Genomic DNA, 144,179 nt, shown 5'->3' on the forward strand with positions numbered 1-144,179 from the left:
TTTAGACATCCTTTCCCCAAAATATGCATTCCTAGAAGTTATTAAAAGCATTTTCTCTAAAATGCACACCATTATAAAATATGCAGTTTCATGTGCTTTTTTTTTTTTTTTGCCAGTTAAACTGCTTCAGAAAATTTGGAGACATGGGTCATCTGATTGACGGCTACGTTCCAGTCGGTATACAAGTCCAGAATAGGCAGATCAGGTGGGTCCACTTTGATGCTGATAGTTCTTTGATCTTGACCGAACCCGTTTCCCCTTCAACCCTGATTACTATCCAGTCCTGACTCCTGGTTCCTGATTTGCTCCAGACTGCTGTTCATTGCCCACCTTGACACCTGCCTCTGATACCACCAGCCTTCAAAGGAGTGGCGTTTGTGTGTGACAGGACCTCATATCTCGTTGCTTCAATTTAGAGCGTGTCGGTTCAGATTACTTCACATGGGAACCAAACCTGGCCTGACACAATGTAATTCCAGGTAACTTGATATGGAATGGCATTACACAATGCTGCATGTCACAACATTCAAACATTTTCTTCTCTGAATGAATCAAGTGCTATCCGATTAGGCGTGGGGGAGATACTTTCTACCTTCTCCTGGCCTGCCCCGCCCCCTTTTCAATCATATTATTGCATGGCCTCAAATCTCCAAATGATGAGAGATTTCAGGGGGACAGCACACTTTCCCCTTTTCGTTTCCTTGGAATCATAGAATCGCACAGTTGGAAGGTACCACAGAGGTCATCTAGTCCAACCCCCTGCAATGCAGGGAATGATGGCTGCTGGAGAATGCAATGAGGGAAGGGTGATCTAAGCCAGCGGGGTAATAAAAAAGGGGGGAAGTTGAATCATTATGTTCAACCCACTCTAGTTAAGCATACTTTTAAAACAGTATAGTGGTGCCTCGGTTTTTGAACGTAATACATTCTGGAAGACCGTTCAAGTTCTGAAACGTTTGAAAACTAAAAACTCAGTAACCGAAAGCTAGGCCTCAAGATCTTGCACTCAGTGGAAGCCACGTGGCATGTTCAACTTCCGAGGCATGTTCGAAAACTGAAGCATTTACTTCCGGATTTAGGGTGTTAAAAAACCGAAATGTTCATCAATGGAGCCATTTGAAAACCGAGCTACCACTGTACTTTAAAATAATGAGGTTAATTTTAATTAATGCAACATTCAAGAGAATGCTTCTACAGAAGCACTTAGCTTGCAAAGGAATATCAAATGAACTGATGGTTCATTTTGTTATAATAACCACCAAATGAATAGTAATCACTGTGTTATTTCCACCATTACCCCATAAACTTTATACAGCTGGCCTGTCCAACCTACAACCTACCAAGCTGAATGGAGCTGACCAGCGATGTGGGGTGGCTGCTGTAATTCTGAGATGTCTCTGTCAAATTGGGACAGTGGAGGGGAATGCATTAGGGAGGCTGGGACATGGAAGAGGGCATTCTCTGTACAGTGTTAGGATTATGGAGCTCCCTGGGTCATGGGGTCCATTTTGCCCCTTATCTCCTAGCTTTCCACAACCTACCCAAGGCAATTCTGTTCTGATCATTATTTGGCTTGGCAGGCTAACAATATTTCACTGAACTGATTGCTTATTCTTAAGCTTAAAAGAAACTCCTTACAATCCCCTGTGGGTTTGGAACTGTCATGCGGGTACTTCTTGATCTAAAGGACACTACAAAGGAAATTAGGGAAGATGAAGAGGTTGTCCCATCTTGCCATATGGCATACAGTGAGGGGCGTGGCCTGGGAAGAATCCCCAGGGCCAGATAGACGGAGGGCCAGAATTTAGCTCCAGGTCTGAAGTTCTTCACCACTGCTAGATTCTCTCAAAGCTTTATAAGGTGTAGCCTACATTGAATACTCTTCCACAGCTCTCAGTGGATTAATGGAGAAATAACCAAGGTCTATATTCCCAGAGGCCATTCTGTTTAATTTTAATTAAGGGACATTTTAATAAAAGGAACAGGCTACCTTAAAGAAAAAAACCCAGAGCTTTGTATCACAGCCAAATCCAAGAGTAAACATAATAAAATGGACCATGTGGTTGTTTACAACATCCCCTGTTCATTGTTAATATGCAAGCTTCAAGTGTAACTGCACCTCTAATTCCATAAAATGTTTAATATAACAGCTGAAGTCCTCCAATTATACAATGGGAATTGCAAGTAATTATAAAAAAGGCCTATTTAATGACACTCTGCAAGTCTCTGTTCATGTATGCTATATAAACAACACCATCTGTAGAAAACAGAAGACATTCAGCTACTGTATGATGACAAACACTCTAAACTGGGCCTGGAACACACACACACACACACATTTAGCCCTATTTAAATCCTGCAAGCTAATAATTATGATGATGTGAATCATTTACCCAGGTCAATGTAGAGTCCTGCTTCATCACTTGACCGAATGCAGATTTCGCTTGGTGCCATGTTTAAAGCTCTAGGCCTGCATCTTGGAAACAGTGCCACGAACTTGCCACAGCCTTTGTTTCTCCCCTGCATTAAACCTTCTAATTTTCACCTGTGTATTCCGTTCCACACCATCCACTTTTGTGTTAATGATTATTTTAGCCCAGGAGAAGTTGACAAGGAGAGAGGCGGCCCTTGCATTTATTTACTCCCTAAAAATATCGCAGAGGCATTCTCAGAATCGGCTGCCACTCTTGAATTCTGTCAAAGTGCCGTTCATTCCACGGAGGGCCCCCTAAAGTCTAAAATGGCGAAAAAGAAAAGCGGTAAAAATGGAAGGGCAGGAGAAGAAAGAGAGAAGAGAATTGGAGCCCTAATGCTTTTTAGAGTCAGGCAGTAAAACTTCACTTGATGGCTATACAACTTCTGCTTGTTCTCCTCAAGAACGTTGGAACTCGAGGGAGGAACAGAACAGTATGTGTATTTTGCTTTACTGTTAGACAAGCACATTGTTCCAGCACATACACCAAACATAAACACAACTTCAGATAATGGGCACAAAAATATCCACTGAACCTTCCATGAAAACTTTGCAAAAAACAAAAAACATGTGTATGCATGCATCCACCCCCACCCCCGGTTTTGCATGAATTTGACTTCATATCTAAGCCTGAGGCAAAAGGTTAATCAAATAGGAACACTGGTGTCACTCCTCAGTTATTGATTAGCAAATGCCAGATCACATCATCATCTGACTTAATGTGTTTCAGTCATGAATATTTCCCCAGATGTCACTCCCTTCCCCTCGATTCCATTTCTTTATTTAGGCACTACTTTTGTTCAGTAACAATACTTTTCATATGAAACCTATGTTATAAAGTGAAAGCTTCTCCTTTAAAAAAAGTTATAAAAAGAAAGCTTTTCTTAGCAACTGGAAGGAAAACCAAATAAGAATTCTACCTATGTTTCTGGAATATTCCGGAACTTTCATACCTCATGCTGATTTGCCACGTTAATGGATTGCATGGGGAAACTAACTGAATCATAGAATTGTAGAGTTGGTAGGGATACAGAGGGTCATCTAGTCCAAACCCCTGCAATACAGTGGTACCTTGGGTTAAGAACTTAATTCATTCCGGAGGCCCATTCTGAAACTGTTCTTAACCTGAGGTACCACTTTAGCTAATGGGGCCTCCCGCTGCCGCTGTACCATCGCAGCACGATTTCTGTTCTCATCCTGAAGCAAAGTTCTTAACCCAAGGTACTATTTCTGGGTTAGCGGAGTCTGTAACCTGAAGAGTCTGTAACCCAAGGTACCACTGTACAGGAATCACAACCAAGACATCCATGACAGTCAGCCATCTAACCTCTGCTTAAAAACCTCCAAGGAAGGAGAGTTCTCCACCTTCCATGTGATTCCATTCCACTGTCGAACAGCTCTTGCAGTCAGAAAGTTCTTATAACTTGAAACCCTTACTTCAGGTCCACACTGGCAGTTGTAGCTCTGCGGGGGGAACAAAGGGGTCTCCTAACAACTCTCAGAATTCTTTGGGGGAACCCAAGTGTTTTTAAAGTGGTACAGTGGTATGACACAAACATAGCCTTTGTTCCTGTTCGATCTGTGGCTGTGTCTTTGTGTGTGTGTGTGTGTGTTTATTTTAAAAGTATGGTTACATGTTGATTATTATTATTTTTAAAAAATGCATTTTCGTTTTTGCTTTTTTGTACACTGCATTGAGGGTCGGAGGTGCGGTTCATAGATATAAATTAATGATATAAATACGTGTATAAAAATGCGTCACGAGGCCAGCTAAAATGACATTTGCTTAAGCCGACATTCTCTTGTGTTGCTCCTGTCTCCTCTGTTAATTAATGCACATTGTTACAGATTCACATGTTCCTGTGACAGGGGGGGAAATCCCCATAGCGTACCAGACGACTACAGTGATAGATTACATGCGCACGCTGTGTCATATCCAATTAATTCAAATTGACTGTGCACCGCATTATGTTGTTAGTGCATGGAAGATCAATAAATATGGAGAAAACCCAACAAGGCTCTCTTCATTCCCCCTCTGATGCGAGTTGGTCTGAGACAGATCATACTTCTGTGATCTGCGCTGCTGCTGTTGAAGGAGGCAGGTGGTGCATAGACACCATTCAGACTTGGCCTATTCAATCCAGGCTCCTCTGACTTGCCATTCATGCATCGCAAAACACCATCTGGTCCTCTTTTGCCTCCAGCAATCACAGCTGACCAAAAAACGATAATAACAGCTGTTGCGAAACAAAAGACAAACAAAGCAGGGAGGGAAAGGGTTAGAATGAAGTCCAGGGCTGCAGAAATACTCCATGAAGTGAGAAATGGGGAAGGGTGCTATTCATAAGTCTAAAAAACCCCATTGTGTGGCATCTCCCTGGTTAAACTTGAAATATTTAATTCATCTGTCTCCAAAAGGGGGGGGAGGTAAGGAGACCCCTTCCAGCTACAATGGTCAGGTGATAGATAATATATCATGGAAACTTTGCCCGATAAAGGTATTTAAAGCTTTTGTTTGTGGTTGGAGACTAATGACCCCGTTTCAGCTAAAAATGAAAACTCCTTATGTTCTTTCATCATATGTCAGCCTAGGTTAATGTGGAAGCAGAATGTAGTTAACTGGGGTGATAAAGTGAAGAAACCCTAGGAAAAGGGGGGGGAGTACTTATAAATGATAGGATGGAAAACATGATTTCACAGGTGTCGGGCAAAGAGAGAAAAAGAGAGAAATCACTTACGCTCTGCACTGTTCCACCACAACATTACGCATCAATACAGTTTAAGGCTATGTTATGATCTCTCCATAGAGTTGCAGCACTGAACTATGGTGAAATCCAAAGTGGCAGAGGGAGAATGGTGTGCAGGATTGCACCCACAGTTCGTTGGGATATTTCTGATCTCTAGCAGGTGAAAAGGGCAAAGGCAGCCAAGCAAAGGCCCATCACCAGAAGAACACCTACATCATCGAAGGCGCCCTGGTCCATTCATGGGAAGTTCCAGTAGCATGAATGTCTTGCCAGCAGTGTTCACTCAGCTGTGGGGACCAAAGCAGGTCACTCTTGGAGAGGGAGGAATTGGTGTGTCTGTGGATTCACAGGAGCTGAAGGCCCCTCACCTCCCTTCCAAAAAGGATGTAATACTATACAGCCCTGGGAATCTCTCCTATACACACAGGGCCATGCCCAATGTTAACTGTGCTCTAAGTCAATGCACATAATGAACTCAGGTCTACCCAATATACAAACCATATTTGGGTACACAGTTGGATACAAACCATATTTGGATTGCTGAGTTAATGAAACATAAAAGATGCAACATGGGTGCCTATGATGCAAGTGAGCATGTGTCTGTGCAATAATGACACATATTAGCCAGGATAAGGTATATGTAAACTTAAGAAACTGGCTCCATTCGCACCATAAAGTTAAAGCACTATGAAAGCACAATAATGGCTTTCCCCAAAATAATTATGGGAACTGTAGCTTGTTAAAAGTGCTGAGTTGTTTGGAGACCCCTGTTTCCCTCCCAGAGCTAAAGGTAAAGGGACCCCTGACCATTTAGGTCCAGTCGTGGCTGACTCTGGGGTTGCAGCGCTCATCTGACTTTATTGGCCGAGGGAGCCGGCGTATAGCTTCCAGGCCATGTGGCCACCATGGCTAAGCCGCTTCTGGCAAACAAGAGCAGCGCACGGAAATGCCGTTTACCTTCCCACCGGAGCGGGACCTATTTATCTACTTGCACTTTGATGTGCTTTCAAACTGCTAGGTTGGCATAAGCAGGGACCAAGCAACGGGAGCTCACCCCGTCGCGGGGATTCGAACTCCAACCTTTTGATTGGCAAGTCTAGGCTCTGTGGTTTAACCCACAGCGCCACCCGCGTCCCTCCCCTCCCAGAGCTACTATTCCCCAATTTCCCTGAGACCGATTCTCTGAGATTGGCAATTGCAGCTCCATGAGGGGAATAGGGGTTTACTAACAACTCTCAGCACCCATAACAAACCACAGCTCCCAGAATTCCTCAAGGGAAGCCATGGCTGTTTAAAGTACTATGTGCTTTAAATGTTTGCCGTGAAAGAGGCCAAGTTGTTCCAAGAGAGGGAAAAGACTTGATTTTAAATGTACACATCCACTTCAATGTTTACTACTTTAAAAGGACAATCCTATGTATGTTTACTCAGATGTGACTCGCACCATGTTCAATGCGCTTAACTGTATTTAGGATCACAGCCTATGTTCAGCTGCTTTGGTGATTACTATTTCCCCTGTCTCAGAACTGATCAACAGATCTTCAGCCCTTCATCACGTGTGATAAAACCCGGGATTTATTAAATCCTTTAATGAGTAGACTTGCACCTGCTTCTTCCTCCAAACTGTAGAAAACAGACTTCTGTTGGCATTAACCCTTATCACTTGTGACATTTTCCCAAAGATGCATCCTGGCTCTTCAAGAACACAATTACAGGCCATATACACAATTCCTGTCACTTGCGGTTTAGCTTTTCTTTGTTGAAGAGGTTGGTTAAGAGATTTCAGAAGCTCCAAGAAGGGCACTGATTGCTACATTAAGTTAGTTGAAACTGACACATGGGTTAAAAACTAAATTGGACACAATCCCATGGGTAATTCTCCCATGCAGGCTCCATTAAAATAAATGGGAGCTTCAGAACGCAAGTGCTTCTGCACCACCCTCATTCATTTCAATGGCTCTTGGCGTGCTTCACTTGATTGTTTTTCTTGTTGCAATTAAGTATTATCCTCCTCCAAATTTATTAGACAGCATGGTAAAATGAGCACTCTTCAGGTGTTGGGTTTAGCTACATGCCGTGTGCACTGAGGAACGGCTCAGGGCATCACCTGCTGACCACATCCCAATATCTCCATTCCTATCATTCCTCTTCTGACATTTAAATCTGTCGTGTGAAGGTTGGAAGAGGGATTCTAAGCATGTTCACCTGACTGTGCTTAGAATCTTCCTTGCAATTACCGTATTTTTCTAGGTGTAAGACTATTTTGGGTGTAAGACTATTTCCAGGTGTAAGACTATTTTGGGGGACTCAAAATTAAGAAAATGCACTATGCACTATCCGTGCATAAGACGGCCTCTTATTTTGAACTTCAGAAATTAAGGAAAACATATAGTCTTATACACGGAAAAACACGGTATATATTGCTCCAGGTTCTAGCTTGTGGGGAGGATTCTAAGAGCGTCCTACCTGAAAGCGAGATGAGCGCCGTAACCCCATAGTTGCCTTTGACTGGACTTAACCATCCAGGGGTCCTTTACCTTTTACCCTTTACTGAATGCTCATTTTTTAAAGAAATCTCACTTCAAAGCTTAGTGCTTTGGGAGTAGAGAGGACAGGGAGACTTTGGTGTGTGACCCTACTCCTTTCTTTCCATGTCCTCTGATTGTGAGTAGACCCAACACCTGAATAGGGCTGCTATTACAAACATTGGCTTTTGTGAAATACTGTCTATTTGATCTTGGAATCCTTATATAACTTAGGACCAGTATACCTCAATGACCACTTCCTTCTATATGGGGCCTTCCAGAATACTGAGTCAGAAAAGTAACTTTGGTTCACACCCCCATCAGAGGTCAAGTGGGTGATGACTGAAATTAGGACCTATTCAGTGGTGATGCCCTATCTTTACAAATTCAACTCAGTCTGCATTGAAACACAAACTTACCTAATTCGTACTTTCCCAAAACAATATGTAAATTGTAGCACAGCCATTCTTTGAAATCTGCAGTTCTCTGAATTTTGTAACACAGTTCTCCAGCCAAGTACTGTGTAAAAAGAAATAAATAAACTTAGGTGAAATGTGTGTATATATTAGTGAAACTAGTATACAAAATGTGTTATATTTGGAGAAATTGTTCTGCAAACGTTTATGTCATGCCAAATCTCATACAAAAATGTGCATATTAGGAAAAATTCACACTAAAATGCTGATAAATTTGTGTGGGAACTTTTAAAAAAAAAATCACAAATGGATGTGGAAATAAGGGAAATTAAATTTCAAATTGGTGGCAAATGAGAAACCGAGAGGAGCCAAAATGGACTCGTCCACCTGTCCCTACCATCTACCAAACACTCCTTCACGTTCCATGGGAGCAAAAAGGGGAACAGGAATGGACTTTTCTCTCTCTCCGTGGATTGCAGCTTTGAATGGAAAACTGGGTGGATTTGTATTTCTCCCCCCCCCCAACCCCCCGGTTTGTGTGTCTCATGAACAGTAGCCATGGACACCACCTCTGCTCAGCCTCATTCTTTTTCAGATTAGGATTCGACTCAGGCTCCTCGCTTGCTGTTTTTAATTTTCATTTTATCATAAGCAGTTTTAAGATTGTTGCCAGTGGTAATTTGCAATTTTTATCAAGACCTCTTCATTATAGCTTCTGACAGGACAGATGCTGTAATTAATCATGCAAGACAACTGGGGATAGTGGTCAAACTGCTCTCCTAGTGCAGGGGGAGGGAGTGGGGGGAGGGAGGGAGGGAGAAATGTGAATACAACAGAATCCTCGAGATCCTTTGGAACATGAATGCATAATGCATGCTGGCGCGTTGGCAGCAAAGGCACAGACCCTGAAGCAGTAGAGTGGGAAATATCTGTTCTCCCTCCATGATTTGTTAAAATAAGTACAACAAGTGAAAATAAGCGAGCATGCTGGTGCTAACAACCAACACCAACACCACCAGTGGTTATGAGGCAGGATAACTATGTTCTACCTTCATTGTTGGAGGCAGTAAACCTCGGAAGAACAGTTGTTGGGAATCGCAAGAGGGGAGAGCAGTGCTTCACTCAGATGCTGCCCGAGGGTTTCTGGTGATTATCATGCCTTTACAAGAGAAATTCACGGGGCATAAGACTGTTAATGGCAACTAGCAGCCATGGCTATCCATTGCCTCCACCAGAGGCGTACCTGGGGTCCCGTGCGCCCTTGGCAAGGAACTGTATTGCCACCACTCACCCCAAAATCACTCCATGGCATGCCTTTGTGCCGTGGTGTGAGAAGGAAGCTTCTCCCGCGTTTGATCTTGCTGCAACAGTGGCGTTGTGTTGCCGCACAGATATATGTCATACACTCCATGATGTGATATGAGAGGTGATATTGTGCCCCCAGCCCCGGGCCTGCACCTCTGGCGGGGGATGCTTTTTCCAACCCCTAGGCCTGCCTCTGGCCTTCCCTGTCATGCCTCTGAATTGCAAGTGGGGAGAGTGCTGTTGTGTTTCCCACAGGCACCCAGTTGGCCACTGTGACAACAGGAGGCTGAACTAGGTGGGCTTTGACCTCATACAATAGGGTTCTTCTTGTGTTTAAATAATAACAGCATCAGAATCATATTAAGGCTGCAACCTCATGCAAAATAAATTGGGATCGGTAGCAGCCGTACTGGTGGCGTAGAGCTCTGGAACCACTTTTCCAACGCCGCCAATGCTGTATCTTCCCTAGATGGAGCTGGGTTGGGGCAATGTGGTAGCAAGATCAGGACTGCATGGATTCTCCAGTAATCTAGTGCTCCTACCGGTGGTTCCACATAGCCCTGAAATTACTAACTTTCCGCCCCACCCCAGCTGTAGTGATGGTGGCATTGAGAGGGCAGCTATGTGGCTTTGCCCCACCACACCAAACACTACATTTTGGGAGGAAGCTATTTTGAACTCAATGGAATATAGAGCCAGGGTGATATTGACCATAGGGTCAATCCAGGTTCTTATACCCGCACAGCCATGGAACTTGTTTACTGACCTTGGGTTTGTCACCATCTCTCAGCCCAATCTAACTCACAAGGTTGTCAGGTGGATAAACTGCAAATATACTGGTGGATGAGCATGGTCTGGGGGGTGGGGAGTAGTTATCTGACACACCACTGCAAATTGCCATGATATTAGGATTGAAACCTGATTCATCACAGACAATGGAATTAGTTCTTCACATAGCACATAATTTATGGGATGTGCTGTTGCAAGATAGCTAATGGTTTCGGTGCTTTTAAAAGGAAGAAAAGTCTGTTAGGATGCAATCCTATGCACACTCACCTGGGAGTAGAGATGGAAGGATCTGCTCATTTCAGCTCTCTCCATTTCTCATTTTCCCAGTCTTACAATTCAGTTCTCCACATGTTGCAACAATTGCAGATGGTTTCTTTTAAAATCCTTATGAAAGCCCGCCATTTTAGTGCAAAAATGCTCATGAAAGTTCATCATTTTGGTGCCAGTTTCTCTGAACACATTTTTATATGCCGTTTTGACTAACGTACACATTTTTGCAAGCAACCTTTTCTATTATTATGCATTTTTGTATGTCATTTTCACTAATGCCTTCATTTTTGTGCACACTTCTGTAAACATTAGTCCATCTAGCTCATTATTGCCTACATTGACTAGTAGAAAGTCAAAGTTTGAGATGGAGAATCTTTCTCAGACCTACCAGAAGCTGGGGCTTCCACCTGGATCCTTTTGCATGTGATCTGCCTCTGAACTATGGCCTTTCCCCTTGTTTGTTTGCAGGTACTCCCCAAATCCACAGCCACTCTGCATTTCTCCGACAGCAAAATATTATTCAGTCCCATCAGGTGCAAATCTGGCCTCAAAATTATCCCGTACCCCCAGCTGAGACATTAAGAAAGACTACAAACTCAAAATTGTTACTGAAATTAATTAAATGGTTTATTGAAGCAATTAAAGTGGCAATCATGATGGATATATGTCACTAGGTACCAGCATGCCTGCTGTGGAACCATGGGAGATGGTTACTAGCTCCATGCCTGTTTATGGACATCACTGAGGCTTTTGATTAGACACTACAGTTCTGACTAGATAAATGCAGGGGGAAGGGTTGAGCACCATTTAGGCCCCTTCCAACTCTGCAGTTCTGTGACTCTGGGAATGTTTGAATGCATCCAGTGGAGGTCTTCTTACATGCTTATGCTTTTAGTGAAGAAGAAGAAGAAGAAGAAGAGCCCAAACTGGTAACCCAAAACTCCAGATAACATAATGGGACTTCTTTCAAAGTAGGCATGCATAGGAGGGTTTTTTGTTCTTGTTTTTAAAGGAATTAATTAACTAACTGAATGTTGCATCCCTGCAAAGCAGTCAAAATTAGACCAATTTCCCCATGTATGAAAGTATATGACGCAATCCAGTGGGGATATTGTTAGTGTGAGCTGCTATGAGGCACCATCCCAGCTTATTTGTGTATTTATCTATTCAAAAGCATTTATAAAGCGCTTAATATTTCAAAAATCTCTTCCTGGCTTTAGCCACCATGCCTAAGGCAAATACGCCAATTCACATGCAGCTTTGGAGGCTAGGAGAGGCTAGCACTTTAAATGTCCCCCATTGCCTTAACACAGCCTTTCGCAACCTGTGGGTCCCCAGATGTTGTTTAACTACAACTCCCATCACCCCTAGCTAGCAAGGCCAGAGCTCAGGGATGATGGGAGTTGTAGTCCAACAACATCTGGGGACCCACAGGTTGAGAACCGCCACCTTAACATTTAAGGGTAGCCAAGATCAATACCATCCCGGCTTACCTCCACCTCCTTCATGGGAAACCTCTTTTCTCAGAGGCTAGAAGCCATTTTGCAATGTGAAGTGCAGCTGAATGGAAAGATAGGCAGAAGCCACATATATATAACCACAGGGGTTAGAAGCAGGCGAGAGATTTTACATTGGACCTTGAAAAAGAGGGCAAAGTTGCTGCCACCCTGGACCTCCACTTATTGCTTCATCTTAGGATGATATGGGGATGAAGGGCACAAGCTTGATCCCTATGCAAAATCAAGAGACAGGCAGGAAGCATTGGGAATTTGCTACAAGTTTCTAGCGTCTTTCAGCAGATGCTGTCAAGGGGTTAAGAGTGCTTCAGTAAAATTCCATTTCACTTGCAAGGTTAACCCTAAAGGGCAGATCATCTGGAGATTCCTTCCTTGGAGAAGCATCTCCAGTGCAAAACCTCCCAGAGAGACCAACATATTTTCTTTAAGCTCTTTTTTCAGACTGTAATATGCCTTGACAATCATTTCTGATATATAAGACAAGTGTTCCAATGTGCTAGTGGCCATGACAAAATATTTAACCCACATCTCCTTACCCGCACCTCCAAAACAAATTCTAAACACAGCAGCATCCTGAATAGTTTATGAGGTGCCAAAGAAGCTCTGACACAGGCAGGTATAAGATCATACGAAGAGCCCAACTGGATCAGGCCAATGGCCCAGCTAGGGCATTATCCTGTGCTCACAGTGGCCAACCAGATGCCTGTGGAAAACCAGTAAGCAGGATTCAAGCACACGAGCATGCTCTCCTTCTGTGGTTTCCAGCAACTGGTATTCAGAAGCATTACCACCTCCAATATTAAGGCTGCAACCATAATAGTTATTGCTAGCCTTCTCTTCAATGCATTTATCCAGTCCTCTTTGGAAGCCATCAAGGTTGGTGGCTATTTCTGCCTCCTGTGGGAATGAGCTCCATAGTTTTACTATGCACTGCATGAAGGGCTTTCTTGTATCCGTCCCAAATCTTCCAACATGCAGGTTCATTGGATGTCCACAAATTCGAGTGTTATGAGAGAACAACCTTCACCATGTGAAGCTTCATTGATGATTGAAACTTCTATCTTGTTGCCTCTTACTTGCAAGTTCCAAACCCTGCAACCTTTCAAAGGCAAGTTGCTCCATCCCCAAGATCAGTTTGGTTGCCCTCTTCTCCACCTTTCCCAACTCTACAATACCCGTTTTGAGATGAGGCAAGCAGAATAGCCACCCAGCAAAGTCTGTAGTCCCCGTCTTGATACTCTCCCCCTCTGGAAAACCTCTGCATTCCCCGTTCATGATTTGTGGTTGCTGCTCACTCAGTCATCCTCCTGCACTCCAAATGCAGTCTATTGCCCTTTTCCTTTCCTAGCTGTAAGGACCCTCCACTGAAGTGACAGGAGTTGGGACTCCCCTTTTGCTGGTGGTGGCAAAAGAGCTTAATACAGACCATTGCTTCCCAGTGTTTTTGGATTACACCTTCCATTGACCCTCACCATTGGTCATGTGCTGGCTGATGCTAATAATATTAGAACCCAGTAACATCCACAGGACAACCAACTTGAGAAAGGCTGATGCAGACCATGTTAAATAGACTCTAGTTTTCAATAGCACATCCAACTTTTGGCATATGCAAGTGCTTCTGGCTTCATCCAGATCTTTCCAGATTCTAGGTAAAGCCTGCACTGCTGCAGGAGTGGTTCATTTGAGCTCAGAGAAAAACTGTGGCCTCCATATGATATCAAGTTTGTTTGTATCTTAAACTTGCCTGGTTTAAGCTGAACCTGCCATGGTGGAGGTACACTAACAGAGCAGTTCTAGCTAGGACAGAACTTACACCCACTTAGCATAAACTGGCATGTGCCAAACTCCATTCAAGAGCAGGACAGCTGCTGGCTGAGACAACCCAAAGCTGGCTGAGGGAAAACAAGCCTTTGAACTAAAGTTTGAACGTTCACCATCCTTTTTGCCAGTGTCAAGTTCTGCTGAGTCGACAGGGATTTTGAACAGATGCAAGTCTGCCCCTACTACACCCCCCAGAATGACCCTTTGCAAGATTGCCCTACTCTTGGTTCTGCTGGCTTTGGTAGAACCCTGGCTAAGAGACTTACCCTGGATCTTGGGTTTGGATGACACTGTATTAGTGAAAGCAGCCTTGGATGCCAGTGTAAATGTTAGGGCTGTGATCTAGGACTGGAGAAATCCCAACTTGAATCAGGCCAATTGTTCTGGGTTCGATGAGGTGCACCCTGAGCAATCGTGAGAGTAGTGGTGGTTTGGCAACCACGTTTAATTAGGGTTTTAAACCCTAATTAAACATGGGGGTAGTGCCAAGGTGAAGGGGGTGGGTGGGAGATGTAGATAGAAATTCTCACCCGGCCTACTTTTAACCGCTTTGCCACCACAAACATTAGGATTTAAAATACTGATTAAACTTAGGGCTAGATCAGGTCATTCTAGGTTGAATCAGGCAACAAACCAGATTTGAGGTGGCCATGTACAGCCCTGCTTAATGTTCTGGTATGAGGAGGAGGTGTAGCACAGGCAAACTGGTATTTTGTTCAAAGGGTTAAGGATTAGCTGATTTCAGTTTTGCAAAACACTGGGGGTATGTGGTTGGATTTTTTTCTTCTTTTTTACTGAAATGTGTTTATTCTAAGGCAAGATAAAAGCATTTGTTTTAGATAAGCAAAATACAAACAACTCAATTGCTGCTATTATAACTCATAAAAAAGTATAAAAACAGCATAAAAACACAGTAAGCAATATTGCAGTTAAATCATTCATGTTACCAGTGTTTACATTAAAGCCTCATTTATGAAAACTTTACAACACATGATATGAAAAACTTACAATTTTTTAAAGGAAATATTTACACTGATTATTCAGATGTAGCAATTCTTTTAAATAGTCTACTGGTATTACAGCATATATTTTTTAAAAACTCACATTTTTCCTTCTTACCTATTTTTTTGTAATAACAGTGCATTTAAGTGCATTTCCTTTTTTAAAAAATACAGTGTATTAAATCTGAAAGTTGTCACCCAAACACAGGATAGAATATTCACATCTTTTTTTAAAAAAAACAACAACAACAACTTGGAATGAACAGAACAGGGTAAGAATATATTTTGTAACAAAGCACTGTAAGTGTTTAGAGAAATTATAGCTTTGATGGTAAAGATGGGCTCTGATATTTAAGAACTTTCACTTGCAGGTTTCCCCCCCCCTCCCCCTTCTGGAGACATATTAAAAAGAGAAAAAGGAGCTTTGGCAAAAGTCTATGATTTTTACATTAATCTTTATATATATATTTATATTTTTATATATATGACAGAGAAAAACACCGTCAACTACTCATGTCATACGAGTGTGATTGCATGGAATCCAATCAACATTTTACAGGTAGTTACAACTGTGCTTTTTAGGACTTCATGAACAAAAAACCCAAAAAAAACCCCAAACTGGTTGGAAGTGCATTCACTAATCAGTTTTAATCTGGAACTGTGAAAAAGGCCAAAACTTTTTCGCTTCACTGCCCAGGCATATCCAAGACTATGTAGTTCACATGTTATGGGTAAAGCTCAAAATAAATAAAGAAAACAAGAGAGCACAGCATTTTCTTTAAAAAGATCGGAAAGAGAGAGGGGGGAAACAAATATTTATAGTCAGCTAAATGAATATACACAGCTACATTGTAGTTCTTTATTGCCTATCTAATAGACAGCTTAGAGGCTCACTCATCTGTTATGCATCCCTGCATAACTACCATCAGCAATGTACAGTTTCCAGCCGTAAACAGTCCCCCTTTGCTTAACTCACAATGCAAAGCAGCTTTGCAACATGTGTCTTCAGAAAATACTGGCCTGCGATAATAGCTGAGTCTGTGTCTGGGTTTGTATTTGGGACTGGTGTTGTTGGGGGGCTGGCGGGGGGCTCCCGATGCTGGGGATCGGGGAGGTGATCTGTGAGGCCACTGGGGAATGTTGCTGAGGTGAAGGCTGTGACTGGTGCTGCTGCTGCTGTTGCTGCTGCAGGTGCTGCATCTGCTGCTGCTGCATCTGCTGGAGCTGGTGCTGCAACTGATGCTGAATTTGCTGCTGGCTCAGCTGCTGCTGCAGGTGCTGCTGCTGCTGCAGGTGCTGCTGCATGTGGTGCTGGAAATGCTGCTGCTGCATCTGCTGCTGGATCTGCTGATGCATGTGCTGCTGGTGGAGCTGCTGCTGCTGCATCTGCTGCTGCTGCATCTGCTGCAGCTGCTGCAGCTGGTGCTGCTGGCTCTGCAAGGAAGGGCTCACCTGGGAGGGTGCCGACGCCGACGTGCCCACCATGCTGCTTCCCATGGAGCTTATCAGCGAGGTGGAAATGTTTGTGGGCATGTTGGGCGCAATGGTGACCGAGGCAACTATCTGATTCATGGGCAGCCGCATTGCTAGAGGCTTGGGGGCGATTGCCCTGGGGAGCGACTGCTGGAGAGTCTGTGGAGAAGTGGCCACGGCCGCGTGCTGGGAGAGAGGGGCGTTCAGAAGGAGGGACGAGGACAGGTTTGTAGATGCCAGCGTTTGCTGAACAGAACGGATTGTTTGGGCTTCAGCTGACTCAGCAGCAGCCTGCATTTAAGAAAGAGAAGTTCGTGACAGTTAATACAGAGGCCGCCTCTTATGTTTTTATATTTATACGTTTATATTTATATTTGTCACATTTGCATTTCTCTCACACCCGAGGAGCTTGTAAAAGCATCCTTGGCATCTTCCCCTTTTTTCCCCTTTCTCTTTATTAATAATAATTAAAAAAACCTTTAACACAACTTTAATAACACAGAACAATCCCCTTCCCATCTCAGGGAGGACACAAGGGGTGCCTAAATTAAAACAAAAGGCAAAACAAAAAACAAAAAAGCATTAATCCATCAGTAAAACCCATCAGGATGTAACAAGATTCAAGTCCATTGTGTTTATAGCAGACAGAAAGTTTTCTATACTGTGGGAATGTATCTTTTTACTGCAGTTTTGCTTTCCTAAACAGTGCCAGTCTCAAAAAAAAAAAAGCATTTCGTTCCTTTAGCCAGCCACAGATTATTTGTTAATTTTTCCATCAAGGCAACTCACCAAACCACCTTATACTCATAAGGCAACATCCTTTAAGTCATATCAATAGCTGGTCAGGCAACTCCCCATTTTAGGAACATCAGAAGAGCATTAGGCCAAGGGTACATCTAGTCCTGGGTTCTGTTCTTACAATGGCCAACCAGTAGCCAACAGGAAGCAGGACATGAGTGTGATAGCACTGTTCCCCCCTCATGTTTTTCAGAAAATAGCATTTGGAGGCACATGCTGACGCTGGAGGTATTACATAGCCATCGTGACTAGTGGGCATATATAGCCTTATCACCCAAAAATTTGTATAATCCACCTTTTAAAGCCTTCCAAGCTGGTGGTCATCACTACATATTAGGGAACTGCATAATTTAATCATGCACTGTGTGAAGAAGATCATTATTTTTTTTCTATTCTGAATCTCCAAACCTTCCAGGTTCCATTTGTTCATACAGGGAAGGAGATAAGACTTCTATCCACCTTCATGCATCTATATGAACTGACCCAGACCCTGTGATCATGATCAGAGCTTTGTGTACCTCTTCCACAAGAGGTCCAAAAGGTGGTAACACAAGAATGTGCCTTTTCTGCACTGGCTCCTCTTTTGTGGAATGCTCTCTCCAGGATCGGTTGCCTGGCACCATCTTTAGATATCTTTAGGACCTCAGAGAAAACTTCCCCTCTATAACCAGGCCTTTGGCCTTTAACTATCTGGGACCTTTTAGAAGTGGGTGGGGTGTCTTAAATGTACACACACAAACCCATTTTAATGTATCTATGTAGGTTGTTGTTTGCTTGTAAGTTGCTTTGGGTTGCCATGGGCAAAATAAAGAGACTAACAAAGTAAATGAAGAACAGTAATGTTAATGCATCATTTAATACACCTTTATCACACACATCCTTTATCCATATAACCACTGCTAGAGCCTTTTCGGGACATTTGGAGGGGGGGGACTAGATGTTTTTAAGGCATCAAGGAGGAGCCTGTTGCCAAGATTCAATTTCCTTGCAAGTATTAATTGGTTGAGTGGAGGAGCCCTCAAATATCTGAAGATAGCTTAGCTGATCAAGGATATGAAACCCACAAGCAAAGCCCAAGACAACCTACTACACCTCACAGACTCACTCTGCATTGGGTTCTGATTTCTGCAGATACCAAATCGCTTCTGCAAAAGAATAAATTGCCAACAGTCTCATACTGCTTTTTATTATAAGAGCTTTCACAAGAGCTTTATTCAATAAATAATGCAGCATGTACAGTACCGTGATATTACACCGCCTTGTAACATGCTCTATGGTTTTGCAGTGCTTTACTCAAAGACCATTTCTCTTCTTTTTCCAAATGGATGGTGCCCAGTTATATTTATAGTACTGAAATTTTGCTGTTTTCTGGTATGTTGTTATATTTGTTATTATGTTGTTGTTGTTCTGTTATGAAGCTGTGATTTGCAATGATTGATTTTGAGACCTATTCCTGTCTTCTTTGATGTAAGTCACTTTGGACAGGATTCTTTTGTGGAAAAGTGGCATACCAATAAAATTATGAGTGAATGAATCTATACGATGTCCTGGTTGCACAGAGAGCAAAGCAACCTGATTTTTGTAAGTGAAATAATTGTAGAGTTGGAAGGGCCTAAAGAGTCGTCTAATCCAAACCTCTACAACACAGGAATAAAAGATGGATATACCAGGCACTTAGTCTCAGTCCGTCTGCATGCAAAGCAAGAGCCTCTAGATTACTGTCCTTCCCCAAAGATAAGGCTGGTTAAAAAAACAAACTCTCTGCTTATTTATTTATAAGGTGAAAAGAATCCACACTGAAGGCACTGCAGTACTGGATGCGTAACTGAAGTCAGACTTGAGCTCACCTTGGAAACCAAACTTGCTCTGTAGGCAGCAAGTGCCTTAAGGTATTCTTTCTTGGCAGCTTCTGTTTTCCTTTTATATACCTGTTAAAAGACATTGCAATTAACACCACATTCAGTGTTTAAATTTCACACCATAAAGTAGCTCTTGCCCGAAGAGGGAAGTTATGGTCTTGTAAAACGAAGAAAGTCAAAAGGGACAATGCCAACTCTGCAACAAAAAGGTTCACAAAAGTGTGTGACTCCCATCCCTCCTCTCCTTTAAAACAACGAACCAAAACTGCTACTGTGTACATTTTCAGCATTAAAATGGGAAGGAGTTGGAGCTGAGATGATTAAAAAAAAATCTCCTGAATTCATCCTCCTCCCTCCAAAGGTTACCTCTTTCATTTCTGTTTGCATTCACATCACCCATCAGTTACTTCTTTGACTCCATTTATTATATTGCTTCCTGGAAGCAGTTTCATAGCCAATTAGAAATGACTATGTGATGATGTCACAGAGCATAAATTAAGCCAACACAGAGTAAGGGAACAGGCCTTGTGCTGAATGGGTTTTGTTTGCTCCCAGTGATGTCATCACAATTACAAAATTTACTTGCTATATAAAAGCAGTAGCCTCTCAAGAGAGAACATTTCACAAGCAAGTTCACCTCGTTTTCATTGATGTTCTGAACTTGCTTGTGAAATGTTCTCTCTTGAGTTCCATTCAGCCCTCACTGAGATTTTAAGAACATGGACATATGAAGTTGCCTTAAACCAGACCATTGGTCCATCTAAGTTCAGTACTGTCTTCACTGACTTGCAGCAGGTCTCCAGGGTTTTAGACAGAAATCCTAACTGGAAACAGCCAGGATTTAACCTGGGACCATCCATATGCAAGGTTAGTGCTCTGCCTCTGAGCCTTGTCATTAAAGGGGTAAACCCATTACTAAATGCTCTTTCATGCATTAGGGAACAGAGAGTGCCTCTTAAGATGGTCCTTGCATTTTTAGTAAGTATTTACATTCAGAGCAATATTTTGCAGTGCAATGCTCCACCGTCCAATAAATCGGGAACTGTTTAGCCGGACAAAAGTGTTTTTCATTGATTAATTGATGAATCAAGTCAATTAAAATATTGCAACCTTACTACTACCACTGCAATCAGAGAATGACAAGGGGCTGATATGAAGCCAGATCCTTAGCTGGGATGATAGGAAGCATAACTGTGCTCCAACCCGTGCTGCTGCATTTCTAATTAATGAAGTCAAAAGGATCGGCCCACTAGTGTTTAATTAGGACTTTGGCATCTTTCAGTGCATCGCCCCTTTCTCCCCCAAAACTCCAAAGGGTCCCTTGGTTACCTGCTTCTGCTCTTCTCCTAGGCTATCCCACATAGACGCTACAATTTTTGAAACCTCTCCAAAGGTAGCATTGGGGTTCTGCCCTTTAATTGCTGCTTGTGTATCCCTGAAGAACAGGGCATATGCTGACACTGGCTTCTGTGGCTCATTGGGGTCTTTCTTTTTCTTCTTCTTTGGAGTCTTGGGCTTCTTGCCAGAATCTGGGGCAGCTCTCTTTTCTCCTGCAGCCTTGATAAAGAGCAACGAAACCAAAATCAGTGTCCAGCATGGGATATTAATTATAAAAATCAGCTATGCATGCACAGAGCTATTTATGCTCTACTTGAAAAGAAGTATGCCAAAAGACCACAACATAGGGGAAACAAAAAGAAGACCTTTGTAGCAGGCATTAAAAAACAATTCAAAATCATAAGACATAGAATATATTTCTGATCATGAGGGCGAGAAACTTACATTTCTAGTTTATTTTTTAAAGTATCCATCAGAGGTATCACATTCACCATATCAGGTGCTCATGCACAACTGGAAATGCAGAAACAGTCTTGTCTATAGGCAGCATTATACAAAGTATTTGAGGCCATTATCTAAAGCTTGTTTCTGACAAATGTTTCACAGTGCAACACCAGCTCCCACTTAAACCATATACCAAGCTTGTAGCCCTCCAGCCACTCACTTAGAATGCTCTCAGAAAAGAAGCATAGGTCACTGATTTCCATTTTTAACAGAGGTGTTTGTTTGTTTGTTTGTTGAAGCCTATCAAATGAGCTTCACATTTGTTCATAGCCCACCTACTGGCCCTGCCAAATGAGCCTATTTCCTCCACTAGCTCCTTCACCCTGTGTTGTCCCACAAGCAAGAGTAGCCAGCATTAGAGGTTTGCATAGTTCCATATGGAAGCCAACAGCCTATCAGATGAGTTACAGAAATAAGATACTCAGTATGAAAGGAGGAGGAAACCACTCGTCATTCTTCTTTCAGCCTTTTTGTTAAGGCTGCTTACTATGGCTTTTGTTCCTTTTTCCGGGTCACAGAACAATTAATAGAGTCATTATTCAATCACGACTGAGCTCCAATGAGTCCCTCTGCAGCTGCCCTGCATAGCCTGTAGGCAGAGTTCTGGTGGAAATGGCATTTGATGGATCCATGCGATTAATTTCAGGCCTTCCACATGCTCAACTCCCATGGTCTTCATCAAAAATTCTGCATACATAACCTGCACAACCAATCTCTTTATTTAGCTTTCTATAACCTGCTCTCTATCCCTCAGGCTCAAGGCTAATAACTGCAAAGTAACAAAACAAATAAATGCAAAACTGTGCTATGTTAGACATAGATATTCCAGCCATCAGGCATCTGCTCTTTGTTTATATCCCAAAATAGGCTGTCATTGTTCAGAGATATTTCTCAGTTGGCTGTCTATCCTTTGCAAACCTATTTAATCTGATACGAAAAGGAATTTGAGAGCACACTCAAGGCTTTCCCAAAGAGGTGAAGGTATTTTTTATTGATTTTTTTATTGAAGAATGCTTAGGTTTTTGGTTTTGTAAAATGAAAATTAATTTGCAAGCAGGTATGTCAGTCAGAATTGCTGCATCTAGAAAATGAGGAAGTTGCTATAAAGAACCCTATACCAGCAACTTTTTCTTTCATTTATTTCTCGCTTTTTTCTTCAAGGGGCTCCAGGTGCCATATACATGGTTTTCTCCCCTCCTCATTTAATCCGCACAAGATCCCTGTGAGGCTGGTGAGGCTGAGAGGCAGTGGCTGGCCCAAGCTCACCCACTGAGCTTCATGGCTGAGAAGGGATTTGAACCCTGCTCTCCCAGTTCCTACAGTTAAGTCCCACACTCGAACCATTACACCACATTAACACACACCAAAAGCCACAGAATAGCAGCATAGCATCATTATGGTAAGCAACTAAATAAAGCTACTGGGTGATACAGTGGTGCCTCGCAAGACGAAATTAATTCGTTCCGCGAGTTTTTTCGTCTAGCGAATTTTTCGTCTTGCGAAGCACGGTGTCGGAAAAGTTTTGGAAAAGCTTCAGAAATCGCCAAAAACCTCAAAAAAGGCTACCACACTGCGTTTTATGAGTTGCTCCTCGAAGTCAAGTCGTAACTGTATTAACGGTGTTAAGAAAAAGGAAACAAACTTGCAAAAAACGCAAGACGTTTTCGTCTTGTGAAGCAAGCCCATAGGGAAGTTCATCTTGCGAAGCAGCTCAAAAACCGCAAAACCCTTTTGTCTAATGAGTTTTTCGTCTTGCGAGGCACCACTGTACTCAACTAAGTTTTATTCAGAGCAGACTCACTGAAATATTGCATTTAATTATGGGGTATCAGAGTTTTTAGGGGGTTAACCAGGCTGGGATAGCTGGGATAGCAGGCTTGTTGGTTTTTTAATGTCTGATGTAGATTTTTTCAATTTCGTTGTTCTGTATGGGACAATGACAATAAAGATTATTGTTTCGTATGAAATGATTCTACTCTGAATAAAACTTAGCTGAATTCCACTCACTCCTTTTTGCCCTTACTGAACTCCTCTTAAAAACAAAAACAAAAGTTTGGTGGTGGGAGAGAGAGCATCTTTTTACAACACATGATAGAACTTACCCTGTTTGAGTCCTCCGCGTCTTCCTCATTTATAGAACTGGATGGAGAAGGGGTTGCCGATTTGCTCGCAGGAGGGGATGGGGAAGTGTGTGGCACATTGGTCCCGCCCAAGTTCAGCCCCAGTTGAGCACTGAGCTGGGATTGGTTAATAGTGGTCAGCTGGTTAGGTGACATAATTCCCGAACGAGCAGCGTCTGTCATATGGACAATGGATCTCATAATCAAAGAGTGGTCCTGGCGATACTGAGGCACATCTGCATGACTATGATCCTAGAAAGAAAGAAAAAGGTGGGGAAATATGATATTAAGCTGCTAGAATTATCAAGTCAATTCCTGTGCCCTACTCCAACTCAACTTATAACTCAGCCTAAGGATGTGCAATGTAATCACTAGGTGTTATTTTCCGGTTTACTGTTCCACCCACTTCTCTCTCCATCACTAACTGTTTCTCAAATCTCCAATTCTAGATTGCATTCCCCTCAGGGAAGGGATCTGTTCTACTGCACTCTTGTAAAACACCATCCATGCTCATGGTGCTATATAAATTCAAAATAATAATCAGGATTGGCAGCAAGCGTTGGCATACTAAGGCATCTGCCAGGAGCCCACAGCCCAGCAGAGGGCCCACCAGCATGAGCCCCCTGGAGCTGCTCCTGCTCTTCACAACCACCTCCCAAATTTATGTATTTATAAAATTTCTATCCCATCCTTCCTCCCCAACAAGCCCAGGGGAGCAAACTATAAGTGGGGAAATAATGAAAAGCTCTTAAAAACAATTCCAATACAGATGCAGACCAGGGAAGATCAGAACGCAAAAGCCTTGCTGAAGAGGAAAGTATTTAATAGGTGCCATAAAGATGCTGCCTGTCTAATATTCAAGAGGAGGGAATTCCAAAAGGAAGGTGCCACAACGATAAAGAGCAGATTCCTACATTATGCAGACAGATTTCCTGATAAGATGGTATTTTCAGGAGGCCCTCACCTACAGAGCGCGGTGACCAGTTAGGTATATAACAGTTGAGGCAATCTTTCAGGTATCACTAATAATAATAATAATGATAATAATAATTTATTATTTGTACCCTGCCCATCTGGCTGGGTTTCCCCAGCCACTCTGGGCGGCTTCCAACAAAGATTAAAAATACATTAAAATGTCACACATTAAAAACTTCCCTGAACAGGGCTGCCTTCAGGTGTCTTCTAAATGTCAGGTAGTTGTTTATCTCTTTGACATCTGATGGGAGGGTGTTCCATCAGGTGGGTGCCACTACTGGGAAGACTCTCTGCCTGGTTCCCTGTAGCCTTGCTTCTCGCAGTGAGAAACTGCCAGAAGGCCCCCAGCGCTGGACCTCAGTGTCTGGGCAGAATGATGGGGGTGAAGATGCTCCTTCAGGTATACTGGGCCAAGGCCGTTTAGGGATTTAAAGGTCAGCACCAACACTTTGAATTATGCTCGGAAATGTACTGGGAGCCAGTGTAGGTCTTTCAGGACCAGCGTTATATGGTCTGGTGGCCACTCCCAGTAACCAGTCTAGCTGCCACATTCTGGATTAGTTGTAGTTTCTGGGTCACCTTCAAATGTAGCCCCACGTAGAGCGCATTGCAGTAGTCCGAGCAAGAGATAACTATAGCATGCACCACTCTGGTGAGACAGTCTGCAGGCAGGTAGCCTACAAAGCTGTATATGACTTTGTACATCAAAACTAGCCCCTTGAACTTCCTGTCCCAATGTTATGATGCAATAATTCTGATACATGATTACAGTAATCCTTGCTTGCCTTGAGCTCTATTTATATTTCCAGAATGTTTTGCTTCTAGTTTCCCAGTGTTAAATTCACAAACTAAATAAACAAAGAAAGCTTGTAATACAAATGTATCTGAACCAGACAGGAGTTGAAGTTGCCTAATTCCTTCTGGGTAACTTTTCCTGTGAATTCTTACTGCTGCTTATAATAAAGGAACTCTCACCTAGGATTATTATTGTTGTTGTTCTTGTTAATTTGTGTATACTGCCCTTCATCCAAAGACCCCAGGATGGTTCACAACAGAAAAATACAAAATGAGAATACAAAATGCATAATGAAACAAAGGCAAGCCAATAACTCCCACAAACACCTGGTTAAAGATAAATGTTTCTGCCTGGCACCTAAAGATGCATAATGAAGGAGCCAGGTGAGCCTCCCTGGGAAAGCATTCCACAAATAGGGAGCCACTGCAGAAAAGGCCCATTCTCATGCTGCCACCCTCTGATGATTATTGTAGGGTTTGGATTAGTTCATATGGGGAGAGGTGGTCCTTGAGGTATTGCAGTCCCCAGCTATTTAGGGTTCAATAGGTCAAAACCAGCACTATGACTTTGGCTCAGAAACTAATTGGAAGTCAGTGCAGTTGGGCCAGGATTGGTGTTATATGCTCAAACCATCTTGCCCCAGTGCCAAAACTGGACCTAAACCCTGATTGAACTGGATCTAGGAAATCAGTTTCCTCCAAGAGCATCTGGATCTGGCCTGCGACCATCCACTCAAGAACATTTCCCAAAAAGGGGAGACGGGCTGGTCTCAGGTTTTCTGAATCCAGGGAGGGTTTCTTGAGGAGTAGTTTTACCCCTGCCTCCTTCAAGCAGGCAGGGACCACCCCTTCTCACAAGGAGGCATTAATCACCTCCCTGGCCCAGCCAGCTATCCCCTCCCTGCTGGTTTTTATCAGCCAAGAGGGTCAAGGGTCCAGTCACTCTGGCTGATCCAAGCACCTTGTCCACAACCTTGAGCCTAAAGAACTGAAATTCATCCGACACAACAGGACCAGACAATGCTGTGGACACCCCTTGAGATTCATCTGCTATAATGGCAGATTATATTGGCAGGGGTATCTGGAAGTCATTCAGAATCTTTTTAAAGATATCACTTTCCACAAATTAAATCACCCCACCCAAATCCTGCAATGCCACTGCCAATTCTGCAGACAGTGTCTTACTGCCTTAAGGAAGAGTTTTTTAATGTTAGAAAATAAAAAGACTTGAAGAGAATAATAATTTGCTGGGGGAGAGAGAGATAGGGTGTCAAGGCAAGCTATTTCCTGGTGGTTTCTCACCTATAAAAAGCTGCTCTTTTCTCTGCCACAAAAAGAGGTTTCCCTTAGTCCTTATTCAAATAAATCATAATATAAAGACATGGTTTAACAAATGCTTTACTCTAAATCTTGTCATTTTGGTTCAGTTTGAGGCTTTTATTGAAGCTAAGTTCTGCTGACTTAAACAGGCCCAGAAACCAATTTCATAGGCAAGTCTATGAATTCTTAACCATTTCATCTAAGATGAAATGCATGGTACTGCTTTTGCCTCCTGTTCATACTTCCCGTCTCTACTTTTTTCTTGCAGTGGGAAGCTTAAGAACGTCCTGAATTCATTACGTTAGAGGTGGGGGACTTGTGGCCCTCCAGATGTTGTTAGACTCTAAATCCCATCATCCTTAACCACTGGCTCTGCTGGCTGAGACTAATGAGGCTTGGAATCCAAGAAAAACTGGAGGGTTGTAGGTTCCCCATCACAGCTGCAGATGTAGATGCTTGTACATCTGCAGCAATGCATTTGCCCATGGCAACATGCAGACAAAACCCCAGTAGCCTAATACATAATTACAAGAGAGAAAAGTTACAGAGGGCTGCAAAAAGGAGATTTTTACAGAGGTGGAAATATGAGGACACATAATACAGTATAGTAAATCAGTATTTTGATATAATATTTGATATAAAAGCTGAACATAATTAACATAATTAGCATAATGCTAGCCCACTCACACATATACAGCTAAGGCACATTGTTATTCCAAAAATTAATGAACAAAGACTGTTTTTCAATAAATCTATTCATTTTCTTGAATAAGGTCTAGAAAAATAAATCAATTTAATTACAGTGCCATATCCCTTTTTTCTTTTTAGCCAATTTGCAGTGCACATCCTGACAGCAACAAATAAGTTAAGTGATAGTTTTAGATCACTGTTTCTACCTCTCTTTTCAGATACTCAAAAGTCATTTTGTTTAGGTCAAGTGGGGTATTGCATTATGGCACTTCATTAATTTTATCTGAACCTATCATATGTTAAAGTTGCATTTAACTATTTATTAAATTTGTTACATTTGCTCCCCAAAGCGTTCAGAGTGATTTTGCCACCCTAAGAAAAAAACAACAAAAAGTCCTCTCAAAAATCCTGTGAGGTAAAATTGGCATGAGGCCACACTGAGGGAGGAACTAGAAGTTTCCGTAAAGATGCCTTCTCATCCTCTTGCAAACCAAGAGAAGAAAATGTATAGGATTACAGGACACAGCTTTATACCAAAGCCAGACCAACTTGGGTCCCTTCAAATTCAGGAGCTGAATCTTCAAACATTCAGCAGATGTGCTACCACTGAGCTACAGCTCTTCACCATGCACAATTCCATACACCTCTAACATGTCTCCTCACCTCACGAACTTCATATCATCCAACTTTTTCTAATCAAAAACTGGAATATGTTACCATGCAATGTGATCTGCACTGTGCTCTCGCTCCCCCAATAGTGGGGGGTTTTGCGGGGCCTGTTTTTGGGCACTACATGAGATCACGGTCCCCCTAAAAGCATTTTGCGGGGGGGGGGGTCACAGCAGCCAAAATAGCTGCCACAATCTCATGAGAAAAAAAATGGAATGTCCCATTTTTTCCAGGGCACTTGGCAAGTAAGTCACTATCCTTTGCTAAACTAAAAAGCCCAAGTCTTTCCTCACACTCCCCTATTTTTTTACCTATTCATGGGCTTGGGCTTGGATCTCATGCCTTAGGCAAGTACACTGCACCAGTCTTTAGGTGGCAACATAGCAAGTTGTGATTTTACAGCAGATCTAGCCCTGCATATTTGGATACAAGCAACCTGATGTACCATATTTTTTGCTCTATAAGACTCACTTTTTCCCTCCTAAAAAGTAAAGGGAAGTGTGTGTACGTCTTATGGAGCAAATGCAGGCTGCGCAGCTATCCCAGAAGCCAGAACAGCACGAGGGATTGCTTTCACTGCACAGCAATCCCTCTTGCTGTTCTGGCTTCTGAGATTCAGAATTTTTTTTTCTTGTTTTCTTTTTTTAAAAAAAAAAAATTATCGGTTTTACAAAAAATTTTTAAAACAATACAAACATATAAAAAGACATACAAACACGTATAGTTTCATAACCTTTTTTTCATAAGCCTTGTTTCTCAGACTCCCCCATACCTCCCCTTTCTGCATCCCAATGTCCAAAAGTTTTTAGCAACTCTAAATTTTTCTTTCAATCCTCTGTCCTCTTAATCTTTCCTTCAGTCTAATTTTATGTTGCTGTAACCCTTTCTTGCTCAAAACCTCGACATTCTAACATTCATCAAGTTTATAATAGTCCTTAAGATAAATTTTAAATTTCTTCCATTCTTCTTCCGCCGTCTCCTTTCCCTGATCGCGGATCCTGCCAGTCATCTCGGCTAATGTCATATAGTCCATCACTTTCATCTGCCATTCTTCCAGAGTGGGTAGATCTTGTGTCTTCCAATACTTTGTGATGAGTATTCTTGCTGCTGTTGTAGCATACATAAAGAAAGTTCTGTCTTTCTTTGACACCAATTGGCCGACAATGCCCAAGAGAAAGGCCTCTGGTTTCTTAGAGAAAGTACATTTAAGTACCTTTTTCATTTCATTATATATCATTTCCCAGAAAGCCTTAATCTTCGGGCATGTCCACCAAAGGTGATAGAAAGTACCTTCAGTTTCTTTACATTTCCAACACTTATTATCAGGCAAATGATAAATTTTTGCTAGCTTGACTGGGGTCCTGTACCACCTATAGATCATTTTCATAATATTTTCCTTTAAGGCATTACATGCCGTAAATTTAATACCAGTGTTCCACAACCATTCCCAGTCAGCGAACATGATGTTATGACCAATATCTTGTGCCCACTTAATCATAGCTGATTTAACTGTTTCATCTTGTGTATTCCATTTCAGCAGCAAATAATACATTCTTGACAAGTTTTTAGTGTTGGGTTCTAACAGTTCAATCTCTAATTTTGATTTTTCCACCTGGAAGCCAATTTTCCTGTCCTGTTTATAAACCTCCATTATTTGGAAGTATTGAAGCCAATCTTGTAATTTAGATTTCAATTTCTCATGACTCTGTAATTTATCTCTGTAATTTATCTCCATCCTGTTCCAGAATTTCGCAATACTTTGGCCATCCGGCCTCCATATTGAGTTTCTTCAATGCCTTAGCCTCCAAGGGTGACAACCAACTAGGGGTTTTGTTTTCCAACAAATCTTTGTATCTTATCCAAACATTAAACAATGCTTTTCTGACAATATGGTTTTTAAAGGCCCTATGCACCTTGATTTTGTCATACCATAAATATGCATGCCAACCAAATGCATTATTAAAACCTTCCAAGTCCAGAATGTCTGTGTTCTCGAGGAGCATCCACTCTTTCAGCCAGCAAAACGCTGCTGCTTCATAATACAATTTTAAATCCGGCAGGGCAAATCCCCCTCTTTCTTTAGCATCTGTCAGTATTTTAAATTTAATTCTGGGCTTTTTGCCCTGCCAGACAAATTTCGAAATATCTTTCTGCCACCTCTTGAAACAGTCCATCTTGTCAAGAATCTGCAAGGTTTGAAATAAAAATAACATTCTAGGCAATACATTCATCTTGATAACTGCAATTCGGCCTAACATTGACAATTTCAAATTTGACCATATTTCTAGATCTTTTTTAATTTCTGACCAACATTTTTCATAGTTGTCCTTATACAAATTCATATTTTTAGATGTCAAATAAACCCCTAGGTATTTCACCTTCTTAACCACTGTCAACCCTGTCTCTTCTTGAAATTTCTCCTTCTCCATGGCTGTTAAGTTTTTTTCTAAAACTTTAGTTTTTTGTTTATTCAGTTTGAATCCGGCTACCTGGCCGAATTGTTGAATTATCTCCAACACCCTTTTCGTACTAGTGTTTGGCTCTTGTAAGGTCAATACTAAGTCATCTGCAAATGCCCTTAACTTGTAATGTTTAGCTCCGACCTGTATACCTTTAACCTGCTGGTCATTTCTAATCATATTCAGCAACACCTCCAGAACAGAAATAAAAAGCAATTATTTTTTCTTGTTTTCCTCCTCCAAACACTAGGTGCGTCTTGTGGTCTGGTGCGTCTTATAGAGCGAAAAATACGGTAAATATCTAACACGATGCCAAGAAAAGTAATATAAAATATTTACAAATCATGTATTTGTCTTGTTAAATGTGCTGAGATTTAGGCTCCTGAAAAAGCCTGAAGCCACTGGAAGATGGGTTGTTAACTGCCTAAAACTTGTAGTTCTGGAAGTATGGGGGCTTCTGGGACCCTGTTGCCATAAGTAATTGGAGAATTATGATTCAGGGCTATCATGAAACAATTCTCCATGCTGACACTGAAAAGGCTCCTGAAGCCATTGACTGATTTTGAAACTGGAGAGGTGGAAAAGGACAGGGTGGCAGACTGCCCAGGATCCTGAATATATGAAACTGTCTTATAATGAATCATGATGATTAATTCATCTGTACAGTACTGTGTGTAGCAATGTCTTTCCCCAGTAGCAGATCTCCAGGATTTCAAGCAGATATTTTTTCCCCCAGGTGTACCACCTGATATCCTTTTAAGTAGAGATGTATGCATGCAGAGTGTGTCTCTGCCACACAACCACAGATACTTACACTGCACCCAGATTTTTTTTAAAAAAATCAGTTCACTTTGTGCCAGAAACTAGTGCACAGTTTGATGCTAGCTAAAATGTATCTACAATTTTGCTTTAGAAACCCACTTTAAACTTTGTCTCCATACAATCCTGCAAGCATTGATATACATGGAACCCTAAGAACATAAGGAAATCCTCAATGGCCCATCTAGTCTGGCATTCTGTTTTTACAGTGCCCAATCATATGCCCTAATGGGAAGTCCAAAGGCAGGACAATCCCCTATATGTTTAGACTAAAAAACCATGGCTGCAGAAATTATTTGGGACCAGAATAAAATGCAGTTTCTTTGAATCCTGAAATGCAGTTTCTTTGAATCCTGACTTTTTGAACCTGTGTGGGTTGTCTTTAAACAAACTGTTTAGGGGGCCTGGATTAGCAGATTTCTGTGGTGGTTTTTTTACTCTAAATAGCTGGCAAAATCAAATCAATCAATTTAAAAGTATTGCTTAACATGATAGGTAAATAACAGTATAGAATAATAAAACAAGAGAGACCTATATAATACAACAAACGTGCCAAGAAATGAAACATTAAGAATTAAGCATAAATCAATAAAAAGCACCTTAATTAAAACTTGGTAATTGATCTTTCAAATGGAGTAAATCACCGAGTTCAGCTCAGCCCATTATTTACCTAGATTTAAATTCCTTTCATACCATTTTCTAATTTTTTTTGGCCACGAAACATGCAGAAGTAAAACAGATACAAGAACCCCAGTTTCCCCAGTAGTATATTTTATATTTGCCTTCTAAAATTTGGTTTGTGCCTTGACTGCTTCCATTAAAAAAAAATGGCTACTCCGTATTGTCACGTACTTTTTAGAAAGCAAGAATTCTATGTTCTGGCAAAGTCTAATTATACAACACTGCTCTGTTCAGTTGGACTATCACCAAAAGCAACAACAATCCCCAAATAAAAGGAAAAACCATTGCCATAAAGACATACGTGAATCGAAAGCCGAGAAAGAAATGCCTCTCCAGGCACAATGTATGCATCTCAGTGTTCTGAGAATGTTTCAACTCTCATGCGGTTCTGCAGAAGGAAACCAGCAATTGCTTTCCCTTGACCCTTTCAAGTGCACCTCTGAGTGGGGCAAACCAATATTTGGCCCTGAATAAAATTGCCTACAAGGTTCTCACCTCTCCAAATGTCAGAATGATATTTTGGGAATGGGCTCACTGTGTGCGCAAATCTATGGGTCAATGCTCCCCCCCCTATTTTTTCATGTTCTACAATACTGAAGTTTCGAATTACTGCATAATACACAGGTGACAGAAATGAGAGTAACCTCAAGGAACAGGAACCGTTGGAATGGCTTCCTGATTTATCAATGCTTATTCCACAGCTTTCATTTTTTGCTACCCTTTTACCCGGTTAAACTTCCACTTGCTGTTGTGCAAAAAGAGCAGCATCCTGCTGCCAGTGACAACTAACTTAGAAGCACAGGGAGGTTCGCCTGGTGCCATTTTTGTGGTCTTTTTGGTGCCAGGTGAAGACTTTGTTACTCACTCGCCTTTTAACATAGGGCATCTAATCTTTAAATCTGTTCTTAATGGGGGCGAGGGGTGTACAGAAAGTTTTGCCACCTTTATATAGGTCTCCCATTTTTAAACAGGTTTGTGCTTCAGTTTTTATTTCAGTTGGGTTTATTTACTCATTGCAAACTGCTCAGAGAACTTTTACATTATGGGGCAGCGCAGAAGTGCCATAAACCAAACCAAATAAATAACAGGCTGCTTTTTCCTTTTTTTTTAAGAACCAGAGCAATTTAGCAAGGACAGTATGCACACTGTCCAGCAAATCCCCGCAGCAAGGCCAACTGAAAGCATCTTGGCAGATACGCTTCTTTTGGCTCCACTGGTGCAGTCAAGGGAGGTAAGTAGGAGTCTCATTATCCTATCAGTGTGATGGCATCCGGAGTTAACTCTGGTAGGACACCACCCTTGTCTTCACTCTAGAGATATGCCAAATATCCATTTTGCTCTGATGGTTACCAAAGACTGATGGTTACCAAATACATGGTATGCAAAAGAGAGAGGAAATATGTAGGTGTTCCTACTATAGATATATGGTTTTATGATGTATTGTTGAATTCATCTGTCAAAAAATGTGTCAGAGATGTACAGTAGTACCTCCGGTTATGTAACCCTCTGGTTACATAAACTTTGGGATGCAGAAGTATTTTACCGGGTTTTGCCATGCGCGCATGCGCATAAGTGGTCTACCACTGCACGCGCATGCGCAGAAGCGGTCCTCAGGTTGTGGAAACCTCAGGATCCAACTGAACCTCTGGAACAGATCCCATCCGCAACCAGAGGTACCACTGTATATTCCTTTTGTGGCATGTTATATGTCCAATAAAAGTTTTCCTGGACAACCAGCTTGATAGGGATAAGTTCCACAAAAATATGTGGCTCACTGTTCTCAGAAGAACTGTGCACATGACATTTTCTGAAGCTTTTCCTCAGACCATTCTAATCCAGTGACTAAAAACCACATCTCATTTTTGTTTGTTGGCTGTGGGTAAGGGTGGGAAAGAAAAGTGTCACGGTTGACAGTGGCACCAGGTGAGAATTGAGTATTTTGTTATGAGAACAAAAATAATCACCAATAGATTTTATATGTGCAATGTTTAAAAAGCTCTTGTTGTAAAACAATGATACTGACTTTTTTTTTAAAAAAATGCATTATTTATGTTATTACATTTTTATTATGACTTTCCCTGAAGTACCTCAGGGCGATGTGCACAGCTCTCATCCATTTCCTTCTCATAACCATTCTCCATAATCTATTGAACCCCCATTTCCTTCTCATAACCATTCTCCATAATCTATTGAACTTCATAGCTAAGTGAGGCTTTTAATCAGAATCTCTCTGTTCACCTGTAATTCCCAGCAACTGGTATTCAGAGATGTACTACCTCCAACAAAGGAAGTTGAACTCAGCCTTCATGGCCAGTAGATGTTGATAGCCTTCTCCTCCATGGATTTGTCTAATCCTCTTTTAAAGGCATCTAGGTTGGAGGCCATCACCACTGGCTCCTTTGGAAGTGATTTCCATAGTTTTAAGTATGTGCCATGTGAGAAAGTACTCTTATTTTATCTGCCCTAAACCTTCCATCATACAGCTTCATTGTATGTTCATGAGAAAGAGAGAACTTATCTCTACTCACTTTCTCCATGGCATGCATTAGTTTTTAAACATCTATCATGTCACTTCTTTCTCTAAACAACAAAACTAAACTGATTGGTGTCTGATGATAAAATGCCACACTGAGCTGTTAAGTGCCTCCTCAGGTGAGAAACCGCCATCCTTATAAATGAACAAATGATTGAATTCAGTAATTAGTTGGGTTTCCCCCTTTTAATGATGACAATAAACATGTTCTTAACAACAAGAAAGGCTTCTTTTAATAAAGAGTTCCAGACACTAAACACATTAATGAACCATGAAATAACTGTTTTATTTGTAATATAATAAACAATACTGCTGTAACTCTGTTGTAATCACAGTCCCTCTCTTTTCCCCTATTCATATCAAGATCGTAATGTGGATATTAAAAATAAATTGTGGGAGTTTCCTTGTAAATAAAATTAGAATGAATAAAACACACATTTTATGAAGGAAAATAACCTGAAACCGTGCCTATCTGCCAGATTTGACATAACATATTGGTAATTTTCAATTCCTTGCTTTACTGAAAGGCTAAATCAAGAATCTGGATTATAAATGTCTATATTTAAATTGCCTTTTAAATAAAATTAAAAATCTTTCCTTCATATGATTATATCTATGTGAAATACTAAAGGTTGTTTACAGCAGTGTAATCCTATGCATTCCTACTCAGCGGTAACTCCTACTGGATTTAATAGGACTTACTCCCATGTGAACAGTGTGTTCCATGTGTACAGTGATATGGGGTGTAAATGCTCCAACACGTTATTTCATCATGTAACAGATTCCATTTCATAAGTTCATTAGTTAACAATAAATGGATGCCAATTGCAAATGTAATATTTGATAAGTTTTGCAGTTTCAAAGTTTTAGGTTTTTTGGCTGAATACAAATAAAATAAGCATACAAAATTAAATGGGTCTCTAGAGCATCAAAAATTTCCCAATGCAAACTGAAAATTTCCCAGTGCAAACTTCCATTTGCTAATTAGCCTAATTTGCATGAGAACGTTTTTCAGAAAATGTTCCAAATGTTGTTATTCTTTCCTGAAAAACCCACATCATTGCATGTATATAAGATTTCAGTTGCTGAAATCCTATCCACATTTGCATGGGAATAAGCCTTGTTGAACTCAGTGGGACTGATGACTAGGCATGGACTGCATTGTGAGTGACTGATGCTAGCAATCCTTTAATCTTATATACTATTTATGTTAGCAATTTTTGTCCCATGTCATTGTGATAAATATATCAACCAGGATCCACAAAATCAAAAAACAATGAGCTCCAGGGAGCATCAGATTTGTTTTCTTCAGTTGTTCAATGCACATGGCCAAGAACAGAACAAACCCATTGGAATGAATGGTCTTACTAGTCATGTGCATTAATTTCAGTGGAAATGCATTAGATGCAAGCCATCATTAAGAATTTTATTTAAGAATCTTTATGCATTCAGCATTGACTCTAGGGAGGTTTACATGTTAAAACAATAAAAATTAGTAAACTGTACCATTAAGGAAGGAGGCTGCAGAGTTCCCAAATTTGTTTAAGATACCTGCAGGGTCTGGGAGAATTTAGAACAAAAACAAAACATTTACTGGGAACTTTCACTGAAGGGCAGACAACTACTACTACAACAACAGAGAGCAATGTAGGCACTAGGTAAGCTTTTGTGGGGATAGGAGGCCAACATTGTGCCACAGGTGAAAAAGTCCTCTACTGGGTCACCAACCATCTCACCTCTGATCAAGGAGAACATCAATAGATGACAGCAGTGTCCTAGCAGGTTCTTTGTGATAGAATGTAAGAGAGAGTTGTTCAAAGTAGTGGGAGCAGGAACTAAAAATTTCCAGTGCACAATTACAGTCGTGTGTTCAAGAATAATAATAAAAAAGGTGTGGGTGGAATCAAATCTAATCTAAACATTCTGAACACAAAGCGAAGTTCTGCTATACATTTTTGTGGCAGAATAATGATTATCACATTTTCATATAGGAACTTCTTTACACAGAGATATACCAAAAAATGATGCACTTACAGTTAACTCTATTTTTGTAGAGTTAACCAGAGGTATTTTTTTAAGGCAGTGAAAAATAAATGCAGGCTGAAAAGAGACAATTATTTTACCGTCTGTTTCTTAGATATCAGAAAGGGAATTTCAAAATTCATCAAAGCTAACCTTCTGTTATGTACAACAGGCTAAGCTGAAAAGAATGTTAACAAGTTCAATTTTCATTCAATCAGCACCACTGCTCTCTGAAATGTTTCATTGCAGGAAAGAAATAAAAAATAATCTATATGGTAATTATTAGGATGAATCCCCCAGTAACTTTCAGCAACATGAAAGGTCAGTTCTATTCAAGATATTTTATCAGTCCCTTGCACATACTCCTGTCCTGTCATTTTAAATCTGAACAGCATTTTATTTTCCCATTTACAGCTACCTGCAGAATTAAGTACTTAAGCCAAATAAGGAAGAAAAAAAAGAAGGAGAAAATGTTGAATGCTGGCAAAGGCTATAATAGCATGGAGATAAATCGTTCAGCTGCTCTCTCTCAAGCCTCTAGGGCTACAGATTTTTCTTCTCCTGATGCACTGTGGGTATTCAAAACTTGTTCAACATGATTTCATTTCATTTCAGGCAGTGCCTGAGAAAACTAAATTACAGAATCAATCATACAGAAGGTCAGAGTGAGACTTCATTACAAGTATTGCATGCTTGCATGAATATCTTTCATTTATGACTGACCCAATATGTCACAATAGCTGTCTAGTAAAAATAATCCACTTTCTGAAATTGATGTACTACTGATGTCAGTGCTACTCAGCAGGCTGGGTAGATTATAGAGAGATGTTTAAAGGGGAGAGGGGGGGGAGAGAAAAGAATAAAAAGGAACCCTATAGAGCACAGGCAACAGCGCTATGGAATTGCCACCCTTTGTAGATTAAAATAATTTCTCAGGTGATCATCTAAACAGTCAACTGTGCTTTAGTCTGTAATGACTTTTGATAGCATATAGCAATTGATTTCCATCTATTTATGTGTAGGTCTATATATTTTCCCACATCTTGTTAAGTCCCAGGTGTTTTTCTGAACTCAAGCTAGAACTCGTTCATTCCCTGCCAGTAATTCATTTATGAAGGTTGGGGTTTTTTTGGTATTAGCATATTATTAAAATGCAAATGCTAATCACAGTGCATTTCTTTTATCTTTCGTTTTCTGTTGTGCTTCCTCATTTTGGGGCGGGGGAGAGTGGGGGAAATCCCAACGTAGTAGCATACATTTAAACTAAGATAAATGTCCCTTTGTATCCTGTCAATAATAATGAAGCTAATCAGCAACATGACGAATTGTCACTTTTTCTATAAACAAAAGCAATAACAGGCTGGGTAAGAAATGCAGGACTGGGTAAGAAATGCATCAGGAGGTCTTTTTTTTTTTTTACTGGTAGGAAGAATTGTTAATCCATCAATACATTCATTTTTAATAACCGCTGGGCTACATATACTTTGGTAGTAAAACAGCTTGCTTGCACTTAAAATGGATTGCTGGATATAGCAATCCTAAGTCAGAAATGGAATGGAAAGTATTATTTATTATTCCAGCAGTCTTCCTGCAGCAAATCTAAGAGAAGCCTGCGAAAGTACTGTTATGTAGCTGGCCAACTCCGCACCCTGAGGGAAACATCGGAGAACCTTGACATAACCTATTTCTACCCATGCCTCTGGCGATTTTGCATTCAAGTTTATAGGTGAACATGTCAGGTACTGCTCAGAACAAAGCCAGAGACACACTGTATTAATCATAGCTCTGCCCAAGTACATTTCATTTCTTCTGTTTGTGCTTGAAAATTTCATGACATTTTCTTCAAGGTGAAATTCTACTGGACATTTCAACAGGGTCAATCTATAAATCCAATTAAAATAGCTATCATTTGCAGTGAAGCTGTCTAACACAGTAATGTTTCCAAAAGTGGCTGGGATTTCATTTGGTATCTTAAAAAAAGGGGGAAAAAGGCTATGTTATTCTAATGGTTTCGGTTTGGAAAAAGTATTACTTGCCTCTATAGACATCTAGGTCTTGTCTATCATTACCGATTAGCAACTTCTCAACAATGCAGTAAGATTTGACAAGCTGAATGCTGCTTCATGCAGGCATTGTTCAAGAGTGTAGATGAATATCATAATTATTTTATGGCTCCATATTTAGTTCTTTTAGATACAGTAAGCCCAATTGACCATGAAATGAAATTTCATAGTTAAAATGCCTCTTTTACTTTTTTTTATTGCGGTAATAAAAAAAAGTTATGGCTCTAAAGAAAGGTAATTCACGAAATATACAATCTAAAGATGGATTCTATTATTAATAAATATTTATCAGTTTAATAAAGTGCACATTTTCAATAAATGATGAGAGACATTTACCACCACATCTATGGAATTTAGATTAGATGTTCAGATTGAAAGAGGGAACAGAATGAAATGGGGGAGAATTTAGAAGAGCTTTTCAAGTCACCACCCACCCACCACAACACCTCAAGCTTTTGCTGCCTCGAAATATCCAGGACTACATTCAATGCTAGTCTTACTCAGAGTAGACCCATTGAAATTAATGGTCATAAGTAACAAGCCCATTAATTAGTAAGCAAAACTAACACAGCCCTTAAGCTTCACCCATCTCATTTATTTATTTATTTATTTATTTATTTATTTATTTATTTTTTCTACTTGCTTACAGCTGATACCGGGGAAACAGTAAGTATTTAGCACTGAGTGTTTACACTACAAAGCCTTCTGCTCCATAGAAAAAGCTATGAGGATAAGAAATTAACTATCAGGGTGTACCTTACAGTAATGCTATTACACCTATTAAACTGTGAAGCAGGTGTAATCTCTGCAAATGAAGATTACATCATACAACCAAATATACACATTACTGTGCCTTGCAAATGGGTTGAACGCAAATTTAGCTGCATTGCTAAAACACTGTCCTGGTTTGCACATTACACTAAGTACAGTGGTACCTTAGGTTACAGACGCTTCAGGTTACAGACTCCGCTAACCCAGAAATAGTACCTTGGGTTAAGAACTTTGCTTCTGGATGAGAACAGAAATCGTGCTCCAGTGGCACGGCGGCAGCGGGAGACCCCATTAGCTAAAGTGGTGTTTCAGGTTATGAACAGTTTCAGGTTAAGTACGGACCTCTGGAATGAATTAAGTTCTTAACCTGAGGTACCACTGTAAAGCTAAACAGTGGCTTACTATGAATGTGCAGGTTCCCAGAGAGGAGACTGTGGCTATCAATCCCCTCCCCAATTCCTCCTGCTGCTGCGCTACTCAGGACTAAACGATTGTTTGGCTTCATGTGTCATCTGAATTTGGGCTCGCTGTTTTCCTTGCTCCAGATTCATTCTCTGCCACCAGCTCATGACTCTGAATCTGCAGTCTGAAACTTTCTCCTTTCTCTCTACCGCCGGAAGCCTTCCGAGCAATGAAATAAGTCAGGGATGGGGAACTTGTGACCCTCCAGACATTGTTGAACTTCCACCCCCATTATCCCTGACCATTGGCCCTGCTGGCTGGGACAGGTGAGGGATGGAGTCCAACAAGATCTGAAGGGCCATAGGATCTCACCATCCCTGAAATAAGTGAATGCACGTTATGGCACCCATTGAAAATTTATGAAAATATCCTGCCACAAGACACTAGTGATATCGACTGTGCGTCACTACAACAAAAGACAACAAATAAGGATGCTGTATTGAGCGCAAGGAGTACTGTCTTTTAGCAGCTGGATGTTATTTTCATGTGCTTGCCAGATAAGTTATTGGAGGGGGTGGTAGGGAGCATAAATGTTTGGCTCAGTACACAACACTGCAATTCTATGCAGCAGTAAGAGAAGTTATGCAGTCAAATGGAAAGGAAAGGAAAAATCCGTACCATATGTAACCCATTGCTTTGGATGATACCATCTTGTTCCACAAGATTTCGAGATATTGTAATGGAAGGAAGATCCAAGCTCTGCGGTGGAAACTGTGGCGTGAACTCATTCCCTTGTGCAGCCAACTGATCACTTAGACCTTGAAATGGCAACAGTATATCTGCCATCCCTAAGTTGGTGGGATCCAGTTCAGGTGGTGGAGTAATTGGTGGGATCTCAAACTCTTCATCTCCAAGACTTGGAGTGTGGAATGTTTGCTAAACGAAGAAAAAGAAGAAAGAACAGCAACTTCACTGCAACGAAACACTGCTAAATAAATGACTGCAGCGTATGTAATAAAAGGGAGTTGTTTACACCCTGTAAGATTTAGCTCACGAGCAAACCATTTTATTTTACTTTATTTTGTAAATCACAAGTGTAGCAATATTCACATATGCCCAGCTTTTATGGATCCTTCAGATTAAAGATTTAAGTCTCATTATCATATGGCTTTAATGGTGTATCAGTATTAACTGTTTTTTAATGCACCCTTAATTAGCAACATCTGTCTTTGTTGTTGGTGTGAGCATCAGCTACATTGGGTTGTGGTTTTGGGTTGCTTGTTTTTTTGGCTGTATAACAAATTGCCAGTTTATTGATATGTTAGTAAAACAGCACAAACAGCCTAACCATTATTCTGATGCGTCAAATAAAATGCTGGCAACTTTGGTAGTACACACACAACATTAATCTGGTAGTGAATACTTCAAAATTCTTTTACAACCCATAAATGTGAAATATTAGAATCCTGCTTTTAAGCTCCCTCCATAAGAGGAATAGGAGTATGATAGAGCCTTTGATATGAAGGTGGTTGTGAGAGACATGGACTTTTGGGGGGAAATGGCTTATAAATGGAGGAATTTTGGTTTGATTCAGAGCAAGGATTGTGGGGGGGAAAGGTAGATTTCTTCTGAAAAACTTTATGAAACTTTTATTTCTAATTTTCTTCAAGGTATCTACACATACTTTTAACACCTTTAGAAAAAATTCAAGGTCATTTGATGCTGAAATGCTGCTTATATCTGGCACAGAAATGAACACTTTTTGCTATCGTTCCCTGCGAAACAATGAATAAATTATTCTGGAATACAGCTCTTTCTGGATTAAAAGTGGGGACATGTTTACATTCAAAAGTGTGTCTGTTCATGGGTGCTTATAACACCTCCACCCCTTTAATGGAGAAAGGTAGCAGGATTATGCCCACTAGGCATGCCTCCCTCTACACCAATACACAGCTATGCCCCTGGTGGCATGTACCTGTGTAGGGCTCTTCCACTTTAATGAGACCCCTGGCCAATCAGGCTGTCTGTGTGCAGTCGTAGTAGTCCTATGCATGCGTGCAGACCCATTCACCCTATGGCCAAATGTGCAGTCACATGGGGTGCGTAAGCATGGAGGCAGTGTAGCTAGTGGGTGCCATTTTGTTCCTCCAATACACATTCATTGTGCATGTGTGGATCTTTTGAACATCCTTTGTATTTCCATCATATTCCTGACTTTCTCCCTAATGCATCCTCCCTGCAACTGTTATCTCCACCTTCCAGCTTCTTACATTCCCTTTGCCCAGTTAGTTGGGGTTCATGAACAGACCTGAGCTCTCTGAGAATTTGTAATGATTCTGGATGTGTGCTTATTTCAGAGGCTGAAGATTAAATTCACTTGTGTGTGTCTCTGAAATTTTAAGAGTGTCTGTGTCTGTGTGTGTGTGTGTGTGTGTGTGTGTGTGTAGAGGGGGGTACTTTTAAATACATTTTGGCTTAAGGTTTCTCATTTTACTCAAAATAAAATGTAAAAAATCCTTGGCACCATGTCAGACACTGGCTTGGGTGCTCCTGGGACCATCAACCACCTTGTATTTATATGTAACTTTAACCCAGATAACCTTGGGATTTCACTGCCAGCATCTCAATGTCTGTGGGGGACAATCTGTAGTGAGCTTATGTGTGCTGGGAAGCACTTACTTCCTCACTTGGGGTGAAGTCACTGCAGAGAGACCAGGGAACCAGGTGCATGTGCCTCTATTGCTCTAAGAGCCACTCAGTGATAGAAATATCCAAAATGGTGGCTTAGTTTTTTAAGAGGTGGCAAAACTGTGCACCTCCAAATGTTGCTGGACTCCCAGCACCTCTAGCCATTGGCCATGTTGTCTGGGTCTAATGGGAAATGGAGTCCAACAACAACCCATGGTTTCCCCACTCTTGTTTTAGCCCCTTTGGTGGCACAATGGTCTGGGAATTGCTAACCTGGTCACATTTTCATAAGCAATTACCAGCTGCTTGGGATCAACAGCAGGAGAAAGTTATTGCCTTCATGCTTGTACATTTGCCAGAAATATTTGGTTGGCCACTGGGGGATGCAGAACACTAGAGTATATGGCTCTCATCTATAAGGGTTCTTCTCATGATATTCTTAAGACATAATTAACCTATAGAACAATAACCTCAATATAAAGACCGCTTGATCATCTCCACATGTTCTGTGAGTTTTCAGAACATGCCATGGTTACTGAGGTAGTCTGCAGAGTGCAGCTGCTGTATGGCAACAGAGAGGGAAGAGGAATTCCTACTATTCCAGTGCTGGGAGGCAGCAGCTGAGGAGGAGGATGCCACAGCTGAGTGGATAGTTGTCTCTACTGGCATCAGCAGCCTGTGATCACACCAATACAACTGTCAAGTGGAACCATGTGATTTCACAGAGTGGCCTGTGGCACTGCCCACTTCACTACTGTGGAAAGGTAAAGCTGGGAATTCCGTCCCCACAGCCATAGTGGCCACTTGTGGCTTAGGGGAAGAGTAATAGCTTTGCAAATAGAAGGTCCCAGGTTCAATCCCTGGCATCTTCTGGTAGGGCTTGGAAGGACCCCTCCCTGTCTGAAACCCTAGCAGTACTTAATAATATGAGCTAATGGTCTGATTCCCTCATGCAGTTGGTATAATCCTGTGTTCCTATGCCTACAAACTGCCTTGCCAGCTTCCACTGCTTCTGCCCACTGTCCCATCCCATAAACACTAACAAGATACTGGGGAAATAAGCAGAAGACTCCAAACTTCTGAAAAGTAATTTGTATGGCAGACAGTGTGTTGCTTTCAAGCACACCGGGGTGGGTAGATCTGTCAATTTAAGGTTTTCTCCGTTTCTCATTTTTCCAATCTTACATCCAGTTCTCCACATTTCCATATCCAATTTGCATTTTAAAAAAAAATTATCATGAACATCCATCAGCATTTTAAGTGCACATTTCTTCCAACATACAGATTTTTTGCAAAGCAATTTCCCCTAATATAATGCATTTTTGTGTATTATTTTCATATTCTCAGCCCTGTACAGTGAGGTTTTTAATGTTTGAGGGTTTTTTGTGTTTTAATACTTTGTTGGAAGCTACCCAGAATGGCTGGGGCAACCAAGTCAGATGGGTGGCATATTATTATTATTATTATTATTATTATTATTATTATTATTACTACTACTACTACTACTACTACTACTACTACTACTATATGTGCATTACTTGGGCATTGCAAAATTCAGAGAAATCCACATTTTGAAGGATGGCTGTGTTTCGGTTTGCATATCACTTCCGAATTAGGTAGTTCTGCCTTTAAAAGCGAAACAAATCAGATTTCTCCCCCAACCCTGCAAGCGTGCAATACTACTTTGAGATTTGTCTGCCTACACTGGCTTAAATTTTTACTGCAAAAGTGGAGGCTTGGGGTGCAGGAGAAGGGGGGACCCTTCCTTTAATGCATTATTTACATTGTCTGAAAGAATGACTTAATGCCAGTTAATTTAAAAATGATATGTTCAGTGAAAGATCTCATTAAGTGCTGGAAATTGTCATCCTTCAAACTGTTAATGATGATATAAATTAATAACCGCTTGAGAGAAAATGGAAACTGAAACACACACACACACAAAGAGAGGGGGGTGGAACCTTCGCTTGCATATAAAACCTGTCAGCTGTCATTATTGGTCTCACACCAGAAATGATGAGGTAACACACAGCTACAGTCTGCAGGAGTAATACTGACAGAGTCTTAAGAGACTTAAGCAGTCTTTCCTCAGTGCACAGTGAGCAAAGTGAGCACACACACGTTCAGAGATTGCAACTTAATTCTGGTTGTGAAAGCTTTCTCTTACATTAGGGATGCATTTACTGACGCTTCGTAGGAAGAGGGGGCATCTGCATAGAGGGGAGGTGTGAAGTTCACCAACACAAAAGGATGGATTGGCCATGGAAGGCGGATGGCTAATGAACATAACCCTATGGCTACATTTGCCGTTAAGTTTGGCACTAATGTGGTCTAGTAACAGATGCAATGGTAATTTGCGAGTCATTTGCTACCCCATTACTGCTTAATGAAATCTAACATATCACATTAACAATATGGATAAACACTCATTCCTGATATGTGGCATTTGGCTGTTTTCATTACTGCAGTAATTAACACTTGAAATATTATTTCAATAAATATTTAAGGTGCTTCAGGAATTAATGGTGGGGGGAAGCGTGGGTCACTGCCATCACGACACAGAAGCAAGTTGCAACAAAAAGGTGACATGTCAATTTCTCATCTTAGATGGTCTTGTAATGCTAATTCCACAATGACTGCTGCATGCATGGCATTATATTAAAAGAAGCAGCACCAGCACGGATTTTCAGATTTGAGATGTCCACACTCAAAATACTGATGTTCACTTAAAATTAAAAGCTGTGTAATTGAATTTGCTTATAGGGCAGTAATTGCTGAGTTATCCTCATGCTGCAGTGCAAATATTAACACTCAATCTTATTCCACTCCTTCAGTGTAATTAAACCAATAGTATAAGCTTTAAGCATGACATGGAGGAGGCAGCTGGATTAATTTTGAGAAGGGAACATTCCATGTTAAAAAAGAGAGAGAAATAAATCCATAATGCTTCCAGACATGTACAACCAAACTATACAATATTACAGCGTTTTCTCAAAAAATATATTTATCACGTTAGTAATATCTTCTTACAAGCATGTGGGGTGGGGAGCAGTATCTTGTATGCTAGTAAGGATTTATTTAGGTTTTTTAAAAAAGAAGAATTCAAAACATCAAAATGTATCTCATGCCATGATTGCTGAAAGTAATGTATGGATAAGTGGGTAAAATGAATGCAATCTAAATGGGGGGAAACCTCATAGTGAAGTAGTCTTATTCCAAATCACAGGGACTATTCACATTGTAAGAAGTGCCTGAATGGCATGTAATTTGATGGTGGAGAAAGGTACCATTATGTCCAGAACAGTATAATGTTTTTAAGGGGTCATGTTACCAATCACAATTTTAAGAGCTATTAACTTTTCATACATTTCTCTCTTAGATTTCTTTAGGAGAGCTAGGGCTTGGGTGGGGGGAATAACTCCACCAACCCTCAACAAAAACTGTGTGTGTGGTTAAATGCCATCTGCACTGAAATGTTCAAAACATTTGTTCCTTTTGATAAAAATGCAAATCTGGAGAGCTGTTGTATCAACATATAACAGCCAATGTCTGACACGGTGAATTATCACAGCTGGAATTAAATTGTCTTTGAACAGCTGCTGGCAGTAGAGCTTTCATCAATGTTTGATTCAAATGGAGGAATGAAATTCTACAGAATGAAACATCATGTTGTCATTACAGATGGGGGTTTGTGTTCATTATCACAACTAACACTGGAGCTGGTGCCAAGCAATCTTCCCTTATCTAAGCAGTCTTGTTGGAAGGAGAAAGAGAGACAGAGAAAGAGGCAGAAGGCAGCCATTGTTTTAAAAAGCTGCTCATAAAAATACTATTTGGAATATAACCACAGTTACTGTAGCATTGCCCCCACCAATATTTTTTCCTCCTTATACCCTCACTCCCCATGGGCAGAATGCTGTTTTGGACTCAAAATGGTCAACCCACTCCACATTTTATTAATCTCAAGACTTTTTTGCCCATGGTGTTGACCTCAAGCAGAATTCAGATGCTGCCAACTACTCGCTGTCACCTTCATTCTCTACCATGTGCAATCTCTATATTTCTGTAAATAAGAAAAGGAGAAGGAGGGGCAGGCACATCCATGGGGTAATGGTACATATGCTTTGGTCCTGATTGCAAAGGCATTTGCTTTGGCCAAAAACAGTACAGTCTGGAACTGATGTCACTACCACTGCACTGACATCCTTTAACTGGCTGTCATGGAGGTGGGTGGAAGAGAGAGAGACAGAGACAGTAAGAAGTACTACAAGAACAAAGTGGTTGGCATCCCTTTCTGCTTACTACCCCGCTCCCACCTCTTGCCCTCCAAGGCTAGAGGCCAAATTCATCACCTCTATGACCTAGTCAGGCCCCATCAATTCAGATCTATGGTTTCTTCTTAAGCCTGCTGTTGAACACTTTCCACTGAAAGACTCTTCCTCATTTCCCCAGGAAACAAATGATGCCACCAACTGTGCTGCTTTCCTTTTGTTTTCGTAATAGTGTTAAGAACCCAAATTAAAAATAAAATGTTTGTATCCATGACCATAATTAGCGCATTAGCTTCTAATGACTGCTACTCTGTTTGCTTTAAAGATGTACACCTACTGTGCCTTTCATTTGTTTCCTTCTGGTTACATTTTTAGGGGGAGGGAGGTGTTGTTTTCCTGCGTGTGTGTGTGTGTGTGTGTGTGTGTGTGTGTGTGTGTGTGTGTGTAGCAGATTTGCTTCTATTGACATGCTATGTAAGTAACAGTCTAACAGACAAGTAAATTGACTGGTAATGGAGAGCTGTCAGGTTATTTTCTCTCTCATTAAAGTCTGTATTTTGTGCTCCATAAAACACATACCCAAAAATCAGCACTTTGCCCGTCATCCACTGAAAAGTCTGTAAAAATTATCAAAGCAAATGTCAGGGTTTGAGCATTAGGTGGGAAACGGGGGAGAGAGAGAAATTCAACGCCTACCTCGTTTGCAGTGAGAAATGCATTGTTGGCTTCGGCCATGTTCATGTAGTTATTGTTGTTGCCGAACTGAAAAAAGAAAAAGAGACGCCTACATTTTAACAACATATGCTACAACGAAAACAGTCAAGTTCTGAATGCATAGAAGACTTTAAACACAAAGGACATTAGGACTTAATCTGCAATACCCTAACAATATCAGACAACCCCCATTCACTCCAAAACACAAATGTTACATGGACAACTGAAATTGTAAGCTGGGTGATTTATAAAATTACATTGCCATACTCTTGGCACTTCTTATATTTCCAAGCAGTACCATGTGCCACTTAGGTGCACTGGAGCTGGGTGTAGAAAACTGGTTCTTAGAATTATTGACACACAAACATAGTGTTCATTGGACCTCCACAGGAGTTGCTGGGGAGTTATGGTAGCTACATATGCATCACCAAAAGAGAGGAAAGGAAATCATGCAGATATCAATAAATTTTGCACATGCTGATAATGAGTATGACTCTATATGCCAATTTAAAAATGATTCCTACAACTTAAAGAGAAATACACTGCATCCCACTATAATGTCAATCTGCCCAGGTGCTAACTGTTGATGGGCCACTTCAGGGCCCCTCCTGCTCTCCCTCCATGGTGGTTATCTTTAAACTAGACTTTGAATAGGCATCTCTTCAAATAGAGGACACCTCCAAATAGAGGGCTGTCTTCTGTGAAATAGGGCTTATGGTTACCCTACAGAGAGGGAACACTGAGACATAGGAAATTGTATCAATCCAGAGCAGATCGTTGGGTCAATACATAATTGGTTGACACTGGCTCAACAGAGTTTCAGATAGGAATATTTGCCACCACAGGTGCATGGTGTCTGTGGCCAGTGCAGGGAAGACTGAGGAAATCTGCACTGGAGATTGTTATTGGGCTGAATCAGGCCACAATTTTATTGATTACAGGTAAGAGTAGGCACTGGACATGTATCCAGCATCAGGCAGCCTGCATGCTGGCTGATAGGAACCCAGTGGGTCAACCCTGTGTGGGGAATCGCACCCCACATGGATCAGGTGCCACAACCCCCTACAGGCCTGCCATTGGGAGAAGTGTTTTGGCCCATTGGTCCCCATGTGGACTCCTGGACAGAGTCACCCATTTGCACACCGCTTTAATGGGATACCCGCATGACTAAACATCCAGCCCAATGCGTTATCCACTAAAGTTGTGACAGTTGCTAAGAGGTAGGTGACCAACTTGCACCTTACACCAACTTGCCCGCTCCCCCACTGAGCGGGCCCCAGTTGGGTGGGAGGTAAATCCCAAATTGAATAGCCAAGAGGGTGGGCTGCTTCATGTTGCCCTTCTAAATACACCAGGGATGGACAGATCACAGCCCTCATGCTCACGCCTGGCCATGAAGAACAAAGGCAATCATTCCTGGATCCAGTTGTGGCCATGCCGTTCAGTTGACCCTGCCCCCCACCAAGCCCAAGTGAGTGGATATTCTCAACCCTATTGGAAGAAGAGGTAAATTGAAAACTCGGGGCTTCCAGCATAACTCTTCCTCTGAGCTACAGTCCCGTGTCCTTGGGCAGAGCCTAAGCAAATTATTGTGAAAGCTATTCCTATGGCCAGGCCACAAATACTGTGGCCTGTCTTTCTTTTGAAATGAAATCTGAAAATTTTGTCAACCTTTCATTGGCAGTACATAAGAACTTCCTTGCCAAAGTTAATCTAGTCCATTGTGCAGCCCAATAATAATAATGGTGGCTGAGAGATTTTCATTCCATACTTCTGCAGTCACATTCGGAGTAGGGTACAAAAACAGAGCTAAATACCTATATCCCATAATACAAAAAGTACATACATACAATACAACAATAATGCAAGTTAAAAGAAACAATTCCACTCCATGTAAATAAAACAGCATGGAAAAAGAGGCAGCAATATGATCAGTCAATCAACCTTTCTGAAACAAATGGGGTTTCAATTTCTGTCTTAAGCTACATGAAACTCACTTGGAAAGGCATTCCAGAACCACAGTGCCATGACTGAGAAGACCCTGTCTCTTGTTCTAATATGCCAAATCCCACAAAATGGCAGAAAGGACCTCTGAAGCTGATTTTAGGGCTTGGGCAGGCAGTTATAGGAGTGAGGTGGTAACTGCAACTGACAGACCCACATACTACCTTTTCTGGCTAACTCTTTCAAGACACTGTTTGCCTGCTGATAGAGATGGTAGAAGAGATGTTTGTTATGTCATTCATTAGCTGGGCTGAGCCAGTTTGACATAGTGGTCAAAGTGCCTAAGCACAGGCCTCTCCCAACCATAGTCAATACTCTAACGATGACCACTTCCATCTTTTGGAAGACTTACCAGCTAAGAAACAACAACATACTAACATGCAATCTCCAGTCAGCCATGCCACTCACTTACTTTTGGAAGACTGTGTGGTAAAGTGGTTAGAGTATCAGAGCAGGGTTTGGGAGACTTAGGCTCAAATCGCTGCTAAGCCATGAAGCTCACTGGGCAATCCTGGACACACACACCCTCTCTCAACCTGACCTACCTCATATGGGTGTGAGGATAACATAGTTGGAGAGAAAACCATATATGCTACCCTGAGTTCCTTCAATGATAAAAATGTACTAAACTATCAGACAAAACTCCTTAGAAAAACTTCTGTATCACTTGAAACCACGTGACACATTCATGTACTTCACCATGTGATTATTCAACAGATATGAATTCACTGAAAGGTGGTATTTGGAATGATACACAAATCTTGCCTCCAAGTCTCTTGGGTGCTAAGATCAGCAGACGGGAGCCCCTTGATAGTTCCTCCACCATCAGAGGTTTGAGGAGTGGTGGCCTATGAGAAGGCATTCTCTGAGGCAGTCCCTAAGTTGTGGTACTCCCTCCTCACAGATGTGTGCATGTCACCTTCATTACACAGCTTCTTGCGAATGCTGAAGATGAAAATTTTTACCCTTGCTTTTGACACTGGATGTGAATTATTTTTAGGAGCCACATTATTTTTGTGCTTGCCAGCTATTTTAAAGTTTTTTAATATTGTGCTTTACTGTTTTATCCTGCCCAGGGACTTTAGGGTGAAGGGTGGGTAATTAATTAGAATTATAATTTGGACATGCAAGCCATTCCTTGATTCTGTAACCAGTGACAAATTGACAAAAATGCAGACTGATTCTTTGAAAACTAGGGATCAAGTGCCCTGGATTATCACTTTCCTTTCTGTGGAGGGGCCATATCTCTCTTAGAGGTAGCTACAGGCAGTTGCCTCTATACTCTAGAAGTGCCTCTTCTTCTTCTTCTACTCCTGCCCTCTCTATCCTGACAAATGTAATCACTGCAAATCATGAAAAGTCTTCCTTCCATAGCTCATAGGACTGAATGACAGGAGAGGAGAAGCACACTCTGCCTCATTTGAGAAATGCATTGCGCAGGAAAGCTCAAGTTACCAGTTAGGAGCCAAATTGCAAGGTATAAAAATCTTGGATATATATGGATGTATCTTTATATTTGTTCCGAAAGCCATATTGGCATTTCACAAGCTTTGATTTTCAGGAATAGAACCCACTAGTAGGCGATTCTCTCGCCAGCTAGAACAATAAGCCAGGAAGTTTCAAGCAAAGCCAAATAAACTGTCGTTCCAATTTCACAAGAAGACGGATAAGTTTTATCAATTGTTGACAGAGGCTTTAAAAATATGTTTAATATTAATATTTTAGGAATCATTAAAATAACTTGTTGATTGTTATCACTAGATGAAGAACTGCTGGTCCATCTTGATGAACTGGTGGTCCATCTTGCTAGGTTTCGTTTACAAAGACGGGTGTCAGCAATTCAGAGGTTCAGACAGTCTTCCACGGCCCTGCCTGGAGATGCTGGGGATGGAACCCAGAGCCTTGTGCAGGCAAGATTTCATCCTCAAGCAGTCAAAAGACTACATCAGGAGTCCTTCCTCTCTTGGTTGTGTGACTCAAACATATGCTTTGATTTGGTTAATCTTGTTTAACAAATTTACCCAGAGGGCAACCATGTTAAGATGTTTTTCAAACACTTCCCCCCCCCCTGCAACAACAACAACAACAAAATCTCCCAAAGGAATTTGCAAGCAGCTGCTTACTCCTTCACAGACTCTTCTAAGTTGTGAACAGTGAAGATGATTCACAGGACGAGGACGTTATTGGAAAGTGCTGTGCATGTTAGCTCATTATCACTGCCCTACAACCACCACCATATACTGGAGGATAGTGCACGTTGCAGCAGGGTACCTTTTTCAGATCCAGGGCCGCATTTCCTTCTGTGCCACCTTCCAAGTGATGGGTGGAGAAACAAATGCAAATTTGACCTCTGTACAGTGTTATGTATGCCAGGGAGGGCATTAGGATTGGGGCCTCTTGAGTGACTGTAGTTTGCATGTCTGTATACAGCAATTTGGACAGTGTTCTCGAAGCTACTAGCATGAGTCTGATCAAACTGCGGGAGGCAGTGGAAGACAGGAGTGCCTGGCATGCTCTGGTCCATGGGGTCACGAAGAGTCGGACACGACTAAACAACTAAACAACAACATACAGCAATTTCAAACAGCCACCAGAAGATCAATTGTTACGTGAATTGCTCTTGAGATCTTAGATAGTGTCTACCCAGGAGCACTGGAAATCTCCTGACATGTTTCAGGTATTTTTTGTGTTGGTTTTTTTTTTTTTAAGATACATGTTAAGTACAGTCAGGAGTAAGCTGCAAGGCAGCACATACTTCTCTGTGTTACACAAGGCAGAATCATAATCCTTTTTGGTATCACAAAGTGCTTTCCCCATGAAGACTTTTCTGTCATGGGAAAGCCCAAACCCAACACTTGCAAAGCCTTTAAAACTGGATAGGCTGATCTCAAATTCCCTTGTATATCCACTGCAAAATGACATCAGTCTTGCAGTAGGTGTAGTATTCGCAAGATTACAAATGATCCAGAGACTGGATTAGAAGAAACAAACTTTACTGAGCAGCATGCTGTTACCAAACTATATACAAAATCACAACTAGTCAGATCTTGGCATCCTCTCCCTGCTGGTCTCATCCAGAACTGATTTCCCTCCAATATAACCATTAGTACCTGCTCACTTTATACTGGGAGTGATAATTGTATGAACTCACCCAAAACGCCTTCCACCACGATGCCAAAGCAGCAAAACACTGAAAATATCAGTTCTCCTAAACTCTGGAAATCTCAGTTGGAGTAAATTGCAATAATTTTTTCAACACAGAGAGACCTCTCTGAAGTAAATGAATGCTACAGTGATTCTATGTTTGCAGCAACTCAAGTTTATTGCAAGTGCATAATTCACAAGTAGTCCAAAATACAGTGGTACCTCTGGTTAAGAACTTAATTCATTCTGGAGGTCCGTTCTTAACCTGAAACTGTTCTTAATGTGAGGTACCACTTTAGCTAATGGGGCCTACCGCTGCCGTGCGATTTCTGTTCTCATCCTGAGGTAAAGTTCTTAACCCGAGGTCTGTAACCTGAAACGTTTGTAACCCGAGGTACCACTGTACAAGATTATGAACTGGGAATACATAATATTCTGTGGATTTAATTTATGTTTTTAATGTAAACTGCACTTGCTTTAAGTATGTTTTTTGGGGACCTGTTCTGGGGCCATTTGATAAAGAAACATAGCCTACAAAAATTCCTGAAGGCCAGAGAGGTCTGTACCTGAGGTTCCCCATCTCAGAGTTAACCAATGGCATTCAAACAGTGTACAGTGGTACCTTGGGTTACATACGCTTCAGGTTACATACGCTTCAGGTTACAGACTCTCCTAACCCAGAAATAGTGCTTCAGGTTAAGAACTCTGCTTCAGGATGAGAGCAGAAATCGTGCTCCGGTGGCGCGGCAGCAGCAGGAGGCCCCATTAGCTAAAGTGGTGCTTCAGGTTAAGAACAGTTTCAGGTTAAGAACAGACCTCCGGAACGAATTAAGTACTTAACCCGAGGTACCACTGTATTTAATTACACTTATTAGATACACAGTGATGACTCCTATCAGTTCTACAAACAACTACTACTGGTGATTTTTAATTAATTATCCCTGTGGGATTTTTGTTGGCTATATGCAGCCTCTTTCTACAGGAAATTAAGCCTACCATAGTAAGACCAGGGTAGGGAACTTTTGGCTCTACAGATGTTGCTGAACTACAACTCCCCAGCAAAGATGGCCAATGAGTTGTATACTGTAGTTCATCAACATCTAGAGGGCCAAAGAGTGTCCACACCTAATCTACAGAATAATCTGCTCTGATCAACTTCCTAGGGTCGTGGGCAGATGCCTTTTCCAATACTGCTAAATGATATCCTTTTAACTGAGTTGTTGCAAATTAAATCTGAGATCGCCCTGTACACAAAGTATATCCTTTACTACTGAGATACAGCCCATTTAATTATTTTTGTAAGAAGCACTCTCATTCTACAGGCACAAAGAAAGAAAAACAAAAGAAGAACTGGGCCAAACCTTTAGCAGTGGCTAGATAGACTATCTAAGCTAGTACTGTCAACTCAGGTTGGCAGCAGCTCTCCAGGGTCTCAGAGGAGGAGTCTTTTCTAACCTTTTCTGGAGATGCTGGGGATTGGATTTGGGACCTTCTGCAAGGCACACATATGCTCTGTCACATTACCTCCCAGTTACAGGTAGGTGGCCGTGTTGGTCTGCCGTAGTCAAAACAAAATAAAAAAATTCCTTCCAGTAGCATCTGGATGAGCTTTCTTGTGCATGCACACTTATCTGAAGAAGTGTGCATGCACACAAAAGCTCGTACCGATAACAAACTTAGTTGGTCTCTAAGGTGCTACTGCAAGGAATTTTTCTACATTACCTCCCATTTATGCTCCACTGATTCGGTGCTTCCCACAGGATCATGCAGACTGTGCCTCTGGGATCTGATGCTCACATGGAAGACCCAGTTCACACTGTTGGGTTAAGGGAAGATATTGCACTGCCTCTCTACCACAATAATAGTGCCTATCCAAAAGAAATCATAACCTTCCCTGATGGATCATCATCATGCTAATGATTTTTAGTAGTAATGTTTTATTTGACTTCCTCTCTATGGTTTTATCTGCTGATATATCTGTATATCTTCATTGTTTTCTTGTATGTTTAGAGCAGGGGTGGGGAATCTCAACCCCACGGGTCAAATGTGACCCTCTAGGCCTCGGGACACTCCCTTTCTCTAGGCCACAGTCCCTCTCCTGAAGCCACACCTTTCCCCAGCCTTGCTCCATGCCTCCTTGTGTTTTTGCCTGTCCATAAAGTATCCTTGAAAAGTGTTAATATCACCCTCATTTTACAGTCTTTAACTCCTTATTGTGAAATATATATATATATATTGAATGAGGTCTATAAGTTTGACTAAATAAATGAACTAACCAGGGAAGACTAAAACCAGCATTTGCTGCAAAGGTCCATTGTGTCTCAGGTTACAACTACAAAGATTTATATTTAACAAACAAATATATATATATATATATATATATATATATATATATATATATATAAACACAGTATAAAAATGTCATTGATGCTTTTCGTATTTCAAAGCACCTACTCCACACATTCACAGTAATTTATTCCATCCCCCCAAATCAAGATTTCATGGTGACTTTTTGCACACAGTCTTATTACTCATTACTCATTCAGGTGCTGCAAAAAGTGACACGATAGACTTTTGCGTGTCACTGAACCGAGAACAAAGTAGGATTTACATGGAAAACACTAATGGTTCTTAAAAGAGCTGTTCTCTCAAACACTGCTTTTTTATATAAACACACACACACACTAAAATAAATGAAAGAAAAGATAGATGAATCGGGGAAAAGCATCAGCACAGCCTGTATATAAGCTAAAATCCCAGAGAAATGCAGTAAAGTGCAGAATGTAGTACTGGCAACAGAGTTCAGCTTCCCAAGAACTATTATCCATTCAAGACTGGATTACTGCAATGCGCTCTGTATGGACCTTCCCTAGCGCTTGACATGAAAGCCACAGTTAGGGCAGAATGCTGCAGCAAATTACTGACAGGAATGAGATATTGTCAGCATATAACACCTTCACTCACAGATTGCACTGGTTGCTGACTTGCTACCAGACCAAATTCAAAGTGTTACTATTAGTATATAAAGCTCTTACTGACAAGGCCACTTTATTTGCAAGATTGCCCTATTCCATATATGCCCACTCAACCACTTTAACCTTGGGAACTAACACTCTTACAACAGATGCCACATATTACTTATTCCACATTGGTAAGAACCCAATAAATTAGTTTTGCATCCTCTACACTTTGGAACTCCCTGCCTAAGGATATCATGCAGGCCCCTTTACTGTACTTTTTTTGGTTCCTGGTAAAAACATTTTTCCTTAGATAGGCCTACCCAGGTATGTAGAATGTTGGTGCGTGTTTCGATCTGGTTTTAGTTTTGCTGATTTTTTTTGAAGGTTTCATATCATTGTTTTTAACTGTTTTAACTGATAATTGTATTGTTTTATTCTCTTTGTAAAATCACCTAGTGATTTATGTTTTGTACAATCAAGCAGTGTATAAATTTTATGAAATAAATAAATGTTAACTAAAAAAACCATCCAAGTGCACTGCATAACTATGAAATACCACAGGAGAGCCTAACCATGTGATTTAGGGCAACTGGAGAGCCAGGTGCCATTGGACTCCAATTCCCATCAGCCTCAGCCATCATGGTCAGGGATGATGGGGGCTGTAGTGGAGGGCAACAGGTTCTCCACACCTGTCGTAGTGGAGAATAACATTGTCCCAAAGGATAATGTTGAGGAAACTTGAGGTCTGAATAGAAAGAGCATGCCGCCAACGTCTAGAGAGGTAGGTGATGCAGAGGGCCACATGGAATTAGACCAAGGGCCACATGCAGCTCTCAAACTGCATGTCTCCCACTCCAGATCTAGACAATAAATAGTAATAAAAACCAGAGTGAAATAAGGACTGGGTAAGAAATCATTCTCTGAACTGTTAGCACATGAATGTAATTACTGTAGAGTCTACGGCTAATCAGCTGTGAATTGTATCCATTAATTAGTATTGGCCCTGGAGAAATGAAGGGAGGGAATCAGTAACAATGTTAACACTGAAAAGCTCTGCTGCCCTGCCGAAATGTGGGTCTCCTGGCACCTGAAGTCGAGCAGGTAGCTCGAGTGGTCCTCACCTGAAGCAGGAATTACAAACTGCTTCTTGCACATCTTTTGTATCTATACAAGGTTTACATTTAATGGCTTTTAATTTAAAGAACTCTTGGTGATCAGCTGGGAACAGCTATAAATCATGCTAAGTAGAACAAAAGGTTCCCATGTTTTATTCCTAGTAAAATATTTGATTTGCGAGAGACAGATCAAAAAGCTTAGCACAAAATGGTTCTTACACTGCAACCCACTATTTGCTGCTTTTGTTTTCATTTTAGTGGATTGCACACAGGGGAAGAGCTCAATGGATTACAATTCTATTTCCCTACCCCACACCCCACCCACAAGTTCTGACCATCATTTAGCCAGATCACTGAACAAATAATTGGGAGCAGATGCGGCGGAAGACCAAGAATTGCGTGCCACTGACCAAAATCACAGTCTTTAACATAGAGCCAGTGCAGTATAGTGGTTAGATTGCTAGACCTGGGAGAGTTCAAATCACCACTTGGCCCATGCATCTCACTAGGTAACTCTCAACCTAACCTACCTCAGAAGGTGGTTGTGAGGATTAAATAAGGAGAGGGAGAACCATGTACACCACCTTGAGCTCCTTGGAGAATAAAGGTGCAATATAAATGCAATGAATAAAATAAATAAGCAAACATGGGCTAAACAAATTCCCAATTGTTCATCAGGGCATTGCTTTGAACAGATGAAAGCTAATGATCACTCAGCGGTAATCTACTGCAAGAATTAAAAGCAGTCAAAATCAGTAAATTATTTAAAAGGCTATGGTCAGTTCTGGAGGCAAGGTGATTTAATTGTCACAGTCAGCACCTTTGCTGTGAGAAAAATGGAAGTGGAGTGGCTTCGAAGGAAAAAGGAGCAGGGGAAAAGGAAGTTAAGAATTAGGCCTTTTGCTAGTTAAACAACTGATGGCCTTTTAAACTGTGGAGAGGGTATTGTTTTTGTTTGTTGCTATGTTATGTATTTTTGCGTTTTATTTTGTGAAATATAAATATGTGATCCAGTGGCGTAGCGTGGGGGGTGCAGGGGGGGCCGGCCGCACCGGGTGCAACATCTGGGGGTTAGGGTTAGGGGGCGCAAATCCACGGGTTAGGGGGCGCAAATCCACGGGTTAGGGGGCGCAAATTACTTGCCTTGCCCCAGGTGCTGACAACCCACGCTAAGCCACTGATGTGATCCTCAGATGAAGGGCGATATAGAAATTTTATTAACAAAAGTGTGATGATTAGGCCAGACTCAGATTTTTTTTTCTGCTTGAAAATAAATAGGATGGTTATAGGTCTGCCTGAAATGAAATGGGGTGGCACCCCACCCCACCCCAATGAGCAATGGGGACCATGATCCACAAGCAAATTGCTAATTTCAGTCCATCACAAAGCTGTAAAGTTCTTTAGTACCAGGTGATAATAATTTAATTCTTATACCCCACCCATCTGACTGGGCTGCCCCAGCCACCCTATTCTATTCAGCAGAGGAGATAGCAGTCATGAACCCAGCCATTAACCATCAAATAACTCTTCCATATTTTCACAGCTAGGTTTGTAAGCAACATCTACAACTGGGGTGGGGGACCTTTTTAGCCAAAGAGCCACATTTTCTTCTGGGCAAATTTCAGTGCTGGGTGGGGCCGGATGTAAAAGTGGGAGGAACAACAAAATGCAAACTTGTTCCATGACCTTTGCATGATAGGCTAGTTTCCACACACACTCAAAACACCCCTCTCTATCCACTGTGCAAACCAGTGATGTATTTACTGTACTGGAGTTCAAGGACGAATTGCAGCCAGACAAAAACACGTCTCATGTGAAGCAAGGCCAACCAGGGGTGTGGCCTGGAGAGAGGGAGCGTGGTCTAGGGAGAATTCCAAAGGCCAAATGGAGAGGCCTGAAGGGCTGCATTTGGCCCATGAGCCTGAAGTTTCTCACACCTGATCTACAACATTCCTCAATAGGTTCCTAATATTTGCAATGCACTCACAAGCTTAAGCAACATATCCTGTTGCCCTTCCCTTCTCAGAGCCAGGGGTTTACACTTTCAGGGAGCCTGGTTGGCATTTTCAAGGGAGATTTGGAGAGCTAACATAAGTGGGAGCTCTTGCCTCCACATTTACAATCATCCGTGTGTGTGTGTGTGTGTGTGTGTGTGTGTGTGTGGTTTTTCTCTCATCTTTCACCATGAAGACCTGTTTCTACTGATTATCACATTATAATAGCTTTCACCCAAGCACAGCTGCCTTCTATCAGCAATGCAAGCCATTCTCAATGGTAATAGCCACTGATTTCTCAATGACTGATGCACAGTAGTGCTCCAAACCTGCAGCTTCTTTCAGCTGTAAGAAGCCTAATGTACACAAGGATTCCCTACATTCATAGCCTTCCTTACTCACCCACTCCAACAAAGGAGAAAGCTCCACAAAACCTGCTTTCCTAAATGTAAAGCTGCTGGCTCCCACTTAAGTGAATAAGTGAGAAAATTCTGGATGTGTGTCAGAAGTCATATGGAGCTGTGCACTGAAGTATGGGAATGCCGTTCAGTGCTGTATATAATGCAAATATTTCCTACTATTTATGCCGTTAGGTGTCAAACCCACAACTGGCTCATTAGTGTATAACTTTCTTTGAAAAGGACAATAGGCGGCAAAGGGTTATTTTGTTAATCTGTCTGGCCCAGGCAGCATTAGCTGCAATATCACAACTGAGAGATGCAACATAACAAAAAGGGGTTGAGGGGGGAAAGCACCAGGCATAACTATTTACATTGCATCTGATTATAAATATCCAAATAGTATTTTGAGGATTAAGGCTGGTGGCTCTGCCATACTGGTTTCAACAAGGCTGTAAGAATGATTAAGCACTTTGCAAGTGATTGAGGGTGATTAAATTGACAAAGATGCTAATGGAGTGTTACATGATAGCAAGTTAACTTTTTTAAAAGAAAAACAACACCCACATGCAATCCTAATACTGTAGCAAGTTTTTATTATCTTTATCTTCTTATTAAGTTATTTATGTAGGATCATATATTGTTATTACGTTGTGACCCATCTAGCAATGTTTGGGTGAAGGTGGGATGTAAAAACTGAAAATAATTTTTCAAAAATTGGGCCCTAATATAGACATTTCATGTAATTTCTTTTAAGCAGCAAGCAATCAGTATTCACCCATTTCTTTGTGCCCCCCCCCCCGCTTAACAGTTCTTAGATTGTAGAGCTATGAATACGGACTGGTTATTTCTATAAATATGTATCTTCCTGATGTATCAATTGTGTAAAATTGCAGTCAGGATCAATTGTATCCATAGAATTATTGAGGTGGGGAAAACTAGAATTTGGTCCTTTTTTAAAAAACAAAATAAAAATGGTATATTTAATATTACTCCAAAAAATACCTTCTTCGAAAGTATTATAATATGCTCATAATATGTTTCTGTCTCCATTTTGTTAAACTCAAGTCATAAGAGGTTGAGCTATCCTTATGGGTAAAGGAAACATAATGATCCCAAAAGATGTAATTAAAGACCAGAACTAAATTACTTTACAGGTTTAACTACTGTATCTTAATAACTCCACTAGATAACATCTTTTCCAGCATTCGAGTGGGTTTCATTACATTGCTGGATGTCTGATAAGGGCATGAATTAAGGATGAGTATTAGGGTTTTTTATTTTTGTTTGTTAGCTCACCATGTTCATTCTGATTGAATGAAATGCCAAATTAAATTAATGGAGATGGTTAAGTCTAGTTTGCTGGTGGGAAGCCACATGGAAAGTGGGACAGCCTAGACAATAAACTGTCTGTAATTAGAAGATGAGAAGCTGAATGCTGCTTCAATGAGATTATCCCAAACAACTACAACATACACTAACATTTTCATGCCTACAATAACAAAAAAGGCAAGCAAATCAAATGGAAAGTTTGCTTCAGTTGAGCATCTTAGTCATTGCAGTAGGTTTAGAGAAAATATATTTTGTGCATTGTACAGCTTTCACTAGTCTTCACAATACAGTGGCCCAGTTCCCATGTGATGCTAAGCCAAACCATGGCTAAGCATGAATGAGCAAGCGTGTGTATAATCACAGCAAAAACTGCAGGCGCTTCACTCTTTCACATAGTCCTGCTGCTGCCATGCTACCTGGAGCCAGGGCCAGCCCAAGACATTTTGGCACATGAGGTCAACCACAAAATGGTGCTAGTCATGTTACAGGAATAGTTTGTAAAACCAAAATCACATATCAAAACTCATGGGGTTCAATGGTAGGTGGGATTGAAAAAAACAGATTTCCCAGATGTCCGCTCCTGTTTTGCTCCCCTTTAAGTAGCCAAGTGCATAGAGTTGAAAGTGCACAAGTTACATGTGTATAAGTTGTGTTACCTGCATATATAATGGAAAGTCATTCATTAGAGCAAATGGGGCACAGCCTCACCAACCCCAGTCTACCCTCAGCTAGTCCACATCTGCTTTCCATGCGGTGCCACTGGCTGTCAGCTTCCTTCTTCTTTGTCTCACTGCCGCTATTGCAAAAGGTAGCAGGAAGATGGAGGCATAACCAGAATTTGTTGGCTCCACCTGTAATTAGCGCTGGCTCCCTTCCTTTCCATCCAACCAGTCCCAATGAATACCAATCAGCAATGAATATATTCCACATATATGGATGGCTAATGAGCTTTGCTGAGAGTTCCAAGATATGGGAGAAATGGGTATATTTACAAATACTTTTGGCCATGAATCATTGTCTTTACCAAATGTGGTGTCCTACGTTCTAAGGAAATGGGGATAGTCACTTCCAACATTTTACAGAAGCTTGCAGCTAGTCTGAAACTCCAGAGGCCTAAACCAGGGGTGAGCAGCCTTTAAAGATCAAATCCCCTCAGCAGGGGAATAAACCTGTGACCCTCCATATCTTGTAGGACTCCAATTCCCACCATCCTCAGTTAGCATTGGTCAATCTTCAGGGATGATGCGAGCTGGAGTCCAGCAACGTTTGGAGGGCCCAGGTTCCCTAGCCCTGAAATAAATAAAATAAGTGTATGTACCATTGTATTTATGAATGGAATCTTAAATTTCACAGTATTTCTCGCAGATGTGATCATAAAAGAAGTTGAAATATATAGGGTTGTATCCAATGCCAGCCCGACTCAGAGTAGGCCCACTGAAATTAATAACCAACTTAGGTCCCTTAATTTCAATAGGTCTACTCTGAATGAAACTTAGTTGGACACAACCCATAGTACTTAGTGTGGAAGCAGAATATGTGGGTCTGGTGTATACACTGACTTGGGCCTATAGTAGGCTGTACCCTGTTCGGATCTTATATTGATGAGGCTACATCTCTCAGAGTGTAAAAAGAAAGTTGGCATGAAGGTGGGAGAGAAAGTAAAAGAATGAAAGACGCATGGAATGTTGAAGGTTTTGATCGGCAATGCTGATTTTCCTGTTAAGCAAGTTTCTTATAAACTGGGTTGTGACAACTTTCTGATCCCCATAAAAAAGCTTTTAGCGCCATATGCAAGCAGAATGTGAACCCTATTGATCAATTCAGAATATATTCTGGTTGCTGGGGATGTTCTCCAACACAGTTGCTTTGTCTTAATAAACAAAGTCTTAAGCAAAGTTCCACTCTAATCGTAGTGTGAAGGCTTTAATTTCTTCAGCATTAGGTACTGCCATAATATTGCTTACATGCCTAAAACCTGAGGGGGCTCTTGACACAACACCCTCTGGTGAATCTCACCATACATAGGGGTCCTGTTGTGAAGTCTGTTGGGTTTACCTGGTGGTACAGATGATGGGCAACAGCCATGTTGCTCTGATAAGCGCTGGCATTTGAATTTCCCACAGTACCCTGGAGCACCCTTACAGATGGGGTGCTCTGGGGGAAGTTAATTGATTCTCGAAAAGGTGTAATGGGGCAGTCAGTTGTTTGCTTTTAAAAAAGGGGGCTGCAGTGTTTGAAGATAGCTGTCTGAGATGCACAAGTAATGTCAAATCTTATACCTCCCCACCCCTTCACATGGACTGATTCCAATACTGATTTGTGTATAGAAAAGGTACCATACGCTATCCAGGCCAGCATAAGAACCACCCTTCTGGAAGTGGCACCCTCAACAGTATAGATATGTATGAAGTGGTTAGTGGTGGGTCCAGTCTGCCTGGGGACACCAGATGCTCACTCTGGCATTGCCAATCCTCTCTGAACAATATGTTTTAAAGCTTCTTTTCAATTTAAGAATGTAGTGTATTTTTTAAAAAAAATCAGGGCAATGTCCTTTTAATGTGAACATTTACACATTCTCCCATTACCTTCAAAGTGCTCCTCTAATAAATGTATGAACTTCAGGTCCGTAATAGCTTTTAAAATATTACATGCATGCGCACACACACACACATATAAAATAGACAAGACGGATACGAAGGGACTGAATCTCGTTTCTAAACATAATGACAGCATTTTATTCTAAGAATCCCAAGGAATGGTTTTCTACCACAGTATCTGAGATTACTGTAATATTTTCACACTTGAATTTCAAGGAATATATGATTATACTGCAATTGGACTATAAGTAGCTTTTCTTAGACTCTTATATCAAATTTCACTCACTTAAGCAAAAAATGTGAATTCTAATCTGAAACTCAACTGCTCAACTGCACAGTTTCAAATTATACTGAGTTATAAATGAGTTATAAATGTAAAAAAATTAATATAGGAAGTTTGAAGCAGATGTAGGTATTTTATTCATAATGAAAGATTAGTCGAGACATTTTTAGGCTAAACACAGCAGATGAATGTACTTACAAGTGTCTTAGTTCTTCTATACCTCTCTTCTAGGAGAGGATAAAATCTGCAGAGGCCTTTAAGACTGTAACTGCTAGCCATATAATGAACATTTCACAGTGAACTGCATTCCCTGAAGGTGACCAGGAAGATAAAATGAGGATACTCTTTGGGAGTAGATGGTCTTCAAGGAGGAAGATGAGAAGGAGAAGCAGAAACAGAAACAACAGGAGGAGGTGATGGCAGAGCCTTTAAGATGTGAGAACACACCATGCCTGGCATACCCCACACTCAGGGCAAGAGATAAGATGGCTTCTGTGGCACTCAGTGGATCTCCAGCCATCTAGGGAGGGGGTGGAAGACTGTTCCTCCCAGTGATTTAACTTGCTCAATGACATATAAAAATTAAAAGTGCCATGATGGTTTTGGCATTTGTCCATGCACTGGCAAATTCAAGATTGGATTTGCACTCTGTGCAGGGTTGCAATGCACTCTATGTGGAGCTATGCTGGAGGATGTTCCAGATTCTGCAGCTGGTGCAGAATAGGGTGGCTATGCTGCTTGTGTGGGCAAATGGCTGCCAGTATATAACACTTTGCTTGGGGGACTTGCACTGGCTTTCAATCTGCTACTGGGCCAATGTCACAGTATCAGTACTAACATAGAAGGTGCTGCACAGCTCAGGACCATGTTATCCATTATATACCATATTTTTCGCTCCATAGGGTGCACCGGACCATAGGGTGCACCTAGTTTTTAGATGAGGAAATCAATTAAAAAAATCTTCCCCCCCCCCAGCCCCAAAGAGCAGCGTACAGGCTGCGCACAACCTCTCCCTGCCAGAGGGGTTGTGCGCAGCTATGGCATAAGCCAAGACAGCGAGCGGGATGGATCCCGCTCGCTGCTTTGGCTTCCTCTTTAGCCCCGCGCAATCTCTCCCTGCCGGGAGAGGCTGCATGGAGCTAAAGAAGCCATAGCCCCGTGCAGCCTCTCCCTGCAGGAGGGGTTGCGCACAGCTCTGGCACAAGCCTGCATTCACTCCATAGGACGCACACACATTTCCCCTCAATTTTTGGAGGGGAAAAACTGCGAAAAATAGAGCGAAAAATACGGTAACTAGGTAGGTCACTGCAGTCTGCAGGAGAGCTTCTCCTTCAAGTCCCAAATATATCTGAAGCCAACTCCACCATAACTGAGCAGGGCTTTTAGTGTGGCTGCCCCAGTTCTGTGGAACAGTATCCCTGTCAAGATGCAACAGGTGCCCACTATCCACACTTTCTGGAAACATTCGAAGGCATTTTTGCTCTGACAAGCTTTCCCAATTAGATGAAAAGGTCTCTTCTATGGGTGTCTCCTTTGTATTAGAGATTTTGGTAATTAAGCAGTATACAAATAGTCAAAATAAAACCAATTGTTTTTAAAGGAAGGTTTGGTGGAATGAGGAAAAACAGGAAATAAATAGTGCATATATAACTTATGGAATTTGCTACCAAAGTATGTGGTGATGGCCACTAACATAACAAGGTTTTCTGCAGGGGTGAAATATGCAACAACTCCTAGGATATGAAGCTTTGGGCAGGTATCAAGATTTGCTAAACCTGTGGTGGCAGCAGAAAATTCAGTGGAAGGATGGTCCAGAGGGATTACATTGAGGGACGACCCAGAGAATTTCAGTCATTGTGTAATTTTCACCCACCAAATCAGGAAAAAAAACTTATTTCCCCAAAACTAAATATTGCATGTGGGGTGCTGGGTTGTACAATGGCATCATGAATTGACCATCATGGACAACTAACAGGATGCCTGAAACACAGCAGGAAAACTAGAAGGACAAGTTACATGATCCTGTATTCCAACTTTTATGTTTGTTCTAGAAGATTACTTTCAGTGTTTATTAACCACTGTCTCACCAAGAATCTCATTTTACCCTATACATCTCTCCTCCCTACTAATGCCAGGTTTGGGTGAAGGTGAGCTGTCTATAGCCATGTGCCTTGGAAATCCAAGTCATATCAATAACATTAAGAGCCATTTTTCTACACCGTTCCCCTTATCCTTAGCGTCCCACTGTGAGCATTTTCCTTCCAAGCCCAGCTTGTAACAACAAAAACAGTAATTCAGATTCTGTTAACAGACTTATTTCTGTCAAGTTCTCAGCACTGGTATTTTACAGCAACATTTGGGAGCCTGGAGAATTCCAAAGCTCTGAGAGGAGCTGACCCACTAGTAAATCAGTACTGTATTGTCTGAAGGCTAATTTAATATTCCTTAAAATCCTAGATACAAATAACCAAGGATCAGGAGAAGTAACCAAAGCTCAGTGGTAGAACATCTGCCTTGATTGCAGAAGGACTCAGGTTCAATCACAGGAATCTCCAAGCAGGGCTTATAAAATCTCTTGCCTGAAATCCTAGGAAGCCATTACCAGGCAGAGTAAACAATACTGAACCTAGGTGGACCAATAGACTATGTATAAGGCAGTCTCTTATGTTTCTATGTGACCTGTGGTGGGGGAAGGGTCTATTATGCATCTAGTGCTTCTTAAATACAGCGTCCAAACCAACTTCCCTTCAGTTGCATCAACAGTAGCAGTTCAGGAATCTTGAAACTAGCAAAAGCCCATTCATACATATCTTCAGAGTGGTGCCTTGCCTCTAACTGTACCAATATGGGAATAAGATAGGTAAAGGTAAGGTAAAGGACCCCTGGGTGGTTAAGTCCAGTCAAAGGCAACTATGAGGTGTGACATTCATCTCGCTTCTGGCCAAGGGAGTTGGCGTTTGTCCACAGAAAGCTTTCCGGGTCATGTGGCCAGAATGAATAAACCGCTTCTGGCACAACAGAATACTGTGACGGAAGCCAGAGCACATGGAAACACTGTTTACCTTTGCACCACAGCGGTACCTATTTATCTACTTGCAATGGTTTGCTTTTGAACTGCTAGCTTGGCAGAAGCTGGGACAGAGCAATGGGAGCTCACACTGTCATGTGAATTCGAACCGCCGACCTTCCAATCAGCAAGCCCAAGAGGCTCAGTGGTTTAGACCACAGCGCCTCCCGCTCCCTTATGAGAATAATCAAGTATAGAAAGTCACTCCCCATCCTTTGATGATCTCCCTCAGTAGTTTCATCTATGTGTTAAATAGCACAGGGGTCAAAACCAAACCCTGCAGAACCTCAAAGGCCAAGAGGTTCAATCCAATTTCCTCAGCACCTCCTTCTGAGACCTACCTGCAAGGAAGTATCAGAGCCATGCAAAGCAATGCTCCCGACCACCAGCAGCAGCCAGGGGGTCCAAAATGTGCAAAAAATTCCAGAAGAACTAAAAGGGATACCCTTTCCTGACTAGGCCGCAGAAAAGATCTACTAGGACAGCCAAGGCCATTCCATTCCCAAACCAGGCCTAAATCCAGATTGAAATGAGTCCAGATTACCAGTTACAAGAAGGAGTTAGGTTAGAAGGGCTCATAGGCTGTACCACCAGCAGCAGCAACACTCTTCTTTTGTTGTTTAGAGTTTTTAGTAGAAGAATACAGCAGGTTAGAAAAGAAGACGAGGTACAGCTATATCTCGTATATAAAGGGTTGGTGTCTTGTTGCAATTTGGAGCTAAAATTGGGTCTTTGGACTGATAAGACTTTAGGGAGAATGATGTCCAAACTATTTTCTATTTTGGCTTCAGAGTCTGGTCAGACCAAATGAAAGCAGAGCTGGTGAAACAGTAGTAACTAGCGGAAGGTGGATTAGGAGATATGGAGAGCTGAAGAAAGGGAAACAGAGAGGCACCTGGCACACTGAATGGTATTCAACAAAGTTTTACTCAGAGCAGAACCACTGAAATTAGTAGACCTAACTCAGTCAATGTGCATTAATTTCAGAGGATCAACACTGAGTAAAACCTAGTTGACTTCCACCCATTAGGTCGTATCCAATGTTAATTCTGCTCAGAGTACACCCCTTGAAACTAATGGACATTGCCAACATAAGTTCTTTAATTTCAATGAGTCTACTCTGAGTAGGACTGGCTTTGGATACACCCCATTGTTACTGGGGTAAATGGGTCCTGAAGACAAGACAATTTCCCACAGTGTAGGAAGTATTCAGTAAGCTAAATCTTTGCTACAAGTTCATAGCAAGGAATGCTGCTGATAGTGTCAGTGATAAACCTTATGGCTTCCAGACTGAGAATGTTTCAAGAGCCTGTGGCAGTATATCACACAATCAGTAACATCCTTGCCAACCAGCATGTATGTATTTATATATATATAGTGTGTGTGTGTGTGTGTGTGTGTGTGTGTGTGTGTGTGTGTCCTGCCAGACAGATCTTAAAATGGAGTACTTCAAGTGATCCTGTCAGTGGCAGGATTAGCTTCTAACAAGCAGAATTATATATGTACGAGTTCTAAGTTTTTAAGAACAGCATCTGGCTTATATCAAGTTGACACTTTAAGATAAGATACAGCAGTATAACAGGTTATACTTGCAATAATAATTTTTGATTGGCATATCGTTTATCTTAACTACTGTTTGGCATCATTCCAGAGGAGGGTGCAGTGCACTATAAACTGTTATGAAAGATGTCTTTGTATCGTTCAATATTTACACAGTGTGTGCTTTATTTTGTAAATGTGAAAGCCGTCAGAAATGGAAAGCATTGTAAGCTGTTCAACTCTGAAAGATCTGCACCACTATCCCTGACCAAAAAAAGAAAAAAGGGAAAAAATGTTTTAATAGAGGCAGGTGACAATTTTGTTCAGAAATGTTCACACCATGGCTAAATAAGCTCTCGGGGTTAAGAGAGAGAGACGGAAAGAAAAGAAAGAATGAAAGAAAAACGGATTGCTTTTGTGCAGCTGCTCAAACAGATTTCTATCTCAGCTAGATTTGCATATTTCTGAATATTCTCTTTCAGACCCCGACATTTTTGTGAGCAAAATCAATTTTCTGTGGGACAAAAAGTGAGATTTGGTCTAATGATTTTAAGCTTTTAAATAAACATGAACTGCAGTGGCATGAGGAGGTTCCCTCTCCTTTCAAGAAAAGCCCCTCGTTGTTTGAAAATAAAAGATCTCCTTGCTTCCATGGATATCAATTGTCAGTGACACATTTTTAACATGCAAAGGAGAAAAAAAGGAAACAATGAACAAGGCAAAGGCAGCACAACCAAAAAAGACCAGAGTCCCAATTATGTAGCCACAAACACAGATGGATACTAAATTTAATTATAGAGAAACATGATGTGCCAAACTCAATATTTATAGACACAAAGTATGAGAAACAACCAACTATGATGTCTAACACAGATATCGCTATCTCTTTAGTCCTGCTTGCAACAACAAAAATATGTTTATGGCCAGGGGCGAGGTGGACCTTTTCCTACATCCTACACCCAAATAAGTTCGGGGGGGACGGACATTTTCAGTAAAACCTTTAATACCAAATCCAATGCAAGTTTCCCCCCTTAAACCTTTTGCAGCCTCTGCTAATAGTTACTGTTTGCACAACTGTAAGTAAGTACATTACCATCCAGTTCTTCAATCTATACAAATTTAAGAAACATGCATTGCCAAGGAATGACTCATCTATCAGTCTATTATATGCTACAGGACTGACTGTATTAAACAAATCACTCTCCCTACTGTTGAGGAATACAAGCTATACACAGAGCAGAGGTTATTGTCTAATTTAAATCTTGGCTTGCTTCCCAGTGCTGTACAAGACTCCAATTTGTGGAAACGCTGCTCTCTGCTACTGCCAGAAAGCCTGCAGAAAATGGTATTGGTTGCCTTCCAGAAATATGTCTGCAAAATGCCAATCAACAAGTCACAAAAGATTAACAGTAGGACTGTACCGAATTAATTTAAATTATAGAAACATATGGCTACAATGTTTGCATTGCACTTTAAAAACACCTGCTTAAAACAGAGGGAAAGAGAGGGAGAAGGTTGCCTTAGCTGTATAATATAGCATTTATATCCATTGTCGAGTTTTCCTCCAAAATCTCTGGGGTGGGGGAGAGAATTGGCTAGCAAATTGCTAACCTGTATACATTGAGCCAGAAACCGCCATTTTGAAAAGATACAAGAATGGAATGCCCTTATCTTTGAGGGGGGGAAATGAAGAAAATCAACTCATTCATGATTAGTTTGGTTTCTTTCCACCAAATAAGATGAACATGCTTAATTTGCATAATTGGGATACTTGGGGGGGGGGGGATAAAAGAAAAAATTATTTATGCTTGAATGGGCAAATCCCAAATTGTGTGCATTTTAAATGAGCAGGCTCTTTCTTATTCTCCTCCTAATCTCTGAGTTTTGACTTGCTTCCCTGGAAGATTATTAAATGAATGTTCTCTCACTGCCCTTTCTGCACAGAAACATGATATATGGGAGAGGTTCATTGAAAGTATTCAGAGATAAAAATTTACACACTAGCAGTAATATATGTTATATTTCCTTCATGCTGTCCATTATTTTCACAGGAACCTAATATATATATGATCATGTCATGAAACATGGGGGTGGAGGGGAGTCGGTGACAAGCTTAGCAATACTGGGCATTAGTATATGTCATATTTCAATCCCCCCCCCCCAAAAAAAAGAGGAGGAGGAAGCTGTTTCAAGTTTCTCTCCAGTGCTTTTCTATTATTGCCTAGCTAATGGAAATACATCAAGCAAATGTTCTACAAGAGCCATATATATTAAAGTTGACCTATCCATCTAGGAAGAAAGAGAACAATGCTGTTCACTTTTAGCCCAAATATGACACTGATAAATGGCGCCTGGGGGTTCCATCACACAATTTCGCCAACCTGGGCTGTTCGCCCAACATATGACTCTTATACGGGCAATTTTCTTCATTCATCTTCATTAGGCAGTCACTTCACCCGCTTCTGAGCATCCCTGTCAAACATGAACATTTTCCTTTATTTATTTTGTAAAGTTGAGGAATCTTTTTAAAGGACTTTAAAAACCTTGATTTCTTTTTTTCTGAGGGGTGGGGTGCTTACATATTGCAGATAACTTAATGTTGTTCTGCTGTGCTCTTTTAGTTCTTTTGCAATTTAAGAGTAGATCCACTGAAATCAATGGACATGCCTAACATGGTAATTAGTTTCAATGGATCTGTGCAGAGTATAGCTTAGTTGGATAGCACCCATTATTGTGACTTCATTGCATGTGTTTTAGATTTATATTGTAAGCTAGCTCGGGGGCTCATGAAGCCAAAAAGGATATAAATCATGAAATAAAGACTGTAATTCTGCAGAAGAATTATTATCTACTCACATTTTCCCTCATAATTTACAAACATACACACACAAAGCATCTATTGCTAGATAAAGCGTATAAACCAGAGACATTTGGGGTCTGTAGCAGAAATCCCAAATGCCTCAACACACACACACACACGTGGTGACAATTTTTTATTTTTTATTTTTTTGCTTTTATTATTATTTATGTAGCACAATGCTTTAGACAGTACAATAGATCAGGTCCCTGCCCCCAGGGCACTTAGAATTTAACATTTGACACAAAAGAGACAACAGAAGACGGCAAAGAAAAATAAAAGAAACCAGAAGTACATTTCTTTGCTACAGCAGCGTCAGGTTATTGAACCTATTTTCTATATATGTGTTGTCTGCAGCTAACCTGTGCTTTAAGTAGACCACTGGAATGAATAGCCCTAAGTTAGTAATGTGCATTATTTTCAATGAGTCTTCTCTAAGTATGACTTATGCTGGCTACAACCCAGTATTTTATTTTATTTTTTAAATCAAGGCCAGGTCTGCAACATGCATTTAAAGCACTATTATTCCGCTTTAAACAGTGATGGCTTCCCACCCCACCCCACACAAAGCATACTGGAACCGTACTTTGTTAAGTTGTTAGGAGGTCCCTGTTTTCCTCACAGACCTACAATTCCCAGAGTTCCCTGGGAAGAGAGATTGACTTTTAAACCACTTTGAGAACTGTAGTTCCCTGAGGGGAATAAGGGCCGTCAGCACCCTTCAGGAAGGAACTATAGTTCCCTGGATTCCTTGGGAGGAAGAAGTGACTGTTTAAAGTTGTATAGCAGTGCCTTAAAAGTAGTGAGTGGATATGGCCTTTGGCTATCTTATCTCCATTTAATTAAATGAGACTTACTTTTGATCATGCCATAAATAAGTGGCCCATGGCTGCCCTTCAGGGGTACCTGAAATCTGCCACCAGTGAGTGGCCTTTCACAATCTCCTTACTAGTGGGTTTTGCTCTGATCAAAACAAATGTTCAGGGCAGGACAGATTACAGTCCTCTTCCTGAGCCACCCATCCCGTTCTTGGCCCTGAAAAAGGCAACTACGCATTCAAATTAGTATGTACATGGCAAAATGAAAATGCCTTCTATTTTCCTTATTCAATCACTGTTTCTAGTGAGCTGGAACCAGCAGGTTTAGCATTCTTAATCGAATACAATGAGAGTTTCATTACATTAGGAGATTTATGTTACATCCCCATTATTTCCCTTTTTCAATGCCCCAGTAATAATGGTGGGCAATTTGATTATTCTGTATTAACTAAAATGAATACCAATTCACTATATAAAATAGCTATTACATTTGAGGAGAAGGGGGAGCGGAGCCTGAGCACTACAAAAGAGAATTCATATGTAACCCCAAGAATTTTATTTAATATATTTATATACCACTTAATACTATTTCCTAAACAGTTTACAGATAGATAGAAAGATGATAATGATGATAGATAGATAGATGATAGAATTGGAAAGAATAAAATTTCCCTTGAAGAAATGGGGGGGAAAGCAGTAGCACATTTTGAAAGCAACGTAATATTCAGAGACCCCTTCCCTGTTCTCTCTCTCTCTTGCAAAGGCACATCCTGACTCACAATATACAAATATACAATGCTCACAAATAAACAATACATATCACATGTAGAAACCATCTTACAAAGCATGTACTCTTCTAGCACCATGCAATCCAGTCTACTCCTATACTCTCCTTCATTGGAGTTTGTAAAGCAGAGGTTGGGTGACCATCTGTGACCATCTGTCATGGGTGCTTTAGTTGAGATTCCTGCATTGCAGGGGGTTGAACTAGATGACCCTCAAGAATCCCTTCCAACCCTACAATTCTATGATTCTTTTACCTCCACCAGTAAACACAAAGGCACCATTCACCCAACCACTCCAATATCTCTCCCTCAGTTGGCAAACTATGGTCCTCAATCACTCTTTCCACTCTACCAGTGATGGACCAAAAAACCCCAACTATCACAACTTAATGATTGCCCATGGGAAACATGGGGAGGGGGGGGTCACTGAAAAAGAACACCTTGATAACAAATAATTGTTTACTTATAGCATACGTTGGCTGACAGATCAAAAATGTCCAAGCAACATGCAATTAATGTATAACAATATTAAAACTTTAAAAATCAATTGAAGCCACTTCCTGCCTAATAACTTTGGATATTCATGTATGTATGCCAAGTAGAAAAAAATCCTGTCTTTAATCAGATTTAACCTCACTCGACATATATACAAACATTAAAGCCACATTTATCTTTCAAAACATATAACCTTGATAATGCATTGAGTAAAAATTTAGGTACGTTCCTCTCCCAGAATCCAATTCTATCACCATTATTGAAACATAGCACTTTGAAAAAGAAACAGTTGATCTTGGGTTGATTCATATATTACTTTGCTTACTAGCAGGGAGAGCAGTACACAGAGAGAAGAATAAATTTCTATTGTCACTACCAGTCGTGTCAACAGCTAAAGCTCTCCCCCTTTTTGTTTTTGGACTAGTTGCATAAAAAGCAAAGTACAAAGTTGCATAGCACCAGAGTCCACAATGGCTATACCTCCACTAATTATAAATATTGTTGGACTCTGATTCCCATTAGCCCCAGCCAACATTGTAAGAAAAATGCTCAAGGTGGCTTGCAACAGTTTTGATAAACACACACACACACACACACACACACACACACACACACTGTCATCAATAAATGTGACTGACCCTTATATTCCTGCCTGATAACTTAAGAGTTTTGGGGGAAGTATCTGTTCATCTCAGCTGGGAACGAGCCACAGCTCAGTAGCACAGCTTCGCTTGCAGAAGGTCCCAGGTTCAATCCCTAACATCTCCAGGTAGGGCTGAGAGGGACTTCTTTCTGCCTGAAGCCCAGGACAGCCACTGCCAATCAGTACAGACAATACTGAGCTAGATAGACCAATGGGCTTACTTGGTATAAGGAAGGCCTCAAGGCTCAGATCCATGGCTCGTACCTACTAGAAACTGTGCATTTAAGTATTCTGGGCCCAAATCCTATGGAACTCCCTCCTGGCTGAAATTAGACAAGCTTCCTTCCTGTTGAAACTTGGCAAGGAACTTTCTCTTTCAGCAGCGTTTTAAGAAAAAAATTCTGTTTCAATTATTAATTTTGCTTGATTTTATTCACTTCACTTGTTTTATCATTGTTTATGTGCACCACTCAGAGCATAGTTATTAAAAACTTTAAAAAGCATCAAATATAATTTCACTCTCTGGTGGAACAACCATATACTTTCAGAAAAAAAAGCAAATTCTTCACCTGGTGGTCGAAGGTAAGCATAGAAGGAACCAGGTGAGTCTTCTTAGGTACACAGTTCTAGAGTCAAGAGTTGGCCATAATAAGTTAATAATAAAAAGTATTTATTTTGTTTAGTTAGTTACTAAATTTATATATCACCCTTTGCCAGAAGCCCACAGGGCAGTTTACAACATACAACCTAGATGTCACAACTGAACATCTGCACAACAGAAGTATCAAACCAATTATATAAATATAACCACAACACTACAATACAGTGGTACCTCCAGTTGTGGACAGGATCCATTCTGGAGCTCTGATCAGTTCCTGAGGTTTCCGCAACCAGAGGGACTGCTTCTGCACATGCGCACGATGCAGTAGAACGCTTCTGCGCATGTGCACGCAGCAAAACACTTCCGAATTTGCCGCTTCCACAGCCCAAAGTTTACGTACCCAAGGGTAACGTAAGCCGAGGTGCTACTGTATAAAGATTATCTTAACAGCAAGAGCATAAAAAGAAGAGAAACACAGCAACAGGGTATCTAAAATTCAAAGCACACAAACAGAATCTTCACTCAAAAGTATCTCTTTATCCTGACTACCTACAGAAAATGACGGACCCTCCCTCCAGTGGGAGCTTTCACTTCCTCTCCCAATTTTGCATCCTAAAACATATCCTCAGGATCAATCCAGTCCATCAAGTCCATTTGCATGTATTTCTGCACCATATACACATTGTGCTTCTTCCCCTTCCACCCCCTAGAGCAGGCATGGCCAAACTTGGCCCTCCAGCTGTTTTGGGACTACAACTCCCATCATCCCTAGCTAACAAGACCAGCGGTCAGGGATGATGGGAACTGTAGTCCCAAAACAGCTGGAGGGCCAAGTTTGGCCATGCCTGCCCTAGAGTAACCCCCACAAATTTTCCTATTCCAGAGTTAAACCTTTTCTATGAATGAACATTTTTTTCCATAGGGAACAAGAACCCATAGAAGAAAATGACAGAAGTACTTTGCTATTCATGGATTTTGAAGATACCATTGATTAAGTGATTCCATGTCTGTGTAGTGTGTACAGTTGAAATGCTGAACAGGTCTTCTGGAAAGTACTAAGGCTCGCTCTCTTTTTGAACCTCAGAGGAACGGCATCTCCTCACAATGTCACCCAATCTACTCTTGTTGCTCAAATTAGAATAAGAATGGGTACCAAGAAGAAACCATCCTCAATTAATCATGATGGTTGTGATGGTACAAAGGGAGAAACTAATCATCTGATAGTTATCTTCGGTCTCAGACCATTTGTTGTCTCATGCCTACGTTCACCTTTATTGGCAACACAATATATTTGGAATACATTTGCTTTCAAAATTCAAGTGATTCCATCACTCCTGCTTTTAAAGAAATACTGCAAATCAAAGCCACTGCCAATTATCATAGACAATACCAAGCCAGATGCAGCAGTGGTCTTACTAGTATGAAGTGGCTATCTTCCTAAGTTTACACATGCAGCCCTTGTGACTCCCATTTCCCTTCCATAACTTTGTTTATTTACAGTGCCCTTCCAAAAACAGCTTCTTCGCGGAGACACTATCACTTTTAATGTAGTATTGTTTATCTCAGAACTCCGAGGCAAGGTTATCACAGCAGGTTAATGGATTTATGTTGGAAGAAGCCACGATTAGAAAAGGGTTACCTGCAAGGACCTGCAGTCCACATTATGCAGTGGAAAACATAACAGCCTGATTGTTATCAGCTATCAGAATGGATAGTAGGAGTCTTATATACTCAGCACACCCAATTCAGGCATGTTTGGTATACAGTACTGCGGTAGTGTTTCACATGTGAAAGCTCTGGATAAAAAGCTCACTGTTAGTACCCATCTCCCTAAACAAACAATGTCCCTATTCTTTGGAAGTAACAGAAAAGTTAATAGATGTTGCAGAAGTCCCAGAAATATTTGTTTCTGAAGGCCATTCATATGAGGCTCATGGGTATTCAGAACATTGCATGCATTTTTGCTATTTTTCATCTCATACGTCATATGCTTTTGTATTTCCTGGGTCAGCTATGCCGGCATAACACATTCGGTACCAATTGCAAACTCCTTTCAGGAGTGGGGATCCCCAGCTGAGTGAAAACAAGCCTTTTAAAAAGACCACCCTTTCTGCCAGTGTAACTTCTGCTTAGTTGCTAGGTCATGTGTCCCAGCTGAAAGGAGTTTGGAATAGGGGTAAGTCTCTCCTTGCCCTGTCCCCACAACACCCCTTTGGGGGACTTATCCTGGCCTTGACTGAACCAGCTTTGACTGAGCTGGCATGGAGGGCTTACATCAGTTTATCTCTGGCTGAACCAGTAGGGGGGACTTCAGCTAGCATGACCCAAGCTCAGTTCAAGATCCACCTACTCCAGACCCCCTCATTATAGCAGATCTTAAGTATAGATTGCTCCCTACACTGCATTATAAAATAGTGACACAACAGGATAAAAATGCAACCAGATAAAAACAATTAAATGCCAGATAAAAATAAAGAATGTGCAATGCAAATTTCATTAATGCTCAGCCAGTAGGGACAAATCCTAGCTCACCCTGCTAAAAAATGATCACCACAATAGAGGCCAGCTTAACTAGGAAATGTCTGGGTAATAATAAAAAAAAATGTCTTAGCCCGGCACCATCTAGTTAGCATTTCTATTTTAATATTCTAATCCATAAGGAGCAGAATCATCACCTTCTGCAGCAGGCATGGGAAATGCTTTTTTTTCTGTCCAAAGACCTTCTTTTTACTATATCAGTACTAACATCTGTTGGTGATATTAATATTCGCTGTCATAATCTTCTGGTGTAGGGTCGTGTTTGGCCTAATGCTTTGGACACAGAAAAGATGGTCAAGCAGGGTTCCAATAATAGCCAATGTAGAGAGAAATATATAGAAGGACCTGGGGAATGTACCCACACAATATCCTCTGGTTTCTCTTATGTGGCTGGAGTGGTTGCCCCTATCCATCCAGTAACAAGACCAGCCTGACAGTGCATCAGGATGGGCCGTAGCTCAGTGGTACAACATCTGCTTTGCATGCAGAAGGCCCCAGGATCAATCCCCAGCATCTCCAGGTAAGGATGGGAGAGAACCCGGCTTTGAAGCCTTGGAGCTAGATGGACCAATGGCCTGACTCAGTGTAAGGCAGCTCCCTGTGTTCCTATATTCCATAAATCTGAGCATTAAAACTTTTAGTATTTCCTCTCTTTTTATCAACTTTATTACATTTTCAAAATTTGAAAAAAAGAAAAAAGGAATACTTGATCCTCAACTACATATTCTAAGACGTTACAAAATACATAATCAGAATAACATTGAGGAACAAAAAAATAAAACTTTTAGTATTTTCTTTCTAATGCTAGACTGATGGTTGTCTCAAAAAAAAATATTTTAAAGCTTGCGTGTTTTGGTTTTTTTTTTTTTTTTTTGCCTTTCCTTTGCTATTGATTCTGCATTCACAGCAAAAACCAAGCTTGAAATTGATGTAACAACAGTTGCTCATATTCTCCCATTGTTTCCCATGCTCCTTCCTCCAGCACCCATCTAAATTTGTACTATAAACTCCTCAGGGCAGAGACCTATCTTTTGTTGACGTTGCTTTCTAAATCATCGTGTACACTGCTTGAACTATATAAATATTAATGAAAGAGGCTAACATTCTATCTCCCCGAACCCTGCTAAAATATATGCAGGTACATGTGGTATGTGAATGTAGAACAGGGGCGTTAACGTCATCACTGGTTTGTAATTTCTGCTCATTCCTTATCTACATAGTTTCATGACAAAATGGAACAATGTGCATAAAGAAATCCACTCCCCATCCCCCCCACACAAATACAATAAATTATTTAAAAGAAAAAGGCACATCTTGGCATTTCACTGCAAAAAATTAAAAATAAATTAAAAATAGCCCATTTGCAGAGCATAATATAATTAGCCCTCCATTTCAATAATTTCAAGAAACAGTTAACCTTAGACAACTGTGCAGAAACCTTTTAATTAGCATGTTATCTTTGGTGCAATTAATACCTTGTCGCTCATATGTTATCTTCAAATTAAAAAGTTTTACTAGCTAATTAACCAACCAGTTCTAAAAGAGCATCAAGAGAAATCAAATAGAGTACAGTTACTGGTATTATCATTGTTGCTGTTGTATGGAGTGGGGAGACTTTGGGCTTGTCCGATCTGCTTTGTCTTTTGTTACAAGTATTGAGCCCTATGCTATTTCAGAAACTGTGAATTGGGTAGGTTCTCCCAATTATGTGCAAACCAAACCAAATTTCTCCCCTAAGCCTAAACTGGAAAAAGATGTCTGCTTCATACCCTAAAGGCACATTATTAGTCAGGGGACACAGTTTTGGTCTAGTTGCATGTTGTGGAAGAAAACAAAATACAATTTTTTTTTACAAAAAAATAAGCATGTACTTCAAACCAGAAGATAAGGTTCAATATTTTGACGTGGCAGGTAGAAATACAGTTATCTTGGTTTACTTAGAGCAAAAGAAACTCTGGCAAAAAAAAAATAAAGATGAGGGGTGAAATATGATGAGCAGACAGCCACATAGTTTCAGAATTTTTTTAAAAGGCTTTGTTTTATCCCACTTTCCCAACAAAGAACATTCCTATCACCATGCTTACATATAAATGCTGTTGGGCATTTAGTGGAAAAATATGAACTCTGTGATGCACCATTTCTTTTTTTTCTTTTTTTTAAAGTTTCCCGCAATACATAGCAAAAGCCAGCTGGCAAACCATGCCTTTCTTTTTGGAACAAAAAGCAGTGAGGGCCATACTCTCCCTGCCTTGCCCTATACAGTGGAACCTCGAGTTGCGAACGTAATCCGTCCCAGAGGCATGTCCAGAAGCATTTGCATCCAGAAGCGCCGCATCTGCTCACGCACGCGGCATGAATTAGCACTTCTGCGCATGCACAAGCGGCAAAACCTGGAAGTAACCATTCCGGTAATTCCGGGTTGCCACGGGACACAACTTGAAAAGACGTAACCTGAAGCGGGCGCAACATGAGGTATGGCTGTGCTAGATTTGGTGTTTCTGAGACTTCTCAGAGGATACAACACTAAAAATAAAATAAAAACCCTGAAAACCTTTGTTTGGCAATGGTAGTTGGTCTCTGTTGAGACAGTAGGGCAGAAGGCAGGGAGACCAACAATAGATGGAGCCAGAGAGCAAATGGCAGGCAGAGACAATTAATTTTAGTCCCTCCCCCCACATCTTCATCCCTGGTGAGTCCTACAAGGACATCACTGAGACTGAGGAGGAGGAAGGTGACAGCCAGGGCTGCCCCCTGCGCTTTGTGCAAACAGTAAGACAGACAGACAGTTATGATAGCAGACCAGCCTCCACTGTTGCATGGTAGTCTACCAGAACCAATTGAACACTATAAAGTGCTAAAAAAGAAAAGAAAAAGTTCTTAAAACCACCACAAGTCGCTTTCAACAACCACACCCCATGTGCTACCAAATATTTCCAATGGAAAATTGGAGAGGCATGGAGACAGCTCTCCAAAAGAAATCCAAAGATTTTGGGGGGGGGGGAGATCCTATGGCAAAATCTGCCAGGATAAGCAGTTTAGGAGGCAGCAGATCTCTGGCTCTGCCAGGTGTTTTCCTGGTCAGCCAGCATCCCTGGCTCAGCTGTAGACACATCAGCATAGCTTGAGGATCAGGTGTGACAACCAAAGTTGGTTGAGTCAAGGCCAGTTTAAGTTCCCCAAAGGGATGTGGCTTGGGAAAACAGACTGGATCCTACTGGATCCTAAGGGATTCTACTCCCTTAGCCTGCACTTAAGGAGAAGATTCTGGGATGCCTTGCATCCAAAGTTGTCCCAACAGATGACACATCCATCCCACTAGCATTTAAAAGTGGGTGCGTGGGATGGAGGAGGGAAAGACCTCCTCCATCCCTGGTTCCCAGCCTTGCAACCCCCTGCCATCTGCTCCTTCTCCTTACTCTTACTCTTCCTCCTCCTCCTCTTGCAAAGGGGCCCATAACACAGGAAGCCAAACTCTGGTATTTCTGGGACCACATGGATTCCGGGAGAGGAGGTCACAGGCACTTTATTCCTCCTTGGTATTTTTTATTCTTGCTCCTTGACTACAGCTCATGGTTTGCAAGGAGAGAGGAGGAATCTAAAAACCCAGGCATTTGATGGTTGAAACATACTGTTCCTGGAAACCTTGAGATTATTAGCTATGAGGATATGTGACGGTTTTAAAATGTTTTGATGTTACTCTTCATTGTACTGTTTTGCTGCTTTGCCGTTTGATGCCCAGCGGGCAACAGCAGGATAGAAATTTATTAAATGATGATAAATAAATTGAATCTGAACAAACGGAAATGTTATTTCCAGGTTTAGAAAAAGTCGGGATCTAAAAAACATAGTTTGAGTTAGGTTTAAGATCCTGTCTCATTCCGAACTTGGTTACCATAGTTCACAAGTTCAGACGTAACAGGAAACTATGGTTAACAGCAGGGCTTTTTCAAGGGCTTTTCCAGCTGGAACTCACTGGAACTCAGTTCTGGCACCTCTCAGGTGGGTGCCATTGCCATTATAAGAGAATAAGGGAGGAGTTTGTGGTGATTTCCAGCACCTCTTTTTCTAGAAAAATAGCACTGCTTCCATGGTTAATTGTGGGGTGCCAAAAAAGGATGCAAGAAGGAGCACTGTGCATATGCACAACATTCATTCATTAAGCCAGCATATGATTGTCCAGAAAATTATCTTCATTGCTAGAGCCAGCTCTCTCTACTTACACTGGGGTAGCAACTGCCATTACGGCTTTGCACTGACAAAACATTGTAAAGGGATGAAAGTAACTGCAGTGCTTTTAATTAGCAAGCAGAAGAGGACTGGAACTGGGTTCTGCAACCATTTACTGGACAGGGATGAGGTCTGAGCTGTGCTGTGGGGAAAGCATGCTTAAAATTACCCACCTGTTGTACCAGACTGAGGCCACAAGCCAGGAAATCCATTTACCTACTATTCAAAGCCAGCCTGCAGTGTGCCCTGAAAAAGCAGTTAGGTTTGATTCATGTTCACAAACACTATATTTGTACTACACTGTGTATTTTAGAATTTAAAAAGCCAAAGTCTTAGTTTAAAATTGTATACTCCAGTACATTATCACCTTTGCAGTTGTAAAAAGATGACATTTATTAAGTGATGCAGTATTCTTGTTCCGCCTTAAGTAACTGCAGGTGAACTGCATCTTTTCTCCTTTTATACTTAACCTCTCACATATTTACTTGATTCTTAATAATTACTACTCTTTGGGCAAAAAGGCTTTCTCTCTCTTTTTTTTTACACTGTACTGCACTCTTACAAGCTGCCCACTCAGAGCATTTTTCACAGATCTCTGCCAGAACTGCATAAATTTGATTCTTTTTAAATTTAATAAGGATCAGAATATATCACAAAGCACAAATACACATGGGAGAAATAGTTATTTTGCATAGTTATTAAGTGCCCATTCAGAGATAGGCAGTGCAACTGAATATACACTTACTTGGAAATAAATCTCGCTGAATTCAATGGAGCTTACTTCAGAGTAGACATGTATAGCACTGAACTGTGGATGTGCAAAACTAGAACACCAGGCCAGAATTGAACAAAGGGAGAAAGACTAGTTGCATGGTAATTATTGGGTTATCAATGGCCAATTAATTACCTATTGAAACCCTTTAGTAGGCAGAGTGAGCAGTGTTTGGCTAGTGAATTTAGGTTAGAGGGTAAACTGTTGCTATCACAAATACAGACATACTTGTAGGCAAGAAAATACTAAAGTTGTAGGGAAATGTATTGTAGTTGTATTGTAGGAAATACATAACGTGGGTTGAAAAGTTTCTAGTTCTAGTCTAACTAACTAATCTAGATAAAAAAAATTCATTCCAGTAGCACCTTAAAGACCAACTAAGTTAGTTCTTGGTATGAGCTTTCGTGTGCATGCACACTTCTTCAGATACACTCTGTAACTAATCTGTAACTAATCTAGAGAAGAACAAGGCTGCCATGCTTGCTCCTTTGTTATCTCAGAGGATAGTTAAAGATCAGTGGGAGGAGGAGAAAATTATAAGCAGGATGCAACCTAAAAAGTACCAGTCTAAACAACAAGGAAACAGAGAAGTATGCTGATAGATTAAAGGTACAGGGATAGTCTGGGAATGTGGATGCCCCTCCCTTAACTGATGCAAACCCCTTTTCTGTAAGCTGAGTTGTACCCCCACTTCCAGCAATCATGAACTTTGGAATTAACATTTGATAAACATTATTAACCATACCGATGCATTAAAATAGAAACATGGCAATGATTCTTTAGGTGTGTCTTTTATCTGGGTAGCAAGAAAACAGGCAATGCTAAAGTAGGCCTTGCAAAGAACTATCACTTACTGCTGCAACACAACTTCTGAACACAACTTCATTTATGAGCCACTGTAACATGCAAACTACAGGAACCCAAAATGCTAACTCTGAACCACAGCATCCCCATCACATAACAATAAATATCAATACACAACATCTAGTACCTTCTGTCAGGCCCCAAACTGCACTTCTAAACACACTTACTGGGGAGTCCGGTAAGTCACATTCTAATAGAAGACTGTTCTCTGTAAAGTAGGATTCATGACCCCTCTAATCAATGCTAAGGTAGAGTCATGTAGTACAAGTGCCTTCTGGGTCACACAACTGCTAGTTCTACTTCTCAAATACATACACGTGTCATATTCAAATGAAACAAGAAACAAAGAGCTTTGAAATGTATCTGTTACTCCGGCACTCAGAGCAGACTCACTGAAACTAATTGGCTGCTGCTAGCCATGGACATTCATTTCAACGGAACTACTTTGACTTTCTCCTTGTTCCTGATGCAGATCTTCACTCATCCCCTTTTCCATGGCCAGGGAAGAGGAGGGTGTCATTTTGTGGTGTCCCTTGGGTGCCAAAATGTCTTCTGGCCCTGTATAGTGCCTGTGACAGGGGAAGTAAAGCACAGCCATTGTGGCCAGGAGCCTTGAAAGCCTTATCAATAAGCATAGAAGCTACAAGGAAAAGATAACTCTTTTAATGCATCATAAGAGTCTTAAAATTGAAAGTAATGTACAGGTGAGCCACTTTCTGAATCATAACAGATGCAAGCAGTCATGACAACAGTCTTTCCCAACAGTCTTTCCCATAAATATTGTCATAGAATCATAGAAAGGTAGAGTTGGAAGGGACTATAAATGTCGTCTAGTCCAATCCCCTGCAATGCAGGAATGTTTTGCCCAACATGGGGCTTGAACCCAAGACCCCAAGATTATGAATCTGATGCTCTACTGACTGAGCCACACACTTTTGCCTTGTATAATCTAAGAGTACCTGTTCCAAAACCAAAGGTAAATATTGCCCACTAGTCATCATCATGGAATCTAGCTATCGATAGATCGATCGATCAATCGATTGTATTAACAACCTGACTTTAAAATTCATTGCAAGACTTAATTTGCTTGCTTTTTCTGAGTTTGTCTGGCAACTCTAATGTTATTTCAACACACTACTTTGTGTTTATTAAGAGAACACTCAGCTATATTATTATTTTTTCACTTCATGAAATTTTCAATATAGGGGGGAATGAGGGGGAAGTCCTTAGATCCCTATTTTGTAAACCAGACTGCCATTTATATTCAAGGCTGTATTTTAATATACCATCAATATTTAACTACTTCATGAAATGAAGTGTGACTTTTATAGTGAAAATGTCAGTCTTTGCAGTTCATTAAATTCATTTAAAGCATAGATGTCTGATTTTTTTCTCTTCCTCCTAGAGAAATAAAGGACTATTAACTGAGACATAAATTTTAAATTTAGTGTGTAGGTTTTTTTCTTCATCCTCAAAATTAACATTCAAGATTTCGCTGTGGGTTTTGCAAATTTAAACTCCTGTGTTTTCTCCCCATTATCCCTAAGCTTAGAATATGCCAGTCATATAACATATGCAACTGTTTATCACAGTTGGATGTGACCAGTAGGAAGCCGCAAAGGATATTAAGATGTCATATGCTATTATGAATCTGCGGAATTCCACATGTAGTATTAAAAGTGCATTATTCTGAACTGCAGCATCTGGAGAAATAAACCATATATGAGTTGAAATGTAATAACTCACATATTCCAACAGGGGTTTTGTGAGTGGCATACCTCTGTCCCATTTAAAAAAGAAATAGTTAAGAATTCTTTGGCAGAAAGGAGGAGCTTCAGAGCAGAGGGTTATGACACTCCTTTTTTATTTTACAAGCTTATTCATCGTTTTCCCATTTTACAACAAAAAAACAAACAAAAATTGTTTAACAAAACCAAAAATACACATCAAATTGACTTCTCCTCCACACACACCCTCAATCTGGAACACTCAATCTGTTCGATTCGCAAGCCTTGGGGGCCGAGCCAGCACAATACATTTTGGCACCTGAGGCAAAAACATACAATGGTGATCCCCACACACCCTGCCAAGGAAGAAAAAGGGTGAGTGAAGATCTACATCAGGACCAGGGGAGGGGGAGGGCAATAAAGATCTACAAAAATTCAACATGCCTTAATATTACTCAGTGGTGGATGGCATGGTAAGGAGAAGGTGCCACACCGCCACACTGTCACTACTACTGGTATTAGGCTGTGTTATCATTGCTCTCATTGGAATGTAGCACTCTCTCACATAACACAAGAACTCACAGACATTCAGTGAAGCTGAATGGTGGAAGATTCAGGACACATAAAAGAAAAGACTTTATCCATAGTAGTGAAACTATGGAACTCCCACAGGAGGAACGGAGAGCCCCAGATTCGACCCCAGATTGGACGGCTTTAAAAGAGGATTAGATAAGTTCATGGAAAACAATGTTACGTATCAATGGCGACTAACCATGATGGCTATCTTTTACCTCCACTATCTGGGGCAATATGCCTCTGAATACCAGTTGCTGGGAATCACAGGTGGGGAAATTGCTGTTGCACTCATGCCCTGCTGTTGTGCTTCCCAGTGGCTGTTGGTCAGCCACTGTAAGAACAGGATGCTAGACTAGATGGGCCACAACTTACTGCATCTCTTTGCAGTTTTCACTCAGATATATATGCAAAAACTATATTGGCAGAAAAATGACATTCAGTCACACACACACACACACACACACACACACACACCTTAAACAAACTTCCACTAACTACACTGCATCATACTAGGTCAAAATTCAGGAAACCTGCCAATACTAACTTTAAAAAATAAAATATGATTGCTACAAGGCATCTGAATATGCATAAAAGTCATGACCAGATATGAACACAGCAGGAAAAAATAAGAAGCCTATTTTTCTCCCCACCTCTGTGCCAAAAATTGGAATTCCCCAAGCATTCTTAAAGTGTGTTCACAAGGGCACCTAGCCACAGGTTTCCTCCTGGAGAGTTCACAACGTACTAGCAGTTATTTGTTGTTAACACTTAGCAGTAATTCATATTTTCTTTGGAATGCCTAAAAGCAGAGTGGTCTGTTACACCTGCATAATTTTCTTGTCCTCTTTTGCACCTGGTGGCCTTATCTGAAAAACAGTGCAGAGAGTTCTGAGTTACAGTGTGATGAACTTTATCCCCCCACCACCAAGTTCGCAACTAGATTTTCAAACAGGGATAAGTGACTCTATATTATCTTCATCGGTGAAGTATTTTCTGCACTGACATTTTAGTGGAGATTAGCGCACTTGCTGTTGATCATGTTTCCTCTTGTATTGAAGATCCTGACTTAGAAAAAGCAACTCTATTCAGGTCTGCACAGAGGATAAAAGCAATTACACTCTACCCCACAATTGCCTGTACAGATGAAGTCCAAGCATTCCAAGGGAAATACCAGTGAAATACTGCTGGACATACACCATATATTCATTCATTCTCATTTTTATATATATATATATATATATATATATGTAGGTTTTGGTGTCTTCGGGTGTCTTCCCGTGTAAGAGTTGGGGTGTCTAGGCGACGTTTCGACGAGGTCTCACTCGTCATCTTCAGGCTGGTGCTTTCGGCTTCTTGTTACTGGAACAGAGCAGGGTCTCAGTGTTTGAGTTCCTATAAATACTGTTGAGGGGGTGTGGTGCAGAGAGGAAGTTCCCAGGTTATTGTGCCTTTTCTTCTTTTGTTCCTTAATTACTTGGGGGATATCTTGAGTGATATCTTGAGTGATATTCTGAGTACCACTTAGGTGGGTCATTAAGTGTGGATTAGTTGCTATAGCTTTCGTGTCTTGACCTTTTGAGCTTGTGAAGAGATTTTTCTGAGAAGATGGCTGTACTGCACTTAGTTGTGCTCTGGCTTGGCTTCGTGTATAGGGGCGAGCTGTGGTTTTGTGCCCTGTGTCAGCCAGATCTGTGTAGGGATTGCAGGGGGGTGCAGCATCCGGAGGTGCCACTATGGTTTGGCTACCGGATGGAGTCTGTGATTTATCTGTGGAGAGGGTCTGGGTTTGGGTCTGGTGCGGTTGATAGGTGATGGTGTTCTGTGTGCCTCTGGTTCTGGTGTCGGTTTTTGTGGGGAGGGCTAATTTCCAGATGTCTGGCAGGCGGGACGTGTCGTCACGCTTGTTCATGTTGTGAGGGTGTTTCTCTATCTCGATGGCTTCCATGATTATTCTCTTGTGGTGATGTTCCATGTTAAAGAGCAATTTGGAATCTGCAAAATTAATTTCGTGTCCTGTTTCTTTCATGTGTTGGAAAAGAGAGGAGGTTTTTTCTTCTTTTTTGACGGCATTCTTGTGTTCTGCGATACGTGCATTTATTCGTCTGTTTGTTTGTCCAATGTACGTGGCTGGGCAGACTTTGCAGGGTATTTCATAGACCCCTTGGTTTTCCAACTGGATTTTATCTTTGGGGTTTCTGAGGATATTGGCTATTTTTTGGTTGGTGCAAAAGGCTGTTTTGATATTGTGTTTATGGAGGATTTTGCTGATTTTGTCTGTAGTGCCCTTGATATAAGGAAGGAGGGCCATGCCATTGTTTTCTTCTGTGTCTTGGTTTTTGGGGGGTGTTTCTTTTTGGATTAGCTTCGTAACCCTGTTTTGCTGGTATCCATTGGCGATTAACACATTTGAGAGATTCTGTAACTCAGTTGTCAAGTGGTCTTTGTCAGCCAGGCGTTTGGTTCTGGAGATGAGAGTCTTGGCTACGGAGTTTATTTGTGCAGGGTGGTGGTGTGATTGTGCATGTAAGTAGCGGTTGGTGTGTGTTTTTTTCCGGTAGATAGTGTGTCCTAGGGAGCCATCAGGTTTTTTGTAGATTAGGACGTCAAGGAAGGGAAGTTGGTTGTTGGCTTCTATTTCCATAGTAAATTGTATTTTGGGGTGTAGGCTGTTGAGATGTGTGAGGAAGCTGTCTAGTTTTTCTTTCCCGTGTGGCCAAATTACAAAGGTGTCGTCAACATATCTGAGCCAAAGTTTGGGTTTGTGTTCTGACTTGTCTAAAGCATTGGTTTCAAAGTGTTCCATGTACAGATTTGCGATGACCGGTGAGAGGGGTGATCCCATAGGCGCTCCTTCTATCTGTTTGTATCTTTGTCCATTGTGGATGAAGTACGTGTTGGTTAGGCAGTGGTTGGTCAGGTCCAGGATGTATTTGGGGGGATTGTATTTGTTTTGAATGGCTGTCAAGGCTTCATTAATGGGCACTTGAGTGAAGAGAGATACAACATCGAAGCTCACAAGTAGGTCATCGGGATGTAGGTTTTGCTTCTTTATTGTTTCTATGAACTGGAAGGAGTTAGTAACGTGTGAAGCGATGGATTCTGCATAGGGCTGAAGTTGCTTAGCGAGAAATTTAGCGAGATTTTGTAGAGGTGAGCCTATGGAGCTGACTATTGGTCTGAGTGGTGTTCCTTCTTTGTGTATCTTGGGGAGACCGTAGAGTTTGGGGCATCTGGATGATTTTTCTCTGGGGATGATTCTTAGCTGGATTTCTTCACTGATAGGAGAGGCTTTTATTTTGGATTTGGTGGTTTTTTCCAGATAGGTGGTGGGATCTGTTTTTATAGGTTGGTAGGTAGGGTCTTGGAGTAGATTTGATAGTTTTGCTTGGTAGTCCGATGTGTTCATCACAACAGTGGCATTACCTTTGTCTGCTGGGAGAATGATTATGTTGTTGTCTTTCTTCAGGTTGGTGAGTGCTTTCTGTTCTTCTTTGTGTAAATTGCTTCTGGGTGGTTTGCTGGAGCAGAGGATGTTGGTGACTTCAAGTCTGATTTTATTGGCTTCATCTGGGTCGATTTTGGTTAGGCTAGCTTCAACTCCGCATATGATGTTTTCCGTGGGGATGCGTCTCGGGGCGACTGCAAAGTTGAAACCTTTGGAGAGTACTTTGGTTTCAGTTGGGGTGAGGATCCTGTCTGATATGTTATGTACTGTTTGTTTCATGGGTTGTTGTGGAGGGTGGCTGGGCTTCTGGCGTTTCTCTAGTTTGTGGAGTTTGTTGGTGTGTCTGTCTGTCTTATGTGAGGTCTCAGTTTCAGCTCTCCAGACGGCTAGTTGTTTGCATTTGTCCCAGAGTGCAGGGTGGATTTTGTTACAGAGTTTGAGGTGAAGAGTGAGCAGATCTTTGTTGGTTTGGTTTAGTAGGTATCTTTTCTTATGTATTTCGTTTCTGATTAGGGATAGTTCAGTTCGTTTCAGGATCCTTTCGGTAGCTGGGGTTTTAGAGTGGAATTTAAGTTGGAAGCATGTGGGAATTAAGTTGTTGTCCCGGCAGTTGCGTAGGAACAAGAGATCACATAAGATGGTGGCTCTTCGGATTTCTAGTTTCTCGTAGGTTCTTGTCAGCTGGAAGGTTTCCTCCCCGTAGAGGTGAGATATTTGCTTTCGTAGATTTTCACGGGTACAGGAATGTAGGTTTTGGTGTCTTCGGGTGTCTTCCCGTGTAAGAGTTGGGGTGTCTAGGCGACGTTTCGACGAGGTCTCACTCGTCATCTTCAGGCTGGTGCTTTCGGCTTCTTGTTACTGGAACAGAGCAGGGTCTCAGTGTTTGAGTTCCTATAAATACTGTTGAGGGGGTGTGGTGCAGAGAGGAAGTTCCCAGGTTATTGTGCCTTTTCTTCTTTTGTTCCTTAATTACTTGGGGGATATCTTGAGTGATATCTTGAGTGATATTCTGAGTACCACTTAGGTGGGTCATTAACACGTACTTCATCCACAATGGACAAAGATACAAACAGATAGAAGGAGCGCCTATGGGATCACCCCTCTCACCGGTCATCGCAAATCTGTACATGGAACACTTTGAAACCAATGCTTTAGACAAGTCAGAACACAAACCCAAACTTTGGCTCAGATATGTTGACGACACCTTTGTAATTTGGCCACACGGGAAAGAAAAACTAGACAGCTTCCTCACACATCTCAACAGCCTACACCCCAAAATACAATTTACTATGGAAATAGAAGCCAACAACCAACTTCCCTTCCTTGACGTCCTAATCTACAAAAAACCTGATGGCTCCCTAGGACACACTATCTACCGGAAAAAAACACACACCAACCGCTACTTACATGCACAATCACACCACCACCCTGCACAAATAAACTCCGTAGCCAAGACTCTCATCTCCAGAACCAAACGCCTGGCTGACAAAGACCACTTGACAACTGAGTTACAGAATCTCTCAAATGTGTTAATCGCCAATGGATACCAGCAAAACAGGGTTACGAAGCTAATCCAAAAAGAAACACCCCCCAAAAACCAAGACACAGAAGAAAACAATGGCATGGCCCTCCTTCCTTATATCAAGGGCACTACAGACAAAATCAGCAAAATCCTCCATAAACACAATATCAAAACAGCCTTTTGCACCAACCAAAAAATAGCCAATATCCTCAGAAACCCCAAAGATAAAATCCAGTTGGAAAACCAAGGGGTCTATGAAATACCCTGCAAAGTCTGCCCAGCCACGTACATTGGACAAACAAACAGACGAATAAATGCACGTATCGCAGAACACAAGAATGCCGTCAAAAAAGAAGAAAAAACCTCCTCTCTTTTCCAACACATGAAAGAAACAGGACACGAAATTAATTTTGCAGATTCCAAATTGCTCTTTAACATGGAACATCACCACAAGAGAATAATCATGGAAGCCATCGAGATAGAGAAACACCCTCACAACATGAACAAGCGTGACGACACGTCCCGCCTGCCAGACATCTGGAAATTAGCCCTCCCCACAAAAACCGACACCAGAACCAGAGGCACACAGAACACCATCACCTATCAACCGCACCAGACCCAAACCCAGACCCTCTCCACAGATAAATCACAGACTCCATCCGGTAGCCAAACCATAGTGGCACCTCCGGATGCTGCACCCCCCTGCAATCCCTACACAGATCTGGCTGACACAGGGCACAAAACCACAGCTCGCCCCTATACACGAAGCCAAGCCAGAGCACAACTAAGTGCAGTACAGCCATCTTCTCAGAAAAATCTCTTCACAAGCTCAAAAGGTCAAGACACGAAAGCTATAGCAACTAATCCACACTTAATGACCCACCTAAGTGGTACTCAGAATATCACTCAAGATATCACTCAAGATATCCCCCAAGTAATTAAGGAACAAAAGAAGAAAAGGCACAATAACCTGGGAACTTCCTCTCTGCACCACACCCCCTCAACAGTATTTATAGGAACTCAAACACTGAGACCCTGCTCTGTTCCAGTAACAAGAAGCCGAAAGCACCAGCCTGAAGATGACGAGTGAGACCTCGTCGAAACGTCGCCTAGACACCCCAACTCTTACACGGGAAGACACCCGAAGACACCAAAACCTACATTCCTGTACCCGTGAAAATCTACGAAAGCAAATATATATATATATATATATATATATATATATGAGAGATTTCAACACATTTAAGGCTGCATACACACTATATCTTAACCCTTAACAAACTACACTGCCTATAATTCTTTGAGGGAAAAGGATGTGCTTTGAATTTCCTTTAAAGATAAAATGTGTATGCAGCCCACATCATTCCTAGCCTAGATTAAAATTGATAAAGATGACTAACTTAAGTCCAGTTTGCTTGCCCAGTCCAACACATTGCATGACTGAGATGTGGAAGATGTGGCAAGTAGAAAATGAGAAACAGCTACATCAAGCACCATCATAAGTATGTCATATTTGCCCCCCCCCCCCGCTAAAAAGCCTAATCCACCAGCCACAAAGGTCTGCTCCACAAAACAGAATTTTATCCTCCATTATCTAGAGTAGAATAAATTGTTTAAGATGTGTCTGTTTTCAATCCCTATCTGGGTTATGAAACACAATGGTTGATGACATTAATTATTAAGGTAGACAGGCTTGGAAAATCACCACAGCAAATCCAGAATAAATTCTGTCTAAAATAAGGTGAAACTCGCACCCAGCACATATACAGCAAAGCACATTTACTAGACAGCAAGTCCCACTGAATTTAGCAAGACTCCCTTCTCTGTAGACACTCTCAGAGCACACTGGCTTGATACCATTTAAATAATTTGTTTCAGACTGAAAATAATTCACATTAAGAACACATGCATTAACTGCTACATTAAAAAGGGAGAGGCTTTTTTTACAGACATAATTACTACTTATAGTAACTTTATTGCACCTTTAGAGTCAGCAATGTTCCATCACCTTACAAGAAGCAACAACTATGGGATGCTGATGCTTAAGATTTGCTCTAATAGTTACAATGTTCATATAACCTTATGTTTTCTTCCAGTATAACTACCAATGTGCACATCATGTGTCAGTGCAGCAAGTCTTGGGACAGAGCTGTTGTTACTCATGCCAGCTTCTATTAAGACTGCAGTCCTACTCCTAATATAGGAGTGTATGGTGAGACCTCTGAGTAAGCATACATGGGAATGAACAGCACATCCATGCAATTCAATGCAAATATATGGGTTAGCATAATTTGCAAATGATGGCTTTAGGAATCAGTCTCAGGCACACTTAATTGGGATGAAATATTGTATCATGCTGGGCAGTTAGTCTTCTAACCCGGAAGCTCCAGCTGGTGCAAAATGCAATGGCTAGACGGTTGATGGGGAGAGATTACCTTCAGCACTTAACACTGGTGCTTAAGAGCATCTACTGGGTGCGTATATGTTACTGGGACAGGCTTAGTTTTCTTGTAATAACAACTTGAGTCTAGGATATGATGGACAACCTGTAACTACAAGCACAGTTTGTAACTACCAGAAGCAATGCATTCAGTATGGTGCACCCAACACTGTGGACGTCCATCCTGACTGTGATTAGGCAGGTCCTCTCTGCCTGCTGAACCCCAGGTACTTGGCAATGCACATTTATTGCACATTTAAAGCACATGGCCTCCCACAAAGAATCTGGGAATTGTAGCTCTGTGATGGGTAAACTATAGTTCCCATGATTCTTTTGGTGAATCTGTGTGTTGTAACATGCTTTAGACATTCCTATTTCATCTGTCATTTTAAGGTAGCTTCTGTTTCTATGGTGAATTTTATTTGTTCTTATTCTTTGTATTGTTCTTATTCTTTGTATTCCATATTAAGGGGTGTATAAATAACACCTGAAATTTAATAAAACAGAATAAAATAAGGTAACATCTGCTGGAGATGCAAGTTACATCATGAGGATTGTATACATATATTTTGACTAGGCAAGTTTATTCAGGAATACTGGGCATCAATATTAGGTAGATATATGAAAAGAATCTTCCTAGGAAGATACTTACGTGTACATTCCTAAACTGAAAGTTCCATGCCACTTGCTAAACTATAAAGGATTTTTATCAGCATAAAGGCATTCTGTCTCCTTAGTGAACACTTTCTTCTCTATGTGTCCCGCCCCTTGTTCCAGAATGGGTGTACCCACCAACCAGCCATTCTCCCCAACTTGTTTTTGACCTAGTGGTGGCCATAGGAACACAGTTAGCTGCCTTTACACTGAATGAGATCTTCAGTCCCATCTAGCATAGTACTGTCTACACTGGCTGGCAGTGGCACGCCAGGGATTCAGACTAGAATCTTTTGCAGCCCTGGTTGCAGGTGCTGGGTACTGAACCTAAGATCTTTTTGCATGCAAAGCAGGTGCTCTGCTACTTTGCTACTCCTATCCCCCTAAATTTCCCTCTACAAATACTGGTGCACTGCATTCAGGGCTTCAGAAATGATAGACTGAGACTGCAGAACAATGAAGAATAAAAACCAGTAGTGTGGCAATTATTTATGACTATACAAACAACTCCAGATATTTGTTGTGTAAATATCTTCCGTGAGCAGGACCAGCCGAGCTATTATTCTGAAACAAGACTTTTCCGTGCCAAAGTCTATAGAAATAATATTGCCAAAGCCACGAGTCAAATAAAAGTAACAATCTGTCCCACTATACTCCAACCAGGTAAACTTCAAAGCAATACACGATTAAAATTTACTTTAAGGAAAACACATTGTCCTTGGCAACAGGTAATTGCCACATGCAGTCTGGAAAGTACAATCCCAGGAATCCTTCACAATGACATTGGTGAGTGGGTGGGTGTAAATTGAATTCAAGATATTAATCTTGTGAAATCATCTGCAGTACATGCTGGGGAAAGAGGACACTTTCCAATAACAGCAGTGTGGATACCAAACTCTGAATGCTGCAGTGAGAGACCCAAATGGTCTGTTTTCATGACCAAACTAGAGTTGTAATATATGGATTCAGGAAATCCATTTGTGGCCACTACTTGGAGAATGCTGGAGAAAATTTCACTCAAGGGCCACATTCCAATCTTGGTGTCCCTCAACTCAAACACTATTTCCACAAGTAAATGAAGAGCAACCTTTCTTCGAGCATCCCCATCAGCGATCCATCCAAAGTCATACTGACAATGGATACCATGGCCTGCAGTGCTTCATCAGGCACCCAGAGCCAGTCATTTAAACACGCACTGGGTTTCAACAATGGGGAAGAAACAACATGAGTTAAACACCAGCAAAACTCATAACACATCAGCTATGTTTTATCAGCGCACCATTGGAAGGTATCAATGACAGTGAAGTTATTTAAGTAATGGTCTCCTTTGGGAGGATGGGTGGGATATGCATTCAGTTTTTAAAAATTAATAATAGAAATGTACAATATTGCAGTGTGGAGTGCTGCTGATTAGGATTCCAGCCAGCTAGGAAGCCGTGCCATCTTTCAGGACATTCAATTTTATTTCATTCCATTCCCCAATCCTCACGTTTCAATGTTTCTCCTTGTCCATTTGGTCTGCATTCCACAGCCACTGAGCGTGCTCATGGGGCTATTGGTGAGGGTCCTCCCTTTAGGGTTTTTTAAAACGTTTTGTTCCCCCAAGTTTTCCCAAACCTCCTCTTCTTGTATGAGGGCGGTGTCATTTTGGCTACAGAAGCATCAGCACTCAAAAGCCTGAAGTTGGCAATTCCCTATCCCCTCCTGCAGTTTCCAGAAATGCATTCAGAAGCATAACTGCCTCTTATCCTACACGAATTGGTTTAATCCTCTTTTAAAGCCATCCAAGTTGTTGGCCCTCACTACCTCCTGTGGGATAAAGTTCCATAGTTTAACTATTCACTGCATGAAGCCTACTTCCTTTTATCTCTCCTGAATCTTCCAACATTCAGCTTCATTGGACAGGGCATGAGTTCTAGTGTGATGAGAGGGAGAAAAACTTTACTTTGTCCACCTTCACTATACCATGCATGTAATATCACCTCTTCCTTGCCTTTTCTCTTAACTAGGAAGTCCCATATGCTGCAAACATTCCTCACATAGATCTCACTCCATTCCCTTGATCATTTTGGTTTCAATTCTACAACTTTGTTTTTAAGGTGAGGCAACCAGAACTGTACACAGTATTTCAAATGCAGGTACATGTGTTTGTGTGTTTATGTTTCATATATGATGCATATGAACTTTTGCAAGTTTTACTCTGGCTCTCTGAATAAATAAATGAATGCTTTGACTTGGTTCTAAACTTGCATGCTTCACTACCACACAAAAAAATGATGCAAGTAGTCAATTTGTTAACCAAAAAACCCAAAACCTTAATGTACTGGCTGCGCAGCCAAACAATGTTATAAGAATAGCAACAAAAGAATTGTTCTGCATTTCACATATTCTGGCTATATATTTCCCTGGATAAGGATTATCTTTGTGTGGGAAAATTGTGCAAAGAAAACCACAAAAGTTAAGAAAGCCCAACACTATTTATTTATACTTTTCAAGTTCTCTTTAAAGTATTTCTGTTTCGGGAAGATGCCAAACCAACATCTGATTCAAAACAACCGCCTTTGATGTGGTGAAGTCACAGAATTGACACTTTCCTGAAATTCTGGCATGAGGGAGCATTTGAAGACTCCATTCCTAGCCCAGTGACCCCAAACAGCATTGCAAAGGTACGCAAAATATCCGGAGAACCTCTGACTGCCAGTTTGCTGAGGACAAGTAGTAGAGTGCTGCTCCTTCATGCCCAGCTGATCCATCTGGCTGGCCACTGATGGAAGCCCTGTGGGACATAGCACAGTGGAAAAGAATCTGCTTTGCATGCAGAAGGTCCCATGTTCAATCCCTGCCATCTCCAAACAGGTCTGGGGGAAACCTCTTCTCTCAAACACTGGAGAGTCTTTACAGACAATAGCAAAGTTAGATAGATGAACCAGTGGTCTGATTTAGTATAAGAACAAGACAGATCCGTAGCCCAGTCTAGCCAGGCTCTTATGTTTATTTGCCTCCAGATCTGCCCCTCTAAAACAATTCTGTACTTTCATCCTTGCTACACCAGGATACCACCCCACCGTTATCTTTTTAATGCCAGCTCCAAATAAACTTCAAGGGACAAACCTATATTCTATTGAAGTTACTCTTTAAAATACAATCTACACCAGGGATGGAAAACCTGGTTCCTTCCAGATGTTGCTTAACTCCAATGCCCATCAGTCCCAGCCTGCATGATAATGGGAGCTGTAGTCCAACATCTGGAAGGCCACGGGTTCTCCACTCTCAATCTATAAAGGTGGCATGATATAATGATACCCTGCTAACATTCAGAGTTACAATAGAAACTACAGTTTCTGAATTTTAAAAAGTAACAAATAGAAATTGGGTGGCCACCTACATGTCTCCCCAAAAAGGGAAATGCATAGAATAGAGGACAAAGTGCACAGATCTGCACATTTGCATATGCTAATTTATATACAAATATATAAATAACGGGTTGTATTCAACATTGCTGTTCCATTCACACAACAGAACTTCCTCTTTTTTTCCTTACCCCTGTGGCCATCCATGAATTCTTAAAAGTCCACACCAGAGGGTCAGAGGTAAATTTTGGAGGTGCACAGGTGAGGAAAGTAGTGGAAAGTCCCAACATTTGAGGGTTTAAAACAGGCATAGGCAAACTCGGCCCTCCAGATGTTTTGGGACTACAACTCCCATCATCCCTAGCTAACAGGACCAGTGCTCAGGGATGATGGGAATTGTAGTCCTGAAACATCTGGAGGGCAGATTGCCTATGCCCGGTTAAAAACATAAGAAGACTCTGTGCTGGATCTAGTCCATTGCCCTGGTCTCACAGTGGCCAACCAGAAAGCTACAAACAGGACCCAAGCACTAGAGCATTTTCCCCTCCTGTGGTTTCCAGCAATTGGTTTGCAGAAGCATTACTGCCTCGGACCATGGAAGCAGAGCATAGCCATCACAGCTAGTAGCCTTGACAGACTCATACAGCACTGGATACAACCAAGTCACTGTAATTTAAATGGAAATCTATATCACCAAAGTGAGGAAGGTCAGGTGCACACTCAGTCTGCTTTCCAGGTGCTCTTAATGAGCAAATTCAAGGCCCCTGCAGGTGTCCTTTCTCGTGGTTCTTTATCTTTAAACCAGACCTAGGCTGGACAGCCATTTAATGTCTGGTAAACCTTAAATGTCATAGAATCATAGAATCATAGAATCATAGAGTTGGAAGAGACCACAAGGGCCATCGAGTCCAACCCCCTGCCAAGCAGGAAACACCATCAGAGCACTCCTGACATATGGTTGTCAAGCCTCTGCTTAAAGACCTCCAAAGAAGAAGACTCCACCACACTCCTTGGCAGCAAATTCCACTGTCGAACAGCTCTTACTGTCAGGAAGTTCTTCCTAATGTTTAGGTGGAATCTTCTTTCTTGTAGTTTGGCTCCATTGCTCCGTGTGCGCTTCTCTGGAGCAGCAGAAAACAACCTTTCTCCCTCCTCTATGTGACATCCTTTTATATATTTGAACATGGCTATCATATCACCCCTTAACCTCCTCTTCTCCAGGCTAAACATGCCCAGCTCCCTTAGCCATTCCTCATAAGGCATCGTTTCCAGGCCTTTGACCATTTTGGTTGCCCTCTTCTGGACACGTTCCAGTTTGTCAGTGTCCTTCTTGAATTGTGGTGCCCAGAACTGGACACAGTACTCCAGGTGAGGTCTGACCAGAGCAGAATACAGTGCCACTATTACTTCCCTTGATCTAGATGCTATACTCCTATTGATGAGGCCCAGAATTGCATTGGCTTTTTAGCTGCCGCGTCACACTGTTGGCTCATGTCAAGTTTGTGGTCAACCAAGACTCCTAGATCCTTTTCACATGTACTGCTCTCAAGCCAGGTGTCACCCATCTTGTATTTGTGCTCCATTGCTGGGTGCAGGGATTTGAACTGAAAGAAGTTGACTTCATTTGGGGGCAGGGTGAGATGAAGCGGGTAGGGATGAATCTGCCTACGACTTCATTTTTCATTTGTTGCCATGAGAATTCATTAATTTCCCAAATTTAGCATGCACACAGTACATGATAAGCAAGCAAAATTGCTATTTTAAGGAGTATTTGCAAAGGTACACACTGTACCACAAACACTGATTGCTTTAGACACAGGGATAGTTGCAACTGGTGCATAGTTGTTAATTACTCATCTTGTCCAACCATTCTTAAAAGCAAAACGATCTCAATCCTCAAAGCATTCTGCTATCACAGCCCCATTTAAATGAACAAAATCTTTGCCAGAAAAACATGATTTGAGGTTCCAGCTGCAAGGCAAGAGAAAGCTTCTAATTACATGCAACAATGAGAAAGAAAAATAGTCATTCTCGTGTCGTGGTAAGAAACCATAACCACAAAGGATCTCAGAAGAATCCATCTATGAAACTAGAATCTTGTTCACGTTGCACAGTTGTAGTTTTTTGTTAAGCCATGTAAAACTTTCTGAAAAGGAGTATTGTATTGTCCAACATACTTAACACCTTAATGAAATTAATATTAGCTTTAAAAATCTTGTCAGTTGGAGACCACCTTTATTAATAAACACACTATTAACACATATATAGCCCCATGAATAAACTCCATTAAGGGGATTTTTAAGCCATTTCAAATGAAGCTATTTATAGTGATTACTATACAATACAGTAATTTAAAAAGAGCTTAGTCATGAACTATCTAGTTTTCAAAATAAGCAGAATTGCAAGTCCCTTGAACTTGGGTTGTTCTTTTTCTGTATGCTATTGATACTGAACACAAGTGGGGGGGGGGGAGAGAGAGAGATAAAACAAGATTTGTTTTCATTGTACAGTATGCCTAATTCATCCAAACCTCACAGCTGGTATGCTTTGTTTCATTTACTGAACTAAGTCCACAATCGAGTAGAATTCCTCTCATGTGAACATCTATTATTTGCAGTGTACTCTGTTCAGCAAGGTTGGAGGCAGAAGCAATGCTTCTGAACATCAGTCGCTTGAAACTGCAGAAGTGGGGGGGGGGAGAATGCTCTTGTGCATCTGGTCGGCCAATGTGAAAAGAGGATGGCATTCCAGAAAACAAAGAACCACTAGCCAAAAGGCCCAGTCACTTGATTTTCCCAATCACGGGGGAGGGGAAGTGGGAAAGTGGCTAGTTGCTGTAGTTATTGTGAGGTTCAGTTTAATCTTGAATTCATCTAAGCGTGGACATATGAACCTTAGTTGCTGTAAATCTTGACTGTATTTTGACACAACACCCCTCCTACCATCTTGCCTGGTGTCGCAAGGAGTGTAGTATTGCCACACAACAGATGAAAGACATATAGTAGCGTAACTGGTTTAGAAACTCATAAAGCTCAGGCCCTTTGCATGCTTTAGGGCTGGCAGTAAGGAAAAGCAGAGCGGTTGTGCCTTTAAAGTTTGTGTGGCAGAAAGAAATGCAAGAGGTTAAGTCTTCCCTAGTATGGAAATCATGGAAAAGGCTGCTTCTGTTGATATTGTGTCTGTCAGACATCTTATGACTTTATTTAAAAGGATTTATAAACCACGTAATATATCTAAAATATTAAGTGGTTTACAAATAAGTAGCTCTTTCTTACATGACACTTCTGGTTTATTTTCAGGACCCTACACTCACCCCACAAGTGGAGATACAACTCTGCATATTGTTTGAAGTCTATGCAAATATTACACAAATTTGTGTCCTCTTTTGCAAGTGGAGTAGAGGGCTCAATCCACATATAGTGCACTGGGCCCAGATAACCTATAAGAAAAAACAGATAGGCACCCCTGGATTGAATTTTCATGTCTCCCGACATCCCACCAAACTCAGTTTTGGTTTTTTTATTGAGGCCATCACACATACAGCTGGGAACTACTGAGTACTGATATAGCGTGATGCATAATCTCAATCTCTTTGTGACTCAAGAGCTGAGAATCTTTAAAGTGTATTTCCCTATAGGTTCCAATTTTTCAATCACACCACATCCTATGCAGTGGTGGTGAACATGGTGCCATCCAGATGTTCCTGGGCTACAAGTCTCATCCTCTTTCACCATTGGCCATAGTGGCTGGGACTGATGGGATTTGGGAGTCCAAAAGTATCTGGACAGCAACGTATTGGCCATCTCTGACATATGACAAACAAATGAAAGGAGCTTTGGTCAATAACAGTCAGATCTCAGGAGGAGAGTGAATGCTTGGGATACTGAAGGCAGTTGGTTGAAACCCTAGCTCTTGCAGTTAAAAGAATCGGACACCAGGTGTTGAAAAAGAGAGCGCCATTACTGTCAAAAGTAGAAAAGGCTGGCCTATATGGAGCTACAGCCATCTCAGTATAAAGCAACTTCCAATGTTTTTACTTATAAAAGTCTCTCTCTCTCTCTCTCTCTCTCTCTCTCTCTCTCTCTCTCTGTGTGTGTGTGTGTGTGTGTGTGTCATTTATATCTCACCTTCTTCTCCAAGGAGCTCAAGGTAGCATACATATCCCCTCCATTTTGTTCTTACAACAACCCTGTGAGGTAGGTGAGACTGTGAGCAAGCGATGGGCCCAAGGTTAGCCAGTGAGCTTTAAGTCTGAATAGGGATTTGAATCTTAGTCTCCCAGGTCCTAGTCCAGCACTCTAACCACTACATCACACTGGTTCTCCAAATATACCAGCAAGTTTATTATGGGATAAAATATCATTTTAAAAAACAGTGTAAGCCTATACTGCCTATTCAAAAGTAAATTCCATCGAGGCAAGTGTTGGGGTTCTGAAGGTTCATTTATTTTAAAAAAGTTTTTAGCCTTCCTAGAAGTTTGCATCCTTCCAGTTACTGAAAAGATAATGAAAAACGTGGTTGAACTGTGTGCCCCGGGCAATATTTCCTACTCTGCAGCCTGATCCTTTTTTGCAAATAGGTGATTCTTTCCCGTAATTGCCATGTTGAATGAATGACTCTGTTAATTGGTTAAGCCGTAGGCCTTAACATCAAAAGATACAAATAGCACATAACAGATTGTCATCGATATCAAAGTAACAGAAGCTGACTCAATTATACACACAAGATCATTCTGACAGCAACATTAGATTTTAATAACAATTAGCCATAATCCTAACAACTGCAGTAAGCAGCATAGCCTTATGAGTAATTGCCAATTCCCTACTGCTGACTAAATAATTTGCTTCTGTGTGGCAAGCAACAATAATTCTGTTCAAAAAAGGGCTAAGGGTATTCGTCAGGTAAAGAGGAAAGAGCGAAAGAGGTAACTTCCACAAAACCATTTCTATGTGGGTGGGTGGGTGTATTTAATGAGCATCACCAGGAACGGGGAACCTTAAATAATGCTGACAAGGTCCAGAAGTCCTAATAACTCTTTACTGAGCAAACTTAACAAAAACATTATGGCAAGAAAGGAACAGAGAGGTGTGTTTTCCTTTCTCAATTCTGGCCTTGTGTACAACAGGGACATACAACCAAACATACAGGGCGGGGGGACTCCCTCAGAATAATAGGTTGATAATAGGTCTGGGCAGGTTGATATGGGAAACGGTGGTCTACCAAGTCCCAAGCCATGAAGGGCTTTTCAAGGTCAGAGCTTTCTCAACAGTAGCACAAAGAACTGCTAGTGGATGGTGAAGTTTACTTCACTGAACGTAAGAAGAGCCTGCTGGATCAGGCCAATGGTCCATCTAATCTAGCATCTTGTTCTCAAAGTAGCCACCCAGAGGCAATCAATCATGTTTTACAGGACTTCTAGACATATATGTGAATTTCCCTATGAAGGCCAAGTCATTGTTTTGTTTTTAATTCCCCTATGAATTGAAATCCTTTGTTTTTGTTTTTAAAGGGAGATGGCAAAGCAACACTAGTTTGTACTGGTGAACTCTTTCTCTTACTTTTTATTCATATTGTTGTTGGTGCTTTTTTTCTTAAAGAAAATTGCAGGGAAGTCATTTTCAACAGCAGGGTGCATTGGTTTCTGCTACATTAATTGCTTTCTTAAAAACAGCTTCTCTGCATTTATTCAATGCAAAGGAAGTTGCTTAACTTGATAAAAGGGAGGAGAAAAACATGGTACACAGCACAATTTAAGTACCATCACACCATTATGCAGCACAAGGGTTACTATAAACCCTTGAGTTGCTGCCATGGGCATATATTTTCATTCCTTTTCATTTCATTGTTTTTTCTTACAGAACCTTCACAACCAGGAAGCCAAAAACAAACTCTTAGTTGCTACCATCGGCATATTGTTTCCTTTTTCGTTTCATTGTTTCAGAAAAGATTGGAAGGCATTGAATAAGGGTGGTAGAAGTATTCAATGCTAGTCCTACTTAAATTAGACCCATTTAAGTTAACAGGGATGACTAATAAGTTAATGAACTTCAGTGGATTTACTCTGAATAGGACTCAAGGTGACTACAATCTAAGATTCTTGAGGACTCATAAACTAGAATGTATGCACAATGTTCATGGATCTCCAGCACCCAAGCCCATCTCCATTACTGCAGATAATTCTTTGCTGCTACCCAAATATGATCTCAAGCAGACACAACTGTGTTGTGGACCACTCACTGATCTTCACAGTGGCAGAGTGAACTGCCAGTCTCTCCTGGGAGCTCTCCCAGATACTGAAGAGCTCACTGTATTGTCCAGTGTTGGACAACTCTTACCCAACCATAGTCTCTCATCTGAAAGACAACTCCAGAACATTTTTGTTTATGGGTGGGGGGGAGGCAGTTCTGCCACACATTCTTGACACAATAATAATACATTATTTGTGAATTTAGTCTGCTTTATTAGTTGTCCCGTGATGCTGCCCTGATGCTACTACATTATTGCTATCTGGAGGGACTACAGCAAAAATGAACCAGAATATATGTGCCATAAAAGTTAATGGGATTTCAGCAGGAAGTTACGAGCTATGTACTGGTTGGAAAGGAAGCAGTGTGGACCCCAAAACTTTTGCAGGTGAAAACAGTAATGAAAGCCATCATGTGTGACTGCCCCTATAGTGGCATGAGCTCAGATCATCACTAATGCACAATGGAAAGGATGTCTGGAGAAGCCCCTAGTCTTGCTTAACTTCAATGCCTCCCAAGCTTGTTAGAACTGGACAAACTATCCCTAGTTTTCTGACACCTTCTTCCATCCCAACCAGGGTTTAAAATTAGTAGGGTGCCAGCTGCATTTTGCGCCCAGAAATTCTCCATTTACAAGCACCTCAAAAAGTCTGGGTGCCATTTTTTTGTGCCTGGCTGACACTCCAGGATTACTCAAATGTATGTGCTTTGAAGCTTCAAAGTATACGTTAAGGATAGACAATATGTTAAGGAATTTAACAATAAAGAGTAGAGTGTTTTGAAAACTGAAGTACGGTACCAATATTTTTATTGTAAACACCCAATTAAACATGTATTAACAATTTCTGCTAAAAATGTGTCACTTATGTAAATTGCATATTAATTCATTCTTATCAAAATAATAAAAAGTGTTGCCAACCCTCCCCCCCCCCAGGCAACTAGACATTCTGTTTTGGTACCCACAACCCAGGTCCCAGAAGCCATTTGGCTCCTAGCTTTTCTATCCCAGTTTCTAACATTGGTACCAACACAATGTTGCTGGAACAGACAAGGGTTGGGAGCTTCCCCACTAGCTATAACTTTTGTCAACTTTCCCTTTTCTTCATTTTTAATTTATTTAAGGTATTTATATACCACTTAATTATTGGCATTTCTAAGTGGCATGTATAAAATTACAAAACATAAAAAATACAAATTCATCTTAAAACCAAACACTACCTTAGCATGCCTGCTGAAATAATGAAGTCTTTCTCATGCACCTGAAGTTCAGCAAGAAAGGTGCTTTTCTAATCTCATTTGGGAGAGACGTGTACAGCTTGGGGCCCACAACACTGAATGTGCAGCATCTCATAGTTACAAGCCATGTATCTGAGCCATAGGGGACCACCAGCAAAGACTCTGGTGATCTCATTGATCAGGTAGTGATAAGAATTCAGACAGTTATTAAAATATCCTGGCTCACAGTTGGACCTTATAAGAACATCAAAGCAGATGAATTATTGCCTCTATTTCAACAACATCTCTGTGGGCTGCATCACCCCAAACTGCTGTTCATAAAGGCCAAGTACAACAAATAATGCACTTGCATAGCTTTTAAGATGTTAATATGGCACTCAATCACTTGTTTTTCCAAGGCTATCAGCCATCTTTATCCTAGAAACTAGGACAATTTGTTGTGATCCACAAAACCTCAGTGTTCACTTTCTATCTGATAAAATAGAAGAGTTCTCCCTGGCTGCCGAGGTAACCTACACGATTGCTCCAGGCAAACTAAACATGTTATATGTTCATGATCTCATTTCAGAGGTATTTATTCAAGCATTTAAATACTGTTTAATCACCCATAACCTCTAAGCAGTTCATATAGGTAGGCAAGTATCCTGTGGACAACCACAAATGGACAGTCAATGGCCCTTTGTTTTTTTCTGCCTTCAATATATGATATAACTGTGAGCTCATGGGGGACAGCTCATTATCAATTTAATGTATGACCTATCAAAATTTATGTAGGATTAACTGCAGCAATGCAAGCTTTAAGAGACATTCTCCTTTGTCAGGGTTGCTTTTATTATGGGTAATCAGTGTTCCTGATTTACAGTTACCATGACCAAGTCCTTTATATGAGATTGTCACAGATTCATTTAAGTCCTACCCACTACGTAGTGAGACAGTGAACCACAATCTTCAGTAATGAGGGCTAACACCCTGCCCCATGGCTCATTGCTTCCAACCGGGCAATTTCTGGAGCTCTCCCCATTCCAAAATTCACTATCATTCTTCCTTATGCAACTTCAATATGAAGTCCACTTTAAATTCTTCTCTATGACATCCTGTTTGCATCCAGCCATGCACAAAAGAACTGAGGTGATTCGGTGCCAATGCCAAATAGACCTGTCCATCCTGCTCATGTAAGCCCCACCTGTAAAGTCAATTTGGCTGGTGGGCATGAAAGGCAGGACCTTTTCTGGAACTCCTCATCCTCTTTGGGGATGCACAGCCTCACTGGTTTTTCTTAATCTCTTCTTTTTAACTGCCTTTTATTAAACAAGTTCTTTTGAGGAAGGGCCATAGCTCAGTAGAAGAGCATCTGCTTTGAAGGCAGAAGGTTCCAGTTTCGATACTTGGCATTTCCAGATAGGGCTGAGAATGTGCCCTATCTGAAATCCTGAAGAGCTGCTGCCAGGCAATGTAGACAATAATGAGAAAGATGGCCCAATAGTCTGATTCTGTTTAAGGCAGCCTCCTACGTTACAGAGAGCTATTTTACAGAATATAGCTCTGTTAGCTGCTATATTAGTCTCTGTCTCAACTGGCCTTTTTAATAACTGTTAACATTGCTGCCTCTGTCAGTTCTGATTATTTTTAGACTGTGTTTTTATGACACCATGAACGACCCCTGGTGGGCTATGCTCCAAAAGGCAGCATATAATTTTAATTTTTTTATATTAAAAAAGCTAAAACGAAAGTTTCCCACTGGTGTTAAGATCATTCCAGCCACACCATCCGCATCAGCATGCAAGTAACTAGCATTGCAATTCTAACTATGTCTCTTTAATTCAATGGGGCTTACTTGCAAGTAGGTGGAATTAGGATTGTAGCCATGATGCTTGCCACCCAGAGCAATTTAAATAGGTTTGCATGTGGCATCCATAATAATGCAAAGCTGCTTTCAGGTAGTTCTGGTGGGTGATCAGTCAAAATAACCAAATACATGAAATCTGCTATCCTGCTGCAACCACAGTGCTGGCAACAAATCAGAATTAAAAGCCCCTCTGGCCAAATGCAGAGGATACACACACAATCATACAAGCTGTAGGCAGAACTGTCTGCCTGGAGGTGCTAGAATAAGGTGAGCAGTTCTCAAGTAAGAAGAAGAAAAGGAGTAAACGTTAGAAAGCACACACCCCCCCCCCAGCCACAAAAAGCAAAAGCAACACAAAGAAAAGGAAGAGCTGGTAAATGAGTGGAAAGAGCAGAACCTGGAAGAACTAAAAACCTTGAGGGGAGGTATCTCTGCTTCTGTCAAATGTGGGCACTATTTTTTCTTCAAACAGATGAATGTTTTCAACAGAAAATGGAAAAACACACACATTGTCTCCAAACAGGCTGTGTACACACCATACAGTTAAAGCACATAGTAAAGGTAAAGGGACCCCTGACCATTAAGTCCAGTCACGGACAACTCTAGGGTTGCGGCGCTCATCTCGCTTTACTGGCCGAGGGAGCCGGCGTACAGCTTCCAGATCACGTGGCCAGCATGACTAAGCCGCTTCTGGCGAACCAGAGCAGCACACGGAAACGCCGTTTACCTTCCCGCCACAGCGGTACCTACAGTGGTACCTCAGGTACAGATGCTTCAGATTACAGACGCTTCAGGTTTCAGACTCTGCTAACCCAGAAATAGTACCTCAGGTTAAGAACTTTGCTTCAGGATGAGAACAGAAATCACACGGTGGCGGCATGGTGTGGTGGCAGCGGGAGGCACCATTAGCTAAATTGGTACCTCAGGTTCAGAACAGTTTCAGGTTAAGAACGAACCTCCAGAATGAATTAAGTTCTTAACCAGATGTACCACTGTATTTATCTGCTTGCACTTCGTGCTTTCAAACTGCTAGGCTGGCAGGAGCAGGGACCGAACAATGGGAGCTCACCCTGTCACGGGGATTCGAACTGCCGACCTTCTGATCGGCAAGCCCTAGGCCAGGGGTCAGCAACCTTTTTCAACCATGGGCCGGTCCACCGTCCCTCAGACCATGTGGTGGGCCGGACTATATGGGGGAGGTGAACGGATTCCTATGCCCCACAAATAACCCAGAGATGCATTTTAAATAAAAGCACACATTCTACTCATGTAAAAACCACTGATTCCTGGACCGTCCGCTGGCCAGATTGAGAAGGTGATTGGGCCGCATCCGGCCCCCGGGCCTTAGGTTGCCCACCCCTGCCCTAGGCTCTGTGGTTTAACCCACAGTGCCACCAGCGTCCCTTAGTTAAAGCACATGGCTTCCCCCAAAGAATTGTGGGAGATGTAGCTATAATTCCTAACACCCTTAGCAAACTACATCTCCCAGGATTCTTTGGAGGAAACTATGTTTAAAATGTTTGGTGTGTATTCAGCCAGAAAACTTCCTTTTCCAAGGCATAGCATACAGGCACCCAACAAGGTGGGGGAGTTTAGTGCAGCAATAAGATAAAAACACACTACTTAATATTTTTAAAGTGCACATGCTAGCAGCATGCAAGCTGAGGATGTTTAACAGACTGTTCAGAACTTTGGTGGCTGCTAAATATTTTCAGCAAAAGGCATGTAATTGACTCAATAACTAAGAGGGGGAGAAGGGTTGTTTATTTAAAAAGCTACTGAACTAAAGCCAATGCCCAAAATTAGTTTCCCATCAGCAAAACCATAAAAGGGCTCAAGATAGAGGCAGAATGTCGAACAGCTGGTATATTTCAATGTAGTGCAATTTATTTTTATTTTTGCAACTTTTTCGTGTGGTAATTCCCCATCAACCCCCCCCCCAAATGGTACTTAACAGTTAGAAGGCAAAATGTTCCTTGCACAAGCTCACTACATCATTCTGCAAATTAAAGGTAAGCTTAAACTGCATGCAAGTATTAGAATCAAGTTGCACCATCAGCCAGTCCATACAGCACACTCACCAAAGAGTTGCTGCCAGGAATACCATCTTAGCAAAGTATGCAGAATGACTTCATACCCCTACCATACATCTAATCCAGAAATGAGGATCATGTGGTTCTGTAGGTATTGTTTGACTCCAATTCACACCAGCCCCAACCAGCATGACCAATGACCAGACATGATGAGGCTTGCAGTCCAACAACATCTGGAAGGCCACAGGTTTCCCATCCCTGGTCTAAACAAACTCCAACATTATGTCTGGGGTGAGGATTACTAGCCACTGGAAAGCCATATTTTGTAACATTTCCATGGCAGGGGGAAAAGGTATAGTGGCCTACTACCTACAGCTCAACAGCAAGTGTTTCTTTGCCACCTGCAGTTATGCAGACAACCAGTTTTGACAAGGTCGCAATTTGATAGAGAGATCCGTAGTTGCTTTTCTAGCCTTGGTGACCAGAATTGCGAAATATCCCAGTACATCAGATGCCATAAGTAGCAGGCATCACCTGCCAACACATGTCCTAAAAATGATCTAAAACTATTCAGTCAATTTGTACCAACATGGTGACATTTAAACATCACAATTCTCATGAAGGTAATACTTGAGTACTTTAACCAATGTTGCTCATAGGTCTTAACTTTTCCAAGTTCTAACAAATCCTACTCCATAATGAGCTTCCTAGCCCAAGGCTACCCCTTTCTGTACAGGACCAGAGATGGCAACCAGAGGGGGCCATGACAGTTGTCCTGGGCAAGCTCCACTATGATATCAGAGAAGAAATACCAATGACACAACCATGGACCACTTTTGTGTTCAGCATTCTACAGAAAGCACAAAAAGCCTCTTGACCCAATCCTCAATTAGGGCTAAGTGACTGCAGCTGGTATTCGATCCAGGAAAGATGCAAATGGCAGAGATCCCACCATCCATACCTGTCCTGTCAGTAGGGCCTCTTACGGACATCCCAATGCGGCTCCCACCAAAACCAGCTGAGGTACAACCTCACTGGCTCCTGGTCAGGCTGATCACAGCCACCTTGAAGTGGCACACAAATGTTTTAAGCAAGATATTGAACCCTCTTCAGAAAGTCTTTCATGGCTTCTGCGTGTGTGTAGCAAGCAATGTAGCATCTTTGTTGTCTCTGAACCATTGTTAGGCAATGATTCACTCATATGTTTAGTTTGTTCATGATGTTTTCCTCCAGTTCTTCTTCCATGCCTTACTTGGAATCATCATCTGCATTGGCTACCAGTGTTAGAAATTGAGATATGAAAGCTAGGAGCTAAATGGCACCTTAAACCTAGGTTATAGACGCAACAACAGAATGTTTAGGCATGTTTTTTAATAACAAGAATACAAAGCTGAAAATGAATGAACTGCAACTAAAATATTATGTTTATTTTTCACATGGTCTAATCCTTCCCCCACCCGCACCCCTAATATTCTTAAGAGGGTCTCTTCTCCAGCCTTCAGAAGTGGGGAGGCAGAAAAAGGTCCTCCTTTCCTTCTACTCTGCAGTTTTAATCTGAAATCCTAGGCACATTACTGCTCAAAAACTGCTTGCACTAATGAAGTTCCCTGTCGCAAAATGTGCCTAGAACAATGGGAGTTTCGAACACTGTTGGCTACCTCTTCACTTCTGGGCCCAATTCAAGGTGCTCATGTTAGTTTGAGGCCCTAAATGATTCAAGCCTAAAAGGTCACATTCAACACTGGTCCTTTTCACTGAAGTTAACAAAGATCACTAACTTAGGTTCATTAATTTCAGTGGGTTTACTCTGAGTAGGACTAGTGTTGAATACCACCCAAAATATATGAAAGACCTTCTTTCCTTCAGACCCTCTTGGGGCTGAGATCAACAAAAAGGCCTCTCTTGGTAGTTTTCACTGCCTGCAGAAGCTTGGGGGCTGGCCCAGGAGGGTGCACTCTCTGTGGCAGTGCCAAAGTTAAGAAATTCCCTCCCCACAGAGGTGTATTGGTTACTTTCAATGTATGGTTTTCGTTGAATGCTGAAGATACATCTCTTTAATTCAGCCTTTTAAGATATATACTTTTAGGACCTACCTCATCCTTGTGATTGCAATTTGTTTTAAATCATTTTTAATGTTGTATTTTAAATTGTTTTAAACCACCCTAGGGGCTTTGGATGAAAGGCAGGCAATACATCAAATTAGTAATAATAATCATCATCACCATCCACTTCCTTCTATTCTTTTGGAATGTATGCTAGTCACCAGTTATTTCATCTAAGTTTGTAGTCCTGCTAAGAGGCTCCTTTTTAGGGACGATGATGCACTTCCAATGACACCACTGCCTTTTGCCACTATACCCTTGATCATTTTCATGCAGAGGTACTAGGTCCCCAAGTATCTACATTATGCCCTACTCTCTCCTTTACTTTATGTTCTTTCAGAGGCATCTCCCCCTGCTCTGCACAGTAAAAAAGATACAATTAAAGTATACAAACGACAACTCAATAAAACCATGAATAAATGTAACCAATCCAGCAGTTATAAAATCCAACACAGACGGACAGGTTAAGTGCTACTGATAATGAAATATTTTGATTTAATTCAATATTTGTGTTCTGTTTTCCCAACAAATGTTGAGCTCAAAGTAGCTCACACTGATCACAATAGCATTTTTTAAATAAAAAACAACCACCAACTATTGCAATCACTACACTATCAAATGCAATAGCATATAAATAAAGCAAACAGCAGCAACAAATTCATCAAAATAATACAATTCAATAAAGCCATATTCAAAATGGTGGTAACCCCTTCCATGGAAGTGATAATCAGTATAGAGTCTCAGACTAGTAGAAATTTGTGTTTTTATTAATGGTTGACATGATGCTTGTCAATTATTTACTAGAAGAACAGAATAGACGAATAGCTGCAGAAGGCTCTCTCACTGACACTTGGCCAGGAAGAAAGAATTCTGAGTTGCACTGGACAAATCAGTGTATACTATCTCAATAAATTAGCTGCATCAGTCTAGCAGAACAAACTGAGTTCACTGGTGATTAATAACAGCTCAGCTTCATAATGTCTTGATAACATTCCCTTTGGAGGTGCACTTGGAAAGGGAGTGCAAAAATCTAGGGAGGAATATCATCTTCATGCACACAGAGTCTTAGGCTTGTGTGTAATGTAGCACTAAGTTAAAGTCCTATAGTGTCCTACCTTTTTGGCTGGCAAAATGTTTTGCACAAGTTGAACGTTGCTAGTAACTTTTGCTGTACAATAGATTGTGCAATCTGTTGAATAACGAGTTTCTGCTAGAGCAACTGTTGTATTGGATTATGTTGCACAACATGAAAACTTGAACATCTGCTAGTGCAAAACTCCTTGCGCCAGCAGACATTAGATACAGCTTTATAATTCCCCCAGCAGTTATGAGCACAAGTTAAAATAACCATCTCATGGCACTGGACTCTAACTGATGTGTATGAGATTTGTGGGGGTGACTGGCAATCTGACATGGGAAAAAGAGTCACTCCTTTGTTTTAAGGCTTCCCTTTGCAAGGTTTTTAAGAGGGCAGTGGCTTAGAGACATCCTACTTCATTCCACTTTGGGTGCCAGTGTTTGCAGTAATGTCTCAGTTTACAAATTCTCATATTCAGAAGCAAAATGAATGCATGTCACCTGGGGACAGATAGTTTGTTTCAACTTCAGGGAGACCAAAGCATAGGTTTTTATCAAAGGACCCAACTTCTGGAAGTTGGAGAAACATTGTGCTAGCTACTAATGAATGTAATTTGAGTCTGGAAATAACGTGATGCAATGACTACTCATCAGAGCACTCATAAGACCAGGTAACAAACCCGAAAGCCAATTCATATCAGCTTCACAAGAGCAAACACTATCCAGTAGATCAAAATGTTGAACACCACACAAAGAAAGTACAGCTGCCAACAAGCAATCTGAAAAATGTCCCTTTTTATGTAGAACATCTAGTTAGTCTTTAAAAACAAGACAGGAAATGACAGTTATTTGGTTGGTATATAGACTTCTCTGGGCAAACATATTTGATGCAGTTCACAAAATGTCCAAGCTTAAATCAGTAAAAAGCACACCGCAGAAAATAGAAATTGTAACATCGTCAGAATGAACCAATCTCTAACGTATTGTCAAAATAAAAAGGAAGCTGCGTACACTAAAAAATCTAAAATCACAATACTTCCTATGCTCCTGCACCAAGTCAGCACCATGTCAGAACAAGTCAAGAAGAATCAGCCCCAAACCATTTGGAAATATGAATGACTTGCTGGCTATACTGTGCACTCGGTCTAATACTTTGCAATAGTGTTGGCTCAAACTCTTGGTGGTTTCACTACCATAGTCCAGGCTTCCTCAACCTCGGCCCTCCAGATGTGTTTGGCCTACAACTCCCATGATCCTTAGCTAGCAGAACCGGTGGTCAGGGATGATGGGAAATGTAGTCTCAAAAAAATATGGAAGGCCGAGTTTGAGGAAGCCTGCCTTAGGCTATATAGCATAACCAAACACTATCACATTAAACATGGCCAGCTGAGGATATGGGTGTGAAAGCCACAAAGCTTGACCCTGTAATATGATGTTCTGTTACACAGGAGCCACTAGACTCCTATCGAGTTGCCATTTGTACACATCTGCAACAAGATGTTTGCCCAGGGCAGTGTGTGTGATCTGATAGCTAATTCCTCTATTAAAGACAAACCTTTAGAGGTCCATACAGTTACAGTCACAGGCACTGGCATTCCTCTCAGTGTGTTTAGGTAGCTTCCTGTCGATTTCACAAAATCAACCACCAGCAGCTGATGCTCCTCCTGCGTGGTAACCAACACCTAGTTACCAAGTGCGCAGCAGTATGTCATGGTCCCGCATGGCTTGTTTGCATCGTTAAGTATTTGTGACATTTTCCCTGGGCTATATTAGCTTAAGCCAGAATTGTTGCCACCTCTCTTCATGTTAGAATACAGGGAGCTTGTGCTTACCTCCTTAGCTATTTTGACAGCAGACTTATTTATCAAGAAAAGCAAAAAATCAACAACGCACACATAAGTACTGAACAAAGCAAAAATACCAGCTCAGAGCTACAACTCCTAGAGTTCTCTGGGCAAAGGGATAGATTATTAACCACTCTATATTTTGTAGATCTGGGAGCAGAATAGGGGTCTCCTAATAACTTTCAGTGCCCTTAACAAACTACGGTTCTCAGGATCCTTTGTGGGAAGCCATGCCTGTTTAAAGTGGCATGATACTGATTTAAATGTGTATCACAGAGAGAGCCTAAGTAGTGATGGGCAGCTTAACTTCTAGGAAAACCTATCCACCATTACTGATTGTTTCATTGAAGAACCTCTGATGAGCATCCAGGGAAGCCACCAAGTTCTCCAGAACACAGTTTGATAAAACACCAATTTAAAGCTATCTTTCCAAAAGCGGTATAAAATGATACACAGTTCGTTTTACTGGAAAAATAAGGAAGAACTTAACAAAAGTCTCCTGGAAAGTTCAGTGAAGAAAGTTCAGTGAAATTCATCACACACAAAGATGCAGTAACGTTCAACCTTTGACCTCAAAACACTCATATTATCTCCCTTTACCTCACTTTTGGCAGGACTAAAAATTCTGAGAGATGACAAACTAGTCTAGTCTATATTAAAATTGAGTGCACACTATTCAAGGTAAATGCACTGCATAGATCTTCTGTGGAAAAATTAGCCTAATAGTCTCAAGAGTCTATCATTACAAAGATGTTGATGCTTTTCAGATGAAATGTGAAAATGCTACATTTTAGTCTTATTGTTTCCCCTCTCCACCCCACCCCGCCCACCAGCCAAAAGGATTCATGGAAATCACGCCCCACTTTCAGTTCTATCCTAGTTGTTACTGTAGGAAGAGTACAATCATACAGAATATACAAAGCTACAGGTCGTACTGCAGCCCAACCCCCAGGAAACAATGCCACACGGATAGCAACTGTTGCTCTCCATCTTACACAGGGTGAAAGTTTAGGCAGGTTGCATAGGCAGGAAAGTGGGGGAAATTAAATGGTTCTTCCTGGTTACAGAGCGTAAGCAGGTAAAGGGTCACCACAGTGTAGCGATATAGCCAAGCCTCGCACTGCAAGCTATACAAGCATCCATTGGCCATCTGCTCCTTCTTTTATCTGTACCATCTATTTACCCAACTGTGGTGTTTGCATTCAATGTTTTAGATAACTGCAGCTGCAGAAACTCATTTGCTGTGCCTTGTCTTGTGAAACATCATCTGTATTATCGCTCTCCCTCTCCCTCCCCCCCCAAAATTGTCTATTTATGAAAGCAGTGTGCCACAACCCACAGCATGAAGCAATTTAGCTTATGCCACATACAGTCTTTTTCCAGATCAACCCAGTTGTTTGAGAGTGTATGAGAGGGGGGTAGCAAAGACATAATGTCCCCAAAAGGACACCAACATACTCATGGTGGCATTGTTGATCAAGTGAATGGGGTGTCAGCCTGTCTGCTACTATCCCTTAACTGATCAGTTGTAGGGTGGGAGAGATACACTTAGAACCCAGTGCAACCTGCTTCTCTCCCCCTACCCACCATCATTCATGTGTTTTATAGATTCATATGCCACCCTTCAATATGATTGTTCCAAAGCAAGCTTTAACAGAGAAGTTTTAACAACACGTGGCACAATAATATATTGCAGGTGGAAACATTCTCAAAAGCTCAACAGAGTGTGTGTGCCAGGGAAGAGGACATACTTCAGAGGTAGCATGCATGCACCTCGGTGGTAGGGCACATGTTTTGCAAGCCAAAGTCAGAAGTTGAGCCCCTGGCATCTCTAGCTAGAAATGTGGTTGGGAAACTTGTAACCAGATGTCCAGATGTTATTGGACTCAAGTTCCCATCAGCCACAGCCAGCATGCTCAGGGGTGATGGGAATATCCAGCCATATCTAGAGGGCCACAGGTTTCACACTTCTGAGTTAGAAGGATCAAGTAGCAGGTAATGTGGAAAAAAACATCTGCCTCAGACCCAGAAGAGCCATTGCTAGTTAGAAGTGTAATATACTGGTTTGAACAAACAAAAGTTCTGGCCTGGTGTAAGGCAGGTTCCTGTGCTCCCCCCCTGCTCCCTGCTATATATTTGTCCATGGGAGAGAGAAGAGAAAAATCTGTCCTACTAGATTGGTACAACAGTATTTATTTGGCTATAAAGCAGGTGAAGCACCAATCCTAATGAGATTTGACTGGTTTGCAGATGGACCTGCAAATGCAAACTTCTCAAACCAGTAACTCTGGAACAACCCCATCAACTTCAGCCTACCATCAAACAGGACTGAATTTACACGTTATAATGTCTTAATATGGTACACTAGAAATGTAGCAAGGATGAGGCAAGGACAAAGCCATTCAATCCCTAATAGTCCATATGCAACCCAAATAGCATAAACTTCTAAACTATGGACACATACAATGAAGTCTTGCACAATTGCCTAGCCTCAGACCATTCACTCTAAATAAATCCTATTAAATTCAGATTTTCCTGAAGTTACTCTAACCCAGGCTTCCTCAACCTCACCCTCCAAATGTTTTTGGTCTACAACTCCCATGATCCCTAGCTAGCAGGACCAGTGGTCAGGGATGATGGGAACTGTAGTCTCAAAATATCCCGAGGGCTGAGGTTGAGGAAGCCTGCTCTAACCCATGAGCTATTCTAGACACACACAAATGATGTATTTTGTGTTATTGCCCATTGTATTCAACCATATGTAGAAGAATGTCCTCCCTACTACATTGCCAGTCAATACTGCTGGCCTGTTCTTAAGCTTTGCAATGACTACAGCAGGAATGCCAACCTGAACAAAATTTTGAGGGGGGGCAGGTAACCCCTGTCCTGCACAATTGATCACATGATGTGGCACACATACACCATTTGAATGGCAATGTCCATCAAGTTTGGGGGGGCAGCCCCCTCAAATATTTTATTGGGTGGGCCAAAGAGACATTGGCCCCTAGGAGTTGGTTCTTATGGACCACAGTATTATTGCCTTAGACACTGATTTTTATTTTTAATGCAACTACTAACATTGCTGCAACATTGTTACAAATGGTGGATACACATCTTACGAACGTCAGCTTATAGCTAGGTATGTAAAAATACACTAATGCAAAGGCATTTTCGATGACAAAGCAACCAGGAGCAGCTTGGATGAGCTCAGCAAAAGAAAGAAGCAAGGTTCATCTGAACAAGTCATCAACCACCCAACCATCTGTGGTTTAAAACTATATGAATCAGAATGAGATTTGCAACCAATGGCTTCAAACTGTTTACCCTAGAGTAAACCCCTAGGTTAGCAGACTTACTTTTTAAAAGTGCAATAAAATTTTCGTCTTAACATCCTGATCCTAAACACATTTTGTTACAAAGCTTATTGATTTCAATGATCTTTATTTCAAAGTGTGTTCAGGATCACAGCCCAAGTCATATCCATCCTCCACCTTAATTAAAGTTGGCAATAGGAAAAGTGCAACAGAGTTAATAGCTTCCTACCAGTTTAGTGTTTTTTTGGTTTTGTTTTGTTTTGAGGAGATTGGTGTTCTAAGAAATTGTATCCAACAGCAGTTTCACACTTTCCTTCCTCGTGATGCTGAAGATACAATGGAACATTATTCAAAAGGTACCTACAATTGGTCTGCTTCTGCAAATTTCTAATTTTGGAGCTATTCACATGTTGTAGAGGCACACGCTGTAGAGGCACATAGCAAACGAAGAAGAATGTACACAGTGTCTTTTCATTATCACCAAGGATAAACAAACAAAAAAATATGGCTGGTATATAGTTTAGCTCAAAAATGTTCATGAATTAATACAAAGTGCAGCAAACATTTAGCCATTCTCTAAATGATGGTGACTTTATACATTTGGCTGCCCTAACAAGCGACTGTGCAGAGTTATTCAGAGCATTGAAAACTCTTAAAAATCAAAGGTGATGCTCTAGTCCCTAATTTGTGTTGAGTCCCTCCTCTCTCTCTCTTTTTCTTTTTTCATACTATCAAGGCAGCAGCTTGCTCATATTCTCAGTGGTGTATCTCCCAAGAGCACGCTCAGGCATGCATTCTCCAGGAGCAGCTTAACATAACCTTGGTGAAAAGGAATTGGTATGCTATGGCTACATGGGACAAGGCAAACACCAGTTCAGCTTCCATCAAACATGACCATCATGCCTGACCAAGCACATTCGAAAACAGAGCCTTCTTAAAAGAAGAGCTTGCTTTGGTGACATCCTTTTTTCAAGCAATCCCCTAGTAAGAAACTTTTGATAACCGCAGATATTGTTTTGAAAATTCCGTCTTCCCACCCCCGACCAATTCCTTTTTCTCATGCATTACCTAGGTAATCATCATTACATTCTTCATTCAGTTAACCATTTGCACAGTATCTCAACAGGCAGTATCTCACAAGGGGCCCCAGAGTCTGGGCAAATGCAGAGTGGTGGTGGTGGTGGTGGAGAGAGACAGCTAGCTGTGAAAGGGATCTTTATATACATGTATGAAGGCCCCGTGTTAATAACTCCGTGAGCTATTGACACAGCCTAATGCAAACAGTGAAGTCCCTTTCAGAATAGCATGAGTCACCATGTCTCTCTTTAAGTTTGCATTTCCCTGTTCCTTCCCGGTTGCAAAAACAGACTAGCTGTGGTTGAAACATTTTTTATTATTATTTGTAAAATGCATTTAGGGTAGGGAGTGCCCTTCTCTTCTGCTGACTGCTGCTGCTGCTGCTACATCTGCCTTCTCATCTATAAACTGCCACAAGAAAGATGTAAATAAACCATGGAGCTAAGTAGTACCAACAGCTTCTCCGGCAGACAAACAAGTCAAATGAAACAATTCGCTTGCTTTGTAATGTTAGCAGGCAAGGAATCATGCATCCACTGAACTAATTCCCACTTGGAATGACCTTTGTCACCCAGATCCTAAACACATTTTTTTTTCTGGGATGTGGATCCCACGGATTTCAATAAAACTCCACACAAGCATGCTTTGTCAGAACTAATGCCTTAGTTAATGTCTTAACTGTGGCGGAATGTGAAAAAAGTGGGACCCAAATGAGTTGGGGGGGAGTGGGCAGCAAAGCACAATCTCTGATCAGCATTTTATCATACTCTAAATACCAAGGACTGTAAGAAAAGAAATAGATCTGACCTTAAAAAAACAGATATTTTTAAAAATAAATACAATACAACAAACTAAAAGAAAGAAAGAAAGAAAGAAAGAAAGAAAGAAAGAAAGAAAGAAAGAAAGAAAGAAAGACAATAGTGGCAGCTGCTCACTGGCTGCAATTCCCAAAGTACTTCTTAGAGCCTCAGCAAAAACTGCCCATTGTTCCAGGGATTCCAAGTAAAGCAGAAAGCAGCATCTTTGCAAACTGCACAAGCCCATTTTTGCCCGGATACACCATGCACACACTTTCCCTTCATCAGCAATTTCCCCCACGGCCAATGAAATAGTAGCTATTCCGCAAGCCCTACATTTGTATGTGTGTGTTTACAAGGGAAACTGTGCTTTATTTCAAAAGAATTGTGAGAAAATGATAAGGGATTATCCTTCCAAAGTTGCGGAGGGGGAGTAGTAACAACAACAACAACAGCAACAACAACAGGAGCCAGAGATGGCTTTTTGTACAGGCCATGGAAAGGAGCAGTGAGGCGGTAGCGTTAGAGAGAACACTTGAGAAAGTTTTGATTAAAAAATTGCTGCCCCATTTAACATCAGGGAAAGAAAGTTTCAGCAGTTGCAGTGCCCTTTCCCCCTCGTTCCACCTACCCCCCAGAACAAAAACAAAAATATACTACCGCAAAACAGAGCACCACCAGGCACAATATTATGAGGAAAACTAGAGAGGCACACCAGAAACAAAGGTATAAAACAAGAAAAATGGGGAGGAATTAAAGAAGTAGTCACCTTGTTGTAGTTGTAGTAACCCAAACACTGGGCAAAGTCCAGATTGGAAGGGTCTCCAGGAAGGGAGCTTCCAGATGCAGCAGGATAAAATCTTACATCCATGTTGAAGGGATTGGGGGGGGGGTGTTTGGGGCAGGGGGGTGGGGAAGGAAGGGGGTGTTGGATGGAAGAAGAGTTAAAGAGAGGAGGTCCGTGTGGTCCAAAAAGGGGTGAAGTTCTGAGAGGCTCTCAATAGATCCACCTTCCAAATAAAATAAAAATAAAAAAGTGCCCGGGTTTGGAGGGAAGAACGTTGCTCAAGTTGTTTGGGAATCTGCGAGAAGTGGAAAGAGGCGAAGCTTCCTGGAGGACAAGGAGGGAGGGAAGAGGAGGGAGAAAGAGAAGGGGGGGGGACAAAAACAAACAAGGGATGGGATGATAGAGACGGGGGAGGGGAGGGGGCAGAGCGGCAGGTGAGCCGAAGGCGGGGAAGGAGAGGCACAGGTGAGGCGAAGGTGAGGGGGGAGCAAGAAGGGGGAGCCTCTCGCGCCTCTGGAGAAGTGGGGCGAAAGCTTTCTCTCAGTCCGCTCTCTCTCTCTCTCTCCCCACCCCCCTCCAATGGCAAGCCCCCGGGTTTTGCCTCTCTCTCTCTCTGCCTCCAGAACCAGCTGCACCACACAAAGAAGCCACGCGCCCGGCTCTGAGGAGAGAAAGAAGCAGAAGCAGCGGCTCTCTCTCACTCTCTCGGCTTCTCTCTCTCTCGGGCCCCCTCCTCCCGCCTGCCTCAGGAGAGGGGGGAACGGCGACCGGGCGCGCGGGCGGGCGCGCGCTCCGCCGCCGAGGCAGCCGGCGCAAGGGTCTCTCTCTCTCTCTCTCTCTCTCTCTCTCTTTCTCTTTCTCTGTATGTGTCTCTTTCTTTTCCCTTCCCCTCTTCTGGAAGTGACTGTTTTGTGTGTGTGTGTGGACAGAGAGAAAGGGCAGAGGAACTCGTGAGGGGAGAAAGAAGGCGCCAAAGAAAAGGAGCCCCGGATAGCTGCGGAGAGGGAGGGTCGCGGGGCAGGCAGCTTCGCTGTCTCCAAGCACACACACGCCCCAAAAGTGCTCCAAAAGAGGGGCGACGGTGGCGGCTGCTCTTGGCACCGCCCAACTTGAATGAGGCCGAAGGGAGGACTTGGTGGTGGGGTCGGCGGGTTCTTCGCCGCCGCTTCGCTCTCTGGCAGTACTACCCCCCTCTTTTTTTCTTTTCTTTTTCTCGCTCCCTTCAGCTGCACACCGCCGAGGAGGGTTACCTCGCGCGCGCGTCCAAAGGAGCCAGGGCCCGCTCGCTTCTCTCCCGCCCCGCCCTCCCGCGCGCGCTCCTTGGCCGGCCGGCCGCCTCGAAGGTTGAGGGGGAGAGAGGAAACCGAAGCGCACGTGCGCAGAGGAGGGGAGCCGCGGGGGGGGGGAGAGAGAGACAAGTGCACGTGTGAATGGGGACCATGGGTCTGTTACGCACCGCAGCCAGAACTTTCGGCAGTGCGGTTGGGGTTCGCTCCTCTGAGCTTGCCGGGCCGCCAGGGGAGGGGAAATGAAGAGAGTGTAATACACGTGTATGTATGCAGCAGACTTTCTATTGACAGAGAGGAAGAGGGTAGACTGGCTCGCAGGCGGGCATCTGAAGGGAAGCCTTTGTAACCCCTTGAACGTGGGAACCAGTCTGAGCTGGGTAGAGCACCCTAAAGCGGGCTTTTACTTAGTGTTGCCTCCAATCTAACGCTCCTCCTCCGAATTTTCACCCGCGGTCTTCTGTTGTTTTAACAAATTTGTCCGTTCTAAGGATAAAGGAAGGTGGTAGGTGGGAGCAGGATTGCTGAGCATCTAACCTCTGCAGGTTCGTTTTATACATGTACTCTGTGCACCTGGAGTGCTTCCCCACCCCACAGAAACCCAGCATGGAGAAAATGTGATAGACAGCTGGATATATGGGGCTCTTTCAAACATCATAACAAATGTATTCAGATGATATACACACAATCCTGCTCCCCACTGTTGTATACGAATACACTGGGTGATGAAACAAGTAATGTGCATTTTAAAACTTTATTTATTGCATTTATATCCTGCCTTTTTCTCCAAGGAGTTCAAGGTGGTACACAAGGTCCTCCCCCCCCCTCCTCATTTAATTGCCACAACAACCCTGTGAGGTAGGGTTAAGCTTGAAGACGGTGACTGACCCAAGGTCACTCAGTGAACTTCATGCCCCCGTGGGGGATTTGAACCCTGGTCTCCCAGGTCCTAATCTGACTCTTGACTTCTCTCTGTGATGTTCTTCCATACATGGAAATCTCCATGGGTGCTGCAGCCAACAAGTGCTGGGTGTGCATCAACACGCACAGAACAAGATGCATTCTCAATGAATTCTCAAAGCCAGTGTCATTGAGAGGGATGCCCCAGGGAGAGTGCTGAAGGCAACAGGGGACATTTGGGCCCTAGGCCTGAAGTTCTTCCATCTGTGGCTTATAAAGAAAACAGCTGAGAGTAGAAAATAACATGAATCTTCCATGCAGGATGGTGCTTTATACTGAGAGAGGCCTTTGGGTCATCTAGCTCAACCCTGGAACAGCAGGGTTTATGCTATTCCAAGCCCAACCTGGAGATGCCAGGGATTGAACATAGGACTGTACAGAGTCAGATCATTGGTCCATCTTGCTCATCATTGTCTACATAAGAACATAAGATGAGCTTGCTGGAACAGCTCAGAGGCTCACCTAATCCAGTATCCTGCTATCACAGATACTTGTGGAAAGCTAGACATGAGCACACAGCACTCTGCCCACCTGTGGTTTCTGAAAACTGGTAACTACCGAGACTGGCAGCAGCTCTTCGGGGTTTCCAACTTTCCCAGCCTTACCTGGAGACACCAAGAATTGAACCTGGGACTGCCACGCTATGGTTCCAAACCATACATTTGCTTGTGTAATCGTTCATAAGTTGATCAGATCCCTCCTCAACCTTACATTCATTTCAAGAAGAAAAGTTTGGCAGAGCCATATCTAATGCAGCTATTTTCTGGAAGCACATCAGTGTATTTCCATTTTAAAAGGACCATTTTCATACATCCAGGTCCACCCTTCCATACACATTTAACACCACACAGGAGCTTAATAACAGCATTTCTTTTTTGGTGGCCAACTATAGAACAATGGAGGTAATGAGGGCACTTCCTCATAGACCAGACAAATATTTGATATTTCAAACATTTCAAGTGCTCTGGTTTTCCTAGAAGATAACAACAGAATTTCCAGAGAGGAAACGAAGTTAAAAAAATAAAGCCCACTGAAAAAAATGATGTTCAGTAACCTTGTAGAACACATATCATTCTCACTAGTAAAAACCTAACAGCATACTTCTGCTAGACTCTGTTGTGTCTTTCCAGAAAGCAGAATTTACATGTCCTAAATCACAACTATCCATAACTAAAGTATAATCATATGAGTTCAGTGGTAGTTAACTTCCAGGTTAAGTGTGTATAGAACTGCAGCCCGAAACTGGCCCTGTAATTGAAGGGAAGAAACATTTGTCATAGTGTCAGCAGTGCTGAGGCCAGGCAGCATTGGATACTTTTCATAGTATTACACACGTCAGTGGTATTTATGCTGCAGTGTCCATTCATCCTTTGGCTTAACACTCCTACCCCCATGGAGGGGGGGATGGTAGCTCCCAATCCCAACAGGAGAGTTTGGGGACTTGGGAAAGAGTGACTGACGTAAATGAGGAAGGCTTGACTTTCAATGAGATTACTGATACGGAGTAAAAATGATAGAAATATGGCACATGAGGAAGATATGTATTCCTGACAATAAAAGTCAATACTGGGTCATTTCTGCAGTGGATTTTTGTTTCTCTGTTCTTTGGCAGGGAGTATAAAAGTTATTCACACAGAAGTTTTCTTTTCACACTTTAACATTTTGATCAGGTTAGTAAATAAATATGGCCTGGGAAATTATTGCAAAAAATTACCTGATCTCAACAGCACTCCTGTTCGTCTAAACATCTGACCAGATAAAATGTTACCCTTGTTATCTTAGCCATTCAGATAAATATGTGTTTAGTAATGTGTAAATTAAGGTTACCAGATTTTTTTTCAATGAATCCAGGGACACTTTTCAACTTCAATGGATTTTGTATGGGGACTGATTTGCAAATCCAGGGACTGTCTCCGGGAAACGGGGACATCTGGTAACTTTAGTGTGAATGCAGGCAATGAATTTCATGTGCATTTGATTGTACCTTGTAAGAAGAGGTACCAGTATCTGGAAACTCTGGTTGGTCACTGTGAGAACAGGATGCTGGACTAGATGGACCACTGGCCTGATCCAGCAGGCTCTTCTGATGCGTTTGTGTAAGTATAGAATAAAGTGTGTGATAGGGTTCAGCTGAAAATGCAAACAGTTTTTATGAAAACTTTTATGGTAAAACTTGATGGTAAAAATCCCCTCTTTTTTTTCAAGAAGGGAGAGCTGCAAAAGAGAACAAATTTATTCACTTATTCAAAAGGAGGGCAGCACTGAACTGAAAAGTCCTCACTCTAAATTCACTTTGTGACATTACTGCCATTATGCTGCCTTTCCATGGTTAAAACAATGTTCAAGGCAGCTTACAACATGAAAATATTTACATAATTACAAAAGTATAACAAAATGTGAGTACTGTAATCATAAACAGTAAATGAAAACATCTCAGTAAGTATACAATAAAATTAAGCAATCCCCACATAATTCATAAGGCCTAACAATAGCGATGCAAGAATACAATACCATTAACAGCAGAAACTGAGCATCTCCAAAATTAAATCTTGACCCCAATAAAAACTTATGTAGGGATATGGGAATACTTTGTGACCTAAGCTGATCAGCTACATTGCATAATGCCATTATCACACTGACTGCATGATTTCCCCAATTGGCTGGATAATTATCCCAAGACTATCTGTTTTGATAATCCTAAAAATGAAAAAATAAAAGCACCAGAGTGGGAACTGACTTAAGGACTAGCTGGGTTTGGTAAACATTTCAACCCCCGGTAAGCACTACTTTCACTCCCAAAATCAAAGCAAACAAATGTTCCATTCACCCCTAGTTCTGGAATGAAGTTAGCATCCTGTGGCTAGAACTAAATGTTTTGGCAGATGCAGAGTTGATGCAAAAACAGGAGCCCAGCATTTTATCCTTCTTTTGCCCAAGTAACATCTTGTTAAAAAGAAAAAGCATGACATGGCATCATCGCCACAGTCGGTATAGTGGCACAGCAGTGGGGAAATTCAAAATGTGGTGATGCCACTTTTGTATAGCTACGATTTCCAGAGAAGAGGGGGGACAATTCAGTTTTAATGAGAAACAGCATAATTTGTACTCCTTGAACCAATATGCAAACTGAAACACAACATCCTTTTAAATCTGCACTTCTCTGAATTTTGTGGTGAAGATCTCCCGTCAATCAATATGTACCAACAGGCATATATTAGTGGATAGTTTGCATACAAATGCATAAATTAGTGAAGATGGTGTGCAAAAATGCATTTTATCATGGAAAATTGCTTGTAAAAATGTCATATTAGAAAAAATTGGATAAAAATGTGTACATCGGAAGAAATTTGCACTAAAGTGTGGGTGAAATTTCATGAATATTTCTTTTCAAATTTGCTGCAGAAATGTGAAGAAATTGAATTTAAAATTGGGAAAATGAAATTGACACATACATCCAGCCTTAGATTCTACACCCCTGCCACAGTGTCTTGCTCCAGCCTTAGAATTCCAATGTACGGTACTTCTCCCTTTTAAAAAAAGAAAAGAAAAGAAAGAAGTTTTTTCTTACTTAATGCTACAGAGGTAAGTTATTGTCCTACTTCTGAGAAAGCTCATTTAGGAATTGGCTGTAAAATAATACTCCAAGCAAAGAAGATATTGGTTGCCCTCACTAATGCCTTACCCTCCCTTTAAGATGTAACAATGCTAAATTTTACAAAACACCAGCAAAGCATTCAGCAATGGGGGGGGGGGGAGCATCGTCCTTTCTGCTGCCCATTTACATGGATCTGTGTTTGCCTTGAGTGTGAATACTCCTTGCTCTGTAAGCAGGTGCATAGCCTGCTTAGGAGTTAAACCTCAAACTCATCACTGCTGCTTGACTAGAGTGGGACGGGGCTTCTTTTCTGGAACCCTTTCAAGTCTTCCCTCTCCTGCTTCCCAGCATTTCAGCCACCTGTTTAGCGAGTTCATACTCCAAAGGAGATCTATGCAATTAGAAACAAGGAAATGAAAATAAATGACCTTGTTTGTTATTTATAACAAAGGGGCTCTGCAAAATTAATCCAGCAAAGCTTGACCTTACGACCTGAATGAAAGAGGGGGAAAACCAACCCATTCCTTTGTGGCGACCTCACAATACTCCAGCCGCAGAGCATTATTGAGTAGCTCTGCCTCTTTATGATGGATATTGGAGGAGTATATTCAAAATATTAAATGTTTGACAAGCAAGATTGGAGAATTTGCATGAAAAAGGCATGTCTAAGCAAAGTCAAGTGAGCTGTGATGGAGGTGATTTTGAGACCTAGGAAACGAAGGTAACCCCTGTACATACATGCAGTTCTCTTTATTAATTTATTGGAGTTAGACTTAGTACACTTCTTGGTATGTATCTGAATGTGCATTTTATTGGGTCATACTGTATATTTTAATATATGGAGGATGACAATCTAATCTATTTTTTAAAAAGCAGCATAACAGTTTAATCCATAATTATGCATGTGAATGTTTTGTTTCCAATTATTTTCAGAATGTGTGAATGTTCCATTTCTCAAGTGAAGCGCTTAAGTTTTCCGGACTCCATTGCGTTACCTTCCATGGTGTTGCTCCATATTTCCTCCTCTTCTATATATTTCCCAGGTCCCCTTTAGGTCATGATCCTTTGTTCTTTATTGCAGAGTAGCTCAACCAGCCTTGTAACATTTATCTTCTCAATTCCCTTCAGTGTTCTCTCCAACCCCGAGACGCGCCCTCTTAATTTCCCCTTTTCTAAAGAACACAGACCTGGTTGCTGTAACCTTCATAAATAAGCAAGATCTTTTTGCCCCAGCCACCGCTAGCTGGACCTTTCATTGCACCTTTCCTGTTTGTACTAGATCTTCTCCATAATAAGGTAACCAAAACCTCATGACGGTCTTGTGTGCACTGACAGAATAAAGTCATGTTGTGCTGAAACCTTCCTATTTGGTGCTTCTGTGCTCAGGAGTGTTTGGTTTATTATCTCATTAAGAGCAACACTAATGGTTTTACCCTGTATCCTCAGCCATCCCCAGCCTCCCCTCATCTCTTTGCTTTAACCACCACTGGTTGTTTAGCTTTGAAGGACCTGTTTTATTTTTCTTTGATTTAGCTCTAAGCAGGACTTTCCTGCTGTTGCTCAATTTTCTCTGTGATTAATGTTTACTGTAGCTTCTCCATTGCTGAAGTTGAGATTACAGGCCTACAGTGTTTCGAATATGCCTCCTGTCTATTCTTAAATAGAGGCTATTGCCAATGCAGCCATATGATTGTTCTTTGCAGAGGGGGTTAAGTACAGCTATCATATCAGAATCCATATTGAATGCTAAAAAGCTATTAATACTAGATATTAAGTAGGACATCTGCAGTCTACCAAAAATGCCCTAAACATTCATCACCTGGGTAAAGAAAAGAATATCTGGATTCCGGCATCCCTATTTTATACTAACAGCAAGGTTGGTGCAGAACACATTGTCTTTTAGGCACCTAAGTCAGTACCAGTGTGATGCAGATACAACTGGGAGTGCTGAAGCCAACAGAGGTCTCTGAATTTCCCCCAGCATAGGAACATAGTATGTTGCCTTACACTGAGACAAGTCATTGGTTCACCTGGCTCATTATTGACAGCAGTTATTCAGGGCTTTAGATACGATTCTTTCCAAGTTCTGCTTGGAGATACTAGGAATCAAACCTGGGACCTTCTGCATGAAAGTCAAGTGATTCGCCACTGAGCTATAAGGGACATGCTCTGCCACTGAGCTACACAATCTAATATGGTATTCACAGCTGCCTCAGATTTGCTTGCTGGTAGGAAACACCCCCATTTTCCCAGCTAGCGTCAGGACCATTTCGATTCATGGGCACCACACCTTAACCCAGACCTGGAATGCAGGTTCACAGGCTGAGGAGCCAGGATAGACTCAGCAGCTCGACAACTTTCCAGAGCTGTATTTTTCCACAGAATCCCCTCCTCCCACCCCCCATGTTTCATAAATGAATTAGTAACAATTAATGTTGTTAATTGCAAATACAGTATTCAGGCAAACTTGGCTGTTTCAAAGTTTGTTAACTGAACAAAAACAAAATAAGCATGCTAAATTAGATATTTCTCTAGAAAGTTTGCATTTTAAGTGTGTGTTTTAATGTGGAGATTGCCGCTTGTTTTTATACTTGCAAGCTGCTTTGGTCAACTCCTTTGTGGAGGGGGAAAGCAGGTTATAATTTGTTGATTGATGAATGAATGAATGAATGAATGAATGCATGAATTCTTGGTCAGTAGATTAGTTGTCCAGCACATACAGCACATTAAATATATGGATCCTGGTGCTAGAACCCTCTATTTCAAAACCTTATTTGTCCTGTTGTTGTTGTTGTTGTTGTTGTTGTTGTTGTTGTTGTTGTTGTTGTTGTTGTTGTTGTTACATCTCATCTTTTCTTCATCTCATCACATCTCAAGGTTTGCATACCTCTCAAAGTTTGCATCCATAGCTCTTACCCTTCCCATGCTATCCTTACAACAACTCTGTGAGGTAGAACATAAGAAGAGTCCTGCTGGTCAGCTCAAAGGCCCACCAAGTCCAGCATCCTCATCTCACAGCCAACCTGATGCCTGTGGGAAACACTAGCAGGACCCAAACACAAGGGAACTCTCTGTTCCCGACCAGTGGCCTCCAGCAACTAGTATTCAAAATTATTACTGTCTCTGACAGTGGAGGCAGAACAACAGTCATCTGACAACTTTCTCCTCTATGAATTTGTCCAATCCTCTTTTACAGCCATCCAAGTTGGTGGCCATCACTGCTTCCTGTGGGAGCGAGTTCCGTAGCTTAACTGTGCATTTCACAGAAAGAGGAGTGAGAGGTGGTGTCTCAGCCAAGGTCATTAATTGATTTGAACCTGCTTAAACCATTCCACTAAAAAGCATCTAGCTAAAGCTGCAAGGATCCCATATTATTTTATTTTTTCTTAGACTGGGACCCTGTCTATTAGTTGGCGAGCCTTAAACACAGTTTGCTATGAAAACAAAATGGCAATGGCAACCCATGTTTGCCAACAAGCTTCCATTGGTGCCTGCTCCACATTCATGTGCCAACGGACGGCTTTCTTTCAGCGAGGCTTTGTATAGTAGCGAGGTCTGAGGCTGGTGGGGCTGTGCCCTATTTGCCCTTAAAGACCAGCCTCCATGGTAGCAGAGGCCCTCCTGCTGAGAAGGTCGGGTAGTGGCTCTGCCTTACCTGGCGAGCCACTTCTAGCAGCAAGGGTTTTATATTACTGCAGTTCCAAGCACTTAGGCTATGGATTGTTCCGTCCAGCCTTCCACAGAGAGTGCAAAAAGAACCTAGTTAAATGGGTGTTTGAGTTTTAATGAAACCTTGCTCCTGCTGTGTTGAATGTGGTGAGGTTCCTTTTCCCGTTTCGTACAGGTTACTTATTTATTGTCCCACATTATCTTTGCAGGAAGCCAGTCAAGCATTGGAACGGTGGGATCGAAACATTTTAAATAACTGTACCTGTACCCTGATACAGGTAGGTGCACCTGTGTTGGTTCCAGCCCTCATTCATTCCAACAGGGGATTCATTCATACAGTTGCACAATGAACAGCACAGATTAGGCACACGACATAATTTCCATTATGTTAATGTTGCTTTAAAATATATTGTGCAGAGTGCCGCAACAATCAAATTATCAATTATAATGTCTACTCCGAGTAGAAAAGTGTTGCGAAACAGAGGGCTGATTATGGCTCCGGTACTTTCAATCTGCATACTCATTGTTTAGTACAGGGAAAACAAATTATCTTGTGTTGGCCTCAGTTCAAATTTAATTAAATGAGTGCAAAGCAATTATAATAAAGTACAATGGTGTAGTAATGAAAGGAAAATAACTCATTAACCTATTAATCTTTATTTATGTTCCTCTCAAATAAGTATGTAATTTCTTTATCACTGCATCCCATAAGAAATTGCAGGCTTTCCCACCGCTCCTGGGATCTGCCTGCGCTAAAGATCATCGTTCAACTCCATGCTTACTATTTATATACATTTGCTTTTCGTGTCTTGTCTTATTCTCCCCTCTCTTCCTCACCCTTCTCCCTTTAGGAGGTGCATTTTCAACCTGTTTCCAACATATCTCTGTGATGTCGATTACAGACCTGCTCGCTGAGTGCTCCCCCCACTTTTTCATTGTTTTCTTTTTCTTCTTCTTCTTCTTCTCTGCCTGACACTTGTCAGTTCCAAAAGGTAAACTGCGTTCCCAGCATTTGTATGCCTCGGTCGTTGCGTAAGTGGAGAAAGCATTCCCCAAACATCTGCTATGTAAGATAGTGTTACATTAAGACATAGGATGAAAGCATATTATTTTTAAGAGGACTTGACACAGCTATCACTTTCTAATCTTTCTAAACTGAAGGGGGATGACAACAAAACACCATCTTTCTCAAGTAGGCTGTTTAAGATTCTCAGAGCAAGTTCCTTGGAATTGCTTGATTTCTGTTCAGAGCCAGGGTGCGGGTGGGAAATAAAAGAAACAGGTTTTAATTTTTGAGAAGGGCAAAGCACAGCAAATGGCATTTCTACAGCATCTTCCATTTGTCAATAGGCACAATTTTTTTTTGTTTTTTTGTTTTGCTTCTGTTTTCTGTTGGTATCTAGTGAATCAGTTTCACTTTTGAACCAGGTTGTGGGTGGTCATACTTGGGAGACAGGCGTGGACCAGGTTGGGGGCAGAGGAGGAGGGCAGTTGTTCGCTAAACCAAAGTCCCTGCAGTCAGCTGCAGGAGAGAGAGAGAGAGAAAGATGGACTAGAGATGGTACCAAGTTTTGCACTTAAGAACGTAAAATGAGCCCTACTGCAAAGGCAGCAACCTTCCAGGGGCCACATGGGTGAGGTGATGGGCAAGGCCAGAGGCAGAAGTGGGTGGAACAACACATGTAAAGTTTACCTTTGTACAGTATGCTGGGGGACGTGGGTGGCGCTGTGGGTTAAATCACAGAGCCTAGGACTTGCCGATCAGAAGGTCGTGGTTCGAACCCCCGGGACGGGGTGAGCTCTCATTGCTTGGTCCCTGCTCCTGCCAACCTAGCAGTTCGAAAGCACATCAAAGTGCAAGTAGATAAATAGGTACCACTCCAGTGGGAAGGTAAATGGTGTTTCCTTGCGCTAATCTGGTTCGCCAGAAGTGGCTTAGTCATGCTGGCCACATGACCCCGAAGCTGTATGCTGGGTCCCTCGGCCAATAAAGCAAGATGAGCGCCCCAACCCCAGAGTCAGTCATGACTGGACCTAATGGTCAGGGGTCCCTTTACAGTATGCTAGTTTCCGCACATGCTCACAAACTCCTCTCTATCCTTCATCCAGCTAGGAAAAGGCATGATCAGAGTTTGACAGCACCTTCCAGCTAGGCAAAAACACTCAAGGTAAGTGCAGATCAAGGCCACTTAGGGTCATGGCCTGGGGAGAATGGGCATGGCTGGGGAGTAGTGTGGGGTGGGGAAAGTCCTATGGGTCAGATATAGAGGTTTTGAGGGTTGCAGTGTCGGGCTGGGGTGGCATAGTGGTTAAAGTGCTGGATTAGGACCTGGGAGACCAGGGTTCAAATCCCTGATCAGCCATGAAACCAGTCACTGGCTCTTAGCCTAACCTATCTTACAGGGTTGTTGCGAGGGTAAAACACCACCTTGAGTTCTTTGGATAAATGGTGGGATATAAATGTAATAATGAATAAGTTCGGGGCCTTATTCATTATTTCACAACATTTACATGCTTCTTGATTGCAATAAAACCTCCAAGCAGATTGTGAAAAAAGTAAAACATTAACATTACAAATAAAAGACAGGTAAAAACAGGCATTTTAAAAGCAAAAGATAATTAAAATCAACAGGAAGCAAAAAGAGATTAAAATACAGAATTTTGCATGTCAGGACAGGCTTACCTAAACTAAGATATTTTTAGGAGGCTCTGAAAAATGTACAGGGAAAGGCCCTGCCTGGTATCAAGACATAGGGAGTTCCAAAGTGTAAATGCTGCGCTGCTAAAAGATTGGTTTCTTACAAGCATGATATGAGCATCATGTGGCACATGTAATGGTGAAGTGGCTGAGTGGGCATATTAAGGGTAAGGCAATCCTGCAGGTAAAGTGGTCTCAAGCCGTTAAGGGCTTTTTACACATACGGTAACTCATTGGCCTTGGCCTTTCTGCCATCCATCCAGGTGAGAAGGACAAGGACAGATTCTGGGCTTCAGGTACAATGCCAAGAACTAGACAAAGTGCTTCAGGTCTGACCAAAGCAGAGTAGTGCCATTACTTCTCACAATATGATTGCTGTACTAAACCTGCACTGCCCACAATCCCCCAGTTGTATTACGGATATCTCATCTCCATTTTTTCTTTTCTGCATTAGCAGTCATCAGGTATGAACATAAATAGCATCAGAGAGGCTCAAAGGCAATTTAAGCCACACATGTGAAAATGGTTTAAGGTACTATCTAAATAGACTGGCATATACAGTGGAACTCATCTCATATTTGGGCAACTACAGCAATTAAACTTGGGTATTGACCTCTGTGAAAGAAGGAAGCATATGATGGGAGCATCTCTCAAGCTTCATCTCTTCCCACCCCCCACCCCCCGCCCCCCTGTATTTACCTTTCATTTAAAATGAAAACAAAGGCAGCAATACAGTAAAATGGATCTGAAGTTAACTTATAAAAAAAGCGGAAGTGTTTGTGCATAAAATTCTATCCTAAAATACTTTGCATGGTATCCAACTAACCCGGCAATGCTTACCTGAGAGTAAGCCTCCACTGAAAACAATAAGACTTACTTCTGAGTAGGGATGAAAGAAATCTGTTCATTTCTAATTCTCCTAATCCAGGCATAGGCAAACTCGGCCCTCCAGATGTTTTGGGACTACAACTCCCATCATCCCTGACCACTGGTCCTGTTAGCTAGGGATGATGGGAGTTGTAGTCCCAAAACATCTGGAAAGCCGAGTTTGCCTATGCCTGTCCTAATCTTAAATTCATTTCTCCACATTTCTGCAACCACTGCCATTCTTTTTAATCCTCATGAAAACTTGTCAGCATATTAGTGCAAATTTCTCAAAATAAACATATTTTGACTAATACATTTTTGTAAGCACTTCCCCCTAATATAATGCACATATATATGCTTCTATGTGTGCTTCCCCTAGTATATGCATTTTCCCGCTAGTATATGCATTTCTGTCCATGTTACTTGGCTGGAGAACTGCATTGCAAAATTCAGAGGAGTGTGGATTTTGAAGGATGCCTGCATTTCAGTTTGTGCATTGTTTCGGAGAATGTTGGATCTGGCAGGTTCACCTTTAAGTCTGTACTGAATCAAATCTCCCCCTCATCCTTACTTCTGAGCAAGGATTGTGCTATAAGGTCAAATCCACACTATATATTTAAAACACAGGGGATCTCCCAAAGAATACTGGGGCCTGTAGTTGACCCTTCACAGAGCTACAGTTCCAGTGCCCTTAATGAACTACAGCTCCCAGGATTCTTCGGGGGAAGCCACATGCTTTAAATGTGCTTAAAGTCATACTAATAGTAGACACATTATACTCATTAGTCTTTGCATTAGTCATGGCCATTAATTCCAGTGGGCTTGCTCTCCTTATGGCTAAGTGAGAGTTGGCCCTTTGTTTCCTTTCCATTGTTCTCTGCTTCCAAGTTTTTCTTTGTATCTTGTATTAGTACTGAACAGTTTCTAAATCTCTACATTGCTCTGAAGGCCAGTGGACAGAAAAGTAGTCTATGGATTTTCATAGCTGACTAAATCATACCTAAAATAGATCCATTGAAACCAGTAGAAACAACTAATGGAAGCCCATTATTTTCAATGGGTCTGCTCTTAATATGACTTTGCCAGACACAACCCCCTTTTATTTTAAAATTCCTAAGCCGCTTTTCTGCCTGCTAACCTTCAAAGCAGCTTCGAGATTAAGTTACCATTAATTGCAATGAAAATCAAATAATTATTAAAAAAAAATACATCATGAACCAGAGCCAAGGAAAGAGCCAGTCAACGCCAAATGCCTGACAAAATAAAAAATATTTATGAGCATGCCAGAAAGCCAATGGTTTATATTTAGTACATAACATTCTATGTATATGAAACAAAGTGATTCTGTGTTTGAAAAAATGATTTCATGGTTTAAAAGACAGAAAGAAAAAATAGGAAATAACAGATTCTCTGAAAGAGGACCACCACCATCACTATTATTACCATCCCATATATATATATATATATATATATATATATATATATATATATATATCCATATCCAAAAGTGCAGATTGGTTGCTCATATGTGGGGAGAAGTGTGCCACTGCTTCACACCTAGCAGTAAACTCTTGCTCCCAAGCAAGTTTCTTTCTGGTTTAACAATCTGTTGCAGAGAGCAGCTTTATCAGGGAATGTAACTGCAGCCCTTTTTCTTAGTGGCCCCCAGTCAATTGCCTCTTTTGTATGCCTTTTGCATTCTCCCTCTCTTCCTTCACACTTACTGCTCAGTTACTGCTATTGCAGCATTTCACTCTTTGTGCAGGGCTAACGCTACATCATTCCAATGAAGCCCGACCGATTGGGTCAGACCCCAGAAACGGCAGGAGTATGGTGCCCTCTGCCCACCTGCTAATCAGAAGTGAGGCAAGCCACCAGACATAAAGTTGGTGGTGATTATTATTGTTGATAAATATTCGTTCTGTGGTAGGAGGTCTTCCTTCTGTTAGCATTTCAGTGAGCTTTCAGAGATCATGTTCCTGCCATAAGGAATATGATATTTTTGGTTACTAGCGGGTTTTGGATCTGAGTTAGCTCAACTCCTGGTTCATATTAAACAGTTCAGCTAGAGAACGAAGAATGATCAGGATCTAAAACAGCTCCTTACAGTGAGCCTAGAGTAGGAATTGGGGAGAAATTTGATTCAGTTCACAATTATAGATTAAATTGCCCTAATTCACACTTTCTGAAACAATACACAAACCAAAAATGCAGCCAGCCTCCGAAATTTGCCCTTATCCTAATGTTTCATTGCAGTTCTCTAGACAAGTGGCATGTATAAATTTATATACATTAGGGAGAAGTGTTGTAAAAGTGCATAAGTGTGTGTGTGTGTGTGTGTGTGTGTGTGTGTGTTTGAGAAAGAGAGAGAGAGAGAGAACCTGATATACAAATGCAATATGTTCCACTTAACTAACTGCCTGATTAACCCACAAGCAAGATCTAGCAATAGCAATATCTAGGTAGAGGTAATAGTGATCAGATATTAGGTCCTGTGTAACTGGAACAATACAAGCATGATGCAGAAACTATCTGTTTGTCTGTCTGTCTGTCTGTCTGTCTGTCTATCTATCTATCTATGAGACCAGGAAATGCTGAGAACTACAACCCCCAGGATTCTGTGTGGTGATGCAGAGGGGAGTGCTACCCCCAACAGTTAAACTGCAGTCAGAATTTGCTACTGCTGCCTTCAGAGGGAGCTGTCCAATTGCTGCTTGTGATAAACTTATCTTTAAAAATAATAATATGTGGTGAAGATGGATCAATCCCTAATGGGCTGTTTCTAGTGTTGTTGTGTTGCCCCATTAAGTTCTTTTAACAAACACGCACATAGCAATCAAATAAATTGTCTAAAATTTAAAAAGGCATTCAAATCTAATTGTTTGCTATACTTATTTCTTCAGTTGTGTTTGTGTGTGCCCCCCCCCCCTTTGGCTGTAGCAAAGTACTGAATGATGCCATTTCTTCACAAAAATCTTCACAACAACCACCCCACTGTAAGGAAGAGAAAGATAAGAGAGAGTCCCTGGCCCAAAGTCACCCAGTGAGGCTCTGGGGGTGTGTGGGTGGGGGTGGGGGTGGGGGTGTAATAAAGGTAAATGTGTAGGTATTTATATTAGAATAATTCAGGTAACATGAAGAGGTGGGGAGCCTGGAATGCTGGCAGTGAGTGGTGATTAGATGAGCATTTGAAAGAAGAAGAAGAGTTTGGATTTGATATCCGGCTTTATCACTACCCTAAGGAGTCTCAAAGCAGCTAACATTCTCCTTTCCCTTCCTCCCCCACAACAAACACTCTGTGAGGTGAGTGAGGCTGAGAGACTGTGAGACTGAGGCCCAAGGTCACCCAGCAGCTGCATGTGGAGGGGCGGGGACGCGAACCCGGTTCACCAGATTACAAATTTACCGCTCTTAACCACTACACCACACTGGCTGTGGGAGTTAAAATGTTGGGAGCAAGACAGAGGCTAGCTAGTTCAGTTCAATGGAGAGTGGTGTTGGGAGCAGATGTCTGATGGGTGTGAGAACTGCTGTTGGGTGTGAAGCAGGGTTGGTTGGCTTAGTAGTGCGAGAACAAGCTTATAATGCCCATTGTTGTAATTGAAAATCACGTAACAAGACAAAGAATGGTTAAATCAGCCCCGGTCTTCACAGCTGAGATGGCAAGGCTGGGCTAGGTTAGGCTGTCAAGAACAGCTGATTGAACAGTTGTCTGCCTCGCAAACTGCCTTCACATTCCACTCTCTCTGTGGTGTCACTTACAACATTGCTCAAAGAGATGGCACCACCACAGGACATATGCCCTCTCTCTGTTCTGTAAATGGCTGGTACCCCCCTGGGCTTTGACAACTTCCCCTCGCATGAGTGTGTGCCATTTCTAGGGCAGACATCTGCACAGATATCTCCATGGCAGCCTAAGGGGATGAGGCGGCCATTCCCATCACCACTCTGAGACATCAGCATCTGCGAATTATATCACCTGACCTTGCCGTAGACCATCCCAGCATAATTGCCATAAGTGATACGTTGATTGCTGTGCGGCACTTAGCATTTCCAGATGCTTTTGCTGTCGTCATTCATTTCATTGTATCCCTTCTCGTGGAGCTGTGACAACACAAATGCAAAGGGACAAGGTCAGATCAATCGTACAGTAACATATGTGATGTATCTGTCACATGCAGCCATCCACAGAGCATGGTGAGGTTCACCTTATGCGGGGAGTCTGGAGGTGGACATAACACACCTGAGAGTCTGTATGGCTCACAGGGGATGGGACATAGCTCAGCGGTAAGGCAGCTGCTTTGCATGAAGAAGGTCCCAGGTTCAAGCCTTGGCATGACCTGGTAGGGCTAGGAATGTCTCCTGTCTGAAAACCTGGGTGCTACCGCCAGGCAGTGTTGACCAAACTGAGCAAGATGAACTCATAGCATAAGGCAGATTCATATATTTCTGTGGTTAATAAGTGGTAGCCATAAGGGCCCATAGGCTCTAGGGAGTCCAGCAAATCCAGAAAACCCTTTAATTTTTATTTGAAAGGGTTTAAAGTTATTAAAATTAAAAGACGCCTGCTTCTTGGGAGAAAAGCAATGACAAACCTAGACAGCATCTTAAAAAGCAGAGACATCACCTTGCCAACAAAGGTCCGTATAGTTAAAGCCATGGTTTTCCCAGTAGTGATGTATGGAAGTGAGAGCTGGACCATAAAAAAGGCTGATCGTCGAAGAATTGATGCTTTTGAATTATGGTGCTGGAGGAGACTCTTGAGAGTCCCATGGACAGCAAGAAGATCAAACCTATCCATTCTTAAGGAAATCAGCCCTGAGGCTCCAGTACTTTGGCCACCTCATGAGAAGAAAAGACTCCCTGGAAAAGACCCTGATGTTGGGGGAAATTGAGGGCACAAAGAGAAGGGGACAACAGAGGACAAGATGGTTGGACAGCGTTCTTGAAGCTACCAGCATGAGTTTGACCAAACTTCAGGAGGCAGTGGAAGACAGGAGTGCCTGGCATGTTCTGGTCCATGGAGTCATGAAGAGTCAGACACGACTAAACAACAACAACAAAGTTATTTACGTTGAAGTAAATTGTTGTGCGCGGGACGCGGGTGGCGCTGTGGGTAAAACCTCAGTGCCTAGGACTTGCCGATCGTATGGTCGGCGGTTCGAATCCCCCCGGCCGGGTGAGCTCCCGTCATTCGGTCCCAGCTCCTGCCCACCTAGCAGTTCGAAAGCACCCCTAAGTGCAAGTAGATAAATAGGGACCGCTTTATAGCGGGAAGTTAAACGGCGTTTCCGTGCGCTGCGCTGGTGCTGGCTCGCCAGAGCAGCTTCGTCACGCTGGCCACGTGACCCGGAAGTGTCTTCGGACAGCGCTGGCTCCCGGCCTCTTAAGCAAGATGAGCACACAACCCCAGAGTCAGTCACGACTGGCCCATACGGGCAGGGGTACCTTTACCTTTGCCTAAATTGTTGTGCTAGTCTAATATAACTTTGGCATCATCTGCACTATACATTTAACACAGTACCATACAAGTTTAAGCAGCTATGGCTTTCCCCAAGGACTTCTGGGAGCTGTAGTTCATTAACAAAGCTGATAGTTTTGATGAGACTCCCCTCACAGACCTACAATTTCCAAGGTTCTCTTGAGAGATGGGTTGTTAAACCACTTTGGGGGAAAGGAAAGTATGGTGCACTGAAGCGAGAGAAGGTATAATATGTGTGGCTTAAGGTATAAGAGTCGAGAGGGGAAAGCTTTTGATGGTGGAACACAGTAGTCCAGAAGGTGGTGGGCTTTCCTTCATTAGAGGTTTTTAAGCAGAAGCTGTATAGCCCCTTACCAGGGATGCTGTGGCAGTGCATTTCCTGCATCTAGTTCACATTTTCCCAAACACAGCCTTCCTTTGGATTCCACACTTCTCCAAATTTTACGGTGTAGTTCTCCAGCCAAGCAATGTGTACAAAAATGCACACATACCATGGTGAAGTGTGCATAAAAACGCATATGGTAGTGAAAAGGGCGCTCAAAGTTGCATCCTGTCAGAGGAAATTGCTCTGCGGAAATATGTATATTAGGCAGAATCGCATAGTAACGTATGAATATTGGGAGAAATCTGCCCCAAAATTCTGATGAATGTCCATCAGTACCTTTTTGTAAAACAAATAAATCGCGAACTGATGTGGACATGTGGAGAAATGGAATAAAGACTGAAAAGCCGAGAGTAAGAAATTGACAGATTCGCCTATCCTTAATGCCATAGTCTGTACAGTAAGCAGGAGACTATGTAAATGACTCACTGTATATTTAAGAGTTGAAGCAGATCAGGAATAATCTCTGATCTTGGAGAGGGAAGGTCCATAAAAATGAGAGAGCATTAACATCTCTTTTTATGTGCTTATCCGTTACAGGTCATATAATCCTTCCCTTGCATTACATGGCGACCAGTTCAGATAAATTAACCAGAACTATGCCAGTCTTTATCTGAAGTGTTAACCATTAATTTGCAAAATCAATCCTCAGAGGAGACCAGGGGGGTTAGCTTGATGGCCTCAGCAGAACACAGGCCATGGATTCTGCATGCCTTGAAACTCGAAAAAGCAAAATACATAACTAATTGCCATATAGATAACCGCTGAATTAAGCAAATGCAAGAATTATACAAAAGTCGGGGTGAAATGTACTGCATTTGCAAATTAGTTTGTCACTTGATCGTGAGTCCCAGATGTTTCACACCCGGGGAGTATTTCTTAAGCAACAATAAGCAGATTTACATACATAGCCAATATGTTTATTTAAAGAAAATTCCCAAAACCAAAACAACAAGCAGATTTATTATTTGGCACTAGCTCCAAAGATGCAGAACTAGTAAAGACAACATTGGGGGTGGGGAGGAGAGAATCTTTTTGACATGACATGTATTTATAATGGGGAGGCGAACTGGGGTTGTCTCTCAGTCTAACTGCAGGCACATCCACATTCCTCCCTCTGCCCTGAGATCCTCAATACAGATTTGGTCTAGCTTTTTCAGAACTGATCACATAGCTTCCAGATAAGCTAAAACAGATAAGCAGAGCATCAGAAATCAGAAACTCCATCCCTTTATACTTTGTGTATAAAATGGCTGGACTTTAGAGGGTAGCCTGTGAACAATCAGCAAGCACTAGCCAGGAAGCCTCTCCAACATCAAGTCAGGTGGCAATGGAAGAAGATAGGGAGTATTTTATACTGGGGGTAGGGGCAGAGCCGAGTGGCAGAGCAACTGCTTTTCAAATAAAATACCCTAGGCTCAATCCCTGTTGTCTCCAAATAGGGGGCAGAAAGACCCTGGAGAACCACTGCCAGTCAGTGCTGGCAATATTGAGCTCCATGGACCAATGGTCTGACACAGGCAGCACTCACACAGCAGTTTATTCCATTGCTCCCATGTTTCCCTACCTGTTAGTTTTCGCATTATGTCTGAGCTTTCGCACAACCTAAAAGCCACTTATGGAAAAGGAACAGAACATAGTGCCTGCTTAGCGCTCATTTCCATGTTACTTGCTTCTAGGAAAATCGAATCCATTTGCAGCCCCATTAACCCTGAAAATTAGGGGGGAGGAAAGTGACAAAATGTGGGGTGGCATACCAGCATATACACTTCTTTTGTGCTGTTCAGTGGGGGGACAGAAACACACATGTGCAGAAAGGGTGGGGGAGGGGCCACATTGTCCAAATACGTTTGTTGTTGTGTCTCATCATGCCCACGGGTGTGAGTGAAATTCAGCACGGCATGCCGTGTCAGTCAAAAAGCCACAGTTGTATAACACAACAAATTCCACTTTGTGACAGGAGCATTAGAAAATGGGACAGCATTATACAGTAGTACCTCAGGTTAAGTACTTAATTCATTTCGGAGGTCCATACTTAACCTGAAACTGTTCTTAACCTGAAGCACCACTTTAGCTAATGGGGCCTCCTGCTGCCACTGTGCCGCCGGAGCACAATTTCTGTTCTCATCCTGAAGCAAAGTTCTTAACCTGAAGCACTATTTCTGGGTTAGCGGAGTCTGTAACCTGAAGCGTATGTAACCCGAAGTACCACTGTAATCAGGAAAGCTAACGCAATATTTTCCCCATCTGTCTGAATGTCTGAATAATATATGTCAGCTCCCTATGTACCTAATTCGGATGATACATCCATCTAGCTCAATATTTCCAACGCAAATGGGCTGAATCTTCTGGAGATGCTGAGGATTGAACCTGGGACCATTTGTTTGTAAAGCGTGTGCCCTACCATGGAGCAATAAGCCTCTATAGCCCCCTGCAGAAGCACTCACCTCCAGCTTGCTCACTGTTCTGAGCTGGGCCTGCCATGCTGTGTGATGTCTTCTTGCCGCATACTTTCTGAATGCGGACACCTAATTAGCAATACCAAGTAAGGAGGGAGGTTAGGAAATAACCAGAGCAGTCCTTCACAGTGCTAAAGTAACAGAAGGCAGATCAACAAAACAAGAATCTCGTTTGCGTTGATGCTCTTTCCAGTGCCTGATTGGCATGCCGCTCTCTTTGATGATTGACATGCTGAAGAGCCAGCTGCTCATTTGTTTGGCTGTTTGGCTCCCGGTTAAACATGGACTGGTGGGGGGGGGAGTCATTTACACATTTTTGGTCTTTTTATTACTGTTTCTCCTGTGCAACTGACAATATGGAAGTGGCACCACATCCTACAGAATGTCATAGGGCAGGGCCCCTGAAATTTTCTCCTGTTGCCCCTGTGCTCTGCAATAATTTCCCACCTGCCATAGGTGAAGCAGCAGCCATCTGTTGCTTTACACATCTTGCAAAGATTTCTATTTCTGTCCAGGCGTCTGTGAAAACATTAGAACCTAAGGCAAGCTTGCTGGATCAGGTCAATGGCCCACCTAGTCCAGCATCCTGTTCTCACAGAGACCAAACAGATCTTTGTGGGAAACCTACAAGCAGGACATGGGCCACATTTAAGGACTTTGGTAGTACTTTAAATAGTCATAACTTCCCCCTTCTGGGAATTTCAAAAATGGCTTTTCCCAGTGCTTTTTTTAAAAAGATAGATAGATGATAGATGATAGATAGATAGATGATAGATAGATAGATAGATAGATAGATAGATAGATAGATAGATAGATAGATGATAGATAGATAGAAGAAAGAAAGAAAGAAAGAAAGAAAGAAAGAAAGAAAGAAAGAAAGAAAGAAAGAAAGAAAGAAAGAAAGACTCACCATGAAGATGTTTCAGTAAGTGCCACACTTTTAACATTTGGGAGCAGAAGAAAGGTACCAGTAGTGTGTACCCTTGAGTACCCCCAGAAAAAAGCACTGGGTTTTTCTTAACAAACTGCAGCTCCCAGAATTCTTTGGCAGAAGTCATGGCATTTTAAAGTGGTATCATAGAGCTTGAAACATATTATGCTATGGAAATGATTCACTTCTGCAGTATGATAGCCTAAGATATATTCAGACAAGGAACATAGTTGTTCACTCCAATCATTTGTAAAATTAGCAGAAGAGAATGAATCATATTTATAGATTCTCATGTCCTGAAATACAATTACTTGGAAGTAAGCCCAGCTGATTTTAGTGGAACTCACTAGGAAGGAAGTGTGGTTAAGATTGAGGGCTCAGCTGATCCCTAAAGTTCTTTGCCTCTCAACCACTGACTAAGCTACCTTGCAGGGTTGTGGTAAACATTAAATGGGGATGGAGTGTAGAATCTTGGGCGCCTTGGGATGTAAATACAATGCATAACTTCTTTTAAAGTAAATGCCTGATTATTTCCCCTGCCTGCTGCTTTCGCTTTGCATTATCCCATAATGAGACTGAAAGACAGGGATAAAACCGACTTTCAAGTTCTACACCTCATAATACGATGCCTAACACTTCCAGTGAACTGCTGCGTTTTATATTCTGCTCAGACAAGCAATATCAGCCTTGAAAATTCAAAACACTGCCTTTTTCCCGAACCCCAAAACCTTTCATAATCTACAGCCATGACTGGCAGAAGCACATTTTTTAAAACAAAAAACCACACTCTAATGCAAGATGACTTAAGGAATATGCTCCATGACAAATTTACAGTAGTACAAGTTAGTTCCCCTGTATGGATTCTGATAAGATAAAACTTGTTTGCACAGCGTTGATCCCGTGTCCCAAATGGAGCCTGTATGAAATGGGCTCATTCGCTTGCTTAGAAGAAAGAAGCCCTCTTAATGTGAAATGAATAATAAAGCTGACCATGAGGCATTTGAAAGACCCCAGCCGTTGTGTTGATCTAGTGTACATGACTTCTGTCCTCCCATTCAAGGACGCTTCACTTCAACTGAAGGGAAGGCTCTTCATGTATCCCTCTTACATACACAGGAAGCTGGACTCTTCCAGTAGCGTAGTAGCAAATTCAGAAGTTCAGATAGACACAGGCACTCCCTCTGACAGCCACACCCCCGATCTTGTAAATATACAGTAACAATCATTAGGGGGCATTGAAATGACCAGTGTACATCTCCATCTGGTACCTCAGTCAACTATTTCCTGTGCATGTAGATGGGCAAATGATGTGGAGTGCTCCAATATTCTTTGGGAGTGGTTTAAGTTCTGTTTTCCTTGAGGTTTCACCATATACAACAGAACTTGCACACCACTCTCTTGAAAATGAAGCACCTTGTCTTTTCAGCGTTCCTAAAAGCTTCCTTTTAGAGCAGCGGTTCTCAATCTGTGAGTCCCACAGATGTTGGACTACAACTCCCATCATCCCTGAGCCTTGCTAGCTAGGGGTGATGGGAGCTGTAGTTCAAGAACATCTGGGGACCCACAGGTTGAGAACTGCTGCTTTAGAGCATACAGAACAATTTGGTATTTTTCCCACGTGCCTTCTCCAGAGTGACCCTAGGAGCCATCCTCAGTGGCCGACTCACCTCCTTTCATTCTGATTGGCTACAATCAACACAAAGGGTCAGAAGACCTAACAGTGGTTGGAAAGCCCCCAACCCCTTTCACACTTTTGGGTGGCTCTAGCAGGCTGGAGACAGGGAACCTGCTGCATAAATATTAGCAAGTTTTTGACACACACCCACAACACCTCTGGGCCCTGCAGTGAAATGAATGGAGAAGCCTTTGACTGGGGGGGGTCAGGGTCAGAGGGTCAGGGGTACGTGAAATGAAATACAGCTGTCTTTCGAAATCCTTACATCTCTGAATTTTGTGATGCCAAGTCACATGCACAAAAATGCATATACTAGGGTAAAGTGTGCATCTAACTGCCCATATTGCTGAAAACAACACACCAAAATGCATTATATTAAGAAAAAAATACTTTCCAAAAATTGTATATGATCGGTAAAATTGAATAGAAATGTGTATATTAGAAAGCATTTGCATGAAAATGCTCATGATTTATCACAATGACTTTTTTCTTTTAAAAAATGCAAACTTACTGGAAGAATAAGAAATAAAGACAACAAGCTTTTTATTAAGGAATGGAAATTGTTTATTGAATATTTACAAACAAATTGTAAACAAATTAAGACATTAGCAGGATTATTGTAAAAACTTGCAGTTTCTAAAACATATATGAAACAGTTGAGGAAAAAATAAAGAGAGTTAACTGGGATATGCAGAAGAAGAAAAAAGAGGGTAAATTCATAGAACTGCTAAGAAAGGGAGAGGGAAGTTGAAGTCTGATAGGTGATAATTGTTTTTTGTTGAAATGTTTATTTGTTAAAAATGAAAATTATAAATAGACTTATTAAAAATGCAAATTTATATGGAAAGGTGGAAAACTGACCGTAAGGATTGGGAAAAGTGAGAAACTGAGAGATACTGAAATGGATGGATTTGCCTGTCCCAAACTCTCTGCAGTGAGCTGGCCACTCCCAGCCTCTGTTGAGTTAGAGTGTGAATGTTCAGTATTGATATTGGATTGAATACACATTGTGTGGTGTGGTCCCTTCATTCCCCACTTTTCTGCAAATGTCAAATCCAGTGAGGAAAACCACTTATTTCCCACTCAAGAGGGACAGCTTGTAGCAGAGGAGATACCTGTAAGCAACTCTTCTGATGAGTGCCATTGTTCTCCCTGGAAGACCATCTCATGACCAGGCATGGGGCCATATTGACAGATGGCTTATGGGTAGGAAGCCAAAAACTAATGGCCTGTGAGCATTGAGGATGTGTGTTTTATTTATATTTAAATTTCTATCAGTCACACCATTCTCAAAGTGACTTATGAGAGAGAAAAATAATGGGAAGCAGCATGTTAAAAACTACTGATCTTACCCAGGCCAATTTTTTTAAAAAAAAATCAAATTTCAGTAACAGAATACAATAAAACCAACAACTCTCAAACTCAACAAGAAGTGGTGAACCAACTAGCATGTTTCACAGTCAGGAGCATGAAAATGTTTTGCTTTTGCTGTTTAATTCTTTTATTTATTTAAAATAAAAATACTGTATACGGAACACTCCAAGTCAGCAAAATGCTGTCAATAAATTTAGCCTGATACAATGTCAATCTTTATGCAGCTTGGGTTTTTAAAAGAGAAGAACCTCAAAAAAATTAAATTAAATTAAAGAAAGTGGGGAAATCTAACAAATAAGATTGTTAACATGCTAAGTAGGTTCAAGATCAAATTTAAAATCATTATAGATATGTAGGAAGTATAGGATTTATTCATTTTTGCAAACAAACCAAATTACTGCCTTGGTTATGTTCAATATCTGTTTAATGAGAAATGATTACGGGGTGTTGTATCTTCATATATAGGATGAGCCTGGCAGAATTCCAATGGAACATAAGAAGAACCCATCTAGTCCAGCATCCTATTCTCACATTAGCCAACAGGATGCCTTTGGGAAGGCGCTAAGCAGGACCTAAACACAACTGCACTCGCGTCACTGGTGATTCCCAGCAACAGATATTCAGGTTATAGTGCCTCTGACTGTGGAGGCAGAACATAGCCATCATGGCTACTAGTCACTGATGTGCTTATCCTGCCTGAATTTGTCTAATCAAAGCCATCCATGTTTTAGGCACCCTGTAGAGAAGTACTTTCTCTTGTCTTATTGCTCCTGAATTCCAATGTCATGGGAGAAGGAGAAAAACTTTTCTCTGCCCACTTTCTCTACACTCTGCGTATTTTCCCCCACCTCTATCGTGTCCCCTCTTA

At 41.6% G+C, this 144,179-nt stretch overlaps 1 protein-coding gene and 1 long non-coding RNA gene across 2 annotated transcripts; both read right to left on the reverse strand.

The window, feature by feature from the left end:
• Positions 1-4,398: 4,398 nt before the first annotated feature.
• Positions 4,399-5,675, reverse strand: LOC308591424. Its single transcript, XR_014010173.1, has 2 exons — positions 5,434-5,675; positions 4,399-4,710 (listed from the first exon to the last, which is right to left on the reverse strand). It is a non-coding gene; the product is annotated as an uncharacterized lncRNA (long non-coding RNA).
• A 9,425-nt stretch (positions 5,676-15,100) lies between these two features.
• Positions 15,101-118,034, reverse strand: TOX3 (TOX high mobility group box family member 3). The gene is made up of 7 exons (XM_081201201.1): positions 117,916-118,034; positions 46,811-46,876; positions 39,834-40,091; positions 22,939-23,208; positions 20,324-20,551; positions 18,983-19,063; positions 15,101-16,628 (listed from the first exon to the last, which is right to left on the reverse strand). The coding sequence occupies exons 1-7, from the start codon at positions 118,015-118,017 to the stop codon at positions 15,870-15,872; spliced, it is 1,764 nt and encodes a 587-aa protein (XP_081057327.1). The 5' UTR covers positions 118,018-118,034; the 3' UTR covers positions 15,101-15,869.
• Between the last annotated feature and the right edge of the window lie 26,145 nt (positions 118,035-144,179).

The sequence above is a fragment of the Podarcis bocagei genome, assembly GCF_964188305.1.
Source record: "Podarcis bocagei genome assembly, chromosome: 7".
Taxonomy (NCBI): domain Eukaryota; kingdom Metazoa; phylum Chordata; class Lepidosauria; order Squamata; family Lacertidae; genus Podarcis; species Podarcis bocagei.

Bases quoted from the DNA above. Each gene is read 5' to 3' on its own strand.
- TOX3 (XM_081201201.1), bottom strand. From the start codon at position 118,017: ATGGATGTAAGATTTTATCCTGCTGCATCTGGAAGCTCCCTTCCTGGA. The intron at 23,209-39,833 runs GTACGGATTTTT...CTTTCTTTCTAG, and splicing joins AAAGCAATGGGTTACATATG to GATCATAGTCATGCAGATGT. The intron at 16,629-18,982 runs GTGAGCTCAAGT...TCTTAAATGCAG, and splicing joins GAGCAAGTTTGGTTTCCAAG to GCTGCTGCTGAGTCAGCTGA.